The following is a 144,179-nucleotide window of genomic DNA, read 5'->3' on the forward strand; positions in this document are numbered from 1 at the left end:
CCTGTATGTAGGTGAGTGACAAATACTAAGCAGTATAAATTTCCTGGGGGACACAAGGAAATTGGATAAACTCTACAGGAGTTGGAGAAGGTGGGCATCATAAAGTCTACTCATAATCCTTTAAATTCCCATGTGGCCAGTAAAAAAGCCAGACAGCTCCTGTCATATGACCATGGATTATAAGGAATTGAACCAAGTCACACCCCCTTTGCATGCTGCAGTCTCCTCTATAGCAGCCCTCATGGACATCCTCAGTCATGAACTAGGGATGTATCATTATGTTGTGGAGATTGCTAATGCTTTCTACTCTGCTGACACAGTGCAGGAAAGTCAGAAACAGTTTGTCTTCATGTGAGAAGGCTGGCAGTGGATGTTCACTATCCTTCCATGGGGGATACCTACACAGTCCCACGATATGTCATGGACTTGTAACCCAGGACTTGGCCGCATGGAAGAAACTGCAAATGTGCAGCTGTATCACTACATTGATGATATCATGCTCATGTCTGATTCTCTTGCAGATTTAGAAGGGGCATTTCCTAGACTGCTGCAACATCTGCAGGAGAAAGGATGGGCTGTGAACAGCACCAAGGTTCAGGAACCTGTTTTGTCAGTAAAGTTCTTGGGGGTTGTCTGATCAGGTAAAACTAAAGTTATCCCAGAAGCAGTCACAGACAAGGTCCAGGCTTTCCCTACCCTACCACTGTGGCAGTATTACAATGGTTTTTGGGTGTTTTGGGTTACTGGAGTGTTTATCCCACACTTGGCAAAAATTCTGAAGCCCTTATACCAGTTGATTTGAAAACACATCAGGTGGGACTGTGATGAAACATGTGCAGATGCTTTTGCTGTTGCTAAGTGAGTAGTCAGTGTCATACAGGCTTTGAGTTTAATGAACATCAAGGCCCTGTGAGCTAAATGTTCAAAGATTGTTATGGGTGGGGCCTTCAGCAACAGCTTGAATGTACATGCCAACCTACTGTATTCTGGTATCAAGTATGGAAAGGAGCAGAGGTCTGTTACACCTTGATTAAAAGGCAACTGGCTTCTGTGTGCCACACTTTTCTGGCTACAGAGCTCATCACTGGAACAACTCAGACCAAGGTAATAACCACCCATCCCATTGCAGGGTGGGTGTGACACTGGGCCCAAAGGCCACAGAGTGGCATGGCACAGATGCCTACGCTCACCAAATGGGATGCATACTTACAGCAGCATAGTGCCCTCTCCAATAGTTCCTTAGGTGGAGAACTCCACAACTTATTGGGGCCAGTGATGTATACCAGTTGAAAGCAGGAAGAATTTGCTTTTGAGCCCTTGGTAGCTGAGAATCAGTATCAGGAGAGAAAAGTCCCTATACCTGAATATGTTTGGTACACAGATGGCTCCAGTCATGGGCAACCCCTGAAGTGGAGGGTTGTGGCTTTCCATCCTAAGACTGAGACAATATGGATGGAGGACGGAAAGGGGAAGAGCAGTCAATTGGGTGAGTTGTGGGAAATGGCTCATGATCACCTAGGACACGTCCCCTATAGTTGTCTGCACTGACAGCTGGGCTGTGTATCAGGCCTTGACCCTATGGCTATCGACATGGTACCATGCCAACTGGATGGTTTGTCATCTGCTCCATTGCAGGCAAGAGCCCTGGAAAAATCTGTGGGCTTCTGGTCAGACTAAGACAGTTACCACATATCATGTGACTGGCCATTTGTCTTTGGCAACCCCAGGGAATGATGAAGCAGACACACTGGCCCTGGTGCCTTGGCTAGAAGGAAAGCCTGCCTCTGATATAGCCCAATGGTTACATCAGAGTTTGTTGCATGTGCGGCAAAAGACAATGTGGGCTGTAGTCCATTTTGCGGGACTTGCCATTGACCTTGGAAGAAGTCAACAGAACCCTTGTGTGCTCTAAGAGGGACTTACACCAAGGCCTGCAGCAACATGGGACAAGTTTAAATGGACTGATACCCTTTGTCAGGTAGCACATAGACTATATTAGGCCTCTGCTCATATCAGAAGGATATGGGTATACCATGACTTGTGTGGACACAGATACTGCACTGTTGGTTACTTTTCCTGCATGTCGTGCAGATCAGAAAATGAATAAAAGTCTCCTAGAGGGTCTCTTTGCAGCCTATGGCTGGTTGCAGGTGACTGAGAGCAATCAAGGCCTCCACTTAACTGGATATGCATTACAAGAATAGGCACAGCAATTAGGAATAAAGTGGAAGTTTCATGTACCATATAGGTACGTAGGCAGGCATGATAGAGGTACAATGGTTTGTTGAAATCTGGCCTGAAGCTCAACACCAATAGTTTATGAGCTGGTCAGTTCACTTATGGACAGTGCTACATCATTTGAATGAGAAGCCCTGAAAAGGAGCCTTGAGCCTGTGGACATGCTAACACACATTGTTGCCTCTCCTGTACAACTGTATGTGCAAACCAAAAGGAGTTATTGAAGCCAAGATATGGCCAACAAAGCAATATCCTGCTGCTAGCCACAACTGTATTAAACCCTGGAGACTTCATTGAGCATATGTGGCCCTGAACACTTTGAGACATGCACCAGTAAGAGATGGCCCTTCTGGCACCTTGGGGAAAAGGTCTGGAAGCTGGCCCTTGTGTGTCTGTGAAAGAACACTATAGTGGCTCCCAAAGATCATGGTAGTATATCCAAATGTCTGAGAGGTAAGAGCATCTTCTAGGAAAGTTTTGTTTTATCATTCTGGTCCTGCATGTACCTCCCATAGCCCTATATATTGACTCATCTGTAACTCCTATAGGGATGGGGGTGAAAGTCTAGTATACTAGACCCAGACAAAATCCCATGCCTGCCACTTTCCTATCACAGGACCACTCTCTTGCATGCATCCTACCTGATGGACAAGATTAGCCTATGCTTGTGTCATTAAAACATGTATCTTATCACCCTTCAAGTTATTTTCTTCTACAGTCCCTGTGGCCTGGTCCTGCCCCCTGGCTGCAGCTGCCTCATGATTATTGCTCTGAACTCTCTACCTCAGCTACTGACCACCTGTGGAATGGGCAAGCTAAGGACTTAATCTGCATAGGACTCTAAACCTAGCCGAATCCTCTGACTTTTGGATTATGATTTTATTACTGTTGCTAGTATTACTCTGGTTACAATGCTCCAGTTCTCTTGCACAGGAGCCATTGTTGAAGATGGGGAATGTATAGATTATGAGGCAAGATTTCTGGATGGGTGGGGTGTGGGTAAAATTGTAATATTTCCAGAATCTCTCGCTGGCCTTAGTGCATCTCCGTACAATAGGTGTTTTGAAGGGGTGGAGAGAAGTAGGCCATCTGCATATCAATAGGTAATTACAAGGGGGAGCAATGGCATACCTATACTACAGAGTTTTGGTGTGGGCCAATTTTGTAGCCAGGTTGCAAGAGACATGGGCAAGCAGAAGTGAACAACTGCTTGTAAGGAATGAATATTTTCTCCCATTTTATTTCTCCCTTTGACTGATTTTGGTTTTAAAGGTATTTTGCCCTGGTCTGGAAAATATTCCCCCATGGAGTTTCAACAGTCTGTACTTCAGCCTGGGTTGCAATCATCTGAGGGCTTGACTAGATTGGAGGATCTGATTCCAAAGCTCATAAACATGTCTGTCAAGTCCTTGCTGGAATCAATAGGAATCCTCAATTTTCTTCATGATGTGGGTTCTCCATATGACTGCTAGAGTATGCTCATGGATGAGATGGATGGCTCTTCCCCATAAATCATCAAGATAAAAACACAACAAAAACTATATCTTTCATGACATAGCCTGAAAATTCATGCATTATCACCTCTGAATATTGTATTGGTTACAGGAGTCACTATGGGAAAGGATGATACAAGGCATAAATACTAGGAGGCAATATTATTATGGGCCATTTTGGAGACTACCATAATGGCTTTTGTTCTATTTAGTGGAAATCTTATAATTAAACACAATTCTGAATTATTTTTAAAGTAACATTATATATAAAACCATTTGTCTTTCTTATTACCTCATCAGCACAATCACCCTTTTTAATGATACATAGTACCCCATCATGATTTAATTAGTAATTCCACCATTATTGACATTTTGTCTCCTAAAATGATTTTGACATTTAATAATTTCTTTTTTATAGAATTACTTGGCAGTTTTGCACAACATTAACCCCATGAAAGGACTGTACATTTTGTTTTAACAAAAATAATACAGCGTTACTTATAACCACAGCCTGCTTAGACTTGATGGATTCAACTGGTCTAATTCTTTCCTTAGAGAACTATTTATGAGAAATATTTTTGTGTCTCCATAAACTGTGCTATGTGGATGGAACACAGGCAAATATACTGACTTATTTCTTTAGCTGCATCTTTTATCATTAAGAATATTAAAACAGGAAAGAGCTATGTTTAAAACACTTATAGGATCTTCATTCATACACAATAATGTCCGAATAAACATGGCCTAAAGACCTGTCGCAAATTGCACCCTGTCTACCTTTCCTCCTCAGCCTTCTCTTTCATATAACTACATTTTATACAAGTTCCATCTGTGAGAGGTATTCGGGCCTCAAAGATGCCACATTCTTTTATTCAGGCATTCCTTTGTTCATGTTGTTCCTACAGCTTAGCATGCCCTCTTGCACCCCCAATACTGCCTCTCCCACTTATTTGGCAAACTGCTTATCTTTTAAAACTCCATATTTAGCTTCCATAAAACCCCTTACCCATATAGAATCAACTTCTTCCTTTCCTTTGACATTTGTATCATTCCAGATGGAAGCTGTATGTTTTTATGACCTCATCTTGGAAGTCAATATCATCACTTCCACCATGCTCTATTGACTGGAGAAATAATTCTCCACCAATATTCAAGATGTGGGGACGGAGTGTTAGTCATACTGTTATAGTACATGGGGTGGGAGGCATAACTATGACCCATACTTGTTACCTAATTACCTTCCTTACAGCCTTCAGCTCAAATAAATCTGGTCATTTCTCAAAGCCAGCTGCTTTCACTAAATGCTTGAAAACTAGGGCTTAGCAAAGTAAGTACACACATTGTCTTGTGCTGTAGGATATTTTGAAACTGATGACTGCTTGGGGAATTTTAAACTTACACTTGTCCTTAGACTCAACTATTAATGGCATTCAAGCAAGTAAATCTTAAGCACAGATATTAAGTACACTTTTATCAGATTTTATATATTTTATAATAAAATTATACTATTTTTTAAATAAATCCAAATATTTAATATTCTGCCATTGGGAAAGAAGAATACAAATTTTTTCTTAGTTATAGATATTCAGGAATGTACTTAAGCATATTTCAAGTGATATGTCATGCCTATTTAAGCAAACAAGTTAAACAAAGTCCTCTGTTTGGCATAATCAGGGGTATTCAGATACTAAGGAGATATTTGTTACTGAAAGATGCTGTGTGATTGAAGTAGCATTGATGGTAACCACAGACACTGACAAAGGATACAAATCTCTTTAATGGAAGTAAAAGACACTCAAAAGTAACTGCATGAAGATGGATGTATAGAACAAGAAACCCAGGAACATTCTCCCCTTTGTAGGGTCAAATATCGCCTTGTATTCAAGTCCCCATGAAGGTATCCACTGCTGATAATAATATCTGACTAATGTCAGGATTCATCAGATCCTTTGAGAAACTAAATGTAGGCATTTCTAGAAGCAGTGAATGATATCCTAAATGGTTCTGAGAGTCACATGGTCATAGTTTACTTGCTGGTGTGATGCAGTCAGGTGGAAGCCCCAAATCAACCACGTCAAGGTACAAATTTATTTTGCACTGGGAATAATTATCTCTATACTACTTATCTGCTAGGGAGCTAAAACTAACTAGGTTAGTTCCAGCACATTTTGGCAACTACAGTAGGCAGGGTTGCATGAAAAGCTGAACTGAGGAGTCCGATCTATCTACCCAGGTCAAATAGGATTGTTTCAGACATGCCTAATATCAGTTTCCCCAGATGGTCTTCCCATTATTTTCCAAAATAGTTTAAAGGAGATATCCATTGGCACTGTAGTTATCATTTTGCCTGTTTTCTAAGAGCAATCAGGTCCAATTATAATGGAAAAGATACTAAAGGTTCTACGAAGCACCATCATTTCAAATATATGATCATAAAAATTTAAATGTATACCTACCTTCAAAATTAAAAATTACTCAGGAAGTAGAATAAATTGATTTTTTGACTTCCAAAGCTTGGTGTAACAACCGCTAGATTATATAAAAAGAAAGTTTTTCTGTTAAGACACAATAAAACTTTAAATTGTATCATTGACATGAATTGGAGTTTATAACTCTCTCCTTCACTGAAGTTCAGATATGTCATTGTCACATAAAACATCCAGTGTAGAAAAGATTGGTGATGACTCAATATGCTTCCATCTTTTTTAGAAACATAATTCAGATTATGATACTCATACTTAAAACTATGCAATTACTTATCCTTGCAAGCAGAATACAATTCAAACTCCTGGCATGGTCTGCAACACCCTGGATTACCTATCATTATCTACCTCTATACCTCTTCTCATAGCACTTTTCACTTGCTAACTATGCAGCAGCTTCATTGGCCATAGTCCTGGTCACTCATCTGCAAGCTCCTTCCTGCTTGAAGATTTTTTAAATTGCACTCCTCCACCTGGAATGTTCTTTTATGAAGTTTCAAATGACTGCTTCCTTTTATCTTAATCTTAGTTCAAGTTGTACTTGCTAAGAAAGGTTTTTCTTAATCACCCAAACCAAAGTTGTGTACCAAATCCAAGTTATTTCTTATCACATTTCCTTTTTTTACTTATTTGGTAGTGCTTATGTCTCTGAAATTCTTACTTTATTTACTTGTTTACTCATGTATTTCCCCGCATCTCTTTCCTTTACCCCTGTATTTCCAAATGCTTTTTTGTACTCATTCCTCATTTATAGCACATGTCCTTCCAACCTCTGGTCAATGATTTACTCTGAACCTGTCTTCTTCTATGTGATGTTAAAAGACATCACATTATTATTGTTATATTTTTTAATATGCATAAAAATATTCTTGGATCCCAGTGTTGTGATTAGAGCTAGAGCCACTCAAGGTGCTGAAAGCTGAAAGAGTTATTAAAGGCCAGTTGATGGCTTAATGTCCTTGAAAACTCCTGTAATTTCTCCTGGAAGCATACTCCAAAGCTAGCAGCTCAAGGTTCTTCTACCCCCTCTTCCACCAAGGCTATGGAAGAATCAACATTACCAATATTTGTAGGAGCCTAATACTGGGGAATGTAGCTTTTGGTTTAACAGAGGAAGGGGTTATTACATGTTGAGTTATGCTTTCTTGGAATGCACTCTCTTCAGATTCAGGTTTCTGTTGCTGATTTTTAAAGCTGTGTTGAGATTTATTAAACTATAAATTATACTACTGAAGTGTACAATCAGTGTTTTTAGTATATTCATGGAGTTGTACCACCATCTGATTTCAGAATGCTTTCACCGAGCCAAAAAGAAACCCACAATTATCAGTCATTCAACATATGTTAACCACACAATGAGCCCCTGGAAACACTAATCTACATTCTGTCTCTATAGATTGTCCTAATCTGCACACTACATATAAAAGGAATCATACAGTATGTGTCTGGCTTCTTTTACTTAACATAAAGTTTTCAAGGTGTATCCACGTTGCAGTATACATTAATACGTCATCTCTTATGACTGAGTAATATTCCATTGTATCAATATACTGTATTTGTTTACCTAATCATCAGTCAATGAATATTTGGATCATTTCCACATTTTCCCTATTGTGAATAAAATGCTATGAATATTCATGCACAAGTATTTGTATGAAAATAAATTTTTAATTCTCTTGAGTATATGCCTAGGAGATGACTTGCTGGGTCATACTACCAAACTTTTTCCAAAACAGATGGATGCACCATTTTATATTACCCCCAGAAATGAATATGTGAGCATTCTACTTTCTCTGTGTCCTTACTAACACTTATGTGTCTTTTTTATGAAAAGCCATCATATTGGGTGTGAAGTATAGATGGCTTGCATTTCCCTAATGACTAAGAATATTGAGGATCTTTTCATATGCATATTGTCCATTTGACTATCTTCTTTGCTGAGGTGTATATTCAAATCCTTTACCTAATTTTAATTGATTTATTTGTCTTTTTATTGTTGAGTTTTAAGAGATTTTATATACAAATCAGTACATGTCCCTTGTCAGATATATGATTTTAAAATATATTCTCATGTTTTCTTTTTACTTTCTTATGGTGTCCTTTGAGGCATGAATGCTTTTAATTTTGATGATATAGAATTGATCTATTTTTCATTTGTCACTTTTGCTTTAAGTGTCATATTTAAGAAAGCATTGCCTAACCCAAGGTTAGTCCTATGTTTTCTCCAGAGTTTTATAGTTTCAGTTCATAAATTTAGATCTATTATCCATTTGAGTTGATTTTTGTATATGGTGTAAGGTAAGCACCTAAGTGGATAACCAGTTGTCCCAGTTTAATTTGTTTTTTTTTTATTATTACTTTTCCCATTAAATTGTCTTGGAACACTTGTGGTAAAATCAATTCACCATTAATGTGATGTACTTTTGGACTATCCATTTTGTTTGAAGGATATATTACATGGTCTCTGGAGATTTGAGGGATGGGAAAGGAAAGACAGGCAGAATACTCAGGGAGAATGAGATTCCAGCTGCTTGGGGAGAACAGGTACCCATAAATAGCAGCTCTGGGAAAAAAGAAAGGTGGGCACTTTGAAAGAATAATCAACATTGAGAGGGTTGCTAAGGGGCAAGGATTACACACAGCTTGCTGCTCAGGAGAAAGCACAGGTGGACAAAATTGTCCTGGCACACTCAGCCCTGTAGGTTGGGAACTTTCAGGAGCTTCAGTAGTTCCATCCCTCTGGCTGGCAATGTAGCATGAAGGTCCCCACTGAAATATGCAGATTGCCACTCCTTCCTCTCAGAAGGCACTGGTTCACACAACTGTTGCCTCCATCATCATGCTAGGACAGCTGGAAGGTGGTTCTGCCTATGACATTTAAAGGGGAATAACACAGAGGCTCCTCCCTGCACAATGAGCCCACTCAGAACCTGGCACTGGAGGCAGGCACTTCAGCCAGGAAGCAGGAAGGAGCTCTTTCCTCCTGGCAGATGCAGGTGCTGCACACCTGCAACAACCACCATTGCTCCAGGTGCTCAGCAGCTCCAGAGTATAGAAACTTTAGGGCATTAGAGTGAGCCAGCTACATAAAGTTATTATTCCACAGGAATAATTAGAAATATGAAATGGCAAAAAGAATCTAACAGACAGCAGAAAGAGGACTAAGGGAAACTGAAATCACCAATCTTCTTGATAAATATTTCAAAATAAAAATAATAAACATGCTCATGGAGCTACAGGAAAATGTTCAAGATCTCAGGGAGGACTTCTAGAAAGAGAAAGAAACTTTGAAAAATACAGTATCTGAAATGAAACATACAATGGAGGGATTTAAAGCAGATTATATGAGGTAGAGGAGATGGTAAATGAAACAGAAATTAGAGAACAGGTAAACAAAGATGCTGAGGCACAGAGAGAGAAAAAGTACTCTAGGAATGAAAGAATAATAAGAGAACTGTGAGACCAACCAAATCAAACAATATTTACATTATAGGGGTACCAGAAGAAGAAGAGAGAAAAAGGGTTAGAAAGTCTCTTTGAGGAAGTAATTGCTGAAAACTTTCCCAATCTGGGGAAGAAAATAGTCTCTCAGGTCATGGAAATGTGGAGATCTCCCAACAAAACTAGACACTAGAAAGAAAACACCAAGACATATAATAATTAAAATGGCAAAGATCAAGGACAAGGACAGAGTATTAAAAGCAGACAGAGAGAGAAAAAAGATCATCTAAAAGAAAAACCCATCAGGCTATCATCAGACTTCTCAACAGAAATCTTACAGGCTAGAAGGAAGTGGCATTATATATTTAATGCAATGAAACAAAAGGAACTCCAACCAAGAACATTCTACCTGGCAAGATTATGATTTAAATTTGAGACAGGGATTAAACAATTTTTAGATAAGCAAAAGTTGAGGGAATTTAACTCCCACAAACCATCTTTACAATGTATTTTGGAGGGACTGCTGTAGATACAAGTTCTCCTAAGGCTAAATAGCTGTCACCAGAGAAATAAACTGACAGTAAATGAATTAGACCAGGCCTATTAATTACTAAGCAAATGCAAAATTAAATAAACTACCCACAAATTCAGTCAAGGGATACACAAGAAGTACAGAATATGACACCTAATATATAAAAAGTGCAGAAGGAAGAAAAAGAAGGGAAGAAAAGAAGAACCTTTAGATTATATTTGAAATACCATAATAAGTGAGTTAAGTTAGTATGTTAGATAGTAAAGAAGACACCCTTGAACCTTTCTTAACTGTGAATCTAAAGCCTGTGATGGCAATAAGTATATATCTATCGATAATCACACTAAATGTAAATGGACTGAATGCACCAATCAAAACACACAGAGCTACAGAATTGATAAAAAAAAAAGTGACCCCTCTATATGCTGCCTACAAGAGACTCACTTCAAACCCAAAGACATTCACAGATTAAAAGTGAAGGGATGGAAAAAGTTATTTTATGAAGACTACTAGAGAGAAAAAAATCAGAAATAACAGTACTTATATTAGACAAGATAAACTTCAAAACAAAGAAAATAACAAGAGGCAAAGAAGGACATTACATATTGATAAGGAGATCAGTCAAACAAGAAGATATAGCCATTATTAATATCTATGCACCTAATGTAGGAGCACCTAAATAAATGAAATAAACATCAATGGAATTAAAGGCAGAAGTAAAATGTAATGCATTCATTTTAGGAGACTTCAACACACCACTCACTCCAAAGGACAGATCACCTAGACAGAAAATAAGTAAGGAGACAGAGGCACTGAACAATGCATTTGAATAGATGGACCTAAGAGACATCTACAGAACACTACACCCAAAATCAGCAGAATATACATTCTTATCAGGTGTACATGGAATGATTTCCATAATAGATCACATACTAGGCCACAAAAAGAGATTCAGTGAATTCAGAAAGATTGAAATTGTGCCAAACAGCTTCTTATACCACAAAGGCATGAAACTAGAAATAAATTATGCAAAGAAAACAAAAAAACCCACAAACACATGGAGGCTTAACAACATGCTCCTAAATAATCAATGGATCAATGACCAAATAAAAACAGAGATCAAGCATTATATGGAGACAAATGAAAACAACTCAACAGCCCAAAATGTATGGGATGCAGCAAAGGCAATCCTAAGAGGAAAGTACATTGCAATACATGTGCACCTCAAGTAAGAAAACAATCCCAAATGAACAGTCTAAACTCACAATTAGTGAAACTATTAAAAGAAGAACAAATAAGGCCCAAAGTCAGTGGAAGGAGGGACATAATAAAGATCAGAGAAGAAATTTAAAAAATGAGAAGAATAAAACAATAGAAAGAATCAATGAAACAAGGAGCTGGTCATTTGAGAAAAGAAACAGATTAGATAAACCTTTATCCAGACTTATCAAGAAAAACAGATAGTGTGCACAGATAAACAAAATCAGAAATGAGATAGGAAAAATCACTATGGACACCACAAAAATACAGAGAATTAGTAGAGAACACTAAGAAAAATTATATGCTAACAAATTGGGTAACCTAGAAGAAATGGATATCTTTCTGGAAAAATACAACCTTTCAAGACTGACCCAGGAAAAAACAGAAAATGTGAACACAGCAATTACCAGCAATGAAATTGAATTGGTAATCAAAAAACTACCTAATAACAAAACACTTGGACCTGATGGCTTCACTGCTGAATTTCATCATACATTTAGAGAAGACTTAACACTCATCCTCCTTAAAGTTATCCAAAAAGTAAAAGAGTAGGAAATACTTCCCAACTTATTCTCTGAGGCCAGAATCACTCAAATACCAAAACCAGACAAAGACATCATAAAAAAAGAAAATTACAGACCAATATCCCTGATGAACATAGATACAAAAATCCTCAACAAAATATTAGCAAATTGAATTAAAAAATACATAAAAAAGATCATTCATCATGATCAGGTAGGATTTATTACAGGGATGCAAGGATTGTACAACATTTAAAAATCCATCAACATCATCCACCATATCAACAAAAAGAGGGAGAAAAATCACACAGTCATCTAAATAGATGCTGAAAAAGCTTCTGACAAAATTCAGCATCCATTCATGATAAAAACTCTCAATAAAATGGTTATAGAGGGCAAGTACCTCCACATAATAAAGGCCATATATGACAAACACACAACCAATACCAAACTTAACAGCAAAAACCTTATAGCTTTTGCTCTAAGGTTATGAACAACACAAGAATGCCCACTCTCCCCAATTTTATTCAAAATAGTACTGGAGGTCCTAGCCATGGAAATAAAAAAATAACAATACAAAGAAAAAAAAGGCATCCAGATTGGTAAGGAAGAATTTAAACTGTCACTCTTTGCAGATGACATGATATTATGCAAAGAAAACCCTAATGACTCCACCAAAAACATATTAGAACTAATAACTGAATTCAGCAAAGTTACAGGATTCAAAATTAATAAACATATTTGTTGCATTCCCATATACTAACAACAAACTAGCAGAAAGAGAAATCAGGAAAACAACTCCATTTACAATTGCATCAAAAAGAATAAAATACCTAGGAATAAACCTAATCAAAGAGGTGAAATGCCTATACCCTGAAAACTACAAGACACTCATCAGAGAAATTAAAGAAGACACCAATAAATGGAAATAAATCCCATGCTTATGGATTGGAGGAATTAATATTGGCAAAATGGCCAACCAGCCTGTAACTCTGGGGGGAAAATCCTGGGGCAAAATACTTTTGAAACTGAAATCACTCAAAGAGATAAATAAAGTGGAAAAAAACCCTTTTATTACCTACAAGCCATCATTCACTTCTCTCCTCTGTCTCTCGTGTCCTGGCTGTAGAAGAAGGGGCACCACCCAACCGCTCTGTCCAGATATAGCCTGGCTCCCCTGTGTTATTACCTATTGATATGGAGATGGACTACTACTCTCCACCCCTTGGAAACACCTACTGATATTGAGAGGCACTAAGGCCGGGTGAGAGATTCTGGAAATATTGCAATTTTACCCACAATGCCTAAAGTAATCTACAGATTAAATGCAATCCCTATCAAAATACCAATGGCATTCTTCAGTGATCTAGAACAAATAGTTCTAAAATTCATATGCAACCACAAAAGGCCCCTAATAGCCAATGAAATCACGAGAAGGAAGAACAAAGCTCTGGGGATTATGCTACCCAACTTCAAGCTCTACTAAAAAGCCACAGTAATCAAAACAATTGGTACTGGCACAAGGACAGACCCATAGATCAATGGAACAAATAGAGAGCCCATATATAAACTCAGAAACATATATATTGCCAATTCATATATGATAAAGGGGCCACGGATATTCAGTGGGGAAATGACAGCCTCTTCAACAACTGGTTTTGGCAAAATTGGACAGCTACATGCAAGAGAATGAAACTGGGTTTTTGTTTAACTCCATACACAAAAGTAAACTCAAAATGAAGCAAAGACCTGAATGTGACTCATGAAACCATAAAACTCATAGAAGAAAACAGGCAAAAAGCTGTTGAATATAAACATGAGCAACTTTTTCCTGAACACATCTCCATGGGCAAGGGAAACAAAAGCTCTACTGTACAAATGGGACTACATCTAAGTAAAAAGCTTCTGTACAGGACACCATCAGTAGAACAAAAAGTCATCCTACAGTATGGGAGAATATATTTGTAAATGACATATCTGACAAGAGGTTAACATCCAAAATATATAAAGAACTCACACACTTCAACACCAAAAAAGCAAATAACCCCATTAAAAAATGGACAGAGTATCTGAACAGACACTTCTCCAAAGAGGAAATGCAGATGTCCAACAGGCATATGAAAAGATGCTCCTCATCGCTAATTATCAGGGAACTAAAAATTAAAACCACAGTGAGATATTATCTCACATTAGTTAGGATGGCCAACTTCCAAAAGACAAGGAACAACAAATGCTGGTAAGGATGCAGAGAAAGGAGAACCCTCTTACACTACTGACAGGAATGTAAATTAGTTCAACCTTTGTGAAAAGCAGTATGGAAGTTCCTCAGAAAGCTCAAAATAGAAATACCATTTGATCCAAGAAGCCCATTCCTAGGAATTTACACAGAGAAAACAAGTTCTCAGATTCAAAAAGACATATGCACCCCTATGTTTACTGCAGCCCTATTTACAATAGCCAAGATATGGAAAAAACCTAAGTGTCCATCAGTAGATGAATGGATAAAGAAGAGGTGGTACACAATAGAATACTCTTCAGCCATAAGAAAGAAACAAATCCTACAATTTGCAACAACATGGATGGGGCTAGAGGGTATTATGCTCAGTGAAATAAGCCAGGCAGAGAAAGACAAGTACCAAATGATTTTCCTCATTTGTGGAGTATAACAACAAAGCAAAACTGATGGAACAAAACAGCAGCAAACTCACTGACTCCAAGAAGGGACTAGTGCTTACCAAGGGGAAAGGTTTGGGGACGATGTGAAACCCTCAAAAGATTGTATATCAATGATACCTTAATTATATATATATAGGTTAAGGGAATATAAAGAACACATGGTTCTTGACTCTAAGAATATAATAAGGAAATAGAAGAAAATGAATACAAAAAAAAATTAGAATAGGAAGGAACATTTCTCAAGTGACTTTGAGGCAAGAATTTCCCTGATATAAAATCAGACAAAGATATTACACACACAGCCAAATATCTTTTATGAATATAGATGCAAAATTCCTCAACAAATACTAAGAAACCAAATTCATCAGCATATAACAAGGATTATACACCACTACCAAGTGGAATTTATCTCAGAAATGCAAGTTTCAGTAAATGTGAAAAATCAATTAATATTATATACCTTATTAATAGAATATAGAACAAAATCACATGATGATCTCAAAAGATGCAGAAAATGCATTTAATGAAATTCAGTACCACTCCATGATAAAAATATTCAACTAGTCAAAGAAGAGAACACCCTCAGTTTGATTGAAAGCATTGACAAAAATCCCACAGTTAACATTATATTTATTGATGAATGACTGAATTTTTTCCTCCCAAGATCAAGAACAAGACACAGATGTCCATTATTGCCACTTCCATTCAAGTTTGCACTGGAGGTGTTAGTCTGGGCAATTGTGCAAGTAAATAGTGTGGAGGAGAGAGTCATTTAGATTAGCAAGAAAGAAAGAAAATTATCTCAATTTCCATACAGTATGATTTTTTTATGTAAGAAACCCTAAGGAATCCACTAAAAAACTATTACAAATACTAAGTTCAGGAAAATTTCAGGATGCAGAATTAACATGCAAAAATCAATTGTTTTTCTAGACAGTAGCAATGAACAAATCAACAATGAAATTAAGAATAAATTTTATTTAAAATAATACCTAATAATAAAATTCTTAGCAATAAGTTTAACAGAAAACTTGTAAAATTTGCACTCTGAACACAATAAAATATGGCTAGAAGAAATTAAAGACAATTAAATGGCAAGAGATTCCACAGTTATGGTTTGTAAGACTTGTAGAATTAAGATAATACTCTACAATTTGATCTCAGATTTAATGTAATCCATATCTATATCCTAGCTGGCTTCTTTGCAGAAATTGAGAAGCTGATCTTAAAACTGAAATGGAAATTCTAAGGACCAAGAACAGTAAAACTAATCTTGATGAAGAATAATGTTAGAGGACTCACACTTCTCAATTTCAAAACTTACTTCAAAGCTGCAGTAACCAAGATATTGTGATACTAGCATAATAGTAGACATATAGATCAATGAAATGGAAATGAGAGTTCATAAATAAATCCATGTATCTATAGTCAATTGACTTTTTTATTGTGGTAAATATATGTAACATAATATTTACAGTTTTAACCATTTATAAGTGTACAATTCAACTGCATTAAATATACCGCAATATTGTGTAACTATCACCACCATCTATACCAAAAATATTTCTCACCATCTCAAACATAAACTCTGTATCCATTAAACCATTTAAGTCCTTATTTATTTTTCCTTAATCTCTGGTATCCTCTATTCTACTTTGTCTCTATGAATTTGACTCTTCTAGGCACCACATATAAGAGGAATCATATAATGTTTGCCCTCTGTGTCTGGCTTATGTAACTTAGCATATTGTTTCTAAGGTTCATTCATTTTACAGCATATATCAAAAATTTCTTTCTTTTTTGTGACTTAATAACACTCCATTGTATTTATATATTACATTTTGTTTATCCTTTCATTTTTGAAGGACAGTTGGGTTGTTCCCACTTTTGGATATTGTGAATAATGCCACTATGAACACTAGTGAATTAATATCTGTTTGAGTCCCTGTTGTCAATTCTTTTGGATATATATTTGGGAGTGGCATCATTGGGTCCTATTGTAGTTTAAGGTTTATCTTTTGAGACACCACCAAACTGCTTTCTATAGTGGCTGTACCATTCTACAGTCCCACCAGCAATTTCTTCACATTGTCATCAACAGTTTGTTTCTTTTTAATAACAGCCATCCTAGTAGGTATGAAGTGGTATCTCACTGTGGGTTTCATTTGCATTTTCCTAGTAACTAATACTGTTGAGCATCTTTTCATGTGCTTTCTGCCATTTTTAAGTTTTCTTTGGAGAAATGTCTATTCAAATCTTTTGCTAATTTCTAAATTGAGTTATTTGTCCTTTTATATTTGAGTTGTAAGAGTTCTTTGACTCTGGGTACAAGACCCTTATCATATATATGATATGCCAGCATTTTTACATTCTGTGGGTTGCCTTTTCACTTTTTTGATGGTGTCCTTTGAAGCACAAAGGTTCTTTTTATTTTGATTAGGCCCAATTTATCCTTTATATGTATTTTTTTCTTCTGGTGATTGTGCTTTTTTATCTCAGATGACCTTACATTTTCTTGAAGCCAGTAAATAAAATTCAACTGTACTTTTGGTATTATACCTAAGAAGCTTTTGCTTTACTCAAGGTCACAATGACTTATACCTATCTTTTCTCCTAAATTAAAAAATAATAATTTAAGCTGTTATGTTTAAATCTGTGATATATTTTAAGCTAATTTTTGTGTACAGTATAAGGAAGGGGTCCAACTTCATTCTTCTATATGTGAATATTCAGTTCTTATATGCTCATGTTTGAGCTTACTTTTTTAGGTTGTCCTGTTATATCTTATATCCTTATTGCCATCCTGGCTCCAGCAAGCTGCATGAAAATGTGGGCATGGCTGCTTGCCATGTGGCTAGAGTGGTGAGAGATGTGTAGTCGCTAAAGAACTAAAGTCTAAATATTTCTCCCAGAAGCTGAAAGGGTTCAGATAGACTCCAGAATTCCAAAATAGTTACTTTAGACAGTTTCTTCATGTCAGTATAATTGTTGTCTAGGTGAAGAGACAGATTCCTTGTGCTTCCCACTCTGCCACATTCTCTGACATCCTGTAAGTGTTTGACAAGGGAACCAAAACCATACACTGAGGAAAATAATACTCTTTTCAACAAATGTTGCTGGAACAATAGGATAGTCATATTCCAAATAGAAGTAGCATGGTTATAGTAATAGTATGCAAAGTAGTCTTCAGAACAAGGAATATTTTGGATATAAAGAGGGACATTGCATAATTATAATGGTATCAATTTATCAAGGGGATGTAGCAATCCTAAATCTGTACATACTTGACAACAGAGACCCAAATTACATGAAGAAAAAACAAAATTGATAGGATAAATAAACATTCACAATTATGGATGGAAATACAAACACCCACCTCTCAATAATGGAGAGAACAAGTAGAAAGAAAATCAGCAAGGATATAGAACACATCACTGATAACTTCAAAGAACTCTGCACATACAGACTCCATCCAAATTCTTGTAATAAGTGATTCAACCAACTCTAGCATTGCTTCTAGCAGCCTAAGACTGGGTTCCTGGGATGACCCAGACCCCTTTTGAGTTCCTATCTGCAAAAGCTCAAGGCTATCAAAAATTTACTGTTTGTTCTCACCAACACCTGACTTAGGTCCTTGACCCCCCCTTTCTTAGAGCATTTACTACAAAGGGTTTACAGTGATAATTCCTGCCTCTTTATTATATGTATCTCATGCAACTCGGGAGTATCTCAAGGAACAGAAAGCTCTTCCTTTTAAGTGTAATCATTAGGAAGAAAAGGGTCTCCCGTTCTCTGTGGGAAGGTAGAATCCAAACTTCCATAACTGCCAGCTAGCAAACACAGCTAACCTAATTACATTTACACTGAAGAACCCTTTGTGATTTTTAAATTCTCTGATTCCCCTTGAGCACCTGCTCACTCCACCTCCCTACCCCTTCATTCTTCTTTTAAAACACCTAGTCGGCTCTGCACAAATCAGATTGGAGCTCAGATCTTTCCTCTATTGTCAGTAATTATTGAGTAAAATCTGCTTTTACAGCTTTAACTAAAAACAGGTTTTCTTTATCTTTAACATGACCAACACTATCAACCAACTAAAACTAAATAAAATTTTTAGAGTGCTCCATCAGACAACAGAAGATTACATATTATTTTCAAGTTCACATGATACATTCACCAAGGCATATCATAAGCTGGAAAAGAAAACTATTCTGAGTAAGTCTAAGTGAATTTAAATTATCAAAATTAACTAAACTTTTGGTGGTGATAACTTTGTGGTGCATACACATGGTAAACTATAATGTACATCTGAAACTTACATATAATTATACACTAATTTTACCTTGATAAAATAATATGTTGTTTAACCAAAAAAGAATGCAATTAATACTCATTCTCCAAAAAATCTGCAAGATCCTCTAATTCTTGGAAATTTATAAAAAGCATTTCTAAGTAACCTATAGATCAAAGAAGAACTTCTAAGGGAAACAATAACATGAACTAGATTACGTTCAAAATACATATCAGAACTGTCAGATAGAGTAAAGAAGTATTTAGATACTAATGTTAGAATAGAAAATGTTTATGAAGAGAGGCCCCAAATGAATGATTTAGGTTCCCACTTGAAGAAACTAGAAAACAAAGATCCAATTAAACCCAAAGAAAGAAGGAAAAAAATAAGAGCAGAAATAACTGAAATTGAACACACACACACACACACACACACACACACACACACACACACACACAAACACTAGAAAAAATCAAGGACACATAAAGGTGGTTCTTGGAAAATGTAGTAAAAATCGATTAACCTCCTACTAGAATAATCAAGAAAAAAGAGGGAAAAGACACAAATTATCAACATCACCATGAAACAGGGGACATCACTACATATCTCACAGCTAATAGAAGGATAATAAGGGAATATGAGGGACAAATTTTTTCCAATAACTTATACAAATATCTTAAAGAGTACAAATTCTTCTTTAGACAAAAAATAGAGAAAGAAGAAACAGATAATATGAATACCACTGTACTTATTAAATACATTGTAACAAAAATTCTGCCTAGAATTAAAACTACAGGCCCAGGTAGGGTTGCTTGTACATTCTGTCAAGTATTTAAGGAGAAAATAAAGCTAATCCTACACAAACTCTTAGGAAATAAAGGAGAAGAGAACATTTCCCTACTAATGTTTTGATTCCAGAATTACTCAGAGACCAAAATTAGATGAAGTCATCAATAAGTAAAACACAGTTACCAACCAATGACCTACATAAATACACAGACACAAAAACATCCATAACAATATATGAATATATTCAAGCCAAAATCATATGAAATAATAATACAACACAATTGAGTGTGGCTTACCCTGGGAATACAAAGTTGATTTATCATTTAAAAACTCAATCACTGTAATTTGCCACATTAACAGAATAAACAGCAAGTACCATTACGTGATCTCAGTGGATGACAAAAAAGTATTTGAAAAAATTTAACAAGACTGCCTAATGATGGTAAAACAATGCATACTTCCCCCTAAGGTCAGGAAAAAGAGGACAATGTTCATTCTCACCATTTCTATTCAATATTGTACTTGAGGTAACAGCCAGTGCAATAAAGAAATAAAAAGAAATAAAAAATACAGAGATTTAAAATAAAAAATTCTTCACAGATGACATGATGACATATGTTAAAAAATAATAGATCTACAAAAACCACGCAAATACATTTAGTAAGGTGGCAGTATATACAGTCAATATACAAAAATTGATAGTTTTCCTGCACAACTTCAATAAACAATTGAAATAGAAAATTAAAACAACAAATATTTACTATAGCATCAGAAAATGAAAGGCATATGCACATATTTATCAAAATATGTTTGATAATTATATGCTGACTTTACATAACATTGCTGAGAGAAATACAAGAAATCAATGGAAAGGTATACTATGTTCATGGATCACAAAATTCAATATAGTTAAGATCTCAGTTCTCCACAAATTGATCTATAGATTTATTGCAATATCAAACATAGTTCCACAAGATTTGTAAAAATCTATAGCATCATTAAATTATATATGGATATGCAAAGGAGCCAGAATAGCCAACCCAATTATGAAAAATAAATATGAAGCTGGAAGATTTATACTACTTGATTTCAAGAACTACTGCAAAGCTATAGTTATCATAATGTGTCATGGGATAAGAATAAACATACAGACCCATAAAACAGAATGGAATTCAAAACTAGATCTATATTGATGTTCTTAAAAAATGGCAAGATAATTGAACAGAAAAATGATAGTCTTTCAACAAATGGTGCTAGAAGAACTGTACACATATTTTAAAAAATGAATGTCAATCAATACCTTATACCATACACAAAAATTACTTCAAGTAGATCAAATAACTAAATGTGACACAAAACTATAAAGCTTCTAAGAGAAAAACTAGGAAAAATATCTGTGACCATGGTTTAGGCAAATATTTCATACACCCCACACATAAAACATGAATCAAAAGAGAAAAAAATTGATTTCTTCAAAATAGAAAAAATTTGGTATGTGAATGTTACTGTTAAAGGAATGAATAGACAAACCATTGAACTGGAACAAATATTTGTAGTACAAAGATCTTAAAAAAAGGATTTGTGTTTAGATTATACAAAGAATACTTACAACTAAATATGGAGACAATTAAATATTTTTGTTATCATTAATCTACAATTACATGAAGAACATTATGATTACTAGGCTCCCCCCTTCACCAAGTCCCCCTCACATACCCCTTCACAGTCACTGTCCATCAACATAGTAAGATGCTATAAAATCACTACTTGTCTTCTCTGTGTTGCACAGCCCTCCTCGTGCCCCACCCACTATACATGCTAATCATTATACCCACTTTCTTTTTCCTCGCCCTTGACCCTCCCTTCCACCCATCCTCCCCAGTCCCTTTCCCTTTGGTAACTATTAGTCCATTCTTGGGTTCTGTGATTCTGCTGCTATTTTGTTCCTTCAGTTTTCCTTTGTTCTTATACTCCACATATGAGTGAAATCATTTGGTTCTTGTCTTTCTCCACCTGGCTTATTTCACTGAGCATAATACCCTCTAGCTCCATCCATGTTCTTACAAATGGTAGGATCTGTTTTTTTCTTATGGCTGAGTAATATTCCATTGTGTATATGTACCACATCTTCTTTATCCATTCATCTACTGATGGACATTTAGGTTGCTTCCATATCGTGGCTATTATAAATAGTGCAGCAATAAACATAAGGGTACATCTGTCTTTTTCAAACTAGAGTGCTGCATTCTTAGCATAAATTCCTAGAAGTGGAATTCCTGGGTCAAATGGTATTTCTATTTTGAGCATTCTAAGGAACCTCCATACTGCTTTCCACAATGGTTGAACTAGTTTACATTCCCACCAGCAGTGGAGGAGGGTACCAATTTCTCCACAACCTCGCCAACATTTGTTGTTGTTTGTCTTTTCGATGATGGCTATACTTACTGGTGTGAGGTGATATCTCATTGTGGTTTTAATTTGTATTTCTCTGATGACAAGCAATGTGGAGCATCTTTTCATGTGTCTGCTGGCCATCTGAATATCTTCTTTAGAGAACTGTCTATTCAGCTCCTCTCCCCATTGTTTAATTGGATTATTCGCTTTTGGTTTGTTGAGGTGTGTGAGCTCTCTATATATTTTGGATGTCAACCCTTTATCGGATCTGTCATTTATGAATGTATTCTCCCATACTGTAGGATACCTTTTTGTTCTACTGATGGTGAACTTTCTGTACAGAGGCTTTTTAGCTTGATATAGTCCCACTTGTTCATTTTTGCTTTTGTTTCTCTTTCCTGGGGAGATATGTTCATGAAGAAGTCACTCATGTTTATGTCCATGAGATTTTTGCCTATGTTTTTTTATGAGAGTTTTATGGTTTCACGACTTACATTCAGGTCTTTGATCCATTTCGAATTTACTTTGTGTATGGAGTTAGACAGTAATCCAGTTTCATTCTCTTACGTGTAGCTGTCAAGTTTTGCCAGCACCGTTTGTTGAAAAGACTTTCATTTCCCCATTGTATGTCCATGGCTCCATTATCATATATTAATTGGCCATATATGTTTGCCTTAATGTTTGGAGTCTCTATTCTGTTCCACTGGTCTGTGGCTCTGTTCTTGTGCCAGTACCAAATTGTCTTGATTACTGTGGCTTTGTAGTAGAGCTTGAAGTTGGGGAGTGAGATCCCCCCACTTTTTTCTTCCTTCTCAGGATTGCTTTGGCTATTCGGGGTCTTTGACGGTTCCATATGAATTTCTGAACTATTTGTTTCAGTTCATTGAAGAATGCTGTTGGTAATTTAATATGGATTGCATCGAATCTGTATAGTGCTTTGGGCAGGATGGCCATTTTGATGATATTAATTCTTCCTAGCCAAGAGCATGGGATGAGTTTCCATTTGTTAGTGTCCTCTTTAATTTCTCTTAAGTGTCTTGTAGCTTTCAGGGTATAGGTCTTTCACTTCCTTGCTTAGGTTTATTCCTAGGTATTTTATTCTTTTTGATGCTATTGTGAATGGAATTGTTTTCCTGATTTCTTTTTCTATTAGTTCATTGTTAGTGTATAGGAAAGGCACAGATTTCTGTGCGTTAATTTTGTATCCTGCAACTTTGCTGAATTCCGATATTAGTTCTAGTAGTTTTTAAGTGGAGTCTTTAGGGTTTTTTATGTAAAATATCATGTCATCTGCAAATAGTGACAGTTTGACTGTTTCTTTACCATCTGGATTCCTTGTATTTCTTTGTTTTGTCTAATTGCCATGGCTTGGACCTCCAGTACTATGTTGAATAACAGTGGGGAGAGTGGGCATCCCTGTCTTGTTCCCGATCTCAGAGGAAAAGCTTTCAACCTCTCGCTGTTCAATATGATGTTAGCTGTGGGTTTGTCATATATGGCCTTTATTATGTTGAGGTACTTGCCTTCTATGCCCATTTTGTTGAGAGTTTTTATCATGAATGGATGTTCAATTTTGTCACATGCTTTTTCAGCATCTATGAAGATGATCATGTGGTATTTGTCCTTCTTTTTATTGATGTGGTGGATGATGTTGATGGATTTTCTAATGTTGTACCATCCTTGCATCCCTGGGATGAATCCTACTTGGTCATGGTGTATGATCCTTTTGATGTATTTTTGAATTCGATTTGCTAATATTTTGTTGAGTATATTTGCATCTACATTCATCAGGGATATTGGTCTATAGTTTTCTTTTACGGCGGGGTCTTTGCCTGGTTTTGGTATTAGGGTGATGTTGGCTTCATAGAATCAGTTTCGGAGTATTCCCTCCTCTTCTATTTTTTGGAAAACTTTAAGAAGAATGGGTATTATGTCTTCTCTGTATGTGTGATAAAATTCCGAGGTAAGTCCATCTGGCCCGGGGGTTTTGCTCTTGGGTAGTTTTTTTATTACTGCTTCAATTTCATTGCTGGTAATTGGTCTTTTTAGATTTTCTGTTTCTTTCTGGGTCAGTCTTGGAAGGTTGTATTTTTCTAGCATGTTGTCCATTTCTTCTAGGTTTTCCAGCTTCTTAGCATATAGGTTTTCATAGTAGTCTCTAGTAATTCTTTGTATTTCTGTGGCATCCGTCGTGATTTTTCCTTTCTCATTCCTGATTCTGTTGATGTGTGTTGACTCTCTTTTCCTCTTAATAAGTCTGGCTAGAGGCTTATCTATTTTGTTTATTTTCTCAAAGAAACAGCTCTTGGTTTCATTGACTTTTTCTATTGTTTTATTCATCTCAATTTTATTTATTTCTTCTCTGATCTTTATTATGTCCCTCCATCTGCTGACCTTAGGCCTCATTTGTTCTTCTTTTTCCAATTTCAATAATTGTGATATTAGACCATTCATTTGGGATTGTTCTTCCTTCTTTAAATATGCCTGGATTGCTATATACTTTCCTCTTAAGACTGCTTTTGCTATATACCACAGTAGTTGGGGCTTTGTGTTGTTGTTGTCATTTGTTTCCATATACTGCTGGATCTCCATTTTGATTTGGTCATTGATCCATTGATTATTTTGGAGTGTGTTGTAAAGCCTCCATGTGTTTGTGAGCCTTTTTGCTTTCTTTGTTCAATTTATTTCTAGTTTTATGCCTTTGTGGTCTGAAAAGTTTTTTGGTAGGATTTCAATCTTTTGGAATTTACTGAGGCTCTTTTTGTGGCCTCGTATGTGGTCTATTCTGGAGAATGTTCCATGTGCCCTTGAGAAGAATGTGTATCCTGTTGCTTTTGGATGTAGAGTTATGTAGATGTCTATTAGGTCCATCTGTTCTAGTGTGTTGTTCAGTGCCTCTGTGTCCTTACTTATTTTCTGTCTGGTGGATCTGTCCTTTGGAGTGAGTGGTGTGTTAAAGTCTCCCATAATGAATGTATTGCATTCTATTTCCTCCTTTAATTCTGTTAGTGTTTGTTTCACATATATTGGTGCTCCTGTATTGGGTGAATATATGTTTATAATGGTTATATCCTCTTGTTGGACTGAGCCCTTTATCATTATGTAGTGTCCTTCTTTATCTCTTGTTACTTTCTTTGTTTTGAAGTCTATTTTGTCTTATACTAGTATTACAACACCTGCTTTTTTCTCCCTACTGTTTGCATGAAATATCTTTTTCCATCCCTTGACTTTTATTCTGTTCATGTCTTTGGGTTTGAGGTCTCTTGCTAGCAGCATATAGATGGGTCTTGCTTTTTTATCCATTCTATTACTCTGTGTCTTTTGATTGGTGCATTCAGTCCATTTACATTTAAGGTGGTTATTGAGAGACATGTACTTATTGCTGTTATAGGCTTTAGATTCATTGTTACCAAAGGTTCAAGGTTAGTTTCTTTAGTACCTTACTGTCTAACTTAACTCTCTTATTGAGCTATTATAAACACAGTCTGATGATTATTTCTCTCCCTTCTTATTCCTCCTCCTCCAGTCTTTATATGTTGGGCATTTTGTTCTGTGCTCTTTTTAGGAGTGCTCCCATCTATAGCAGTCCCTCTAAGATACCCTGTCAAAGTGGTTTGTGGGAGGCACATTCCCTCAACTTTTGCTTGTCTGGAAATTGTTTAATCCCTCCTTCATATTTAAATGATAATCGTGCTGGATACAGTATCCTTGGTTCCAGGCCCTTCTGTTTCATTGCATTAAATATATCATGCCATTGTCTTCTGGCCTGTAAGGTTTCTGTTGAGAAGTCTGATGATAGCCTAATGGGTTTTCCTTTGTAGGTGACCTTTTTCTCTCTCTGGCTGCCTTTAATACTCTGTCCTTGTCCTTGGTCTTTGCCATTTTAATTATTATATGTCTTGGTATTGTCCTCTTTGGGTCCCTTCTGTTGGGATTTCTGTGCACTTCTGTATTCTGAGCAACTATTTCCTCCCCCAGTTTGAGGAAGTTCTCAACAATTCTTTCTCCAAAGACCCTTTCTATCCCCTTTTCTCTCTCTTCTTCCTCTGGTACCCATATAATGTGGATATTTTTCCTTTTGGATTGGTCACACAGTTCTCTTAATATTATTTCATTCCTGGAGATCCTTTTATCTCTCTCTATGTCAGCTTCTATGCATTCCTGTTCTCTGGTTTCTATTCCATCTATGACCTCTTGCATCTTATCCATTCTGCCTATAAATCCTTCCAGAGATTGTTTCACTTCTGTAATCTCCCTCCGGACATCATCTCTTAGTGCTTATATATTTCTCTGAAGCTCCGTCAGCATGTTTATGATTTTTATTTTGAATTCTTTTTCAGGAAGACTGGTTAGGTCTATCTCCTTCTTAGGGGTTGTGATTTTTCTCTGTATCAAATTTTTCTGCCTTTTCATGGCGATAGAGATAGTTCGTTGATCTTGCGCAAGTGATGGCTGGGAGAACATCCCTTCTTGTTGGTTTGTGGCCTTCCTCTCCTTGGAGAACAGTGGCCTCTAGTGGCTTGTGCTGGGCAGGTGCGCTCAGATGGGGCTTCTGATTTTTGCCCGGCCACTATGGAGTTTAGCTCCACGTTCGCTGTGGGCGTAGCCTGCCTCGGGCTGCTTCTCCGATATGGCAGAGCCACATTAGAGGGGAAACGGCTGGGAGGCTGTTTATCTCCATGAGGGGCCTCCAACAAGCTGCCCTGCTGCCCAGGGGTTTAGAGTGCCCATAGTTCCCCGGGATTCTCAGCTGCTAGGCTAAGTGTCCCGGGATGCTTCTGTCCAGCTGTGGGGTCCCTGTCCCTTTAAGACTTTCAAAAAGCACTCACATTCCTTTGTCCCAGGGGTGCCAGCTGCAGGGACCTGCTCACAGGTCTTACTGTCCTGTTACCCTAGTTTCCATCACCCCACGCATGCACTGTTTCTGCGCTCTGGTGCGGATGGCTAGGGCTGGGTGTTTAGCAGTTCTGGGCTCCCTCTCCCTCTCCGCTCTGACTCCTCTCCTACCACTGGGAGCTAGGGTGAGGGGTGCTTGGGTCCCTCTGGGCCACGGCTTGTATCTTACCCCCTTCATGAGGCGCTGGATTCTCGCAGGTGTGGATGTAGTCTGGCTGTTGTTGTGTATCTTCTGGTCTCTCTTTTAGGAAGTGTTGTATTTGTTGTATTTTCAAAAATATATGTGGTTTTGGGAGGAGATTTCTGCTGCTCTACTCATGCCGCCATCTTGGTTCTGTCTCCTCGACAATTAAATTTTTTAAAATGGGCAAAATGCTTAACTGGACATTTCTCAAAAGAATATAAGTGGTCAGAAGCACATAAAAATTTGATCATCAGGTAATGTAAATTGAGACAATAAAAAATATCACTATATACCCACTAAAATGTCTAGTTACAAATAATGACAATGCCAACTGTTGTTGAGTATGTCAAAGAATTCATAATTTGCCTGTGGGAATGCAAAATGAAAATGGTTTGGCAGTTATAATTATAGTTATAACACATATTATCAAACAAGTCAGAAATTCTACTCCTAGCTGTTTTTCCAAGAGAAATGAGAACATATGTTCACACAAATACTTGTGCACAAAGGTTTAAAAGAAATCTATGTAATAGCCAAAATCTGGAAAAAAAGTTCCTAGATGCCTATTAACAGGTTATTGGATAAACAAATTGTTATATATCAATAGTATGTCTCCACTTTGTTTTTTTAATTGTCCATTTCTTTCCTTATTATGTTCATGGTTTCCATTAAATCTTACAGCATATATCCTGCTGCAGTTATTTTAACGTCATTGTCTGCTAATTCCATCATCTCTGCTAATTCTGTATGTTTTTATTGAGTGATTTTTTTCTTCTGTATATTGGTAAAAGATTTTTGCTTTTCCACATGTATAGTAAATTTTTATTACATGCTGATAGGTGCTCAACTCTGGAAGTTTGGCATCGTGGATTACTGTATTTTCTTTTACTTCTCATAGTATAGAGCTTTATTCTGGCAGTCAATTTATTATTGGAACAGTTAGATCCCTTTTAGGTCTGATTTTAAGCTTTGCTATGGTGATTCTACTAAGTTAGCCCTACTACTAAGACATGAGCCTTCTGGGATATTTACTGTTTTCCTGCTTTTCCCACAATGACTGTACACTATGGATGGTTAAAACTCAAGTGTCTACCATCAGTGTATGAGTTCTAGAAACTGTTTAGATTCAGCTCCACAGTAGTTCATTGCTCAACCTCCTGGAATTTCATCTTTTGCACGTTCATTTAATATTTAGCAACAGACTTATGGAAATCCTTATGCATATTTCTGGAACTTTTGCTCTGCCTGTTTCCCTCTTATACTCACAAATTCCAGCTACTGCAACTCCCTCAATTCTGATTTCTCCTTAACTCAGCATGACCACAAGAATTCTTGGGTTCATACTCCTTGAACAGTGGTCTGGAAAACCACCTAAATAGAAAGCTAGGCAATAATAATGCTATCCTCATTAGTTTCAATTTTCTTAGGAATGGCAGTCCTGTGCTGCTTCTTGTCCAAACCAAAAATTATTGTTTCACATATTTAGCCTAGTTTTCTAGTTGTTTATGGTGGGCTGGCAAGTTTGGTCCTCATTACTCCTAACAGGGATGGAAGTGGAACTCTTTCAAACTATGTTTTTGTTATATTTGTGCTTTTCTAATATTTTGAATTTTTATATAGGTAAATTTACTTTTTCATGTTATGTGCCTTTTGAGTCTCCAAAAAAAACAAATCTCTTTACTCAGAGACCATGATTTTTTAAAATATTCTTTACAAATAATTTGAGAATTCTGTTTGACATGCTCAGGTCTTCATCTATATAGAATATAATTTTCTCTATTTGGTGCAATATAGATATAATAATGTTATTTTTTCTCATGCTCAGTTATTTCCAAACTAGGCAATGAAATACCCTTCCCTTCCCACTGATTCTGCATGTCACTTTTATTACTTTTTAAATAATAATAATAATAATAAATTATAGGAGAAAAGAAAAGGAAGAAAAGGAAAGAAAATATTAAAGGTAAAATTCCTTTTCACATTCTTCCCAAACTCTTGATAATATAGCACGGAGACAATCACTCATAATATTATTTCCTATATTTCTAGAAAAAAATATATACACACACACATACATATAATTGGGTTATTTTAGGAGCAAATTATGTAATTCTTTGTTAGGGCTGATAGTTATTACTTCTTTCTGGGCTCTAAATTGATTTATTTGACTTAATTTAAGATAATAAGTTTTAAGTATTTTTTAAACTATAAGGGCTTTATAGTGTTATTTTAGTCGATGACATTTACTAGACCACACGAATTGACTATTGCTTCATAGAACATGGGCTAATCATTTGAGGACTCATGTTTCTGTGGATACAGAAAAACTCAAATTAGAAAAAGGATTAATTACCCTTCAACACACTTAATTCTGATTATTGGTGGAAGGGTGCTGTGGGTTAGAATGGGGAATTATGAAACATGCTTTGTCCATGACAATCCCATTATTCAGCCCCGCAGATCATAGAAGAACATCTGATCATCTGATCTGTCTCCATCAGGACCCTTACAAACATATGAGAATCCTAACCAGTGGAAAGCAGTTTGCTAAGCTTTGGGCTGTCTTGTCCCAGCTTTCTTTGAGATTCTTTAGGCTTAACTGCATAAGAATCTACTCAACATTTGTCATTCATTATGTCAGTTTCTAAGATCAAATTCTCTTTTACTAGTCATTATAAACAATAGATATTATTACAGAGAAACTGAGAGGTCAATTAACTTGGTGAGAGTTATGCAGCCATGTAACTGGCAAGTGTCATGATTTGAACCCCAGAGTGTCAGACTTTAGAGGCAATCTTTTTCTACTATGCCACACCACCTCATTTTTTCTTACCCATATGTGACACTTAGTATATTGTTTTCCACGTATTGTATTCTCAAATAGATTTGACTTTGGAGTAATATTTTAAAATGACATGTAGATGAATATTTATAGCCATGTCCCTTTTGAGTGGGAGGTTCTGCATGAGGATATATATTAGTTTCATCACACAAATCAAATAATGTATATATAGGTAAGAAAGGTGAATTGAATATAAAAATATTTATTATGCAAAATGTGAACAAAAAATATTTTCCCTGTATATATAGCTGACAAAAGTAGATCAAAGGAGTATTTAAGTTACACATTATGTTGAAAATATTTTGGAGCAAAGAAATAATCTATCAAACAAATTGATACTCTCTAAAATTTTCTGTGAGCTCTTCTAACTACTTTGTAACATATTTTACCTCAAATCTTTATATTACCTGAAATTACAATGTAGTATAATATATTCAGTTGTTTAAAATAAAATAAGAGAATTTATTCTAAAGGACAAAAGATGGAATAGTCCATCTGAAAAAGAAACAAGAAGGCTCATTTGATATGGAAGCTTTTTTACAATAGAAGTTAGTACTTCAGATGATTTATTTCTAACTATAACATAAATGACTTAATTTTAATTATTTCAAACATTTACTTCAAATGAGACTCAACCTTGGGGCAATAATTTATAAATCCAGCATTAACTACTCTGAAAGTGATATTAAGATTTGCTGCCTTCAGAATTTCTAAAACCTTGATGCTAAAAATATTAGTCACCCATACATATTTATAAATCATCTTATTAATAAAATGATTGTCATTTATCTCTCACATATAATATATAAATAGTAAAAAAAAAATGGCACTGCTTATTGAGCATTTACTATGTGCCTCATACTGTGAAAATTGTTTTACATGCATTATCTCCTTTAATTTTATATCACCTGACCAGGGCCACCTACTTGTAGGTGGCAAACACAGGCTTTGAACTTCAGTTTCTATGACTACAAAGCACATGTTCTACAACATAAACAAATAAAATGTATGTTGATGGTCAATTCCATCTTTGTATTTCAGAGGTGTCAAGTTAGTGAATATGGATTTTTCTGATAGCACTGGCTGGGAAATTTAACATGGACTGCTCCAGTGTTTTCTACTTTTACTCACGTGACAATGGCTCATGGTATGCTTTTAAAGAAAGATGTAAGGACATATGAGGAAAGTGCTTTATCAAAAGGAGGAAGGATCAATACATTAGAAAGAAAGAGAATAACATTTGAAAGGTGGTGTGTGGATCTTACAACAGTGAAGATTAAGGACATTTGACAATTTTTGCAGCACTTTACAGCTTTGCCCCTAGCTACTGTCAAACAAGCACTTAATACAGTCAGATAAAATTCAGCTATTTCTGTTGGGCAGTCTCTTTACTGAGTGACTAGAAATATTTATGAAAATGAATTGTATATTCATAAAGCAAAAATAATACAAGAAAATGTTACCATTTGGACTAAAAAGCATCAAAAGCTGGAAAGACATTAAAGTTGATGTCCACTGCACAAATTCAGAAGCGTAAGGGAGATAATTTAGTGATAATGCAGGAGAAGCTTAGTAGAAGAGCTTCTGGTGTGTTTAACCTTTCCCCCTTTAATTTGCTGGAGGATGTATGTCTTTAGTGTCAAGTCAGTGAAATGCTAAATTTAGTTGCAAATTTACATCATCCTTAAGCCATGAAAAAAATTAATTAATATGTAAATAGATAAAAGAATATAAAATTATCAGTACCTGTGTTTTATTTTAAAGTTAATTAATTTCCCCATCTTGTCTCACCAAAACTTTTTGCGGAGAGGTTATTCTAAATATCCTTGTTTTGAATTAGAAGTTCATTGAGAATGCCTTTTGTTTTCTTTATTTTGTGCTTGCTCTTTTTATGCTGTCATGTTGTTTCCTTGAACTGGAACTGGAATAATCTCCTTTTCAATTCAACTTGTCAAAATTCTACCATCCTGCAAAACCTATCTCAAATGTCACTTCTGTTGAAAAGTTTCTTTTGAGCTTTCCCAGTTGAGTGTGATCTTTCTTTGCATTTCTGTAGCTTTTAATCCTTTTTCTAGTGTACAGAGCTTTGGGAATGAGACCACATCAGGTGCGAAAGTTCAGGGGGTGGGGTGTTTGAATCTGTTACATAAATGAGTGTGTCCCTTGGTAAAGGGTCCCGAAGATATCTTTTTTACTTCAACAACAGTATTATTAGAACTAACCTAGGTGTTCTGGAATTGAGATCAAGCTGCTCCTGTGGGTTTCCTCAGGGCCTCTGCTACCAACTAGCCCTCATATTGGTATCTGTTATTGGTATTCTGCCAGGATTGACTTTGCATAAGGTATTTTATAAAAATTCAGTCTTTCAAAAAGTGGAGCCTGAGTACTATGACAGACTGCTAGCACTTGCCCAATATCTATTTTCCCCTTCTTTGTTTTAGTAATGGATATCTCCTTACATTATGCTACTCAGAAAGGTTGACATGAGTAGGTGGAGGGAAAATAAAGCCAGTAAAGTCCACTAAAAGGGACTCAAAGAGTTAGTCAGATAAAATCAGAGAACCAAAAGAGACTCAAAGAGTTAATTAGTTGAGGTTTCAAGGACCAGGAGTTATTTGGAATGTCCAGATGCTCCCCAGATGGAAAAAACACTTCCCAGATGAGAAGCTTCCAAGCACAGACACTCCCCAGATAAGGAAAATATCAGAGGACAGGCACAGAAAGCATCAGAGTGCAGCCCATATCTCCATTTCACCAATTGGACCAGGCCTTCAAGGCCAAATATCATCAGTCAAAGACTTCTCTGCTCTGCTAAAAACTCCATGAAAAGAATCTCACAGTAAGCAACCTGTGCTAGTCTAACCTTAGGCAGGCCCACTCTAAAGTACAGGGTGAAATAAAATTTACTTTATTTTCCTAACATCGGTTTAATGTTTCACTCTATCTGAATTCCCTGCATCACCAAACAGACTTTCTCCTCAGCCGTTTAAGCAGTTGTGGGGAAATTGGGGTTCCTATGGCCAGGATCCTCACTGAACTTAAACCACCTGATGATGTAACTGGCCTGTTGCTGGGCTACTGCTTCCATACTTTTAGGCAATAAGCTATTATTGTGCTATATAGAGAGATCGGCCCGGTGCTGTGGGCAGATGCAGAGATGCTAGTGGTCGACCTACCGCTGGGAGAGCAAGCCGGGTAATAAACCCTTTCACCCCAAAGAACATTTTGCTGTCAGTTTCTTTGGTCACATTGAATCCATAGCAAACTTGCCCAGGGCTGAAATCCATTGGCAAAACAATTGTTGAAAGTGGGCAGGGTTCACTGTTGACCAAGGAAAAACACAGGCTGCCCTTATGGGAGGGGTGCTTCAGCAGGCTGCCCCTGTGAATGGGGAGACAGTGGATCATCCCCCAATGGGTATTTCATCTGAGGTGGTTTGCCTCCTAGAGGACTGGGCCACACTTCAGGACTGGAGGCAAGTGGAGGTAATACCTGAGGCAGTAGGGGAGGCCCTTGGTATAGTAAGCAGATCCTTTGAGAAGCAGAGTGCCCATGAGGCAGCAGGGACTGTGGGTGGGCTGCTTCTCACAGTATTAAAAAAGTCTACAGAGGAGACCCAAGGAATGGCAGCATGAGAATGCGAGCTGCAAACTTCTGTGGATTTCCTGAGGAAGGAGATGGCCTTGATGCGGGAGGATGCAGCCTGAGAGCGCTGGCAGCAAGGTGCCATTGGAGATGAGATGGTAGCGCTGCCAGGTGTTCTGAAGGAGGAAGAGGCCATTAAGGAAAAAGATGAACTCCTGAGGGAAGCACAGGCAGAGGTGGTACAGAACATAAGCTGCTAAGCATTGAGCTGAAGGTAAGAGACCTTCTGAAGACTGAGGTAGCATTGCTGTGAGGCACAGTAGAAAAGGTAAAGGTTGTAGCAGAGGAGGCATTTGGGGGAGGGGAGAGAAAGGTGCCATCAGCCCCAGAAATGGAGGAGCTGGAGAAGGATGAAGGTGTCATGCTGGAGGCACTGGCATCTCCTGTATTGAAAGCGTGCCCAGTGGTTGTAAAGAAAATAAAGACCCAGTAGCTGAAAGTTCCCCAAGGAGAGGAGCAGCCCCCTCCTCAGGTCATGGAGCACTCTATGGTCTACCCCTATACTCTGGCTGAGCTGGTAGATTTGGGCTCCCAGTTTACGCAGAAGCCCTCAGAGTCAATATCAGCTTGGCTCCTGCACCTGTGGGACTTAGGGGTGGATGGAATTGTTCTGTCGCGATCAGACATGGGAAAGCTGTCTTCCCTGACAGAGCAGCCTGCCTTGAGGCAGCAACTACAAAATGCACATCAGACCCCAGCGAGTCACTCCCTCCTCAACTGGCTTATGGCTGCACTTCGTGCTGTGTGGACCAAACCAGGTGATCTACCATGCTCTCCTGCTAGATGGCAGGCATATGCTGAACTCCAACAGGTGTTATGAGAGCTAGGCAGAAGAAATGCCATCTATAGTTCACAGAATTATGGCCCAGATGAAGAGATTTTCACTACTTGGATGAGAAATATTGTACTACAAATGGCTCCTACATCCCTCTTTGGGTCTCTAGTGACCATTCTTTCCCTTCACTTAGGGCAGCCCATAAGCGAGGTGACACGCACAGTTGCAGAATTAGGAGAGGCAGAACAACTAGAATCCATAAGGAAATAAGACTTGTTACTCACAAGAAGAATTTACAGGGCCCCATGAAGGTTACAAGGATGCAGATGTGGTTTGATTTAATATGGGCAGGAGCAGATGGAAGGAAATTAGATGGGAACTCAAATAGGATCTTACTAGAGCTATGGCAACAGCTGAAACCAGAGCAGCATTTCCAGCCATTAAGTCCAAAGAGGCAGAGGTCAGAGATAGATCCATGAGTCTGGCCTGTGTGCTTGCAAGACTTGCTGCTGGGGAGCGAGCCAACCTCACTTGAGCCCACACAGGAAGGTGATTGGGGAACATGGTTTGACTGAGGGGAAGGTCAAGGTATCTGCCCTGAGGGACCAGGGGGGAACTGGAGGCCACATGTCAAAATAGCTATCCATTGGCCCCCAGTGAACATACAACTTGTCCTGGCTCTGGTGGATACTGGGGCTGAATGTTCACTGATTCATAGTAACACTGAGTGGTTTCCCACGACCCTCACTATCACAGTTGGATACAGAGGGAAGGTTATCAGAGTGAAAAAAGCCCAAATCCCTTTGAGAATAGGGTGTCTACCCCTGAAAGAGTAAAAGAGTATACTGTGTATATATCTCCTATCCCTGAGTATATTATTGGGATAGATATTCTGAGGAGTCTATGGTTGCAGATCACTGCAGGTGAGTTCAGACTGAGAGTACATGTAGTGAAGAGAGTTCTGAGGGACATGCTAGGCACTGGCCCATAGCTTTGCCTGTGCCTTGGTGGGTGACTAATACCAAACAATGCAAACTACCTGGAGGGCATAAAGATATTGGAGAAACTCTCCAGGAGCTGGAAAAGATGGGTATAATAAAGCCCACCCATAGTACTTTCAATTCCCCAGTGTGACCTGTAAAAAAGCCAGATGGCTCCTGGCATATGACTGTGGATAACAGAAAACTGTATTAAGTCATATCCACTATGCATGCTGCTGTCCCCTCTATTGCAGGCTTGATGGAAACCCTCAGCCATGAACTAGGAACATATCATTATGTGGTGGATCTTGCTAATGCCTTCTTTTCCATTGACATTGAGCAGGAAAGTCAGGAACAGTTTGCCTTCATGTGGGAAGGATGGCACTTTCACTGTCCTTCCACAGGGATACCTCCACAGCCCCACCATCTGTCATGGACTTGTAGCCCAGGACTTGGCTACATGGGAGAAACCACAAATGGTGCGGCTGTACCATTATATTGATGATGTCATGCTCATGTCTGATTCTCTTTCAGATCTAGAAGGTGCAGCACCTAGTCTGCTATAACATTTACAGGAGAAAGGGTGGGCTGTGAACAGCACCAAGGTTCAGGGACATGGTTTGTCTGTCAAATTCTTGGGGGTCGTCTTGTCCAGTAAGACCACAGTTATACCAGAAGTAGTTATAGATAAAGTCCAGTCCTTTCTTACTCCCACAACTGTAGCATTGCTACAGGATTTTCTGGGTCTTCTAGGCTACTGGAGAGTGTTTATCCTGCACTTGGTGCAAATTCTGAAGCCCTTATACCGGTTGGTATGAAAGGGTGTCAGGTGGGACTGGGATGATACATGTGCATCTGCCTTTACTACAGCAAAACAGGCAGTCAAGGCAGTGCAGGCCTTGAGTGTAATAGACCCATCAAGGCCCTGTGGGTTGGACATTCATGTCACTGAAGACAGTTATGGCTGGGGTCTCGGCAGTGGCTTGAACGAACTTGCCAACCCATTGAATTCTGGTCACAACTCTGGAAGGGGGCAGAGGTATGGTACACTTTGATAGAAAAACAACTGGCTGCCATGTATCGTGCCTTGCTTGCTACAGAACCCATCACTGGAATGGCCCCAATAAAGGTAATAACCACCAAACCCATCTTTGGGTGTGTATGAGACTGGACCCAAAAGGCAAGGAATGGTGTGGCACAAACACCCACACTAGCCAAGTGGGGTGCTTACCTACAGCACCATAGTGCCCTCTCTAGTAGCCCTTTGAGTGAAGAATTACAATACTTGTTGAGGCCGGTGACATATCCTAGTGAAAAGCAGGAAGAACTTGTTTTTGAACCATTATTAGCAGAGGGTCCCTATCGGGAGGAAAGAGCCCCTATACCTGAAGATGCATGGTACACAGATGGCTCCAGCCGTGGGCAGCCCCCAAAACGGAGGGCCATAGCTTTCCATCCTAAGTCTGAGACAATATGGATGGAAGATGGTGAGGGGAAGAGCAGCCAGTTGGCAGAGTTGTGGGTCTTGTGGCTTGTGATCAGCTCGGAGCCCTCCCTTATAGTTGTCTGTACTGACAGCTGGGCTACTGGGGCTTGACCCTGTGGCTACCAACCTGGTACCATGCCAACTGGCTGCTTGGTCACCAACACCTTTGGGGGCAAGAATTGTGGCAAGACTTATGGGCCTGTGGTCAGGCTAAAATAATTACAGTATACCATGTGACAGGTCATTTGCCACTGGCATCCCCAGGTAATGATGAAGCAGATAAATTGGTCCAGATACGTTAGTTAGAAGGAAAGACTGCCTAACTCAGCATTTGTTGCATGCAAGGCAAAAGACAATGTGGGCTGTAGCCCATCAGTGTGGCTTGCCTTGACCTTTGAAGAAGTTAGTAGAACCTGGCAGGAGTGCATCGTGTGCTCCAAAAGGGACTTACACCGAGTTCCACAGCAACATGGGACAATAGTTAAGGGGGCCTATACCCCTCGTCAGGTGGCAGATAGACTATATTGGGCCTTTAGCTGTGTCAGAAGGACATCGGTATGCAATGACTTGTGTGGACACAGCTCCTGGACTCCTGGTTGCTTTTCCTACCCATTGTCCAGACCAGCAGATGACCAAAAGAGGCCTGGAGCATCTGTTTGCTGCCTATGGCCGACCACAGTGATTGAGAATGATCAGCGCACCCATTTTACTGGACATACACTGCAAGAATCCGTGTGAGAGCTTGGAATCAAGTGGAAGTTTCATGTGCCATACAATCCTACCACAGTGCAGGCATGATAGAGAGGCACAATAGCTTGTTAAAATCCAGACTAAAGTCAGATACCAATAGTCTGTGGGTACGGTCAGTCTGCTTATGGACTGTGCTATGGTGTTTGAACGAGAGACCTTGAAAGGGAGCCCTGAGCCCTGTAGACATGTTAACACATATGGCTGCCTCCTCTATACAACTGCAAGTACAAACCAAGGAAGAGTCACTGAAGCCGAGGTTCGGCCACCAAAATAACATCTTGCTGCCAGCACCAACTGCACTGAAACCCGGAGACTCCATTGAGTGGACATGGCCTTGGACCTTTGGACACATGGACCAACGATGGCTGGCTCTCCTGGCAACTTGGGGACAAGGCCTGGAAGCTGGTCTCCTGTGTATTCCTGAAATAACAGCAGAGTGGCCACCAAATATCACAGTAGTATATCCTGAATGCCCAGAATATAGGAGCATCTTACCAGGGAGTTTTGTTTTATCATTATGGCCAGTGTGTGCACCTCCAGTAGCACTATATATAGACCCTTCAGTAACCCCCACAGGGAAAGGCATAAAAGTATGAGATACTAGACCTAGAAGGGACCCCCTTCCTTCTACATTCCTATCACAGGACCACTCTCTTGCATCCATCCTACCTGATGGACAAGATTTGCCTATGTTCATGGCATTAAAACATGTGTCTTATCACCACTAAAGTCTTTGTGGATTGGGAACTTCCTCTGGCTTGAGGATTATTATAATTTTGGTTACCTGCATCTAAATCTTGCTGTATCTTAATTTTTATTATCTCTAAGTTGTTATTATCCTCTGTTGCTATTGTGGAATCTGATTACAGTGCTCCAGCTTTCTCACACAGGGACCATTGTGGAAGATTGAAAGCATGTAGATTGTAAGGCAAGAATCCTGGAGGGGTGGAGTGTGGGGACGTTGGGGTTTCTATGGCCACTTAGAACTTAAACCACCTGAGGTTTAAGTGGCCTGTTGCTAGGCTACCACTTCCCCACCTTTAGACAATAAGCTATTATTGTGCTATATAGAGAGCTTGGCCCAGTGCTCTGGGTGGAGGCAGAGATGCTAGTGCTCAACCTACTGCCAGGAGAACAAGCCAGCCCTTTCACCCCAAAGAATGTTTTGCTGTCAATTTCTTTTGTCACATTGAATCCGTAGCGAAATTGCCCAGGGCTGAAACCCATTGGCAAGACAACAGTGCACACGGTATTTATCTAGAGACTTCATTTCTAAGCTTTCCTTGCAGTTTGGTATGGCTGTGTGACTAAATTTCGAGTGTTATGTGAACCAAAATGATGTGTTCAACTGCTGGGTCATTTTCCTAAAAAGAATATTGCCCCTTCACTCCCTCTCATTCTTCCTTTGTATAGGCAGCTGATGAGCAAGGCCTCAATACCTGTAGTCAAGGACAATATGCTAGGATATGGCAAAGCAGAAATATAGAAGGAATCTAGGTGTCTGCATTAGTCTGTGGATCAGAACACATATCTACCCCTGGGCCAGCACCTATCTATGAGAGAAGAAACTTCTAGCATTTATTTTTGGAGATACTCATTTGAACAGCTTAGCTTTGGGTAGAGATCCTAACTAATACAAAGTTCACTTTCATGAGGAACACTTGTTCTCCATTGCAGCTTTATTGAATGAGAATCTCCAGCAGTGGATTTTAAGAATCTTATTTCAACAAGTTCTCTCGTTGATCCTAAAATGCTCCAAGTTTGGGAACCACTAGTATAGTGGCTAGTAGAACGGAATTGAAGTGAGTACTACCTGAGTTTAAAACAGCTTTGTCACTTGATAGCTATACATGGCTTCTTCCCTCTCACATGTCCCTGCCAACCCTCTGCTCTTAATATCCCCTTTCCTGCTCTTCTGTTCTGTAATTATTTTTCCCCCAAATTAGTAAATAGTTACATGGATGTTTATCCCCTTGTGCTCCTGGGTAAGGGAAGCCTCCTCAGTGAGTGTTTTTATTTCTTTGCCTCATAATATATAGGCACAATTTTCTAGTTGGCAGCCTTTAAACTCATTTTACCTCCACTTGTGTGGTTCTGATGTAGCCACCAGGCTCTTTTATAGCCTCATAAACTAAGGAAGGTAATGTTTTGTTTTTTCTTCCAAAATGTATGTAGACTATTTATACATTCTCTGAAGCTTGTGAAAAGGGCTGATTCTTGGTTCCACAAAAGATACTCAAATACAAAATTCTGGTATTTAGCCCAGAAGTCTGCATTTAATTGTTTTCCCAGTTGATCTCTATGCACCCTTAAGTTTGATGTGGAGAAAATGGAATTTCCTATGGCCAGAATCCTCACCTGACTCTAAACTACTTGATGATGTAATTGGCCTACTGCTAGGCTACTGCTTCCACCTGTAGGCAATAAGCTATTATTGACTGAGTCACTATATAATGAGCTCTGCCCAGGGCTCTGGGTGGAGGCAGAGATAGAGGTGGATTACGGACCTGCAGACTGTTGGATGCAGATATGATTCTAGGGCATGACTGACTGCTGGGAGAATAAAGCCAGGTATAAACCCTTTTACCCCAAGAACATTTTATTGTCATTTCTTGGTCTCACTGAATCCATAGTGAACTTGCCCAGGGCTGAAACCCTCAGTCAAGACAGTTGAGCACCTCTAACTGTACCAATGCTCTGAGAAAACATATTGACAATTGTTGCATAAAACTCAACCCTGCTGTGATTAGGGTATATGTAGAAATAAACCCAAGACTTATTCCATATACTAAAGCTCCAAAACTCAGCCTAGTAAATCAGGACAGGCAGACAGTTTTAGTGCTTTGTCTTCCCTAGAATGTATGTATATCTTATCCTTAGCTTTAGAAGCCTGGGACCGCTTAGTATGAGCTTTCCTGCTGACCATGACTCATATATAGAGAGAAAGCAGCAACTGATGAAATCCCTGCAGGGTTTGTGGAAAGAATATTTTCAAACATCTTGATCTGCACTCCAGAGTTAATAGGTTTCCAGTGTAGCATTTTATTTTTTAAAAATGATGAAACTTTGTACTGCATCTCAAAAGCATTTCTCAGTCAAAAGCAGTGAATAATTGTTAGGTGGAAAAGATTTCAGGTTTGACTTTGGGAAGCCTATTTGTCACTTTCTTTAAGGAAAGGTCCTTTTCTTTGGGTTATTCTTCTCTCTTACCTGGTTAATCAATTCTCAATTTAGCATGCCCTTGTCTCTTATTGGACAAGGGCAAGTTAAACAAGTTTGTAGTTTCCAGGTTGATTTTTGTTGTCCTTGTGATATAAGTTGAAGTTCTTTTGGCTAATTTTCACTTCTTGATGTCTTTTTAGTCATAAAATCTTATTACCTACAGCACCAAAAAAAAACAAAGCAGTTATGAAAATAGGAATAGCTTTAGTGCTAATCATACATTACACAGTCCTTTTCCATCTATAAGTTTACATTAAATTTCAAATAAATTTAGAATAGTAATAGCAATCACTAATACTCATTTAGTACTTCCTGTGTGCTTGGCACCATTCCAAATGCTTTGCATATATTATCATATTTTATCTTCATTCTATAAGAGGATACTAAGGCTTAGAAAAGTTAAGTGATTTGCCAATATCACAGAGCTAATAAAAGTGGAGATTTTAACCACTACATTTTTTTAAATGATGAAACTTTGTACTGCATCTCAAAAGCATTTCTCAGTCAAAAGCAGTGAATAATTGTTAGGTGGAAAAGATTTCAGTTTTGACTTTGGGAAGCCTATTTGTCACTTTCTTTAAGGAAAGGTCCTTTTCTTTGGGTTATTTTGCCATCTATAAGTTTACATTAAATTTCAAATAAATTTGGAATAGTGATAGTGATCCATACTAATGACCAATAACAACACTGGTGAGTACAAATAGCATAGACATTTATATTGATTTGTCTTAGTCATTTTTCATTGAAAGGCAAGGGGTAACAGAAGTCAGTCTTATGCATAGGTAGCTTGGGTGATCCACATGATGTGATTTCACAAGATACAAAGGAATGCTTCTCAACTCAAATTCTCTTTTTAATTTTTTTCAGCTACCTCTTGGCTATCTGATGTTCCATTGTTTTAATGTAGAAGGTTTATTTATTTAAGGAAAAAAAACCAAGATTGGAGATGGTTAATTACTGTCAGAGCTGTTCAAGGTACTTTGCATATTTACCCATTTAATCCTCACAGCAGCATTTTGACGGAGGTTTTATATATCTACTTAAAAAATTATATTTGGGGGGGTTGCAGAACTGAGGCTCATAGAAATTAAGTACCTTACTCTAGAAACCAAAATTTGAATGCAGAACTATCTGATTCAAAATCACATGTTTTTCAGACTACAGTAAGCTTTGTCCTGGTTATAATATAAATTACTGAGGTGATATGAGAGTTACCATTAAAAAATAAAGGTTAGAAATGTGAATAGTGGTTACATTGTGGAATACTAGGATAATATCTGTGTCTTATCAATGGGTTTAAGACCTAGGCAACTTCACTATGGATTCAGTGAGCCCAAAGAATGACAATGGAACGTTCTTGGGATGAGAGGGTTTAAACCCAACTTTATGCCCAGGGTGGAAAGTCAATCACTAGAATCCTGTCCACTCAGAGCAAATCTGCATGCAGCACACCAGTCTCTACTTCTGGGCCTCTCTGCCCGCACAGCTGTCTCATTCTCTGTCCTCGGCGCTGCCACCACTCCAGTCTCTGCTCTCCAGCAGCCATGCCACCATCTCGTCCAGAGCACTGGGTGGAGATCTTTATAAAGAGTCAGTCAACATATTGCCCCCACGTGTATAGTGAGCTAGCCAATCAGGGCCAGGTGAGGATACTGGCCATAAGAAACTTCACTTTATCCACAGTCTGTTTCTCTCCCTTGTTTTTAAAAATGCTTTTCTCTACTTTCTAAAATTTTGACAGCGAACACAGATTATTTTTAAGACTGTATTTTAAAATAGCAAAGCGTAATTTTAGTTTTAAGGAAGACTTTTGAGGAAATACCATAAGGCAGTAGTTCTCAGCTGTGTTCCAGGAAGCCCTAAAGTTTCATGAAGTGGGTGGTTGTGAGGGAAAGCCAAGTGAGTGGGGCTTGAGGCCTCAATCTAGATTTCAAACAAAAATATCCAGATTTTATCAATTGTATATATTGGATTACATCAAAATATTATATTTTGAAAACCAAAATAGTTCCTTTGCCAAAAGGAAAAAGATGGAAAACCACTGTTTTATGGGTTAGAGCAATAAATTCACCTAAATGAGCATCCCTTAGTCACTAGTTTCCCAGAAGTAAAAATCCCCAAGAAAAAAGTAGATGCCGATGTTACTAATTTGTGCCCACTTTTCTGTCCATTTCAAATCATGAATCCTACTACTGAAAACAGGGTCTTAGAGTCTTCTGTTCAAAACAAAAGAGAAAAGGCATTCAGGGAAGCTTCCAGGTGTCCCCTTCAGTAAGTTTGCCCTGACCTCTAGGTCAGGAACCATAAGTTTTTGAACTTTTAAATTATATGTTAATTTGTTGTCCCTTGCTGATATTTGCTATTTTAATTATGATCATTTCTGTAATACTTAGTATTAAAGTCCTTGAAATAAAAAGCTGATATATTCTTCAAGAGTAGCAACAAAAAAACAGAACCTGAATAAAAGAGAATGTATCTACTGTCAGTTTGAGTATGAGGAACCCTAAAGGATAGAGTGGTACAGAAAGAAAGATGAAATATGAAAAGTCCCTGGGATCTTACAGCAATGAAGGAAAGAATGAACAGGGCATTGGCCTAAATCTGACTGGTAGTTCTGGTTAGTCAAGCTCCTTCATAGTTGCTCTTCTTACAATTTGACTTACTCCTTAGAGGGAAGTTAAGATGGCTTACTGCCCATGTTCTTCCAGCAGAGTGTGGAAGTTCAGTCAATGTGTATGACTGACTGAATGCCTCAGGGAATTTTTTTACTCATATTGGGTGTCTTACTGTAATGATGACAAAGCATTTAATGCTAATATCCTTATAGAGAACCACGAATTATGAAGAGGTTGCCCCTTGGAATTAGGGAGCAACTTCATAGAAGGCAGCAGTGAGTAGAAGGACCATCACCCTATATTCCTTCTTGGGCTACTGGAGGAGAGAATGAGTTGAAAATATGTACCATGAGAGGCAGAGCCAGAGTTAACTTGGATCAATTTCCATTTTGTTATACATCATTTACATAAACAGATAGGTGCATGCAGGAAGTTAAAGCTAAGTCACAATCACACTGAGTCACATAATCACATGGATACAATGCATCATGGCCCTGTAAATATACCACTGGAGCACATGTTCATGTTTAAGAATAGAAACAAATGTATTCAGCACCAGAAATAATTTAAGACTTCACTGAACAATTTTGGTTCTACTTTATTTTTCATGGTTTCACATTCTTCCCTTCTCCTCTCTCTGTATTGGTATTATTCACTCTTCAGCAGGGCTTTATCCTTCCTCATTTCTCAACAGACAAATCCACCACACTTGAAATGGGCAGGATTTAGTGTTTCTAATTATTAATTAATTCCATGACTATTGTACCTCAGAACCTGAACATCTGAGATGCTTGTGGTCAGACATGTTCTATACCAGCAAGCAGCCAGAAATGAAACAAAAGTTCTCCTTTTCTTTTAAATATTTGGAAATATTAAAAATTGACAGCTGAGTGTGGTCTGCATATTTGGTAAGAATCTGAGCTAAATCAAAGCCAGCATTCCAAATGCTGAAGTCTAGAAGTCTGTTAATTTAATTGTTTCCTCCCCCTGTCATTTGCTCACTTTGATATGGCCTTTCAGAAGCCTGTGGGGTTACCCACAATATGCTGTATCTGGGTCCTTGATGTAGGGTTGCATGGTAGTATCTTGAAGCAATGCCTAGGACTTAGCTCTTGAAGCTGCTCCAGTAGGGCAACTTTCATTGATAGTCAGGCCATGAGTAGATGGGGCATCTTATCCATACAGAAGTGGGGATTTTATATAGCTTAAAAGAACAAGTTGATTGCATACTCAGCAAGGGATCATACAGTCATAAAAAGTTCATTAATACATGCATAGCAGTGGAAAACAAAATCCCAATTGAATTTAATAAATTAATATAATACAAAAGCTATAATATAGAGATGCAAACTTATATGCGTACTGTGCTTTCTAGATGTAAGACTTAAAAAATAAAAATGCATATTGAAACAATAAAAAAAATGCATTTTAAATTATAATATTTAGTCCCATGTTAAAGTTACTTAAATTAGTTCATTTGCTTGAGTAAGATTAAGCATCCATGATAACTTCGATAAAATTGACAGAATTGTTGAAAACTGTTTTTGTTCCTTTGTAGTAAATGCCCCATGGGGGTAAAAAAAATCTGCTTTTAAATGTCAGTTAAATGTGCGTTTGTGTCCCTGTGTCCTTGTGTTGTTTGCTAAGAAAAACATCAATGAAACACACCCTTAGGGAAAGAAGAATGGAAGATCTGAACTTAATGAAGGTTGAAAATGACTAATATTGATGTCCTTATCACAGATGACAAGAGGATTAGGCTGCTGCTCTGCCATAATGGCCCTTCACTAGTTCAAAAGCTCTTTATTTGAAAACTGCAGTGTTCATGCCAAGATCTTTCACCCAATGTTCATCAGCATAAAATGTCTTAGCCTCTTGTTCCCCAAGCTTCACACTGAGAAGAGTGTGTGCCACTGCTGCTGTAGCACCACCTTCTCCCTAGACAGTTTTTTTTTAACTTTCAGCATACCTTCTAGGGGAGTCCCTAGAAGGTAAAGGTGACTTTAGAACTATTTTCTATACAATAAAGATAATGCTGCTTTCTATAGTAAGAACCTGTTTGGTTCCTTTTGGCTACATTCACTCTTTGTAAATGTTTGAATTTGCTGTGAATTTGTTGAAGTTCATGTATTAATTAACTTTTTATGACTGCATGGTCCCTTTCTGAGTATTGTTTATTGTTTGAAAATATGAATGTGATATAAACTATTAGATAAAGGGGTTTCAGACCCCGAATAATATAATCCCAGCCCTTCATATTCTTATGTACTACTCATGTTTACTATCTTCTTGAAGCAAAAATAAAATCTAAAAGGAACTCATGGATGGACCATCATATCCACATCAAGTTGTCATAAACAGCATGACTAAGGGTGTACTAATGTGGATATCTTCCCTTAGTACCATAAATGCAATTACTTTTAAGGAGTTTCAAGAAAGAACTCAGTTTTATTTTTTTGGTGTAAAGATCGTAAATTGAACTTGAATATTTGTATCTTCTTCTGCAGCATGTATAGGTATTTGTCTCCCAATATCCATTTTTCCTTTCTTCCTTGGTAATAGAACATTTTCCAGTCACTGTTATAACTCAGTATGGCTAAATGACTAAGATGTAGCAAGTGGAATGTAAGATAGACATGATGGTTGGGCTGAAGTAGTCATCTTAAAAATGAAATAGAAGCCACATATTAAGAAGATTAGAGAAAATAAATAGCAGGACCTGGCGTCTCCTGTGATCATGGAACCACAATATCATCCCTGGGTTATTTACTTCTGGATTTTGTTCATGTGACAAATAAATGAATTTATTTCTTGTTTGAGAGGCTGTTATTTTGGATTTTTGTTAACCATAGCCAAACCTATCCCTAACTGATAAGCCACCCTCTCTCTAAAAGACAAAATCAGGAAAAAACATTTATAGAAGTGAAAAACAAGAAAGAGTACTCTCAAAAATACAAAAATTTAAAGACATTTGGAGAAAATATAAAACATTACTATTTGGTATACTGCAATATTTTATAAATAAAAGTAAATAAAACAAATGGCAACAAGGGGAAATCCAATCACCACTGATAAATCCCTAACAAAAAGCAAAGCCATACTTCACCTGAGACATGATTACACTGGTATTCTTTAAAATTAAAAAGAAACATGCAGTACTGTAGAGAAGACCAAAGCTCATAATTTGCAAGGAGGATAGGCCTTAGAGCAACCAGCAAGGGGAACAAGAAATTGATTTGCATCAATGTCCCAATCTCATAAATCTCCCTCACATTTACTGAGGGCAGCTCTCCAAAGGATTTACCCCCATAGGTAGCTTGCTAAATACAGAATGTATACTGTAGATTCACAAGGTGAGGAAGGATTCTAAGAGAGTTGACTGAACTGTCACAACAGAAAAAGGGGTTTAAAAAAGGCCGGCCAACAGCAAACTCCCTACCAGAGCTCTGCCACCATGGTATCTTCCTTCTTCTTCACTAATAATTACTGCTTTAACCAGACACACACAACTGTAGGCTCCCAGAAGACAAGGCCCCAGCAGAGACTGAGCACACTAAATGAGGCATGAGCACCTGCATTTTCTGCCAATTAACAACAACAAGGGAAGTTGGGTTTTACCGTACACATAATGGCAGTCCTATACCACTGAACAAAGGGAGCCCTGACCCACATGTGAGAGGCTGTTCATTGTCCACCTGATACCCATTCACTCTTTGTTCTTCTTTAATAATAGAATCCTTAAGTTTTATCAGTGAATATTTACCATACACAAAGAGACCACACACACCCTTGCAGTCAGTCAGGTGTGATAAAAAAAGTGTTATATGAAACTTCTGGGTCACATCCTTAATAAGGAAACAGCTTGTGCTCTTCATCATTTTTACTTTCTTGCTAGTTGGGAAATGGTAGCAACTGGAGCAGATACTTAGGACTCAGATGGATGTTCCATGTTGAAGTATGGCAGAACCAACACTACTAGTTCACTTCTGGACTACATAAAAAGAGAGAAGTAAAATTCTAAATTATAAGAGAGCCTCAAGATGGCAGTGTGAATAGGGCAGCAGAAATATCCTCCCAAAATCATACATATTTTTGAAAATACAACAAATACAACTATTCCTGAAAGAGAGACCAGAAGATACAGTACACCAGCCATACTACATCTACATCTGCAAGAACTCAGCATCTCAGGAAAAGGGTAAAATAAAAAGCCATGATGTGGTGGGACCTGAGCACTCCCCCCATCCCAGCTCACTGGTGGGAGGAAAAGGATCAGAGTGGGGAGGGAGTGGAAGCACAGGACTGCCCTAGTAATCTGCACTGGCAGCAAAGACACACACTGCATGGTGTACTGGATATTAGAGAAACAGAAAAGTAAAATCCAAGACAGAGACTGTGAGCAGGTCCCCACAGCCAGCTCACCTGGGACAAAAGAAAAGCAGGTGCTTTTTGAAAGTCTTAAAGAGACAGGGGCTTAACAGCTGGACAGCATCATCCTGGCACACCAGCCCAGCAGGCTGGGAACTTTAAGGAACTTCAGGTGCCCTAATCCCCTGGGTGGCAATGCAGCTCTGAAGCCCCTCACAGTGATAAGCAGCTTGCCCTTCATTCTCCTCCAGCCAGTGTTACAAGCAAATCAGCTGACCCACCACAGCAGCAGAGCAGCGGGAGAGGGGCCCCACTCACAGCAACCACACAGAGTCTCCTCCCAGAGTGCAGCTAACTATGACAGAGTCAGAGGCTGCAGCCAGAACATAGCTGCCTGGCACAGACAGAGGAAGCTGGAGCAAGGCACGAAGGGGCACCGTTCTTGCATAAGAACACATCCGGCATGCCCGTGACTCCCCGCAGGTCTCTGGGTTACCCAGAGGGCTGACCCACCATTGGCAGCTCAGGTGATTAACTCAGAGGCTGCTCCCAGTGTGCAGATAACCAACACAGGCAGCGGAGAAGGGCAAGGCGACCAGCAAGCAGGAAGGGACTTTGTTCTCCCAGCTGACACATGCACTAACTGCCTACAAAAAGGCATGAAAAGGCAGAATAATCTGGTCCAGTCAAGAATCACTCAGACAACCCTAGAGAGAGGACCTGGGGAGATAGATATAACCAATCTTCCTGAAAAAGAATTCAAAATACAGGTCATAACTATGCTGATGGACATGCAGAGAAATATGCAAGAGCTAAAGGATGAAGTCCAGAGGGAGATTACAGAAATGAAACAACCTCTGGATGGATTTAAGAGCAGATAGGATAAGGTGAAAGAGATTGTTAATGGAATAGAAATCAGAGAATAGGAACAAAGAGAAGCTGAGATAGAGAGAGATAAGAGAATCTCTAGGAATGAAAGAATATTAAGATAACTGTGTGACCAATCCAAACAGAAAAATGTTTGCATAATAGGGGTACCAAAAAAAGAAGAGAGAGAAACAGGAATAGAAAATGTCTCTGAAGAAATAATTGCTGAAAACTTCCACAAGCTGGGGAAGGAAATAGTCTGTCAGACCATGGAAGCCCACAGATCTCCCAACACAAGGGACCCAAGGAGGACAACACCAAGATATATAATAATTAAAATGGCAAAGAACAAGGACAAGGCCGAGGTATTAAAGGCAGCCAGAGAGAGAAAAAAGATCACCTACAAAGGAAAACATATTAGCCTATCATCAGACTTCTCAACAGAAACCTTACAGGCCAGAAGAGAATGGTGTGATATATTTAATGCAATGAAACAGAAGGGCCTTGGACCAAGAATACTGTATGCAACAAGGTTATCATTTAAATATGAAGGAGGGATTAAACAATTTCCAGACAAGCAAAAGCTGAGGGACTTTGCCTCCCACAAACCACCTCTACAGGATATTTTAAAGGGACTGCTCTAGATGGAAGCACTCCTAAGGCTAAAGAGATGTCACCAGAGAAAATAAATTCACACCAAAGAAAGCAGACCAACCAAATACTAACTAAAGGCAAAAAATAAAATCAACTATACACAAAAGCAGACAAAGAGAAACACTAAAAAGTACAGAATAAAACACCTAACATATAAAGAATGGAGAAGGAAGAATAAGAAGGGAGAGAAATAAAGAATCACCACACTGTGCTTATAATAGCTTAATAAGTGAGTTAAGTTAGATGGTTAAGTAGTAAAGAAGCTTCCCTTGAATCTTTGGTGACCATGAATCCAAAGCCTGCGATGGCAATAAGTACATATCTTTCAATAATTATCCTAAATGTTAATGGACTGAATGTACCAATAAAACACACAGAGCAATAGAATGGATAAAAAAGCAAGAACCATCTATATGCTGCTTACAAGAGACTCACCTCAAACCTAAAGACATGCACAGACTGAAAGTTAACGGACGGAAAAAGATATTTCATTCAAACAATAGGGAGAAAAAGCAGGTGTTGCAGTACTTGTATCAGACAAAATAGACTTCAAACAAAGAAAGTAACAAGAGATAAAGAAGGACATTACATAATGATAAAGCGGTCAGTCCAACAAGAGGATATAACCATTATAAATATGTATGCACTCAATGCAGGGGCACAGACATATGTGATACAAATACGAACAGATTTAAAGGAGGAAATAGAATCAATGCATTCATACTAGGAGACTTCAACACACCACTCACTCCAAAGGACAGATCCACCAGACAGAAAATAAGTAAGGACACAGAGGTACTGAACAACACACTAGAACAGACCTAACAGATATCTACAGAACTCTACACCCAAAAGTAGCTGGATACACATTCTTCTCAAGGGCACATGGAACATTTTAAAGAATAGACCAAATACTAGGCCACAAAAAGAGCCTCAGGAAATTTAAAAAGATTGATATTTTTCTGAGCAACTTCTCAGATATAGAAATATATTCTATATTTCTATATCTTCTATATCAATATATTCTATATTTCTATATCTGTATAAAACTAGAAATAAATTGCACAAAAAAAACCAAAAAGGCCCAGAAACACACGGAGGCTTAACAACATGCTCCTAAATAATCAATGGATCAATGACCAAATTAAAACAGACATCAAGCAATATATGGAGACAACTGAAAACAACAGTACAAAGCCCCAACTTCTCCAGGACACAGGGAAGGCCCTTCTAAGAGGAAAGTATATAGCAATCCAGGCCTATTTAAAGAATGAAAAACAACCCAAAATGAATACTCTAAAGTCACAATTATTGAAAATGGAAAAAGAAGAACAAATGAGGCACAAAGTCAGCAGAAAGAGGGACATAATAAAGATCAGTGAAGAAATAAATAAAATTGAGAATAAAACAATAGAAAAAATGAATGAAACCAAGAGCTGGTTCTTTGAGAAAATAAAGAAATTAGATAAGCCCCTAGCCAGACTTATTAAGAGAAAAAGAGAATCTACACACATAAACAGAATCAAAAATGAGAAAGGAAAAGTCATAGTGGACCCAACAGACATACAAAGAATTCTTAGAGAATACTACGAAAAACTATATACTAACAAGCTGGAAAAGCTATAAGAAATGGACAACTTCCTAGAAAAATACAATCTTCCAAGACTGACCAAGGATGAAACAGAAAATCTAAACAGACCAATTACCAACAAAGAAATTGAAGCAGTAATAAAAAAAAATAACCAAGAACAAATTCCCTAGAGCAGACAGATTCACTGCTGAATTTTGTCAGACATATAAAGAAGATAAAATACCCATTCTCTTTAAAGTTTTCCAAAAAACAGAAGAGGAGAGAATACTTCCAATTTCATTCTATGAAGCCACCATCACTCTAATATATCAAAACCAGGCAAAGACCCCACCAAAAAGGAAAACTACAGACCAATATCCCTGATGAACATAGATGCAAAAATGCTCAACAAAATATTAGCAAACTGAATAAAAAAATACATCACAAGGATCATACATTATGATTAAGTGGGATTCATCCCAGGGATGCAAGGATCTTACACCATCCCAACATAAATTAACATTACCCACCACATCAACCAAAAGAAGGACAAAAACCACATGATCATCTCCATAGACACTGAGAAAGCATTCAACAAAATTCAACATCCATTCATGATAAAAACTCGCAACAAAATGGGTATAGAAGGCAAGTACCTCAACATAATAAAGGCCATATATGACAAACCCACAGCCAACATCATACTGAACAGCGAGAAGCTGAAAGCTTTTCCTCTGCGATCGGGAACAAGACAGGGATGCCCACTCTCCTCACTGTTATTCAACATAGTACTGGAAGTCCTAGCCATGAAAATCAGACAAAACAGAGAAATACAAGGCATCCAGATAGATAAAGAAGAAGTCAAACTGCCACTATTTTGCAGATGACATGATATTGTACATAAAAAAAACTAAACTAAAGACTCCTCTCCAAAACTACTAGAACTAATATCTGCATTCAGCAAACTTGCAGAATACAAAATTAATACACAGAAATCTGTTGCATTCCTGTACACTAACAATGAACTAGCAGAACAAGAAATCAGGAAAACAATTCCATTCACAATTGCATCAAAAAGAATAAAATACCTAGGAATAAACTTAACCAAGGATGTGAAAAACTATACCCTGAAAACTACAAGACGCTCCTAAGAGAAATTAAAGAGGACACTAACAAATGGAAACTCATCCCATGCTCTTGGCTAGGAAGAATTAATATTGTCAAAATAGCCATCCTGCCTAAAGCAATCTACAGCTTCAATGCAATCCCTATCAAAATACCAGCAGCATTCTTCAGCAAACTGGAAAAAATAGTTTTAAAATTCATATGGAACCACAAAAGACCCTGAATAGCCAAAGCAATTCTGATAAAGAAGAATAAAGCTGGGGGGATCTAGCTTCCCAACTTCCATCTCTACTACAAAGTCACAGTAATCAAGACAATTTGGTACTGGCACAAGAACAGAGCCACAGACCACTGGAACAGAATAGAGATGCCAGACATTAACCCAAACATATATGGTCAATTAATATACAATAAAGGAGCCATGGACATACAATGGGGAAATGACAGCCTCTTCAACAGCTGGTGTTGGCAAAACTGGACAGCTACATGTAAGAGAATGAAACTGGATCATTGTCTAACCCCATACACAAAAGTAAATTCAAAATGGATCAAAGACCTGAATGTAAGTCATGAAACCATAAAACTCTTAGAAAAAGCATAGGCAAAAATCTCCTGGACATAAACATGAGCAACTTGTTCATGAACATATCTCCTTGGGCAAGGGAAACAATAGCAAAAATTAACAAGTTAAACTGTATCAAGCTGAAAAGCTTCTGCATAGCAAAGGACACCATCAGTAGAACAAAAAGGTATCCTACAGTATGGGAGAATATATTCATAAATGACAGATCCAATAAAGGGTTGACATCCAAAATATATAAAGAGCTCATGCACCTCAGCAAACAAAAAGCAAGTAAGTCATTTAAAAAATGGGCAGAGGAGCTGAACAGACACTTCTCCAAAGAAGAAATTCAGATGGCCAAGTGGTACATGAAAAGATGCTCCACATCGCTAATCATCAGAGAAATGGAAATGAAAATCATAATAAGATATCACTCCACACCAGTAAAGATGGCCACTATTCAAAAGAAAAACAACAACAAATGTTGGCGAGGTTGTGGAGAAAGGGGAAACCTCCTACCCTGATGGTAGGAATGTAAACTAGTTCAACCATTGTGGAAAGCAGTATGGAGGTTCCTCAAAAAACTCAAAATAGAAATACCATTTGACCCAGGAATTCCACTCTTAGGAATTTACCCTAAGAATGCAGCAGCCCAGTTTGAAAAAGACAGATGCATATGCACCCTTATGTTTATCGCAGCACTATTTAAAATAGCCAAGAAATGGAAGCAACCTAAGTGTTCATCAGTAGATGAATGGGTAAAGAAGATGTGGTACATAACACAATGGAATATTATCCAGCCATAAGAAGAAAACAAATTCTACCATTTGCAACAACATGGATGGAGCTAGAGGGTATTATGCTCAGTGAAATAAGCCAGGTGGTCAGAGACAATTATCAAATGATTTCACTCATCTGTTGTGTGTAAGAACAAAGAAAAAAAACTGAAGGAGCAAAACAGCAGCAGACTCACAGAACCCAAGAATTAACTAACAGTTACCAAAGGGAAAGGGACTTGGGAGGATGGGTGGGAAGGGATGGATAAGGGGAAAAAAGGAGCATTACTATTAGCAGACATAATGTAGGGGGTGTGCATGGGGAGGGCTGTACAACACAGAGAAGACTAATAGTGGTTCTATATCATCTTACTATGCTGATGGACAGTTACTGTAATGCAGTATGTAGGAGGAATTTGATAATGGGGGGAGTCTGGTAAACATAATGTTGCTCATGTAATTGTAGATTAATGACACCAAAGTAAAAACAAAATTCTAAATTACACAGAGTCCTGGATTCTGGAGTCTCATTATCACAGCAGCTAACCCTGTAACATGTCCAGCAAGCACTAAGGGAAGCCCCAAGCCAGTCCACTGTAGTTGTGTAGGAACCACCTTCATTCAGAGCTCTGAAACTACCCTTTGGATTGAGGTCTGGTGAACATACCAGGAAAACTGAACAGTGACACACACAAATATTACAGATACCACTAACAGATTAATGCTCTTCTGTCTTCCCATAATAATACCTACTATGTTGAAGTTTGTACTATTTGTCTGTACCATCTGCTACCATCACTACCTGCATAATACTGATGACTGGGGATTTAGGAAGACATTGCCCTTATTTTCTTGGGAAGTGAGAATGAGAAGCCTGCATTTGGCCTGGCTGTAGAAAATGCTGTATTCTCGTAGGAAATTCAGGTTTCGGATAAGACAACGAGTTTGATGGAAATATTGGAAATTGGTTGAGGATATTGGAAAGTCTGCAGATTTTGAAAGAGCTGCTTCAGAGGTCACATAGGGTGTATATACTAGAAGAAGTGAGGAGTAGGGATTAGTTCTTTTAAAGATAAAATACACACAAACAATAATAAGTATAAGAAAAAATGTAACTACATGTAAAAATACATAATTACAAGAGAAAAATATATATTTCTTTATACCAGTAATTACAAGTTTTTGATGCATTATGAAAACATCTTATGAAAATAAGCTTTTATGAGAATATAAACTAGTTAAAAAAGTCTCAAAATGGGGTAGAAAACTAGTATAAACAGAAACCATTGAAAATGTAATTAAAAACCTATGGTTCTACAGGCAAGTTCTAATAAAACTTTGACAAACATAATTACTATATTATTTGCATTGTTCTAGAACATAAAAAACATTCAGAAACTTTTAATTAATTGTTCTAGATGAATAAGACTGTCATGCCAAAACTGGAATAAGTATAGTACAACAAAAGAAAACTACTGATCAATCTCATTATAAACTATGAAATCCTTAGATTAAAACGTGAAATGTAATCTAGCAATAGTTCATAACTATTGTTTTAACTCAGAAATTCAAATATTTACATTTGAAAAAATTATAAAGTGTCCATTGCTTTTTTGTTTAATTTCACTCTCATATATTTAATTGCTTAGAGCTCTGTCTTGTACCATGCTATTGTGTTCAATAGCATCTTCATCTTCTTTTGTTTAAATATTTTACCATCACTCTGAAAATGATAGGCTTTTTCTACTCCATGAATTATCTTTGTTTATTTACTTTAATTTTTTCTTATTTGTTTTGGTCTTGTTCCTTCATGTTTGAGGCTTTCCACAATAATCTGGTGATCCTTAACTATTCATACCTAAGAGTGACACATTAGTTCCATGTTATCGTAGGATAATAGAGTACAGTTAAGTGCAAATCTCTCTAAATAAACAAACCACCTTCCCCCTTCGGCATCACAAACACATAGAATAAAACAGAGAGAAAATCAATCCACCCAAATTTATATGTACAACCTTACTAGGATTCAGAGAATACCATCAACTTCAAATTATATATACAGGGAGTCATAAATTATGTATAAAAAGCCTACACTGGAGCACAGTCAGGCGGAGCTCAAGATCAAGCAGAAGTGAGTAGGGAGCCTAGAATTGGGAAAACAATGATACCATAACCCCAAAGTGAAAGATCTAACACAATAAGAGAGATACTGAGGACAGGTTATGAGATCTGGGATCAAGCATTCTTGAAAATGAGCAAGGGTAGAGGATGCAGTTTTGGGCAGACACTTCTTCAGCAAGATGGGGAGGAGTATCAACTTGGAATGGGGAACTATCTCTTTAAGGTTTGGTGTCATAAAGAAAGAAGTGGAGGGAAAAGGGAAAATATAGGGTTCTGAAGAAAGAGGAAAAAAATCGTAAGTAAAATATAATAATATCCCAGCTCCTGCTTTGGACAAAGATAACATTGATGAGAGAAACTCCAGTATACCAATAGAAGAAAGTGCTCTTAAACCCAGCAGCCCACCAAAATTCCTCACTTATGCCACTATAGAATCATCTGTTATTTCTGGATCACAGAAACATAAGCATTTCAAAATGAACTGAATAGGAGACATCATCTGTATCAAGCTATTTTAGAAAGCAGAAAATGGGAATCAAAATATTTCAGCTGATCAAACTTCTCCACATAAAACTAAAATGGAGTAGAGAAAAACCATAACACAAACACTCCACAACTTCAACATATATATGATGAAGAATTAAGTATTCTTTAACATAAATATAAAGATAAAAGTGAACTGACATCAAAATCAGAAATTTGGAAAAGGAAGAAAATGGTAAATGTAAAATTACAGTTGAATGAACTCAGGAGAGATATTTAAGAAAAAAAATCATCTCAGAAATGAAGGCTAAATGAAGACATAATTAGAAGGTTCCCAAAGGACAATAGATTGGACTGAAATAAATAATTAAAGGAATTGAGGAAAGGCTAAATGAGTGCAGAGAACAAAAACAATATAAAGAAAGCAGCACGAGGGATCAGAAAGTGGTTGATATGAAAGATAGGCAAAAAAATAGCGAATGAATATGTAACAGAATTCACTGAAGAGGTAAAAAAAAACAGTGAAACATAATAGTTTTTTTATTAAGGTATCATTGATATACACTCTTATGAAGATTGCCCATGAAAAACAATGTGGTTACTAACCACTAGTCCTTTCTTGGAGGCTCTGAGTCTGTTGCTGTTCTGTTCCTTCAGTTATGCTTATTGTTATACTCCACAAATGAGGGAAATCATTTGGTACTTGTCTTTCTCCGCCTGGCTTATTTCACTGAGCACAATACCCTCTAACTCCATCCATGTTGTTGCAAATGGTAGGATTTGTTTTCTTCTTATGGCTGAATAATATTCCATTGTGTATATGTACCACATCTTTATCCATTCATCTACTGATGAACACTTACGTTGCTTCCATATCTCAGCTATTGTAAGTAGTGATACAATAAACATAGGGGTACATATGTCTTTTTGAATCTGAGAGCTTATTTTCTTTTTGTAAATTTCTAGGAGTGGAATTCCTGGGTCAAATGGTATTTCTATTTTGAGTTTTTAGAGGAACCTCCATACTGCTTTCCACAATGGTTGGACTAATTTACATTCACACCAGCAGTGTAGGAGGGTTCCCCTTTCTCCACATCCTCGCCAACATTTGTTGTTGTTTGTCTTTTGGATGGTGGCCATCCTTACTGGTGTGGGGTGATATCTGATTGTGGTTTACATTTGCATTTCCCTGATAATTAGCGATATTCATCTTTTCATGGGCCTGTTGGCCATCTAAAATTCTTCTTTGGAGAATTGTCTGTTCATATCCTCCATCCATTTTTTAATCAAGTTATTTGCTTCTTGGGTGTTGAGGCGTGTGAGTTCTTTATGTATTTTGGATTTTTAACCCCTTCTCAGATATTTCATTTACCAATATATTCTCCCATACTGTAGGGTGCCTTTTTGTTCTACTGATGGTGTGCTTTGCTGTACAGAAGCTTTTTAGCCTGATTCAGTCCCATTTGTTCATTTTTGCTTTGGTTTCCCTTGCCTGAGGAGATGCGTTCAGGAAAAAGTTGCTCATGTTTATATTCAAGAGAGTTTTGCCTATGTTTTTTTCTAAGAGTTTTATGGTTTCATTGCTTACATTCAGGTCTTTGATCCATTTCAAATTTACTTTTGTGTATGGGGTTAGAAAGTGATCCAGTTTCATTCTCTTGCATGCAGCTATCCAGTTTTGCCAACACCAGCTGTTGAAGAGGCTGTCATTTTCCCATTATATATCCATGGCTGCTTTATTGTATATTAATTGACCATATATGCTTGGGTTAATATCTGAAATCTCTAGTCTGTTCCATTGGTCTATGGGTCTGTTCTTGTGTCAGTACCAAATTGTCTTGATTACTGTGGCTTTGTAGTAGAGCTTGAAGTTGGGGAGCAGAAACCCCCTACCTTTATTCTTCCTTCTTAGGATTGCTTTGGCTATTTGGGGTCTTTTGTGGTTCCATATGAACTTTAGAATTATTTGCTCTAGTTCCTTGAAGAATGCCATTGGTACTTTGATTGGGATTGCATTGAATCTATAGATTGCTTTAGGCAGGATGGCCATTTTAATAATATTAATTCTTCCTATCCATGATCATGGGGTGTATTTCCATTTATTGGTATCTTCTTTAATTTCTCTCATGAGTGTCTTGTAGTTTTCAGGATACAGGTCTTTCCCTTCCTTTATTAGGTTTATTCCTAGGTATTTTATTCTTTTTGATGCAGTTGTGAATGGAATTGTTGTCTTGATTTCTCTTTCTGGTAGTTCATTGTTAGTATATAGAAATGCAACAGATTTATGTGTATCAATTTTGTATCCTGCAACTTTGCTGAATTCAGATATTAGATCTAGTAGTTTTGTGGTGGATTCTTTAGAGTTTTTATGTACAGTATCATGTCATCTGCAAACAGTGACAGTTTAACTTCTCTGTACCAATCTGGATGCCTTCTATTTCTTTGTGTTGTCTGATTGCCGTGGCTAGGACCATAACTAATATTTTTTAAAGCTATAACTTAAATTCTTTCCAGAAAAAGTAGAATACCTGAATCTATGTATTGAAGCAACCTATCTAGGAAAACAGAGCCAGAACAGTCAGAAACAAACTATATACTACTAAGCAATTAAAATTTAATGATTAAAAAAATCCTTTCAGACTCCAAGCAAAAATCACTTATAAATATGATGCTGGTATACACAAACCAAGACATCAGTGGAACAACATTTTCAAGAAAAATAAGAAAATATGATCCAAATATTTTTATTCTACTACACTGCATTTCAAGTATGAAATTTATGGAAAAACAGTTTCAAATATATATGAATTCAGGATACACTGTATCCTATAAGGTTTTCCTGAGGAAATTACTAAAAGACTCATTTATGTTGGATTTTATCTCCCCCCAAAGTACCTGTGAACTTAAGCCCCAGTACCTGTAAACGTGACTTTACTAGGAAATAGGGTCATTGCAGATGTAATCATGTTAAGATGAGGTCAGATTAGGGTGGGCCATAATCCAATATGGCTGGTGTCTTTATTAGAAGAGGAGACAGACTCAAACACACAGATAGGGGAAAAGGCCATGTGAAGATGGAGGCAGACATTGGATAAATGTATCTACAAGTCTAAGGCATACCAAGAATTGCCTGCAACACCAGAAGCTAAGAGAGAAGCACAGAACAAATTCTCCCTCAGAAACTTTGCAAAAAACCCCACCCTACTCACACCTTGATTTTGGACTTTTAGCCTCCACAGCTGTGAGAGAAGAAATTTTTGTTGTTTTCAGTCACCCAGTGTTCTACCTTGTTATAATAGCCCTAGGAAATTAACACAACTGTATTCATAAAACTAAGAGATGAACAAGGGAAACCAGCAGAGATACTGATGGGTGAAGGATGCAAATATGAAAGTGCAGGTAAGGGTGTAGGAATAGTATATGTATGTGTTATATGTCCTGAAAAAGCAGAAATAATGCAGTGAAATTGGTAGGATAAAGAAAGAGAAAGGGAAACTGAAAGCTCACTGCTATACTCCAAGGTAGTAGATGGAAGTCAAATGATATAATGCAAAGATAACAAGCCAAATGGTCATAAGACAATATAGAAACTATTTTTATAGAGGTCATTTCTAGAGAAATGTTAGCCTTTTGTAAATACAAAATAAATATAGAAAAAGAGGAAAGAATAAGACAGCATAAAGAAAACAAATAGGAAACAGATAATACACATAAAATAACAGTTGAAATTAAATGTATCAGTCAAATCAGTAAATGTAAATTGTCTTAACTTGTCCATTAGAAGCATTTTCATACTGTTTCATAAATAAAACAAATGCAACTCTATTTGTAGAGGAAACCCACTTAGCAAAGTAATTCAGAAAAGCTAGCAGTAAAGGGATGACAAAGAATCCTCAGTAGTGAGAAAGCACTAGTTGTGGTCGTGATAGCAGAGCAAGTAGCATTCAGGCCAAAATGCAGTAAACACAGCCAACACCTCCAGAGTAGAAACTGTAGGCAACAGCAGGAGAAATAGAGACACGCTCACAACAGGAACCCTTAAAACACCTCTATCAAGTCATCAATTTCTGAGACAATGCTGAGACAATGTATAAAACAATTTCTGACACTGTCATTTTTTACATTTTTCCTTGTTTACAGGGCTACATGGGCTAAGGATCCCGTACCTCAAATTGTGGGTCAGTTGGACGTGTCCAGGCAGGACCATGTACATAATTTGTAGAACCCAGTACCCAATGAAAATAGGAGAGTTCTTGTTTAAAAGCCAGGGGGGAAAGTGCCATTAAAAGTACTAAAATGTAAAGTTTTTCCTGTAAAAATATTTTTTCTTCAAAGATATTCTACTACTTATAAAATGCAATAAGATTAATGGTGATACATGAGTAACATAATCTTAAAAACTGCAAAAAATTAGTATTTTGGTCTGATCATTGCATATAATATAATAAATAATAAGGTTTTCCTAGTTGGATATCTTTATTAATCATAGAATATTTTTTGGCTCGCCATTATACACTTTTTTTAGATCATCAAAATGCATATTTTAGAAAATGCATTTCAATGGATAGAATTGACAGTAATGTCAGTGCTTCTGGCAAATGCAAGAATGCAAATAATTTTTGACTTACTTTTTTATTATTTTGAGAAGGACCTTTCTGCTGGTTCAACTGCTACTGGTGCTGTTAAGAGTATTTTATAGGCTGTGAAAACATGAGGTTAGATTTCTGACCAATTTTTTCACAACGTATTTTTTTAGTGTACATAGAGCCTATGATTTTTGAAGAACTCTTTTTCTAGAAAGGTTTAACTCCACATACAAACCACTTTTGCCTAAGTAGAAATTTAATTTTAAATGTAAATTCATGCAATGGAATTTTATAATTTCCTCTGACATTTTCTGTAGCTTCCTGAGTTTGCACATGAAGCCAGAAGAGGCTTCATGATTTGTATATAATTCAAACCATCTGTTTATAACAGTCTATCACTGTGTTTTCAATTACAAGGAAAACATAATTTAAAAATCATTTTCCTTATTAATTGGTTTATTCTAAGCTTCATATAAAAATAATGTGCTTTCCATCTGACACAATGATCTTTAAATTTAATTTAAATTTCTAAGGCTATGGATATTTGTTCTGCAATGTTGCAGCAGTTTTCAACACCAGGTATTGCACATTCATTGATGAGTTCAAATAACTCTGATATGCTTTCTTGCAATGTCCAAGTGTATTGCTTTTATTTTGTAATAATTTACTGACAAAATTTACTGTCTACATCCTGGCAGCTCCTGTCTCAGCACTCATTCTGGAGAGTTAACATTTTTGTCTCTCATGATCTGGCAGCAGAAAAAGGGGTCCCACCCAACCTCTTAGGTCCAGATACACCCTTGCTCTCCCTTGTAATCACCTCTTGATATGCAGATGGACTATTTCTCTCCACCCGTTGAAAATACCTATTGATATGGAGATGCACTAAGACCAGGTGAGAGATTCTGGAAATGTTACAATTTTACCCACAGCCCACCCTCCAGAAACCTTACCTAGCAATCTACTCATTTCCCATCTTCCACAATGGTTCCTGTGTGAGAGAAGTGGAGCACTGTAACAAGACTAATAACATACAATAGCAACAACAATAAAATCATGATAATCCTCAAGCCAGAGGATTCAGCTAGTTTCAAAGTCCTATGCAGATTATGTCCATAACTCACTCATTCCACAGGAGCTGAAAAGGTAGAGAGTTCAGAGCAATCATCATGTGGCAGCTGCAGCCAGGGGCGCAGGTCCAGGCCAAAGGGAGTGCAGAAGAAAATAAACATAAGGGTGATAAGATACATGTTTTAATGACACCAACTTAGGCAAATATTTTCCGTCAGGTAGGATGCATGCAAGAGAGTGGTCCTGTGATAGGACAGTGGCAGGAATGGGATCTTGTCCTGGTATGGTACACTAGAAGTAGTCAATCTCCATATCAATAGATAATTCCAAGGGGGAGCCAGGGCATATCTAGACCAGAGAGGTTCGGTGGGGCACGTCTCTGCAGCTGGATCATGAGAAACATAGGTGAGTAGAAGTGGATGACTGTTTGTTTGCAATAAATGGGTTTCTCCCACTTATTTCTCCCTTTGACTGATTTCAGTTCAAAGGTATTTTGCCCCAAACTGGGAAAATATTTTTCCCCTGGAATTACATTTGGTGGTAGTTGGCAGGACATCTGAACATAAAATCAGTCTTCATGGGTGCAACCCTTTGCGGGCTGCACCTAGAGATGGTTGAGAGATATCAAGAGCCCCACTGTGGATGGTGGGTAGGCCCAGTGGCTGCAGTGATGGGGTGTGCAGATTTATCTGGGAGCCCGCAATCTGTGGGGATCCAACTGGGGAGACCCTAGTGGTGAATTGATCTAGAGTAATGCACCTCCTAGAGGGGTGGGGTCTTCCCCAGAATTGGGGAAGGATGGAGACACTGGAAGATATGAAAGTAGCCCTCCATGGGATAGAAAACTGCTTAGAGGCCTGAATGGCCATATAGCAGCTGGAATTGTGGGATGTCTCTTTCCTGAGATAGTGGACAGGGTAACTGAGGAGAGAGACACATTGTGGCATTGGGTGGAGGAGATGTGCAATGATCTATGGGATGCCTTTAAGAAAGAGAGTTATTGAGGAGACAGGTCACACTCCTGGAAGATACATTAGCAGCAAGGGAGGAGGCAGCAGGAGAATCCATGCTGCAGGAGGCTGCCGGGAAGGGGAGGAAAGAATAGTGCCTTTAGCCCCAGGGATGGTAAAGATGTGGAGAGAGAATGAGGGGGTGGGGCCAAGGGCTGATCTGTTGCTGAAGCCACCAAGTGATATACCAGTCTCTCTGGTATTAAAGGCCTGCTCTGTTGTAATTAAGAAAATAAAAACACAACACCCATGGGCTCCTCAGGGAGAGGAGCTGCCACCTCCCCAGGTTGTGGAGCACTGTATGCTCCACCCCCATACCCAGGAAGAGCTGGTGGACATGAGCATCCATTTTCAGTATAAACCGTTGGAACCTCTGCCTACACGGCTTTTGCATATCTGGGATATGGGGGTAGAAAATACTGTTATGTCGGGTTCTGAAATGGGTAGACTGGCTTCACTGATGACTCACCCTTCCCTCCTGCAGTGATTGCAAAGTGCCCATCACACCTCAGGGAATTGGGCACTTCTGGATTGGCTGGCAGCAGCCATCTGAGTAGTTTGGTATAATCAGAGTGACTTACCATGCTTATCCACTAACTGGAAAACGTATGCAGTGCACCAGCAGGTGTTGTGGGAGCTGGTCATGAAAAACATAATCTATAATATCAACCCCGAGGGTCCCAATGAGGAGTTTTTCACCATAGGAATGACGAATCTGGTGCTTCATACAGCTCCCCCATCTCTCTTTGGGTCCCTAGTAACTATTCTTGCCCTCCAGATGGGGCAACCCATAAGTGAGGCTACTTGTACATTATCAGATCTGTGGGAGGCTGAGCACAGAAGGAAGTACAGGGTATAATTGAAATGAGAAGTACAAAGGGCCCTGTGAAGGTCTTGAGGATACAGATGTGAATTATTTTGATAAGGCTGAGGTAGTAAAAGAAAAATTTGATGGGTATCCCAATAGGATCTTGTTAGAACTGTGACAACAATTAAAGCCAGAGCAACAGTTCCAGCCTCAGGTCCAGGACATGGAAGCCAGAGGCAAAGCCCCATGTCTGGCCTGTGGACCTGCAAGACTTCCAGGGAAACAGTACTCAGGATCCACCTGGGCCCTCACCCCCCCTCAGTCTGATGATAGAGTATTGTGGTTTGACTTGGGGGGTGTGGTTAAGGCCACTGCTACAGAAGTCACATGTAGAATTAGCAATTCATTGGTCCCCCATGTAAATACAACGAGTCCTGGCACTTTTGGAGGCAGGAGCTGAATGTTCTCTGCTTTATAACAACCCAGAGCATTTTCCTGGGACCCCTGCTATGAAAGATGGCTATGAAGGTAAGACAGTTAGAGTGAAGGGAGACAAAATCCCACTGGGGATAGGGCATTTACACCCAAAGGTATATATTTCTCCTATCCCTGAATGTATTTTGGGGTAAGATATCCTGCAGGGCCTGTGGTTACAGACCACCGCAGGTGATTTCAGACTGAGGGTATGTATGGTAAAGGCAGTTCTGAAGGGACATGCTCTGCCTGTAACTCAGTGGATGACAAATACTAAGCAATATTAATTTCCCGGAGGATGCAAGGAAATTGGAGAAACTCTACAGGAGTTAGAGAAGGTGGACATCATAAAGCCCACTCATAGTACGTTTAATTTCCTGGTACGGCCAGTGAAAAAGCCTGATGTCTCTTGACATGTGACTGTGGCTTACAGGGAACTGAATAATCTTACACCCCTTTTGCATGTTGCTGTCCCCATTATAGCAGCCTTTATGAACACCCTCAGTCATGATCTAGGGATGTATCATTATGTTGTGGACTTTGCTAATTCATTCTTCTCCATTTACATAGCACGGCAAGTCATGGCCCTTCATGTGAAAGGGCCAGCAGTGGACATTCACTGTCCTTCCACAGGGATACCTCCACAATCCCACCATTTATCATGGACTTGTAGACCAGGACTTGGCCGCATGGAAGAAACTGCAAATGGTGCAGCTGTACCACTTCATTGACAATATCATGCTCACATCCTCTTCTCTTGCAGATTTAGATAGGGCAGTTCCAAGACTGCTGCAACCTCTATAGGAGAATGGATGGGCTGTGAACAGCATCAAGGTTCAGGGACCTGGTTTGTCTATAACGTTCTTAGGAGTTGTCTGGTTCAGTAAAACTAAAGTTTTCCCAGAAGCAGTCATAGACAAGGTCCAGGCTTTCCATAACCCTACCACTGTGACAGTATTACAAGAGGTTGGGGTCTTTTAGACTACTGGAGAGTGTTTATCTCTCACTTGGCAAAAATTCTGAATCCCTTCTAACAGTTGAAATGAAAGGGCATCAGGTGGGACTGGGATGAAAGATGTGCAGCTACTTTTACTGCTGCTAAGTGAGCAGTCAAGGCCATACAGGCCTTGAGTGTAATGGACTCATCAAAGCCCTGTGAGCTACATGTTCATGTAACTGAAGATGGTTATGAATGAGGCCTTTGGCAATGGCTTGAAAGGACATGCCAACCTCTTGGATTCTGGTCAAAACAATGGAAAGGAGCAGAGGTCCAGTAGACCTTGGTAGAGAAGCAACTTATGCTGTTTACCACACCTCACTGGCTACAGAGCTCATCACCAGAATAGCTCTGACCAAGGTAATAGCCACCTATCCCATTGTGGGGTGGGTGTGAGACTGGACCCAAAGGCCATGGAGTGGCGTAGCACAGATGCCTACACAGGCCAAATGTGGTGCATATTTACAACATTTAGCACCCTCTTTACTAGCCCCTTAATTGGAGAATTCCAACGCTTGTTGGGGACAGTGACATATACCAGTGGAAGGCAGGAAGAACTTACTTTTGAACCATTGATAGCCAAGAATTCTTATCAGGAGGGTAAAGCCCCTATACCTGAAGATGCTTCATATACAGATGGCTCCAGTCATGGGCAGCCCCTGAGGTGGAGGGCTGTGGCTTTCCATCCTAAGACTGAGACAATATGGATGGAGGATGGAGAGGGAGGAGCAGACAATGGGCTGAGTTGTGGGCAGTATGGCCTGTGATCACCCAGGAGCCTTCCCCCATAGTTGTCTGCACTGAAAGCTGGGCCATCTATTTGGGCTTGACCTTGTGGCTACTGACATGGTACCATGTCAACTGGACAGTTTGTCACCAACTCCTTTGCGGGCAAGAATATTGACAAGACCTATGGTCTTCTGGTTAGACTAAGACAGTAAGCATATATCAAGTGACTGGCCATTTGGCTTTGGCATCCCCAGGGAATGATGAAGCAGACACATTGGCCCAGGTTCATTGGCTAGAAGGAAAGCCTGCCTCTGATGTTGACCAATGGTTATATCAGCGTTTGTTGCACATGTGGTAAAAGACAATGTGGGCTGTAGCCCTTCAGTGGGGCTTGCTGTTGATCTTTGAAGAAGTCAGCAGAGCCCAGAAGGAGTGCCTTGGGTGCTCTAAGAGGGACTTACACCGAGTCCCACAGCAACATGGGACGATAGTAAGGGGTCGATACCCCTTGTCAGGTGGCAGATAGACTATATTGGGCTTCTGCCCATATCAGAAGGATATCGGTATACCATGACTTGTGTGGACATTTGTGCTGGACTGTTTGTTGCTTTCACTGCATGTCATGCAGATCAGCAAACCACCCAAAGGAGCCTAGAACATTTCTTTACAGCCTAGTCTCCCGCAGGTGATTGAGAATGATCAAGGCACCCACTTTACTGGACATTCATCACAAGGAGGGGTACAGCAATTATGAATAAAGTGGAAGTTTCATATACCATATAACCCTACCAGGGCAGGCATGATAGAGAGGTACAATGGTTTGTTGAAATCTGGCCTGAAGTCAGACACCAACAGTCTATGGGGCTGTTCAGTTCACTTACGGATGTTGCTATGGTGTTTGAATCAGAGGTGCCCTAACAGAAAGTTGAGCCCTGTGAATATGCTAACACATCTTGCTGCCTCTCCTATGCAACTGTATGTGCAAACCAAAGAAGAGTTATTGAAGCCAGGATGTGGCCAGCAGAGCAACATCCTGCTGCCAGCCCCTACTGCATTAAGCCCTGGAAACATTGTTGAATGGACCTGGCCCTGGACATTTTGACACATGGACCAGCAATGGCTGTCCCTTCTGGCACCTTGGGGGAAAGGCCTGGAAGCTGGCCTCCTGTGTATTCCTGGAATATCAGCTGAATGGCCCCCAAGGGTCACAGTAGTGTACCCAAAACATCCAGGAGGTAAGAGCATCTTGCAAGGATGTTTTTTTTTTTATCTTTATGGCCAGTGCATGTACCTCCTGTAGCCCTATGTATTGACTCATCTGTAACTCCCACAGGGAGGGGGGCAAAAGTCTTGTGTACTATACCCAGATGAGATCTCGTTCCTGCCACTGTCCTATCACAGGACCACTTTCTTACATGCATCCTACCTGATGGGCTAGATTTGCCTATGCTGGTGTCATTGAAACATGTATCTTACCACCTATAAGGTTATTTTCTTCTATAGTCCCTGTGGCTTGGACCTGCCCCCTGGCTGAAGCTGCCACATGATGATTGCTCTGAACTCCCTACGTATTCAGCTACTGACTGCCTGTGGAATGGGCAAGCTATGGGCTAAATCTGCATAGGACTTTGAACTTACCTTAATCCTCTGGCTTGAGTATTAACCATGATTTTATTGCTGTTGTTACTGTATATTATTAATCAGCTTACAGTGCTCCAGTTCTCTCACACAGGGCCATTACAGAAGATTGGGAACGTGTAGATTGTGAAGTGAGATTTCTTGACGGGTGGGCTGTGGGTAAAACTGCAACATATCCGGAATCTTTTGCCTGGTCTTAGTGCATCTCCATATCAACAGGTATTTTCAAGGGGTGGTGAGAAGTAGTCTATCTCCATATCAAGAGGTAATTACATGGGTGAATGAGGGCTTATCAGGACTGGAGAGGTTGGATGGGGCTCCTTTTTGCAGCCATGTCATTAGGGACATGGGCAAAAAGTGGACGACTGTTTGCAAGCAATAAACAGGTTTCTCCCACTTTATTTCTCCTTTTCACTGATTTCATTTCAATTTTACCCTGGGCTAGGAATATATTTTCCCCCAAGAGTTACAAACATTGACATTGAAATAAATATAGGAAAACTACATATCTCACTTACGGATTTCATTTCAGAAATCCTTAATAAATTTTTGGCTAGCCGAGTTCAACATCGTATTTAAAAAAATGATAACAGTGATAGATTACAATAGTCACATACTCCTTTCATCTGTATGTACACATTTATTGTAACTTTGGCACTCTATCAAAAAATCTACTTCTCCTTCAAACATGGGCTTGGCCACATGACTTGCTTTTGCACATAGACGTTAGTAAACACAATGTAAGTTGAGGTTTTAAAAGAACTTGTGCCCTGGAGTTTGTATGCTTTGGGGGCTTTTTGATCTCTTGTAACCGCCATGGAGAATAAAGCCCAGCCTAGCCTGCTGCATGTTGCGAGATGCATGGTGCATTCATCCCCCCCTGTCCCAACTGACAGCTGGCTCTGTCAGCCAGCACCAGTGGCAAAACATCATAAGTGCATCCTAGACCTATTAGTACCTGGCTAACTTCCCAGCTGACTGCAGAACTATGCAGTCACAGACCTATGAGCTATAATAAAATGGTTATTGTTTTAAACCACTAAGCTTTATGGTGTTTCTTTTGGCAGCAAAAATTGATACAGGAATTAAGTGAGATTCGTTTTTCAGGAATACAAGAATGTCAAAAAGCAATAAAAACAAAGACAGCAGATAATGATAGACCAAGAGATATTTGCAACATATATCATACATGAAGTGGTACTATCTCTCATATGAAAATAAATCTTAAAATCAAGAAATTAAAACAAAAGAAAAAGGGAAAATATATGAATAGAGAGTTCAAAGGTAAAAAATGCAAATGGACTTGCGCATATAAAAAGTTGCTCAACTTCACTGTAATAAAAGATGCAAAATATCAAAAGCATAACAGTACATTCTGCTGGTGAGTCTGTGGTGAAACAAAGACCCTCATACATTGTTGGTAGAAGTATATAATGGTAGAAACCTAAGGAGGGGAATTTGTCAAAGTCTAACAAATCAACACATGCTTATATCTTTGATTCAGCCATGCCTATATTAGGAATTTGTTTTTCAGACACACCTCCACAAATGCAAAACAAAACAAAAACATGAGAAAAAAAACCAGAAACTCTTGATATAGGTAGGCTAGGCTAAGCTATGAAAAACTAGTAGTTTTCTGTGGAGGACAAGTGGGAACAGAGTGAAATGAATCAGAATGGAAGGAAGTTTTCTCTGCATTTTTATGCAGTTTTTAATTTTGAACCATGTAAATGTTTTTATATATTCAAACAATAAAATTAAGTCAATAAAGATAATTTTCATAAACTATAAAACTGGTCTAAATACCAGAAAGAGATAAACCTAAATGTATTTCAGATTTATAACAAGAGAGTGAAGAAATAATTCAAGACATTAAAAATGAGAAAATGTACTGTTATCAATGGAAAAATATGGGGATATGAAGTGATCAAACTCAGTATCAGTAGTAACTAGCAAACTATAAATTGGTGTTTTATACCTCCTGATATGATGCTATGGTTTGCATTAAACATCACTTCTGTAGTATTCTTGCCACAAATATTTAACCTGAATCCAATCATGAGGAAACAATCATAAAATTCCAGATTCAAAGACATTCTTATGCAATGGCCTAGAATCTTCAAAATAACCAAAAAATGCAACTAAACAAAAAAAAAGAGGCCAACTTAGACCAAGAGATATTTGCAACATATATCATACATGAAGTGGTACTATCTCTCATATGAAAATAAATCTTAAAATCAAGAAATTAAAACAAAAGAAAAAGGGAAAATATATGAATAGAGAGTTCAAGAGATATGTAAAGAGATATGATACATATAATTCATGATTCTTGAATGTATCCTAAATTTAACAACTGAAAGCACATTCATAAAGAACATTATGGGGATATTTGAACTTGGACTAAATATTAGGTTGTATTATTGTCTCAATATCAAATTTGTTCAGTTGTATAACCATGGTGTGCTATGCAGGAAAAATTTCTTTTTCCTAAGAAGATGGGTAAAATATGATGCTTGAAACATACTTTCAAATGATTCAATAACTGTCTCTCTCCCTTCCTTCCCTCTTTCTCCCCTTCTCTATCTCTGTCTCTTTCTAGATATAGATATATAGATATAGATATATTGCACACACACAGGTCTTCCTTGACTTACCATGGGGTTACATCCCAATAAACCCACCATAAGTTGAAAATAACATAAGTTAAAAATGCACTTAATACACCTAACATCATAGCTTAGCCTAGCATACCTTAAACATGCTCAGAACACTTACTTTAGACTATGGTTGTGCAAAGTCATTTAGCACAAAGGCTATTTTATAATCAAGTTTAATACCATTATTGATATAATGTTGAACATCAAATAAACATTTCATGTAATATATTAACTACTATATTGAAAGTGTAAAGCACAATGGTTGTATGGCGACAGAATGGTGTAAGTGTATGGATTGTTTTCCCCCATGATCACATGGCAGACAGAGCTGTGGTTCTCTGCCACTGCCCAGTATCAAGAGAAAGTCTCATACAACTTATTTCTACCCTGGAAAAAGACCCAAATTCAAAATCTCAAGCATGGTGTCTACTGAATGCATATTATTTTCACACCATTGTAGAGTCAAACATTCATGTCAATTCATCATAAGTTGAGGACTGTCTGTTATACCCAAATGCACACACATACACATACAAAGAGGCAGAGAAATAGGCAGACAAATGAGGCAAAATGGTGACCGTACATGAATTAGGGGAATGTTTATTTTATTATTCTTTCAACTTTCCTAAAAGCTTGACATTTTTCAAAACAAAACTTGGGGAGGAAGAAGAGTAGTAATTTGACATTTTAGAGGCAGGGTTGATTTATTGACTGGTTAGCTTCACTGTATGATGTAGAGGAGGAGACCTGGCCTATATTCAGAATTTCTTGTATTTGTAGGTATTTTCTCTGTAATTGGTCAGGTTCCCTAGGCTGGAATTCTTCAGGGTTCTGCCTGAGATGTAACCTGGTGTTGGAAGTATGGAGCTGAATGGAGAAAGAAGGCTGGGGAATCTCAGTGTTCAGCCCAGAGGCTTTCATTTAATCCATTCACTGCTTCTGCTTTTACTGTAGCATTTCACTTACACCTTGCGCTCTGGTTCACTGAGTCCACAGCTTGTCTGGCTCTACCTGTATAGATATAAAACCTCAAGCACACTGTCAGGAATGAGTAAGTATGGGGGAATGTCTAGGTACACGGGGTTAGAAAGATAAGTGGTGATCCAGATCACTTTTTTAAGACTTACAACTAATTTTTATGTTTCCAACCTTGCCTTGAGACCCTGACTTCTAAATAGCCTTATATTTCTGCCTTCCAATAGCCACATGAGGCTATTCCTGACCCTTTAATGGACTCTGGGCAGTAGTCAGGGAATGGATTGCTTTTTGCTGCCTTTCCCCTGCAGGCTTAGATTGCAGCTTTCTTTGGTCCTCAGAATTGCCATTACTCCCCTTGTTTCTAGTTTCAAGTTGTTGATTTCTAATGTCTTCCATCATCTCCTCACCTATTTCTTTTGTTTTGTGTGTTTATGTTGCTTTTTTTCTTTGCTGCTCTTTTAGTGGTGCTTTAAAGGTTACAAATAGAAATGCATGTGTTCAATCCACCATGTTTAATAAGAAATCTAATATTAGTAAATCTAGTGTTGTAATTCATTTTGTGACAGTTACATCTCAAAGTACCAATCTGCATGTTTTCTCTGTATTCTTCTGACCCTCTTCTCTGTCAGCAGTATCTCAAAAGACTATTTTACCACTCCTGGACTACATTCAAGCAGAAACAAAAATTAAAGAGAACAGATAATCTCAATGTCAAATGAAGATTTTCTTATGCATGCTTGCAGAGCTAGTGTGTTTGCTCCGTTAGACTAGATAATACTGGCCTGGAAAAAGGGGAGGAAGAAGGTAGAGTTGTCATGGAAATTTTTAGGGAGTGAACTAGGATGAAAAGTGGAAAGAGCACTCCTTGAAAATGTAGACTAAATTGTCCTTAAGTGTGAATTCTTCACTGATTCAAAGGTATCTGGGCAATAGCCCTGGATATTTGTAAGCAAGGGACAACGTATGGGTGTGAAATAATAGAAAAAATATATATTGGTCTCTGCCTCTCATTCCTGGCACAGAGATCTTAAAACTCTTGTAGTTTCCTAAGAGATAAAAGCAGTATGAGCATCTTTTGTTGTATAATTTGGCCTTTGACCCTGGCTCCTGACACTGAACTCTTCAGTCTCTTGGAATTTCTTGGGTGATAACATTAGTTTGAAATTGATGAAAGGAGCAACAGTGGTCAAAGCACCATTGTTTAGAACTACAGAAATATATCAAATGAGAAAAATTACTGTAATATGAAAAGATAATCTAAAAGCATCTAATCAAATTTAAGACTTCTTTTTAATAAAAATATTGAGTAAACTAAGAATAGTAGTATACTCCTACAACATGACAGACCATATCGTTTTGAAGGGAACAAAAAGTATCAGACATGAGTAGTGTCTTTGAACCCAGAAACTATATAAGGACAACCTGTGTGTGAGGGAAAATTCATACGAGAAAAAATATTAGCTTAGAATTCTAACTCACACAATGTATAAAAAAATAAATAATTGCTGCATTAAAGACACAAATATGCAATGCAACTTTTAAAAGTACCAGAGAAATACTGGAGAATATTTTCATCATATTGAAATGAAGGAGACCATCCAGAAAAAAACCCACAAAGCCTACTGCTGATAAAACAAGTGACACATTTGACTGAAAAGAAATTACTTTTGTTTGGTGAGTAATATTAGGAACAAAGATTTACAAACAAAACCAGACAAAAAGTCAACACACTTAATGAAACTAATTATATCAAAGAATAACAGTTAATATCCACATTATATTAACATTTTAATAATTGAACATAAAATATTATTAATAGTAATAATTAATACTAATACTGCTTATAGAATACTTGACATGAGATATGAATTTTCAAGAGCTATATAAAATATAAAGGCATTTAAGCATCATAACACTTCTATGATATTGGCACAAATACTAACTTTATTATCCACATTTTAAAACTGGAAACACAGAGTGATTTGCTCGGGTAAAAAACAAAACAACAAAAACAGCAAATGATGAAGCCACAATTCTAACTTAAACAGTTCTAGGGTTCATGTTCTCAACCGAAAATCTACAAAACTAGAAACATATGGCTAATAAAATATGTAAATATTTCTTTGTAAGAAAATCAATGTAAAGAAGTGTTAATTAAAGTGATAGAACTAAATCTTGAGTCCTGAAAAAAAGACACTGATGGCAGAAGTAATAAGTATATTGTATATAGAGAAATTATGTTTAAAAAAGATATCAGATTCTGAATAATTAGAAATGAAGGTATCAATAAAATTCAGGTCACCAAAGAAGTAATCTATGAGATATATTGTGAGATGAAGAAAAAAATATGAAAACAAAGTAGTCACTTGAATAAAGGGAGAGATTATTTAAAACTGATAGGTTGGCAGAAATATTACTGATCAGTATGGAATAGAAATGAGGTAAAGGCAGGTGACTAACATGAAGAGGAAGAAAAGAAGAGCATGATGTCCATAGTTGCATTATTTGCATCTCATCTTCTCATTAGTCTAAGTGATGTAACTGTTCATAATTTTCCCAACTAGCACACTATAATTTAACTCTGTTTAGAAGATCTTGATAGATGCATAAGTCGACTTTATATTGACTTCCTCAGAACATCAAAGACTTAACTAAAACATTTGAAAATGAATTTTTAACCAGATTACACTATATAGTTCATAGGGTCCTGGAATTATAATTTATAATAAATATTATATGATTGTAGAATTATTGATGTGTTTCAACTAATACTTTACTGGTTATAGTAGGAGATGCAAAATATGGTAAATGAATTAAAAGAAGGTCAAAATAAATTATTATGGCTTAATCTTTTAATGGATTTTAGTCCAGTTGGGTATGAGAGTTTTAAGTGATAATCAAATGCCCTCTGAATTTCAAGTACTAATGAGAAACAAGGTCTTATGAAGTAAGATTACTTTTTAACAAAAAAAAATTTCAGGTAAAATATATTATCAACTGATTGTAAAGGAAGATTATGCTGATTTCTTTGTAGTTGGGTGACCATCTGATTAAATTGTTTGAGTTGTTTATCTGGAGCTTTGTGCATTGAAGTGATATAATAGTAACACCTGTCTGCTGTCAATTTTATTCTTTCCAGTTATTTTAATTTTGTAGCTACTGTGGAAGTGGCCAATGTTTGTAAAATGACAACAGACCAATGGGGCAGTAAACACAATATGAACTGTCTCACAATATGAACTGATGTTGTAATGTTTTAAGTCATAAGCTAAATTATTATGATTATAAGAAAGCAAATGTATTCGCAGAAAAATTGTGCTTGTTATGTATATGTCATTACAAAAACATAGAAATTTATCAATGATTATGAAAAGGTAAAATACATGCTGTAAAAATATTATTAACAAATGGGAAATATTTTGCAATGTGAATGATAAAAGTGATATTTTACTTATAAATTCCTCTTATAGCTTATTAAATGTAAACACTACAGTTAAAGCCACAAAAAAAAACTGACCACCATCAAAAAATAAGCCTTACAAGTAAAAAAGACTTCAAGTCAGAGCACAGGCAAAAGGCATAGCACTAGAAAGCAAGATAAAGTACATGCTGTTCCTTTTGTCTAATGGCTGGACCAAACAGTTCTGGTACTCTTAATATCACTGAGAAAGAAGTATATAAATAGTAGCTCCAATTATTTCTGGAAATTCTAAGATGCTTCTCTGCAAATGATGTCAAAGCATAAAGTGGAGACTTGGGTTCTATGGCACTGATGTACTATAAACAGTGACATAATAGGTGATTATGTTTGCAGAGGAGTTCTGTTTGAAAAGTGAAAACTTCACTGAAACCAGTTTATCAGTTTAGATCTAGGACATATGACCTAGTTGAAGAGTAAGTGTTTAAGTGGAACATTGGACATGGAATTGTAAGTCAACCCCTTCACACCTACTAGGACGGTTATAACCAAAAAGACAAGTGTTGACAAGCATGTGGAAAAACTAGAACTCTCATACGTTGCTAATAGAATGTAAAATACTACAGCTGCATTGAAAAATTTAGCCAATTCCTCAAAATGTTTAACATAGAATTACCATATGACTGAGCAATCCACTCCTAAGTATATACCAAAGGAATTTAGACATAGTTCAGGCAAATATTTGCAAATGAATGTTCACAGAAGCACTATTTACAATAGCTGTAAGGTGGAAAAAAATCAAATGCCCATCAACTGATGAGTGCGCAGTTGCAGTGTGGTATATTCATGACATGAAATATTTGCCAATAAAAGGAATGAAATACTCATTGTGCTGCAACACTGGTCAATATTGAAAACTTATGCTGATTGTAATAAGCCAGACACAAAAGGATGTATATTGCATGATTCCATTAATATAAAATGACTAGAAAAGGCAAATTCATAGAGACAGAAAGTACATTAGTGGTTAACAGGGACTGGGGTAGTTGGATAATCAGGAATGATAACTGAAATGGGTAAAAAGCTATCATTTCTTTTTCAGATAATGAAAATGTTCTAAAAGTAGATAGTGGTAATAGTTTAATGATTCTATGAATATATTAAAAACCACTGAATTGCACACTTTTATTTTATTTATTTTCCTGGTTATTAACTTTTTTAAATTAAGGTGCCATCGATATACAATATTACAAAGGTTTCACATTAGCAAAATTGTGGTTTCAACATTCACCTATATTATCAATTTCCCCCACACACCCCATTGCAGTCACTGTCCATGATCATAGTAAGATGCTATAGAGTCATTACTTGTCTTCTCTGGGCTGTACTGCCTTCCCCATGACATATCTACATTGCGAGCGCTAATTATAATGCCTCTTGATCCCTTCTGCCTCCATCCACACCCACTGTCTTTAACCCCTTCCCTTTGGTAGCCAGTAGTCCTTTCTTGGAGTCTGTGAGTCTACAGATATTTTATTCCTTCTGTTTTGCTTTCTTGTTATACTCCACAAATGAGTGAACTCATTTGATACTTGTCTTTCTCCTCCTGGTTTATTTCACTGAGCATAATACCCTCTAGCCCCATCCATTTTCTTGCAAATGGTAGGATTTGTTTTCTTCTTATGGCTGAATAATATTCCATTGTGTATATGTACCACCTCTTCTTTATCCATTCATCTACTGATGGATATTTATGTTGCTTACATATCTTGGCTATTGTAAATAGTGCTGTGATAAACATAGGGGTGCATATGTCTTTTTGAATCATGCATCTTCTTTACTTCGGGTGAATTCCTAGGGTCAAATGGTATTTCTATTTTTAGTTTTTGAGAAACCTTCATATTGTTTTCCACAATGGTTGAACTAATTTACATTACTACCAACAGTGTAGGAGGGTTCCCCTTTCTCCATATCATCACCAGCACTTGTTGTTCCTTGTCTTTTCAATACTGGCCATCCTAACTGGTGTGAGATGATATCTCATTGTGGTTTTAATTTGCATTTCCCTGATGATTAGTGATGTGGAGCATCTTTTCATGTACCTGTTGGCTATCTGAATTTCCTCTTTGGAGAGTGTCTGTTCAGATCCTCCACCCATTTTTTTAATAGAGTTATATATTTCTTTGGATGTTGAGGCATGTGGGCTGTTTATATATTTTGGATGTTAACCCCTTGTTGGATAAGTCATTTACAAATACATTCTCCCATACTATAGAATGCCGTTTTTGTTCTGCTGATGGTGCCCTTTGCAGTACAGAAGCTTTTTAGTTTGATGTAGTCCCATTTGTTCATTCTTGCTTTTGTTTCCCTTGCCCAAGGAGATGAATTCAAGAAAAAGTTGCTTATGTTTATATTCAAGAGATTTTTGCCTATGTTTTCTTCTGTGAGTTTTACAGTTTCATGATTCAGGTCTTTGATCCATTTCGAGTTTACTTTTGTGCATAGTTAGAAAATAACCCAGTTTTATTCTCTTACATATAGCTGTCCAGTTTTGTTAACACCAGTTGTTGAAAAGGCTGTATATCCATGGCTCCTTTATCATATATTAATTGGCCATAGATGGGTAGATTTATATCTGGGCTCTCTATTCTGTTCCATTGATCTATGGGTCTGCTCTTGTGCCAGTACCAAATTGTCTTGATTACTTTAGTATCTGTTACACGTATTTAGGTGCATAGATATTTATAAAGGTTATATCCTGTTGTTGGACTGACCCCTTTATCATTATGTAATATCCTTCTTTGTCTCTTGTTACTTGTTTTGTTTTGAAATCTATTTTGTCTGATAGAAGAACTGCTACTACTGCTTTTTTCTCCCTATTATTTGCATGAAATATCTTTTTCCATCCCTTCACTTTTAGTATATGTATGTCTTTGGGTTTGAAGTGAGTCTCTTCTAGGCAGCATATACATGGGTCTTGTTTTTTCTCCTTTCTGTAACCCTGTATCTTTTGATTGGTGCCTTCAGTCCATTTACATTTAGGGTGATCATTGATATATATGTACTTATTGCCATCACAGGCTTTAGATTCATGGTTACTAAAGGTTCAAGGGCAGCTTCCTTCCTATCTAACAGTCTAACTTAACTTGCTTATGCTATTTTTCAAACACAGTTTAAAGGTACTTTTTTTCTCTCCCTTATGCTTCTTCCTTCTCCTCCACTCTTTATGTATTAGGTTTCATACTCTGTACTCTTTGTGATTATATATATGAGGTTTCATATTCTATACTCTGTGTATCCTTGACTACTTTCTGGGTAGTTGATTTAATTCTGCATTTTCTTAGTAATTAATTGTTCTACTTCCTTTACTGTGGTTTTATTTTCTCTGGTGACAGCTATTTAGCTTTAGGGGCAATTCCATCTTTAGCAGTCCCTTTAAAATACACTGTAGAGATGTTTTGTGGGAGGTAAATATCCTCAACTTGTTCTTATCTGTAAATTATTTAATCTCTGTTTGAACTTTAAATGATAATCTTGCCAGTTAGAGGATTCTTGGTTTGAGGCCCTTGTGTTTCATTGTATTAAATAAATCATTCCACTCCCTTCTGGATGTAAGGTTTCTGCTGAGAAGTCTGATGATAGCCTGATCAGTTTTCCTTTGTATGTGATCTTTTTTCTCTCTCTGGCTTCTTTTAATACTCTCTCCTTGGCCTTGATCTTTGGCAATTTAATTATTATATGTCTTGGTGTTATCTTTCTAGGGTTCCTTGTGTTGGTAGATCTGTGCACTTCCATGACCTGAGAGACTATTTTCTTCCCCAGATTGGAGATGTTTTTAGCAATCATTTCTTCAAAGAGACTTTTTATCCCTTTTTCTCTCTCTTCTTCTTCTGGTATCCCTATAATGCAAATATTGTTCCATTTGGATTGGTCGCACAGTTCTCTTATTATTTTTTCATTCCTAGAGATCCTTTTTTCTCTCTTTGCCTCAGCTTCTTTGTTTTCCTGTTCTCTAATTTATACTTCAGTTACCACTTCAGTTACCATCTCCTCTACCTCATGTAATCTACCTTTAAATCCCTCCATTGTATGTTTCATTTCAGATACAGTATTTTTCAAAGTCTCTGTCTCTTTATTGAAGTCCTTCCTGAGACTTTGAATATTTTTCTCTAGCTCCATGAGCATGTTTATGATTCTTATTTTGAAATCTTTATCAAGAAGATTGATAATTTCAGTTCCACTTAGCTCTCTTTCTGGCATCTTCTGCTATATTTTTGTTTGTAGAAAATTTTTTTGCTTTTTCATTTGTCTCATGATCCCTATGGAGTAACAATTTTGTGTAGGCAATGCCCTCTAGTGCTCAGAAGCTCTATTCTCTATAGCTGCCAAGCACTTGGAGGAATGGTGGGGATCACAGGAAAGAGGCAAAAGTGCCTTCTGGGAGGAAAGAGCTCTTTCCTGCTTCCTGGCTGCAGTGCTTGCCTCCACTACCACGTCCAGTGGTCCGAGTGTGCAGGGTGGAACCTCTGTGTTACACCCCTGTAGCTGTTGTAGGTGGACCCACTCTCAGGTTGGCCTGGCACCATGGCTGGAACAACAGGCATGCAGACTAGTGCCAGCTAGGAGGAAGGTTTGGCAGGATGGGTATTTCACTGGGGAGTATTGGAGTTCCATTGCCAACCTCAAAGAGCATCTGAAGCTCCTGAAAGTTCCCAACCTGCTGGGCTGAGTGCTGGGACAATTTTGTCCAACTGCCCTTTCTCCCGAGCAGGAAGCTCTGTGTAATCTTTGCCCCCTTAGCACCCCTCTTGCTGTTGGGAAATCTTTCAAAGTGCCCATCTTTCTTTTGTCCTGAAGAAACCAGTTGTGCATACCTGTTCTCCATAAGCAGCTGGTATCTTCAAGTACTCTGCCTGTCTTTGTTTTCCAACCCTTCTAATCTCCAGAGCACCATGTAATGTGGGTTTGTGCTCCTGGAACATATCTCCAGGGGTGTGTTTAGAAGTCCTGGGCTTCTACTCCCTTCCCAATCCATCTGTCTTACTCCTGCCTGCGAGCTTGGATGGGGGGAGGGTTTGGGTTCTGCCGCATCATGGATTTGCTACTTTACCATTTTCTGTGAGGTCTTCTCTTTTCCCCAGGTGTAAGCAGTCTGTTCTGCAGTCTTTGGGTTGCTCTTTCAGGATTAGTTGTATCTGCTGTATTTTCGTGTTATATGTGGTTTTGTAGGAGGTTTCTGCCTCACTTCTCACACTGCCATCTTTTTCTTCTCGCCCTCAAATGCACACTTTTAAATGGTTAATTTTATGGCATGTGAATTATATCTTAGTAAAGCTGTTGTAAAAAGAAAAGACAAGTATGACTGCCAGTGGGAAAATGCCTTAAAAAAAGATCAAGCCAGAACAATTATATATATATACAAATATATATCTTCCCCTAACTCCTAACACAGAGCTTGTAAGCCCTTGTAAACAAGGGTGCTAAGAGAATATTTTGTTCTAATATTTAGTCTTTGACTCTCATTCCTGACACAGAGCTCCTAGGACTTTTGTAAAATCCTGGGTGATAGCAGCACCTGACACAGAACTCTTAAATCCCTTGGAATTTCTTGGGTGATATAACAATTTTATTTTTATGATATAACTCATGGTTGGTTTCTGGATAGGAGCTCATTGCCAGAATGGCCAAGCCATGATTAGAGCCTTGGAAGTTTCAGCCTTTCTCCTCAGTCTCAGGAGAGGGGAGCCTACATGATGAAGACTCCATAAAAATCCCCACATACAGGGTTGAGAGAGTTTCTGGGTTGGTGAACACATCGATGTTTTGGGAAGGTGGTACATCCCAAATCTATGGGCATGGAAGCTCTTCCACTTAGGAAGGTCTTCCAGACCTCACCTTATGTACCTATTCATTTGGGTGTTCATATGCATCCTTTATCTTTTCTTTTATTATTTAATTATCCAATAAATGGAAGTTTTTCCCTGAGTTCTGTGAGCTCTTCTAACCAATGATCATATCCAAAGAGGGGTTCGTGGGAACCTCTGATTTTAACTAAGTTGGACAGAAGCTGTGGGTAACCTGGGGACCTACTATTTACAATTGGCAGCTGAAGTGCAGGGCAGCCTATAGGGTCTGTGCTTGTTAGTGTTAGAGTTGAATTGAATTGCAGGACATCCAATTGGTATTGAAGAATTGGCTGGTGGGGAGGGAAAAAAACCACATATCTGATGTCAGAAGTGTGGAGTGTGGTGGAAGTCTGAAAGTAAAGTATAGATTTTCCTAGACATGAAAGGACATATTCAATGAAAGAACTGGTAAATTGATAGTACAAATGAATTGACCCTAAATCCAGCACAGAGTGATAAAGAGGGCATGCTGAATGATAGAAAATAGCTAAGAGTCTCTTGAATTAAAGAAAGGCATGGATTCCCAGGTAAAATATTAGCAGTGTATGCTGAGCACAATAAATATTAATTTGCTATTGGATATAGATTCATGGAACTGTAGAAGATCACAGTTAAAGTGTGACTACAAAAAGTATCAGGAATCAAAAAAAGATTACCTGCAGAGGCATGGCTACAAAGTTAACTTAAGATACCTGGTCAGTAACCATGAATGCCAGAATGCAGTAGTATAATAACTTAAAAATGCTAAGGGGAAGTATCAAAGTAGAATTCAGTACCCAGGTAAACTATCATGCATGAATGAGCCAAAATAAAGCCATTTTTAGGATGCAAAACAATAAGAGATTTTACCATCCATATGCATTCACCAAAGTCTTTTCTAAAGGAGACAATTTTGTAAAAATAAAAGAAAATTCAGAGAACTGGGTGACTAGTAAGAAACAATAATAAATAAAAATATTTGCTACTGATTGAATATTTGTGTCCCCCTGAAATTCCTATGTTGAAGCCCTAATCACCAATGTTATGGTTATTGGAGGTGAGGTCTTTGGATAGTAATTAGGTTAGGAGGATAGAGGCTTCACGAATGGCATTAGAGACATGAGAGAGATTATCCTGTTCTTTGCCATGTGAAGAAATAGCATGAAGGTGGACATCTGCAAGCCAGGAAGAGGATTCTTCCTAAAAAGCAAGTCTGCTGGCATCTTGATCTTGGACTTTCTCGCCTCTGGAATTATAAGAAATAAATTGTGAGAGAGACAACTAGAGACAGAGAGGGAAACTGTTGTCTAAGCCACACAGTCTATGTTACTTTTGTTATAGCAGCTCAAACTGATTAAGATAGTATTAATATACTGATAAATTGCATATTTCCCATTAAAATAATAATTACATTTATTATCACACCTAAGACACAGATAAAAAGAATATATAATATAGAAAATGAGAGGAGTTTAGAAGATATATTTGTTTAGGAATAGGCAGATAGTGAATGACTTTAGATAAATAGTGGAAATAAAATCAGTGTATTTATTAAGATTCATAAAAAGAGCACTTGGATAGAGGGCGGAGCCAAGATGGCAGCATGAGTAGAGCAGCGGAAATCTCCTCCCAAAAACACATAGAGCTATGAAAATATAACAAAAAAAATCTTCCTAAAATAGAGACCACAGGACACAGGCCAACATCCAGACAACATCCACACCTGCAAGAACCCAGCGCCTTGCGAAGGGGGTAAGATACAAGCCCCGGCCCGGCGGGACCCAAGCGCCCCTCCCCCCGGCTCCCGGCGGGTGGAAAGAAACTAGAGCGGTTTGTTTTTTTTGTTTTTTTTTTTGGCGAGTGCTTTTTGGAAGCCTTAAAGGGACAGGGACCCCATTGCTAGGGAGGCAGGGTGGCGGGACCAGTGAGCGGGTGCCTGGGACTGGCACTTGAGGACAGAGGAAATCGCGCGTTTTTCCCCTTTTTTTTTCTCTTTTTGGCGAGTGCTTTTTGGAAGCCTTAAAGGGACAGGGACCCCGGTGCTAGGGAGGCAGGGCGGCGGGACTGGTGAGCGGGTACCTGGGACCGGCGCCTGAGTACAAAGAACATCGTGCGTTTTTCCCTACGTGACCAGTGGGTGGGTGCTTTTTGGAAGCCTTGAAGGGACAGGGACCCTGGTGCTAGGGAGGCAGGGCAGCAGGACCAGTGAGTGGGTGCCTGGGACCGACGCCTGAGGACAAAAAAAAAAATCAAGTGTTTCTTCCTCTCTTTTTTTTTTTTTTTCTGTTCCCTCTCTCATTGTTGCTGTTGTTATTTTGGTTTGGAGAGTGCTTTTTGGAAGTCTTAAAGGGGCAGGACAGGTCACTTAGACCAGAGGCAGGGAATCTGGGGATCTCTGGGCACTCTAACCCCCTGGGCATCAGGGAGCACAGAGGCCCCTTATGGAGATAAATAGCCTCCAGCCGCTCCCCCTCCAATGGGGCTCCACCATTTTGGAGGAGCAGCTCCAGCCAGGCCAGGCCCACAGCAACAGCTGAGATAAACCCCATAGCAACCGGGCAGGAAGCAGAAGCCCTGTCTGCACACAGCTGCCCAGCACAAGCCACTAGAGGTCGCTATTCTCCCGGGTGAGGAAGGCCACAAACCAACAAGAAGGGAAGCTCTTCCAGTGGTCACTTGTACCAGCTCTGCACACTATCCCTATCACCATGAAAAGACAAAACTACAGGCAGACAAAGATCACAGAGACAACACCTGAGAAGGAGACAGACCTAACCAGTCCTCCTGAAAAAGAATTCAAAATAAAAATCATGAACATGCTGACAGAGATGCAGAGAAAAATGCAAGAGCAATGGGATGAGATGCAGAGAAAAATGCAAGAGCAGTGGGATGAAGTCCGGAGGGACATCACAGATGTCAGGAAGGAGATCACAGAAGTGAAACAATCCCTGGAAGGATTTATAAGCAGAATGGATAAGATGCAAGAGGCCATTGAAGGAATAGAAGTCACAGAACAGGAACGTATAGAAGCTGACATAGAGAGAGAGAAAAGGATCTCCAGGAATGAAACCACACTAAGAGAACTATGTGACCAAGCCAAAAGGAATAATATTTGTATTATAGGGATATCAGAAGAAGAAGAAAGAGGAAAAGGGATAGAAAGTCTCTTTGTAGAAATAATTGCTGAAAACTTCCCCAAACTGGGGGAGGAAATAATCGAAGAGACCATGGAATTACACAGAACCCCCAACAGAAAGGATCCAAGGAGGACAACACCAAGACACATAGTAATTATAATGGCAAGGATCAAGGACAAGGAAAGAGTTTTAAAGGCAGCTAGAGAGAAAAAGGTCACCTATAAAGGAAAACCCATCAGGCTAACATCACACTTCTCGACAGAAACCCTGCAGGCCAGAAGAGAATGGCATGATATACTTAATGCAATGAAACAGAAGGGCCTTGAACCAAGGATACTGTATCCAGCACAACTATCATTTAAATATGATGGCGGGATTAAACAATTCCCAGACAAGCAAAAGCTGAGGGAATTTGCTTCCCACAAACCACCTCTACAGGGCATCTTACAGGGACTGCTCTAAATGGGAGCACCCCTTAAAAGAGCACAGAACAAAACACACAACATATGAAGAATGGAGGAGGAGGAATAAGAAGGGAGAGAAGAAAAGAATCTCCAGACAGTGTATATAACAGCTCAATAAGCAAGCTAAGCTAGGCAGTAAGATACTAAAGAAGCTAACCTTGAACCTTTGGTAACCACGAATCTAAAGCCTGCAATGGCAATAAGTACATATCTCTCAATAGTCACCCTAAATGTAAATGGACTTAATGCACCAATCAAAAGACACAGAGTAATAGAATGGATAAAACGCAAGACCCATCTATATGCTGCTTACAAGAAACTCACCTTAAACCCAAAGATAAGCATAGACTAAAAGTCAAGGGATGGAAAAACATATTTCAGGCAAACAACAGTGAGAAGAAAGCAGGGGTTGCACTACTAATATCAGACAAAATAGACTTCAAAACAAAGAAAGTAACAAGAGATAAAGAAGGACACTACATATTGATAAAGGGCTCAGTCCAACAAGATGATATAACCATTCTAAAATATATGCACCCAATACAGGAGCACCAGCATATGTGAAGCAAATACTAACAGAACTAAAGAGGGAAATAGATTGCAATGCATTCATTTTAGGAGACTTCAACACACCACTCACCCCGAAGGATAGATCCACTGGGCAGAAAATAAGTAAGGACACAGAGGCACTGAACAACACCCTCGAACAGATGGACCTAATAGACATCTATGGAACTCTACATCCAAAAGCAACAGGATATACATTCTTCTCAAGTGCACATGGAACATTCTCCAGAATAGACCACATACTAGCTCACAAAAAGAGCCTCAGTAAACTCCAAAATATTGAAATTCTACCAACCAATTTTTCAGACCACAAAGGTATAAAAGTAGAAATAAATTCTACAAAGAAAACAAAAAGGCTCACAAACACATGGAGGCTTAACAACATGCTACTAAATAATCAATGGATCAATGAACAAATCAAAATAGAGATCAAGGAATATATAGAAACAAATGACGACAACAACACTAAGCCCCATCTTCTGTGGGACGCAGTGAAAGCAGTCTTAAGAGGAAAGTATATAGCAATCCAGGCACACTTGAAGAAGGAAGAACAATCCCAAATGAATAGTCTAACATCACAATTATCAAAACTGGAAAAAGAAGAACAAATGAGGCCTAAAGTCAGGAGAAGGAGGGACATAATAAAGATCAGAGAAGAAATAAACAAGATTGAGAAGAATAAAACAATAGCAAAAATCAACGAAACCAAGAGCTGGTTCTTTGAGAAAATAAACAAAATAGATAAGCCTCTAGCCCAACTTATTAAGAGAAAAAGAGAGTCAACACAAATCAACATAATCAGAAATGAGAATGGAAAAATCACGACAGACTCCACAGAAATACAAAGAATTATTAAAGACTACTATGAAAACCTATATGCCAACAAGCTGGAAAACCTAGAAGAAATGGACAACTTCCTAGAAAAATACAACCTCCCAAGACTGACCAAGGAAGAAACACAAAAGTTAAACAAACCAATTACAAGCAAAGAAATTGAAACGGTAATCAATATACTACCAAAGAACAAAACCCCAGGGCCGGACAGATTTACCTCGGAATTTTATCAGACACACAGAGAAAACATAATACCCTCTCCTTAAAGTGTTCCAAAAAATAGAAGAAGAGGGAATACTCCCAAACTCATTCTATGAAGCCAACATCACCCTAATACCAAAACCAGGCAAAGACCCCACCAAAAAAGAAAATTACAGACCAATATCCCTGATGAATGTAGATGCAAAAATACTCAATAAAATATTAGCAAACAGAATTCAACAGTATATCAAAAGGATCATACACCATGACCAAGTGGGATTCATCCCAGGGATGCAAGGATGGTACAACATTCGAAAATCCATTAACATCATCCACCACATCAACAAAAAGAAAGACAAAAACCACATGATCATCTCCATAGATGCTGAAAAAGCATTTGACAAAATTCAACATCCATTCATGATAAAAACTCTCAACAAAATGGGAATAGAGGATGGCAAAATGACAGTCTCTTCAACAGACGGTGCTGGCAAAACTGGACAGCTACATGTAGGAGAATGAAACTGGACCATTGTCTAACCCCATATACAAAGGTAAACTCAAAATGGATCAAAGACATGAATGTAAGGCATGAAACCATTAAACTCTTGGAAAAAAACATAGGCAAAAACCTCTTAGACATAAACATGAGTGATCTCTTCTTGAACATATCTCCCTGGGCAAGGAAAACAACAGCAAAAATGAGCAAGTGGGACTACATTAAGCTGAAAAGCTTCTGTACAGCGAAAGACACCATCAATAGAACAAAAAGGAACCCTACAGTATGGGAGAATATATTTGAAAATGACAGATCCGATAAAGGCTTGACGTCCAGAATATATAAAGAGCTCACACGCCTCAACAAACAAAAAACAAATAACCCAATTAAAAAATGGGCAGAGGAACTGAACAGACAGTTCTCCAAAAAAGAAATACAGATGGCCAACAGACACATCAAAGGATGCTCCACATCGCTAATTATCAGAGAAATGCAAACTAAAACTACAATGAGGTATCACCTCACACCAGTAAGGATAGCTGCCATCCAAAAGACAAACAACAACAAATGTTGGCGAGGCTGTGGAGAAAGGGGAACCCTCCTACACTGCTGGTGGGAATGTAAATTAGTTCAACCATTGTGGAAAGCAGTTTGGAGGTTCATCAAAATGCTCAAAACAGACCTACCTTTTGACCCAGGAATCCCACTCCTAGGAATTTACCCTAAGAACGCAGCAATCAAGTTTGAGAAAGACAGATGCACCCCTATGTTTATCGCAGCACTATTTACAATAGCCAAGAATTGGAAGCAACCTAAATGACCATCGGTAGATGAATGGATAAAGAAGATGTGGTACATATACACAATGGAATACTACTCAGCCATAAGAAGTGGAAAAATCCAACCATTTGCAGCAACATGGATGGAGCTGGAGAGTATTATGCTCAGTGAAATAAGCCAAGCGGAGAAAGAGAAATACCAAATGATGTCACTCATCTGAGGAGTATAGGAACAAAGGAAAAACTGAAGGAACAAAACAGCAGTGAAATTACAGAACCCAAAAATGGACTAACAGGTACCAAAGGGAAAGGAACTGGGGAGGATGGGTGGGCAGGGAGGGATAAGGGGGGGGAAGAAAAAGGGGGTTATTAAGATTAGCATACATGGGGGGGAGGGAGCAAGGGGAGGGTGGGCTGCACAACACAGAGAGGACAAGTAGTGACTCTACAACATTTTGCTAAGCTGATGGACAGTAACCGTAATGTGGTTGTTAGGGGGGACCTGATATAGGGGAGAGCATAGTAAACATAGTATTCTTCATGTAAGTGTAGATTAAAAATTTAAAAAAAAAAAAAAAAAAAGAAAGAAAGAAAGAAAGAAAGAAGGAAAAGGGGGATTACTCCTTAACAGGATAAAACTATTGGTAAATCAAAGATCAACGCATGCTTTAAATATCCTTAATGTTGATCACTTAAAGGATGTCAGATGATCAGCTATGGAGGTACTCTTTTCTGATAATATTCCTTTCTCTTAATTAAAAAAAAAAAAAAAAAGCAGTTACTGTGTGCTGACCTCCAATGAGTTCTGCACAGTGGTATAGAGGGCATGTCAAAGTGTGGGCAAAGGGTCTGTTTGTTTCTATGCAGGAGATCAAGGCCTAGCTTGGATACCCAGAAAATGAACTAAGATACGATATGAGGAGGAGCTTCCGGCATCAGCACTCTCTGGAGGACTTGTGCCGGGGGATGATCATCAAAAAGCCTCCACAGGGATTCGGACGATGCTGCGGTTGTGGCTGCATCCAGCCCACCATCTCCTGGACTTGCCATAAGAATGAGGAGGGAGATGTCTAGGCTGGCATGTGCATACAGTGAGACAACGAATTTGACCGGATCTGTACTGTTGGAACTCAACCAGGAGTTGGGAGGGGTGCAGTTGTAGCACTCCAAAATCTCATGACTATAGACTATCTATGGTTAAAAGAACATATGGGATGTGAACAGATCCCAGAAATGGGCTGCTTTAATTTGTCTGATGGTTCAAGTACAGTTGGACAATATCCATCATATCATAGATAAATTTTCACAAATGCCTAGGGTGCCTAAATGGTTTTCTTGGCTTCACTGGAGATGGATGGTAATTATAGATTTGCTTTGTTTATGTCACCGTATTCCTATTATGTTAATATATGTGTGCAAATTAGTTAGTAGTTTAAAACCTATACATACTTAAGGTACTATACAAGAAGATATGTCAAAGAAATAATCAATCCTCCCAAGTTTCCTTCGTATGCTACATCTATAGCTTTTCTTCTTCCTTCCTAATTACAACCCTTAAATAGAATTCGTGCCTCATATCGAATTTACCGAGTATCATAATTCCTCCAGGTGGTAAAGATACCTTGAGACAAGTGCTGGGCATAGAAGCCACAGGGCATAAATCTGCAAAGAAGTAAAAAGCTAACCTTTGCAAACAATATGGCTTCTCTCTCACTTACCAACTTTACATTTCCCTGTATGGCCCCGGAAGATGACTGGTTAGCCAGAGACGGGTAAGATTCCTCAAGGGAGGAACAACCTAAGACAGGCACAGTCGCAGGGGGGCCATCAGGTGAGAATTTGGGGATCAACAGAGGTGAGGCTCAGAACCTCACCCCCCCTGCTTTGAGAGAAATCTTCTGCATCCGTGGATGTCTTGATGCCCTTGTCTAGCCTGGATTAATACTTAGTCCATAGGCACACACCTGATCATCTGATCATCTACATTTGCCTTCTTACAGCACTAAACTATGTTTTCTACCTTTATCTTGCATCTACCAACCACTTCAGCATTTTATTAAAAATAAAAATAATAATAATAGTAGGAGAAATGGGGGATCAACATATAGATCAAGTACAAAAATCAAACGAATATTCATATTTGACCTGATTGTTTATAGGTCATATTGCATGATCAAAACCGAAAGTTTCTGTGATGACTGCCCTTGTACTGTTCACCATGTAAGAATTTATTCACTATGTAAGAATTCGTTCACCATGTAAGAACTTGTTCGTTATGCTTCAGAAGATTGGAGACTGACGAGAATTAGGCTTGAGATGGATTAATGATTGTACATTGAGCGTTGACCCCCCTATACTGAATTTTATTGTTGTTAACAACCATTTGATCAATAAATATGAGAGATGCCTTCTAAAAAAAAAAAAAAAAAATGGGAATAGAGGGCAAGTACCTCAACATAATAAAGGTCATATATGATAAACCCACAGCCAGCATTATACTGAACAGCGAGAAGCTGAAAGCATTTCCTCTGAGATCGGGAACCAGACAGGGATGCCCACTCTCCCCACTGTTATTTAACATAGTACTGGAGGTCCTAGCCATGGCAATCAGACAAAACAAAGAAATACAAGGAATCCAGATTGGTAAAGAAGAAGTTAAACTGTCACTATTTGCAGATGATATGATACTGTACATAAAAAACCCTAAAGACTTCACTCCAAAACTACTAGAACTGATATCGGAATACAGCAAAGTTGCAGGATACAAAATTAACACACAGAAATCTGTAGCTTTCCTATACACTAACAATGAATCAATAGAAAGAGAAATCAGGAAAACAATTCCATTCACCATTGCATCAAAAAGAATAAAATACCTAGGAATAAACCTAACCAAAGAAGTGAAAGACCTATACTCTGAAAACTACAAGTCACTCTTAAGAGAAATTAAAGGGGGCACTAATAAATGGAAACTCATCCCATGCTCATGGCTAGGAAGAATTAATATCGTCAAAATGGCCATCCTGCCCAAAGCAATATACAGATTTGATGCAATCCCTCTCAAATTACCAGCAACATTCTTCAATGAATTGGAACAAATAATTCAAAAATTCATATGGAAACACCAAAGACCCCAAATAGCCAAAGCAATCCTGAAAAAGAAGAATAAAGTAGGGGGGATCTCACTCCCCAACTTCAAGCTCTACTACAAAGCCATAGTAATCAAGACAATTTGGTACTGGCACAAGAACATAGCCACAGACCAGTGGAACAGATTAGAGACTCCAGACATTAACCCAAACATATATGGTCAATTAATATTTGATAAAGGAGCCATGGACATACAATGGCAAAATGACAGTCTCTTCAACAGATGGTGCTGGTAAAACTGGACAGTTACATGTAGGAGAATGAAACTGGACCATTGTCTAACCCCATATACAAAGGTAAACTCAAAATGGATCAAAGACCTAAATGTAAGTCATGAAATCATTAAACTCTTGGAAAAAAACATAGGCAAAAACCTCTTAGGCATAAACATGAGTGACCTCTTCTTGAACATATTTCCCCGGGCAAGGAAAACAACAGCAAAAATGAGCAAGTGGGACTACATTAAGCTGAAAAGCTTCTGTACAGCGAAAGACACCATCAATAGAACAAAAAGGAATCCTACAGTATGGGAGAATATATTTGAAAATGACACATCCGATAAAGGCGTGACGTCCAGAATATATAAAGAGCTCACACGCCTCAACAAACAAAAAACTAATAACCCAATTAAAAAATGGGCAGAGGAACTGAACAGACAGTTCTCTAAAAAAGAAATACAGATGGCCAACAGACACATGAAAAGATGCTCCACATCGCTAATTATCAGAGAAATGCAAATTAAAACTACAATGAGGTATCACCTCACACCAGTAATGATAGCTGCCATCCAAAAGACAAACAACAAATGTTGGCGAGGCTGTGGAGAAAGGGGAACCCTCCTACACTGCTGGTGGGAATGTAAATTAGTTCAACCATTGTGGAAAGCAGTATGGAGGTACATCAAAATGCTCAAAACAGACCTACCATTTGACCCAGGAATTCCACTCCTAGGAATTTACCCTAAGAATGCAGCAATCAAGTTTGAGAAAGACAGATGCACCCCTATGTTTATCGCAGCACTATTTACAATAGCCAAGAATTGGAAGCAACCTAAATGTCCATCGGTAGATGAATGGATAAAGAAGATGTGGTACATATACACAATGGAATACTACTCAGCCATAAGAAGTGGAAAAATCCAACCATTTGCAGCAACATGGATGGAGCTGGAGAGTATTATGCTCAGTGAAATAAGCCAAGTGGAGAAAGAGAAGTACCAAATGATTTCACTCATCTGAGGAGTATAGGAACAAAGGAAAAACTGAAGGAACAAAACAGCAGCGGAATTACAGAACCCAAAAATGGACTAACAGGTGCCAAAGGGAAAGGAACTGGGGAGGATGGGTGGGCAGGGAGGGATAAGGGGGGGGAAGAAGAAGGGGGGTATTAAGATTAGCATGCATGGGGGGCAGGGAGAAAGGGGAGGGTGGGCTGCACAACACAGAGGACAAGTAGTGACTCTACAACGTTTTGCTAAGCTGATGGACAGTAACCGTAATGTGGTTGTTAGGGGGGACCTGATATAGGGGAGAGCATAGTAAACATAGTATTCTTCATGTAAGTGTAGATTAAAAATTAAAATAAAAAAAAGAAAGAAAGAAAGAAAGAAAAGGGGGATTACTCCTTGATAGGATAAAACTATTGGTAAATCAAAGATCAACGCATGCTTTAAATATCCTTAATGTTGATCACTTAAACGGTGTCAGATGATCAGCTATGGAGGTACTCTTTTCTGATAATATTCCTTTCTCTTAATTAAAAAAAAAAAAAAGGCTGTCCCTGTGTGCTGACCTCCAATGAGTTCTGCACAGTGGTATAGAGGGCATGTCAAAGTGTGGGCAAAGGGTCTGTTTGTTTCTATGCAAAAGGTCAAGGCCTAGCTTGGATACCCAGAAAATGAACTAAGATACTATATGAGGAGGAGCTTCTGGCATCAGCACTCTCTGGAGGACTTGTGCCTGGGGATGATCATCAAAAAGCCTCCACAGGGATCCGGACGATGCTGCGGTTGTGGCTGCATCCAGCCCACCATCTCCTGGACTTGCCATAGGAATGAAGAGGGAGATGTCTAGGCTGGCATGTGCATACAGTGAGACAACGAATTTGACCGGATCTGTACTGTTGGAACTCAACCAGGAGTTGGGAGGGGTGCAAGGTGTAGCACTCCAAAATCTTATGACTATAGACTATCTACGGTTGAAAGAACATATGAGATGTGAACAGATCCCAGAAATGGGCTGCTTTAATTTGTCTGATTTCTCTCAGACTGTTCAAATACAGTTGGACAATATCCAACATATCATAGACAAATTTTCACAAATGCCTAGGGTGCCTAAATGGTTTTCTTGGCTTCACTGGAGATGGATGGTAATTATAGATTTGCTTTGTTTATGTCACCGTATTCCTATTATGTTAATATGTGTGTGCAAATTAGTAGTTTAAAACCTATACATACTTAAGGTACTCTACAAGAAGATATGTCAAAGAAATAATCAATCCTCCCATGTTTCCTTCCATATGCTACATCTGTAGCTTTTCTTCTTTCTTCCTAATTACAACCCTTAAATAGAATTTGTGCCTCATATCGAATTTACCGAGTATCATAATTCCTCCAGGTGGTAAAGATACCTCGAGACAAGTGCTGGGCATAGAAGCCACAGGGCATAAATCTGCAAAGAAGTAAAAAGCTAACCTTTTCAAACAATATTGTTTCTCTCTCACTTACCAACTTTACATTTCCCTGTATGGCCCCGGAAGATGACTGGTTAGCCAGAGACGGGTAAGATTCCTCAAGGGAGTAACAACCTAAGACAGGCACAGTTGCAGGGGGGCCATCAGGTGAGAAATTGTGGATCAACAGAGGTGAGGCTCAGAACCTCACCCCCCCTGCTTTGAGAGAAATATTCTGCATCCGTGGATGTCTTGCTGCCCTTGTCTAGCCTGGATTAATACTTAGTCCATAGGCACACACCTGATCATCTGATCATCTACATTTGCCCTGTTACAGCACTAAACTATGTTTTCTACCTTTATCTTGCATCTACCTACCACTTCAGCATTTTATTAAAAATAAAAATAATAATAATAAAGGGAGAAATGTGGGATCAACATATAAATCAAGTACAAAAATCAAACGAATATTCATATTTGACCTGATGGTTTATAGGTCATAATGCGTGATCAAAACCGAAAGTTTCTGTGATGAATGCCCTTGTACTGTTCACCATGTAAGAATTTATTCACTATGTAAGAATTCGTTCACCATGTAAGAACTTGTTCGTTATGCTTCAGAAGATTGGAGACTGACGAGAATTAGGCTTGAGATGGATTAATGATTATACATTGAGCATTGACCCCCCTATACTGAATTTTATTGTTGTTAACAACCATTTGATCAATAAATATGAGAGATGCCCTCTGAAAAAAAAAAAAAAAAAGAGCACTTGACTTCTGCAGTATGGGACATTAAATGTCCTGAATGACTGTCTTAAATGAAACAAAATTCTGAGTAAAGAACAAGAACAATTTTTAAATGTATTACTAAGCTGGCATGGAAATAAGGAATGTGAAGATCTCAAAAAATGAATTAAAAGGAGGGCTTTAAAACACTAGCACCAAAAACAGATTTCTTCCTGAGAGTTTCTGTTAAACTCTGGAGATTATGGTCCTCCTTTTCAATGATTATGTGGAGATAGGAGGCAAGAGTTTTATTCTTAGGACCAGCCCAAGGTGGAGAATCTAATTAATTTAGTGTTCCAAAGGGCTATACCTCAGGGTATTAGGATTAATGAAAAATAAACCTTACTTATGTAAAAGTCACAGCAATAACATTTGCTTATTTCAACTTTTCCATTATATAGAAGACCAAAAAAGAAATCTTTTCTAGGAATTTGTAACTACAAGGTGATCTTCCGGCAAGTATACAGTGTGAGTTAATGATACCAATATATTCCAGTGTTTCTAGATTTGTGAGGTTCCCAAGTGACTGGCAGAAGCAAATGCTAATTTTATCTGAGGGAACTCAACTTGAATATAGTCCTCAGAAAACTCCCGCTATTAAGGAAACTAAGCAGTTTAGGGTTAAATGTGTATACGTATAAGATATTGTCATTATGCATATAGTTAACTTCACTAGGAAGATGAAATTATTCTAAATATGTATGCAATTAGTAACATAGAATTATAATGTATGTAGCAATTATTGACAAAAGTATAGAGAAAATTAATAAATCATTCTCAGTAATTGCTAGATCACAAAGACAAAAATACTGAAAATACAGAAAGTTTGAATGTCACACTTAAATTTTATATATGGGATATATATAGAATATTTTATGTAATGACTGAGAAAACACAGTGCTTTCAAACCCACATGAAATACTTTAAAAATTGACCACATTGTAGGCCATACAGTTAGCCTTAACAACTAATTTGTACCATTCAACCACTTTCTCCAATTAAAGTGGAATAAAATTAACAATAAATAACAAAAAGAAAGTAGAAAAACCTGTGTTTGGAATAGTAAAACACAGTTGTAAGCAACTTGTGTTCAAAGAGGAAATCATAATGCAAATTACAAACTACAAATATTTAGAATTGAATGATTATGAGAATACACATATCAAACATGTGGGATGCAGCTACATGGCACTAAGCCTTAAGTATTTATATTAGAGAAATAGAAAACCATGAAATTAATTAGGTGAGCTTCCATTGAAGAAGTTTTCAAAAGAACAGCAGAATAAAACCAAAGGAAATAGAAAACAAAAATTAAATGGAAAGGAAAATAAACACTCAAGGTAGAGAACCAACAAACCCTAAAGATGGGTTTTTGAAAATATCAATGAAACAGTCAAAATTTTCTGCAAGATTATTTATAAAAAGAGACAGAAGAGTCACAAACAATAAAGATCAGAAATAAAATAGAGGGAAAACAGATGTTTAAGAGATTTCAAAGAAAGAGTAGCACATTTTTAAAAACTCTATACCAATAAACTTGAAAAATAAGATGAAATTAGTACACTATTACAATGACATGCCTTACCAAAAGTGACTTAAGATGAAATAGACATCTTCAAGAGTTGCATAACAAAGCAATCAATATTTCAAAATCTTCCTAAAAAAAACCAGCACACTTCATTGGCTTTACAGTTGAGTTTTATCAAATACTCAAAGTAATTCCATATTAAGTAAGCTCTTCTAGAGAAAAACAAACTTTTAGAAGGTAATATATATGAGAGATAAAGAAAGACTGAGGAACTGTTCCAGGTTAAAGAAGACTAAAGGGACTGGACAATCGATAAAACAGCATATGATCCAAAATTTGTTGTAATAAAGGGCACTGCTGGGCCAGTTGGTGAAACCTATAGTTTAGATAATAAATTTAGATAAATCTGTCATTTAGATAATAGCACTGAAACATAATTGCACTATGTTTGTGTAAGAGCCTATCCCTGTTTTTATGAAACTCACACTAAAGTATTTAGGGGCAACATGTTTATTTTCAACTCTCAACCAGTTCAGAAAATAATCATACAGAGAAAGAAACAGACAAAGACAGACAAGGAAACCGAGAGACAGAGAGATAAAGCAAATGCAAATATTAAGTGGTTAATACTGGGAAACAGGTAAAGGGATAAAAAATTCTTTGTGATTTTTGCAATATTTGCTGTAAATCTCAAACTATGTTAAAATAAATATTAAGAAAAGAAAAGAAATACAGGAAAATATGTTTATAATTTTACTGAAGAGTTGGAATCTTTATACAATAAACATAAATATAGCCCAAAATATAAAGAAAAAGTTTAACAAATAAAAGTATATTAAAATCAAAAACTTCTCTCCATCAGAAAGAGAGAAAAAGAGATAAACTGAGAATAAATATTTACAAAAAATGTAACTGATAAGATATTAGTATCTAGGATGTATTTTAAATTACTACAAATCAGTAGGAAAAAGAAAAGTAACAATAGAAAATTGGACAAAAGACACAACAGGCATTTCACAAAGGAGGAGACACAATTGGCCAAAAAGTGAAATGCTTAATCTTATTAGTAATCTTGAAAAACAAAAAATGAAATTACAATGAAATATTTTCACTCTCACTTAATATTTTTAAAAAAGTAAAAGAAAAAATGGGTAAGCAAGAATGTGGATCAATAGCAAGTTCCTTTTCAAGCATTTTAGAATAAGAAACGGGGCATTACGATGAGCATGTATAGTGTGGGGGGCACGGGGAGGGCTGTGCAAGTGATTTTATAGCATCTTACTATGCTGATGGACAGTGACAGTGAAGGGGTATGTGGGGGGGACTTGGTGAAGGGGGGACCCTAGTAAACATAATGTCCTTCATGTAATTGTAGATTAATGATACCAAAATAAAAAATAAGAAATAAGAAAAAACAGGAAAAAAAAGGATTACCTAGTAAAGCAGGGCATGAAGCAACGTTATGATTCAGCAATTACTTTCCTAGTTATTAACCCAGAACTTTTGTACATATACACCAAAATATATGTACAGAAATATTGACATCAGCAATATTCATAATAACAAAAGAAGAGAAACAACACACTAGAGGACATACATTGTTAAATGACATGCAATATTTCACTGTATTATGCCACAGAAGTGCTCTTAATAATTTCCAGAGTCATATTTATGTAAAATAAGTTCTCTGACCATATAAAAAGGAATTTTAAGTGAAAATAAAGAATATGGTCTAAAATACATTTGAAAAGTTAAAAAAAAAACACCTAATTAACTCATGTTAAAAATGAAAGTACAACAGAAATTATTAAGTATTTAGAACTGAATGATAAGTTAAATACAATTTATCAATATTGTGGGATGGAGCTAAATATTCCTTAGAGAAAAATACTTTATTAAAAGCAAAATGTTATTAGAAGAAAAGAGATAAATGTTTAACTTGAGGCCAAGAAAGAATGAGAGTAATCCCAAAGAAAATAAATAGAAAAGAAATAAATATTAAGGACAGAAATTAGTAATATAAAAATAGACAATTGAATTGATCAATAAAACAAAAAATAATGGAATATGCAAGCATCTTACGATACCCTTAAAAGTAGATATTTCACAAATTCAAAACATTACAGCAAAAAAAGAGGCAACATGACTCCATATACTATAGAGATGGTTTAACTCATGAGAATGTTAAACTAATATAAATGAATTCAAAAACAGATGTAATGAGTTATATTAAATCACCAAATTGCCTAAAAAATGAACAGGCATTTCATGGAACTGGAGTAAATCAAGAAATACTGATGACATTTAATGAGCAGTTAAATATCTCCTTCTCTACCAAATTAAATGTCAAAGTTGTTTTATGCCAAGCTTCAATTCCCTAGAAACACATAATCACTTTTGTATACAAATTCTCTTAGAAACTGGGAAAAAAAGGTAAACTTACACATCCCCTTTTAAGGGTATATTTAAACTTGATTTGCAAATAAGATAAATCTTTATACTTTTCAAAATATTTTATTTTATTGAAATATGATTAACAAAAAGCAAAGTATATACATCTTATTTGTACATGAGGATGAGTTTTGACAAATATATACACCTAGATAACCAATGTCTAAATCAAGGTGAGAATATTTCTATCACCATGAAAAAGTTCTCTCATGCTTTCTGCAGAAAACCTATCCTACTAGAGGCAAGCACTCTTCTGACTTTATCATAATATAGTCCTTATAATTCTTACTTCTTTTCCATGACTTATTACCCTGGCTAGGGCTCCAGAGCAGTATTTGTGGTAGCTAGCCTCAGAGGTGGACTCCAATGATTCCCTTCCTCATCCTCACAGCCTTACATACTCCCTTCCCACATGGTATCAAAGTTGGCCTGTATGATCAATAGAAATAGCATAAGGGATGACATCTCACTTCTGAAATTAGCTTATAGAAGACTCGAACCTTCCATTTTGAGCTCTCTCTCTCTTCCTTGGATCACTTGCTCTGGGGGAAGCCACCTACCATGTCCTAAGCAAACTCAGGTCCACATGGCAAGAAACTGAGGCCTGCCAACAACGTGAGTTTTAAAGTGGACCCTCTAGATCCACTTTAAAGTTCACACGATAGCATCTCCTTGTTACAGTTATACTACAACCTCGTAAGAGCTACTGAGCCAGAACCAGTGAGACAATGTTTGTTGTTTTAAGTGGCTAAGTTTTGGGGTGATTTTTTCTTAAGCAGCAATATTTCAACAATAAAATGTTGAAATGAAATGTTGATAGTAGGCATTCTTGTCTTTCCTTATCTCAGAAAAATTATTATTTTACCATTAATTATTATGCTTGTTATAGTTGGGTTTTTGTTCTGTAGATATTTTTAAGATTAAAGGAGTTCTTTTCTATTCCTAGCTTGCTAAGAGGTTTTGTTTTGTTTAATTTTAAATCATGAATGGACACTTAATTTTATCAGATTTTAGGGGCATATATGGAGATGATTATAGGATTTTTCTCATGTGATGAATTACATTGGATTTATTTTCAAATACTAAATCAACTTTGCACTTTTGCAATAAACCACATATTGTTATACTTTACACTACATATTAGTGTGGGAGATGGACTTTAATGTGGTCCCAATGATCCCCACCTCCTGGAGTTCATGCCTTTATATAATCCCTTCCTCATGAGTTTGGGCAGGACTGCTAACTTTCTTGTAAACAATAGAATATGGGAAAGGTGGCGGGCTGTCCCTCCTATGATTACATTGTTATATAAGATTCTGTCTTGCTAGCCAACTCATCTTCTCCCTTGTCAGCTTTGAAGATGCAAACTTCCATGTTGAGAAAAAGACTAAACAGAAGACTGTGTAGCCTCTAAGAACTAAGAGTGCCTCTGGCTGACAGCCAGCAAGAAGCCAGAACCTTCCATCTTATTACCTCAAGAAAATGAATTCTGCCAATGACCTAAGTGAGCTTGGATGTAGATTTACCCCTAGTAGAGCCTCCAGAGGAGAAATGTCTAGTCAACACCTTGGTTGCAGCCTTGCAGAGGACTCAGCTAAGCTATAGTTGGACTCCTGGAACACAGAAAAAGGACAGAAACTGATAGAAAATAAAGGGTGTGCTTTTAAGCCACTAGATCTGTGATTACTTGTTACATAGCAACAGAAAATTGATACAATCACTGTATTCAAAATGTTACTATTTCATCCTGCATTTTTTGCATCTATGTTCATGAGAAACAGTGGCCCAGTATTTTTATTTTTTGTAAATGTGATTTTCCAGTTTTGGTGTCCAGGTTATGCTGGCTTTTTAAATCAAGTCCCAAAGTTCTTCTTCTATTTTTTGGACAAGTTTATGTGAAATTGTTAATTATTCCTTAAGTAGTTGGACAGATTCACTCATGATGCCAACTCAGTCTTGAATTTCTTATAGTAATGATTTTATTATATATTCTATTTCTTTAATATATTATCCTTTAGATTTTCTTTTTCTTATTTTTTCTGTTTCATTAAGCAGCATTTTGCAGAAAACATGTCATTTCACCTGAAGTTTTAAATATACTGGTATAAGACTTCATAATATCCTCACATTACTTTTTCAATGCTTATGGATGCTATAGTTATGTCTCCTTTTTCATTCTTGACAAAAGTGTCTTCTCTTTTTTCAAATTGATCAGTCTTTTTAGGGGTTAGTCAATTTACTGCTCTTTTCAAAATAATTTTCTTTATCAGTTTTCTTTATTGTATGCTTTTGTTCTTTTTCATTTATTTCTGTTCTTACCCTTACTTTTGCCTTTCTTCATACATTTTGGGGCCTCATTGCTGTTCATTCTCTAAACTCTTGAGATAGATGCTTATATCAATAATTTTTTAAGTGTATCTCCTTTTCTAATAAATGCAGGTAAAGTTATTAATTTCCCTCCAAGCATAGCTTTGGCTGTACTGCATAAATTTAGATATTTCCACTTCATTAATTTAAAAGTATTTTTAAATTTCCATTGAATCACTTTCCTCCATATACAGCTTACTTAGAAGTATGTTGTTTTATTTTTTACTTAATTTTTTTTGTAGTCATTTTTTGTTACATTGTATTCAAAGAATGTGTTTTATATGATTTTGATCCCTCAAAATTTGTTGAAACATTACTAATGGCCCCCAAATATGCTCAGTTTTGGTAAAAAAAAATCCATGTGCACTTGAAATGAATGAATATTCCATTATAGTTATTTATAGTGTGTATGTGTGTGTGTCTGTGAGTGTAACAGGTCAACTGTTAATCATATTATTTAACTTTTCTATATACTCACTGGTATTTTTGTTAGCCTATTCTATCATTTACTGAGATGCTGAGAGAGATATGCTAATAATGTACTATTACGAATGCTGGTTTGTCTAGTGCTCATTTTAGCTCCATTAATTTTTGCCTATATAATATATATTGAAACTATTTTATAAGGTATATAAAATTTATAATTGTTTTATTACATGACATTGCCCATTTATCTTCAGTGTACTGTCTTTACATTGATTTGTGTTCCAGCAATATCTTTTTCCTTTAAGTCTTTAATCTAAGTCTTTCTGTGTCTTTATATTGGAGTCTCTTATAAGCTGTATACTGTTGGATTTTGTTTTATTTATTCATTCTTAGAAGTATAATAATATTTTAGTAAAGCAAGATCTTTTTAACACTATCATATAACTTTTACAATAATTTTATCTCTAAGTCTTATTTTTCATATAGATAGAATATGTTTATTTTACATAAATACATATTTTATATACTGGGTTATGTGTTCAAAAGACATTTTTACCATAAGAGTGAATGTAAAAAATATTTAGGGACCTTCAATTATGCATTATAAGAATTGTCTAGAATATCAGATGAGGATTTGAGGAATTAAGAAATTTGAGTATTTAAAAGATAGTAGGATTCAACTATATTTATTGAGTGTATTTTGATTGTAGTTAATTTATAAGTTAATATATTTGTATAGCTTATGTAACATAACATATGTGTCTATGTAACATACAAGCATATATGTATATACAGTTAATGTTGACTGACACATCAAATCTGATGCTCTTTTCTTAGCTGGCAAAAGTGTTAATGACATCCACTCAGTTTTGTGGTATAAAAAAATCCTCAATTAATGATGGGTGGTGATTTTTCCCATCTTTTAAAATTCCACAGAGCACAAATCTTATCATTTCATCTCTGGATCAGAAAAATGAGCTTTTATCAAAACTGAATATAGGTAAGCCAAGGCAAATTTAGATGGAAACAAGACATTTTGCTTTGGTAGCTTTGCTGGTCCTTCAAAAGTAAAGCTCACTGTGTAAGTTCAAAAAGGTCAGAGCCAAAATGGAAACATCCTTAATACTATAAAACCATGGTGTGTCTACACTTATTTGGCCCTTTTATTCACTGCCCCCTGAGAAAAGACATAATGAGGCTGAAGAAAATCTGTAGGAAATATGAAATGATCAAGGGTATATATGTGTGTAATGGGGAGAGTAGGGTGCCATAAGAAGCAAGTTTTAAAGAAAAAAGTGTGTTCATGCTAGAAATATAAGAGTAAAAAAGGCTCTACCAGCCTAAAGGGGGCTAATAGAAGCAGGTAGAGTAGGATACTGTGGACTGGAAAAGAAATCTGTTTGATATTTATTTCATAGTGTACACCTTTGCATTTAAGTACTAATTGAGTCTCTAATGTGCATCTGAAGCTGGTTTTAAGATAAATTATCTCAAATTTCCTTTAGGGCATCTCCCTGAAGGTAATGTCCTCCTGCTTCTGTTATTCATAAAAGGTTAGAGTCACATGAGAGTAGGTTTTAGAACTTTCAGTTGCTAAGTGCATAGCTCAGCAGGAGAACAGTGTGTGGTACAGCTGTTACACTGATTAAAGTTTTCAGTCTTGTCCAATTAGGGCATGTGAGTATATGGAAGCTGCAAGATTTATTGCAGTGACTTAAAAAATAGCGTGTAAAATCTCAAAATATAATAGAGTCGTAAGCAAGCCTCTCTAAAATAGGTTAGAGAGTACAGGGTTCCACATTTTTGTCCTCCTATCTCTCCCTATGATCTTTACATATTTTTATAGTCCTCTAGAGCTCAGAAAGATAATGTTTGGAGTCTCCAGGTAAGGTGGAAAGACAACTGCTTTAGACCAGGAAATCTGGGGTCTAGTTCAGGTTTTAAAACTGGCCATAGTATTAATCAAGTCAGTTCACTTTTCTACTAATGGTACTTGATCTATTCTGCTGGGTTAGCATATGGAGCATTTTCACTCAAGAAATTTATTTAGTCTTACTATGTGTTAGTTTGCTTTGTATTTCTATTTGAAAGGAGTACATTGTATGATTCATCAATGAATCATCAGTCACATTTGAAAAGTTGGCTAGTTGTCCAGAGAGGTTCCTTGCAAGAGGATACCTTGTCAAATTCACCATAATCCAGGAGAGATTTCAAACTTATTATTATGACTCCCATTAAGAAATACATTTTATGTAGTGACCCAGTATACTCAGTCATTCATTACAGCCATCCTATATATGCACTTGGAATGGTCCAGTTCTATTCTATTCTACACTATACAGTTCAATGTCATTAAAAAATAATGCTGGAGGAGTAATGGATAAGTAGAGCACAGAAGTTTTTAAGGACAGTAAAAATACTTTGCATGATAATATGATGATGGACACATGTCATTCTATATTTGTCCAAGCCCATAGAATGTATAACACCAAGAGCAAATTCTAATGTAAACTATGGATATTGGGTGAATAAGGTTGGTCAGTGTAGGTTGATCAGTAGTAACAAATATACCATGCTGATGGGGTATGTTGATCATGGAGGAAGCCATATTTGTGTAGGTGCAGAGGGTATACGGGAAATCTCTGGATCTTCTTAATTTTGCTGTGAACCTAAAATTGTTATGAACCTAAAAAATAGTCTTTAAAATACTATTAAAAACAAAAATAAATCTTTGTTTGATAATTTCAATATCTGGGTTAATTCAGAGTAGGTCTCCATTATTTTGTCTTTTCTTTCTGGAAAAAATACAATGCTGGACATAATTGATATAATGACTACAAAAGTGTTGCCTCTTGAAGTTAACAAAACACTAATATGGGGTCTACCACACAGCCTTTCAAGATGGAGAATGTTTGAATAGGATCTTTTTGTTTGCCCTTCATTTTACTAGACTGACTCTTCTCTTCATATTGTGTTTCCTCTAATAGAATACACTTGATCGTATCTCTGTTTGCTCATTAATGTTGATAATATTAATACTGATAATTATAATAATGATGAAACTTTATTATTATGCACTACCAATTTACCAGAAAGTATACTAAGAATTTTATATTCATTGATTTGCTTAATTATCACAATTCTTCCAGGAGTTAGATGCTATTAAAATCTTCATTTCCAAGATAAGGAAACTGAGGCACAAAACAGTTACTAAGAGTTCCTTAGTTTATGAAACACTCATATGTGACACTCCGCTAAGTACTTTACAAATAATTCTCTCATTTACTCTTCCAAAAAGAAACTCTAGAAGATTAGTACTGGCATGCTCCCCATCTTACACATAAGTACTTGTAAATGATTAAGAAGTTCACCAAAGTAATATAGTTACTATACTGATGGATTCAGACATCATATCCCAAGGAAGTATTTATTATGAGTTCCAGTCTTCTTTCTTTGATAAACTTTTAGGTGTTTCTATTCCTTCAGTTAATTATTTACTCATAGATTTCTTAGTTAAAGTTCACAAATTACTTGTCACATCCATACTGTGTGGCTTTGATTAGTCTGATTCTGAGGTCAAAATTACTTCTATTATCTTTATCTATTGGTGAAAGTGTTGAAATCTCAACTTGCGTTAATGGCATGAGGCATCTGGAACCAACAATGAATAAGGCATAATTCCTTCTGTTGAGAAACTCACCATCAGTTGGGATAAACTGACATATAAGGAGATTAATTACAGTAAGAAAAAAGGTAAGTACTGTTACACAGAAATTAACAAGATGCAACTGAAAGGACAGAATGACCAGTTCTGTCATGGAAATCTGGGTAAAATTTCAAGAGAAAAATTATAATTTAAACTAAGTTTGAAGGGAATAATACTTTGTCAGTTCACAAAGGGATAAGGACATTCCAGTAAGATATAATTATGTGTCTTTACATATGAAAATGCATACTATGTTATACTATGGCCTATTTTGATGTTTACCTTCTAAAATCATCTGTGTAAAATTTAGAGTTCCATGCTAATGAATTTAATCCACTAACATATCATATCCAACTGCTGATATAACAATCCATTATATTTCTTGGCAATTTTCACAAATACTTGATATCTAATTTCATTCCAGTTTACTGAGTACAACATTTTTAAAGGAATGGGTTGGAGATATCGACTGCATATGAATGAAAGTGTGAAAGACTTTTGTCAAACATTTGAAAAAATATTCTTTTCATGAACTGGTCAATTAAGATCTTATAATGGATATTCTATAATTAATATTATCAATAAAAATATTAATAGTTGTCTATATTTTGTTAGCCCTTACCCTATGATAAGGACTTACAAATATTAATCCTTAATATTATTTAATCTTCACAATAATGTCATAAGGTAGATAGACTGCTATCCACATTTTACAGAACCAAAGAGAGAGAGACTCAGGGAGACTGATTGCCTTTCCTCAACAACCCAATGAGTAGAGGATTTAAACCTAGGGAATCTTAACTCTAGAAGTTGTGCCCCTACCTGCAAGGTGTGGGAATCACAAAGACAGAAAATATTGCCCTTACTTTCAAGTGGAATTTAAAATTCAGTGAAAATGCATCCATGGACATTGTTGTTAAAAGTTATTTGAAACTGAAAATAGAAAAAAGAAACTCTAAATCAATTGAAGATTAAAATGTAACACATGAAACCATAAAACTTTTAGAAGAAAACATAGACAAAAATCACATGAACATCAATGTGTGAAATTTTTTTCTGGATACATTTCCATGGGCAAGGAGTACAAAACCAAAAATAACAAGTGGTACAACTAAAAACCTTCTGTACAAAAAATGAAACTCTCAACAAAACAAAAAGCAACCTACTGTATGAGAGGATATATTTGCAAATGATATATCTGATAACAGTCTAATATCAAAAATATATAAAGAACTCATACAACTCAACACCAAGAAAGCAAACAATTGAGTTAAAAATAGGGAGGTGAACTGAATAGACATTTTTCCAAAGAAATACAGATGGCCAACATGAAAAGATGCTCAACCTCACTTATCATGGAAATGCAAATCAAAACCACAATGAGTTATCACCTCACACCAGTCAGAATGGCCACTATCCAAAAGCAGGAAAGAACAATTGTTGGTGAGGATGTGGAAAAATGGGAACCCTTCTGTACTGTTGGTGGGAGTGTAAATTGGTGCAACCACTATGGAAAGCAGTATGAAGGTTCTCAAAAACTAAAAATAGAAATATCATACAACCCAGAAATTCCACTTTTGGGAATTTACCCAATGAAAACAAAGTCACTAATTCAAAAAGCTATGTTCATTGCACCATTATTTACAATAGCCAAAATATGGAAGCAACACAAATGCCCATCAAAAGATTAATGGATAAACAAAAGGTGCTACATATAAACAATGTAATATTATTCAGCCATTAAAAAAGAAATCCTGCCATTTGTGGCAACATGGATAGATCTAGAGGATGTTATGCTCAGTGAAATAAACCAACCAGAGAAAGACAAATACCATTTGATTTCACTTATATGTGGAATCTAAAAAAATAAGCAAGCAAAAAAGAAAGAGACCCTTAAATATGGACAACAGTCTGTTGGTTACCATAGGTCATGGATGCAGGAGGATGGGCAAAATAGTTGAAGGGAATAAAGACATACAAACTGCAAAATGTAAAATAACTTAGTCATAGGAATGTAAGTACAACATATAGAATATAACCAATAATATTGTAATATGTTGGTATGGCAAGAGGGAGAACTACATTTAAAAGAGCAAGCATCTGTTAACGTATGTAATTGTTGAGTCACTGTATAGGGCATCTGAACCCCATGTAATACTGTGTATCAACCTTATTCTAATAAAAAAAGAATTTTCTAAAAAAAATAAAAGAAATACAGAGTCTGTACTAAGGAGAAAAATAGCCTGTCAGTAGTTTCATACCACAAACTTGGATTATATGGGAAAGTGTAACCATTCCCTGCTTTGTTACGGGGCAGTATTGCAACTTTATGAAAAATGATATAATTCTCAAAATGCAAGAAATTCAAAATGTTTACCATGGTTCTGTTTGTTCTGTGATATTGCAAAATTCATTTCTTTATCAAAATGAAAATAAAAACTAACCATTGAACCATCAAAGTAATTCCTGACCCTCCACCATACCATAAAATGTATATGAGGTTACGGAGAAGATTTCAAAGATGGCACATAAGTGGGAAAAACAAAGCATAAGCATACTACTTTGCTATTTTATTCTTCAATGATAATAAAAATTGCTTTGCAAATACAAAATGTTTAGCAAATTGTTTTCCTTGTTATATCCAGTTTGGATCCATTTCACTTTTAGTGGCTGTATAGTTCTCCATTGTATAGATGTATCACTATTTAAGCAGCCTCCTACTGATGGTCAAAAGACATGTACATTTTACATTCTGATTTATATTGTGAAGTTGTGCTCCAAAGGATTACATTGATTTTGATTCTTAATAAAGTATAGAAGTGCATCTTTACCCACTTACTCATGAAAATGTAGTATTATCAAACTTTATTTATTTTCTATCTAGAAGGTAAAAGCTAACTTCATGTTGCAGGTTTATAGTATTTCTAGAAGTATAAGTATGGCTTAACATCTTTACATACATTTTTAAGACATCTGTTGTTTTCTACCAACTGCTTTTTCACATTGCACTTTGGTTTTACTTTTCTTATAATTATAAAGAATGGAAATAGCCTGCTTCCATCCACAAGACACATTGTGTCTATGTTATGGAGGAATGACATTTAAAATCCTGACCCACTGAATTATGGCAGAGATATATCCAAGGAGTAGGGGTAAGAAAATAAACCATAATAATAATATTTTTAGAAATTCCATTGTAGAATAGGGGATGTTTTGGGGGATTATAGGATTAAACTGAAACTAATAACAAGAAATGACTGCACATAATGATTATTTAATATTTCATACAGTTTAACTAAAATTCATTAGAGGAATGAAAGAAAATCTATAGTCAATAAACACTTCAGTCTTTTCACCCGTATGTTTATTTATATAGAAAATTTGGAGGGAGATTTTTTCTAGATTTTCTAGATTTTTTTTCTATTAGAGACAATATCCTGATCTATTGTGAACATTAGTATCTACATAATTTTCAGCTGATAGTCATGAAAACTAAAAATAAGTAATTACATCTCACATTTCCATTACTATCCTTCCAATAGTGGAAATATACCTATGTGGCTTTAAAAGAAAATAGTGTGGAGGTGGAGAAAAAGATGGCAGAGTGGGAAAGCAAGGCAGAAACCTCCTCCCACACACACACCAAGGAAGCAACTACAGTAAATACAACTAAACCTGAAAACTACCTGAAGACTACAGAACAGACCACCTACACCTGAGGAAGAAGAGAAGACCACACAGAAAAAGTTATAGTGGCAGAACCATGTCAAGCAGGATCCAAGTTCTTCCCCCATTCCAGCTCACAGATGGGAGGGAGTGAATGGGGCAGGGAGTGGATAAGCACTCAGGAACTCAGCACACCTGGCCCTGGAGATCTGCTCTGTGATCACAAGTACACATTGCATTAGGTTCTGGTGATTAGTAAGGCAGGACACCAGGAACAGTAGGGAGACTCAGAGGTTAAGATTCCATCTGCTTGTAGAGGACAGGCACAGTCCACCAGTCCCTCTGGGACCTAAAACAGAAGCATCATCTTGAAAGTCTTGCCAACAGTGGGAGGGTAGCCAGAGGGGTAAGGGCTGGAAAGAGCATTCTTCCCAGGAAAAATTGCAAGTGAATATACTTCCCTAGAACCTCCCTCAGTCCACAGGTCAGGCATTATTTGGAGCTCCAGATACTCCATTCCTTCTTGTCAGCAGCTCAGCCCCAACGCATGTTCATGCACATCACCAGTGTACCAGACTACTTGGCTCAGCAGTGTCAGACTTTGCTGTATGGCAGGCAGAGAGAGGCTCTCCCAGTTTTTTACACCCTCTTAAGCCCAACTTGGAAGGTGCCTACAGTAGCCACCTCCAAGAGCTCCTTCTTCCACTCTGGCTGCCAGCCCCAGTGCTGTGTGCCCCACCTTGCTCCAGAACCATGCAACTGCCCTTCCCATCCTGTTAAACCTGCAGCCTTTCCATCACTGCAGGACAGGAAGAGCTCAGCCTCACCCACAACTATTCCAGCAGAAGTCAATGTTCTGATATAAAAAGGACAGCTGAGGCAAACTGCTGGTGTTAGCAGATAGAGACCACTCCAACAGACAGAAAGAAAGCCATCCCTTCTCATTGTCCAAGAACAACAACTGGGGCTCTACAGCAAAGGAGAATGAGGCACTAGAGAGTAAGGAGTCCTGAGCTTCCAAACACCACAGTTACACCTTCCTCATGAAACCATTACTCTACAGACCAATAAGCATAACAGATCCATCTAGTACAAAGGAAGAAACACAGAAACTGTGACAAAATGAGGAGACAGAGGAATATGTTCCAAACAAAAGGACAGGACAGGACACTAGAAAGAGGGCCAAATGAAAAGTAGATCAACAATCTTCTTGATAATGATTTCAAAGTAAAAGTCATAAATATGCTCACTGATCTTCAGAAAAGTAGTGAAGATCTCAAGGAGGACTTCAACAAAGAGATGCAAGGGCTAAAAAAGAGCCACTCAGAGCAGAAGAATACAGTAGCTGGAATGAAATATACAATGGAGGGAATAAATAATAGATTGCTGCAAGTAGAGGAGACATTCAATGAGATAGAAAACAGATAACAGGAATAAAACCAAGCTAAGGAACAGAGAGAAAAAAGGATCTCTAGGAATGTAAGAATTGTAAGAGAGCTAAGTGACCAATCCAAACAAAACAATATCACATAATAAGGACACCAGAAGGAGAGGAGAGACACAAAGGGATAGAAAGCCTCTTTGAGGAAATAATTGTTGAAAAATTCCCCAATCTGGGAAAGGAAATAGGCACTAGGATTGTGGAAGCACAGAAAGCCCCAAACAAAAGGAACCAAAGGAAGACAATACCAAGACATATAATAATTTAAATGACATAAATTAAGGAGAAGGAGAGAGTATTGAAAGCAGCCAGAGAGAGAAAAAGATTATTTATACAGGAAACCCTATCAAGCTATCAGCAGACTTCTCAGCAGAAACCTTGCAACCCAGAGGGGAGTGGCATGAAATATTTAATGTGCTGAAACAGAAGGACCTTCAACCAAGATTATCATTCAAATGTGAAGCAGAAATTAAACAATTTCCAGATAAATGTAGGCTCAAATAATTTATAATCACTAAGTCAACATTATAGGATATACTAAAGGGACTGCTATTAGGTGGAAATGTTCCTAAGGATAAATAGTTTTCATCAGTGAAAATAAACCCACAGTAAAATTAGGTCAATTACTTACCAAGCAAGTAAGAAAGAAATTAAAACAAACCAAAGTAGTAAAACAAAAAATAAAATCCATCAATGGATACACAAAAAGTACAGATTATGACAACTAATACATAAAATGTGGAGGACGAAGAAGAAAATGAAGTAATTTTAGATATGTTTGAAATAGAGCAATCATCAACTTAACACAGACTCATATAGTCAGGGAGGTATCCTTGACCTTATGGTAACCACAAACCTAAAGCTTATAATAGATACACAAAATATTTAAAAAAAGAAATCCAATCACAATACTAAAGAAAACGACCAAACAACAAGAGAAAAACATAACAAAGGAAGAAAGGAAGAGAGAGGAGATATTAAAAACAACCAAAATCAACTAATAAAATGCCAATAACTGCATATCTATTAATAATTACCTTAAATTTAAATGGACTGAATGCACCAATCAAAAAACATTGGGTGGCAGAATGGATGAGGAAACAAGACACATCTATATGCTGCCTAACAAGAAACTAATTTCAGACCCAAAGACATGTAAAACAAAATTGAAGGGATAGAAAAAGATATACCATGAAAATAATAGGGAGAAAAATGAGTAGACATACCTATATCAGACAACATAGATTTTGAAACAAAGAAAGTAATGAGAGACAAAGAAGGGCATTAAAGAATAATAAAGGCATCCATCCAACAAGAGGATATAACCATTATAAATATCTATGCACCCAACATAGGCACACAGAAATATGTAAAACAAATACTAACATAATTAAAGGGGAAAATAGATTGCAACACATTCATTTTAGGAGACTTTAACACACCACTCACACCAAAAGACAGATCAACCAGACAGAAAATAAATAAGGAAACAGAGACACTGAACAATACATTAGAGAAGATGGACTTAACAGATATCTATAGAACATTCCAACCAAAAGCAGCAGGATACATATTTTTCTCAAGTGTACATGGAACATTCCCAAGAATATATCACATACTGGGACACAAAAAGAGCCTCAACAAATTCAGAAAGATTGAAGTTGTATCAAGCAGCTTATCAGATCACAATGGTATGAAACTACAAATAAATTACACAAAGAAAACAAAACAGCCTATAAACACATGGAAGCTAAGCAACAAGCTTCTAAATAATCTATGAATTAATGAACAAATCAAAACAGAAATCAAGCAATACATGGAGACAAATGAAAACAAAAATTCAACAACCCAAATATGTAGATGCTGCAAAGGAGTAGTAAGAGGGAAGTGTATAGCAATACAGACCTATCTCAATAAACAAGAACAATCTTAAATAACAATCTAAACTCACAATGAAAGAAACTAGAAAAAGCACAAATTAAACAAAAATTTAGTAGAAGGAGGGACATAAGAGGAGAAATAAATAAAATAGAGAAGAATAAAATAATAGAAAAAAATCAATGAAATTAAGAGTTAGTTCTTTGAGAAAACAAAATAGATAAACCCCTAGCCAGACTTATCAGGAAAAAAAGGTAAAGGACACACATAAACAAAATAAAAAATGAAAAAGGAATTGTCACAACTTATACCACAGAAATACAAAGAAATATTAGAGAATACTATAAAAAATGACATGCTAATATATTGGATAACCTAAAAGAAATGGACAACTTCCTAGAAAAATACATTTCAAGATTGACACAGGAAGAAGCAGAAATCCTGAACAGTCCAATACCAGCAATGACATTGAAATGATAATAAAAAAATCTGCAACAAACAATATGCCAGGACAACATGGCTTCATGGCTGAATTCTACCAAACACTTAAAGAAGAGCTAAAACCTACCTTTCAACTATGCCAAAAAGTAGAAGAGGAGGGAATACTTCAAAACTCATTCTATGAGGCCAGCATCACTCTAATATCAGACAAAGACATCACAAAAAAAGAAAATTATAAACCTGTATCCCTGATGAACAAAGATACAAAAATCCTCAACAAAATAATAGCAAACTGAATTCAGGAATAAAATCAAAAGAATCATCCATCACAACCAAGTGTTATTTATTCCAGTGATGCAAGGATGATATAATATTCATAAATCAATATTATACACCACATTAACAGAAATAAAAATATTATACACCACATTAACACCACATGACCATCTCAGTAGATGCTGAAAAAATATTTGAGAAAATTCAACATCTATTCATAATAAAAACTCTCAACAAAATGGGTACAGAGGGTATTTACCTCAACACAATGAAGAGCATATCTGACAAACCCACAGTTAACATCATACTTCTGGCAAAAGCTGGACGCTTTTCCTCTAAGATCAGGAACAAGACAAGGATGTCCACTCTCACCACTTTCATTCAACATAGTACTGGAGGTCCTGGCCATGGCCAGCAGAAAAAAAAACAAAGGGATAAAAGGCATCCAAAGTGGTAAGGAAGAAGTTAAACTGTCACTATTTGCATATGGCAGGATATTATATGTAGAAAATACTAAAGACTCCACAAAAAAACTATTAGAACTAATAACTGAATTTAGCAAGCTTTCAGGATACAAAATTAATACACAGAAATGTGTTGCATTCCTATGCACTAAAAATGAACTAGCAGAAAGAGAAATCAAGAAAACAACTTCATTTACAATTGCATCAAAAAGAATAAAATACCTAGGAATAAACCTAACCAGAGGTGAAAGACATGTACTCTGAAAACAAGATACTCATGAGAGAAATTAAAGAAAACATGAATATATGGAAATTGATCCTGTGCTTATGGATAGGAAGAATTAAAATTGTCAAAATGGCCATACTGCCCAAAGCAATTTACAGATTCAATGCAATCATGAGGAAAATACCAACAGTGTTTTTCAATGAAGTAGAACCTATAGTTCTTAAATTCATATGGAACCACAAAAGAACCCAAATAGCTGAAGCAGTCCTGAGAAAAGAGAACAAAGCAGGGGGAATTACCTTCCATGACCTCAAGGTCTATTACAAAGCTACAGTAACCAAAACAGTATGCTACTGGCAGAAGAACAGACCAATAGATCAATGGAATAGAACAGAAAGCCCAGATATAAACCCAGACACATATTGTCAATTAATATATGATGAAGAAGCCATGAATATACAGTGGGGAAAAGACAGTCTCTTCAATAACTGGTGTTGGGAAAACTGAACAGCTATATCCAAGAATGAAACTGGTTTACTATCTAACTCCATACACAAAAGTAAACTCAAAATGGGTGAAAGACCTGAATGTAGGATATGAAATCATTAAATTCTTAGAAGAAAACAGGCAAATATATCTTGAAAATAAGGATGTGCAATTTCTTTTCTGTACACATTTCCTTGGGCATGGGAAAGAAAATAAGAAATGAACAAATGGAACTCTACCAAACTAGAAACCTTCTGTACAGCAAAGGACACAATTAGCAGAACAAAAAGGCATCCTAAAGTATGGGAAAATATATATGTGAATGACACATCTGGTAAGGGGTTAACATCCAAAATACCTAAAGAATTCTCATACCTCAACACCCAAAAAAGAACTCTATTAAAAGCTGGGCAGAGGACCTGAACAGACATTTCTCTAAAGAAGAAATACAAATAGTCAACATGCACATGAAAAGCTGATCATCAGGGAAATGCAGATCAAAACCACAATGAGACAGGCAGAGTCAAGATGGCGGCATAAGTAGGACAGTGGGAATCTCCTCCCAAAAACATATGTATTTTTGAAAATACAACTAATCCTAAAAGAGAGACCAGAATACACAGGACAACAGCCAGACCACATCCACACCTGCAAGAACCCAGCACCTGATGAAAGGGGTAAGATACAAACTGCAGCCTGGTGGGATGGAAGCGACTCTTACCCCAGCTCCCAGTGGGAGGAGAGGTGTCGAAGTGCGGAAGGAGAGGGAGCCCAGGAGTGCTAAACACCCAGCCCCAGCCATCCGCACCAGAGCGCAGACACAGTGCATGCGTGGGGTGCTGGAAACTAGGGAAACAGGGCAGCAAGACCGGTGAGTGGGTCCCTGAGGCCGGAGCCCCTGTGACAAAGAAAAGCGAGTGCTTTTTGAAAGTCTTAAAGGGGCAGGGACCCCACAGCTGTACGGAAGCATCCCAGGTCACAGTCCAGCAGCTGAAAATTCCAGGGAACTCCAGGCACACTAACCCCCTGGGCAACAGCTCTGAGACCCCTCACGGAGGTAAACAGCCAAACAGCCCCCAGTCCATTACCCCTCTGGGGCCCCGCCATAGCAGAGCAGCAGCCTGAGGCTGGCCACACCCACAGCAGGGGAGTTTCCTCCATACCAGCCGGGCAAGATACAAAGATCCAGTCTACACGAAATTGCCCAACACAAGCCACTAGGGGTCATGGTTCTCTCAGTAAAGAAAGGCCAGGAGCCAAGTGGAAAGAGGCTTGACACTCCCAGCTGATAGACGCGTCAATAGCACTCCACTGCACCTATCAACATGAAAAGGCAAAAAAATTTGATCCAGACAAGACTAACCCAGACAGCTTCAACATCTTCTACATCTTCCCCAGAGAAGGAACCTGGGGAGATAGATTTAACCCGTCTTCCTGAAAAAGAATTCAAAACAAAAGTCATAACCATGCAGATGGACTTGCAGAGAAATATGCAAGAACTAAGGAGGGAGAATACAAAAATAAAACAAGCTCTGGAAGGACTTCAAAACAGAATGGACGAGATGCAAGAGACCATTAATGGACTAGAAAACAGAGAACAGGAATGCAGACAAGCTGATACAGAGAGGGAGAAAAGGATCTCCAGGAATGAAAGAATTTCAAGAGAACTGTGTGACCAATCCAAAAGGAACAATATCTGCATTATAGGGGTACCAGAGGTAGAAGAGAGAGAGAAAGGGATAGAAAGTGTCTTTGAAGAAATAATTGCTGAAAACTTCCCCAAACTAGGGGAGGAAATGGCCTCTCAGACCACAGAGGTACACAGAACTCCCATGACAAGGGATCCAAGGAGGGCAACACCAAGACACATAATAATTAAAATGGCAAAGATCAAAGACAAGGACAAAGTATTAAAGGCAGCCAGAGGGAAAAAAAAGGTTACCTACAAAGGAAAATCAATCAGGCTATCATTAGACTTCTCAACAGAAACCCTACAGGCCAGAAGAGAATGGCATGATATACTTAATGCAATGAAACACAAGGGCCTTGAACCAAGAATACTGTATCCAGCACAATTATCATTTAAATATGAAGGAGGGATTAAACAATTCCCAGACAAGCAAAAGTTGAGGGAATATCCCTACCACAAACCACCTCTACAGGGCATCTTACAGGGACTGCTCTAGATGGGAGCACTCCTAAAAAGAGCACAGAACAAAACACCCAACATATGAAGAAGGGAGGAGGAGGAATAGGAAGGGAGAGAAATAAAGAATCATCAGATCGTGTTTATATTAGCTCAATAAGCGAGTTAACTTAGAGAGTAAGATAGTAAAGAAGCTAACATTGAACCTTTGGTAACCACAAACTTAAAGCCAGCAATGGCAATAAGTACATACATTTCAATAATCACCCTAAATGTAAATGGACTGAATGCACCAATCAAAAGACACAGAGTAATAGAATGGATAAAAAAGCAAGACCCATCAATATGCTGCTTACAAGAGACTCACCTCAAACCCAAAGACATGCACAGACTTAAAGTCAAGGGATGGAAAAAGATATTTCATGCAAACAACAGAGAGAAAAAAGCAGGTGTTGCAATACTACTATCAGACAAAATAGACTTCAAAATAAAGAAAGTAACAAAAGATAAAGAAGGACATTACATAATGAAAAATGGCTCAGTCCACCAAGAGGATATAACCATTATAAACATATATGCACCCAATACAGGAGCACCAACATATGTGAAACAAATACTAACAGAATTAAAGAAGGAAATAGAATGTAATGCATTAATTCTGGAAGACTTCAACACACCACTCACTGCAAAGGACAGATCCAACAGACAGAAAATAAGTAAGGACACAGAGGCACTGAACAACACACTAGAACAGATGGACCTAATAGACATCTACAGAACTCTACATCCGAAAGCAACAGGATACACATTCTTCTCAAGGGCACATGGAACATTCTCCAGAATAGACCACATACTAGGCCACAAAAAGAACCTCAGTAAATTCCAAAAGACTGAAATCCTACCAACCAACTTTTCAGACCACAAAGGCATAAAACTAGAAATAAATTGTACAAAGAAATCAAAAAGGCTCACAAACATATGGAGGCTTAACAACATGCTCCTAAATAATCAATGGATCAATGACCAAATCAAAATGGAGATCTAGCAATATATGAAAACAAATGACAACGACAACACAAAGCCCCAACTACTGTGGGATACAGCAAAAGCAGTCTTAAGAGGAAAGTATATAGCAGTCCAGGCACACTTGCAGAAGGAAGAACAATCCCAAATGAATGGTCTGATGTTATAATTATCGAAATTAGAAAAAGAAGAACAAATGAGGCCCAAGGTCAGCAGAAGGAGCGACATAATAAACATCAGAGAAGAAATAAATAAAATTGAGAATAAAACAATGGAAAAAATCAATGAAACCAAGAGCTGGTTCTTCGAGAAAATAAAGAAAATAGATAAGCCTCTAGCCAGACTTATTAAGAGGAAAAGAGAGTCAACACACATCAACAGAATCAGAAACGAGAAAGGAAAAATCACGACGGACCCCACAGAAATGCAAAGAATTATTAAAGACTACTATGAAAGCCTATATGCTAACAAGCTGGGAAACCTAGGAGAAATGGACAACTTCCTAGAAAAATACAACCTCCAAGACTGACCCAGAAAGAAACAGAAAATCTAAACAGACCAATTACCAGCACTGAAATTGAATTGGTAATCAAAAACCTACCGCAGAACAAATCCAGATGGATTTACCTCGGAATTTTATCAGACATACAGAGAAGACATAACACCCATTCTCCTTAAAGTTTTCCAAAAAATAGAAGAGGAGGGAATACTCCCAAACTCATTCTATGAAGCCAACATCACCCTAATACCAAAATCAGGCAAAGACCCCACCAAAAAAGAAAACTATAGACCAAATATCCCTGATGAACATAGATGCAAAAATACTCAATAAAATATTAGCAAACCAAATTCAAAAATACATCAAAAGGATCATACACCACGACCAAGTGGGATTCATCCCAGGGATGCAAGGATGGTACAACATTTGAAAATCCATCAACATCATCCACCACATCAACAAAAAGGACAAAAACCACATGATCATCTCTGTAGATGCTGTAAAAGTGTTTGACAAAATTCAACATACATTCATGATAAAAACTCTCAACAAAATGGGTATAGAGGGCAAGTACCTCAACACAGTATAGGCCATATATGATAAACCCACAGCCAACATCATACTTAACAGCGAGAAGCTTTTCCACTGCGATCAGGAACAAGACAGGGATGCCCACTATCACCACTGTTTTTCAACATAGTAGTGGAGGTCCTAGCCACGGCAATTAGACAAAACAAAGAAATACAAGGAATCCAGATGGTAAAGAAGAAGTTAAACTGTCACTATTTGCAGATGATGTGATATTGTACATAAGAAACCCTAAAAACTCCACTCCAAAACTACTAGAACTAATATCGGAATTCAGCAAAGTTGCAGGACACAAAACTAACACACAGAAATCTGTGACTATACTAACAATAAACTAATAGAAAGAGAAATCAGGAAGACAATTCCATTCACAATAGCATCAAAAAGAATAAAATACCTAGGAATAAACCTACCCAAGGAAGTGAAAGACCTATACCTGAAAACTACAAGACACTCTTAAGAGAAATTAAAGAGGTCACTAACAAATGGAAACTCATCCCATACTCCTGGCTAGGAAGAATTAATATCATCAAAATGGCCATCCTACCCAAAGCAATATACAGATTTGATACAATCCCTATCAAACTACCAACAGCATTCTTCAATGAACTGGAACAAATAGTTGAAAAATTCATATGGAAACACCAAAGACCCTGAATAGCTAAAGCAATCCTGAGAAGGAAGAATAAAGTGGGGGGATCTCACTCCCCAACTTCAGGCTCTACTACAAAGCCACAGTAATCAAGACAATTTGGTACTGGTACAAGAACAGAGCCACAGACCAATGGAACAGAATAGAGACTCCAAACATTAACCCAAACATATATGGTCAACTAGTATTCCATAAAGGGGTCATGGACATACAATGGGGAAATAACAGTCTCTTCAACAGATGGTGCTGGCAAAACTGGACAGCTACATGTAAGACAATGAAACTGGATCACTGTCTAACCCCATACACAAAAGTAAATTTGAAATGAATCAAAGACTTGAATGTAAGCCATGAAACCATAAAACTGTTAGAAAAAAACATAGGCAAAGATCTCATGGACGTATACATGAGTGACTTCTTCTTGAACATATCTCCCTGGGCAAGGAAAACAAATGCAAAAATGAACAAATGGTACTATATCAAGCTGAAAAGCTTCTGTACAGCAAAGGACACCATCAATAGAGCAAGAGGGTATCCTACAGTGTGGGAGGATGTATTCATGGGTGAAGGATCAGATGAGGGTTTGACATCCAAAATATGTGAAGAGCTCGCACACCTCAACAAACAAAAAGCAAATAACCCAATTAAAAAATGGGCCAAGGAGGTGAATAGATACTTCTCTAAGGAAGAAATTCAGATGGCCAACAGACACATGAGGGGATGCTCCACATCGCTTGTCATCAGAGAAGTGCTGATTGCAACCACAATGAGATGTCATCTCACACCAGTGGGGATGGCTACCATCCAAAAGACAAACAACAACAAATGTCGGCGAGGTTGTGGAGAAAGGGGACCCTCCTACACTGCTGGTGGGAATGTAAATTAGTTCAACCATTGCGGAAAGCAGTATGGAGGTTCCTCAAAATGCTCACAATAGACTTACCACTTGACCCAGGAATTCCACTTCTAGGAATTTACCCCAAGAATGCAGCACTCCAGTTTGAAAAAGACAGATGCACCCCTATGTTTATCGCTGCACTATTTACAATAGCCAAGATATGGAAGCAACCTAAATGTCCATCAGTAGATGAATGGATAAAGAAGAGGTGGTACATATACACAATGGAATATTACTCAGCCATAGGAAAAAAACAAATCCTACCATTTGCAACATCGATAGAGCTAGAGGGTATTATGCTCAGTGAAATAAGCCAGGTGGAGAAAGACAAGTACCAAATGATTTCACTCATATGTGAAGTATAAGAACAAAAGAAAACTGAAGGAACAAAACAGCAGCAGAATCACAGAACCCAAGAATGGACTAATAGTTACCAAAGGGTAAGGGACTGGGGAGGACGGATGGGAAGGGAGGGATAAGGGCGGGAAAAAAAGAAAGAGGGCATTGCAATTAGCATGTATAGTGTGCGGTGGGGGGGGGGGGGGCGCGGGGAGGGCTGTGCAACACAGAGAAGACAAGTAGTGATTTTACAGCATCTTACTATGTTGATGGACAGTGACCGTGAACGGGGATGTGGGGAGGACTTGGTGAAACAGGGAGCCTAGTAAACATAATGTCCTTCATGTTATTGTAGATTAATGATACCAAAATAAAATTTAAAAAAAAAAACTACAATGAGAGGTTCCCTCATATCAGATAAAATGACCACTGTGCAAAGGACAATAAGTAAAAAGTGTTGCTGAGGATGTGGAGAAATGGGAATCCTCTTATACTATTAGTGTGCATGTACCTTGGTATAGCTACTGTGGAAAGTGATATGGAGGTTTCTCAAAAAAAACTGAAAAACAGAAATACCATTTGACCTAGTAATTCCAATTCTAGGAATTTGCCAGAAGAAAGTTAAATCCCTGATTTGAAAAGATATATGCACCCTATGTCTATCTCCATATTATTTACAATAGCCAAGATATGAAAGTAACCTAAGTTGTCCATCAGTAGTTGAATGGATAAAGAAGATGTGGTACATATACACAATGGAATATTATTCTGCCATAAAAGGAAAAGAAATCCTGCCATTTGCAAAAATATGGATGGACCTAGAGGTTATTATGATCAGTGAAATAAACCAAGTGGGGAAAGACAAACACCATATGATTTCACTTATTTGTGGGATATATAAACAAAGCAAAACAGAATGAACAAAGCAGCAGTAGAGTCATAGACACTTATAAGTGACTAGCGGTTACCATGTGGGAGGGTTATGTTGGGGTGGGTGGGTGGGGAGGATAAGGGGGATAAAGGGGCACAAAAATTCTCATTCATATTATAGGTTGGTCATGGGGATAGTAGTACAACATGGAGAATATAGTCAATGGTTCTGTAACATCTTTTTATGTTGACAGGTAGTAGTTGTATTAGTGGGGATGAGGTTGTAATAATATGGATAATTGTTGAACCCCTGTGTTTATATTTGAAACCAATATAAGATACAATGATACTTGAATGAAAAATAAACTAAAAAGAAAAAGAAGATACAGTGTGTCAAGCTCAAAAATTCAGATGTCTTTTAGAAAACATTAGTAGAAGCTGATAAAGAATACTATATGATTTAAGCTCAGAGAACCAGGAACTCAGTTAAACGGAATTTTGAGGTATGATTGTCCTCACCACTACCACCTACTCTGCTGTCCCTTCAATGTTAACAAATTTGAGGGTAAACTCTAAGGGACTGCTCACCTAGGGATTTATTTGGATTACAGCTCTTCTTGAGACTGGCCTTGGGTGAGTGATTGACCAGAAAATGTCACTGTATTTTCATATAGCTTCTTTTTTTTCTGGATGCTTTTAAGATTTTCTTCTTATCAGTAGTTTTAAACAGTTTTTATGATGTATTTGGTTTACTTTTCATGTTTCCTGTGCTTCATGTTTCTATGATTTTCTTGTAGCTGTGAGTTTATAGTTTTTATTCAATTTGAAAACCCTTTGGTCATTATTTACTCAAAACAAATTTTTTTTTCTGTTTCAGCCTTTTTCTCCTCATGTGCTAGGAATGTAATTAAACATGTATTAAGGCCCTTGAAGTTATCCCACAATTCACTAATGCTCTGTCAATTTTAAATATTTTTCTGTGTTATTTATTGATAATTTCTATTGTTCTGTGTTAATTTCTTGATCAATATCTAATCTGCTTTTTATCCCCTGCAGTGTATTTTTCTTCTTAGACATTGCAGCTTTCATCTCAAATATTGTATTCTTCATGTTTAGAAGTTCATTCTGGGTCTTTTTCACATCTCTGATATCTCTAGTTAACTTTTTGAGTATACAGAATGTAGATACAGTAACTTATTTGATGTCTTTGTTAGTTCTAACATCTATGTCAGTTCTGGACTAGTTTCAAGACTGATCTATCTTCTCATTATAGGTTTCATTTTCCTTCATTGCATGTCTGGTAATCTTTTATTGTATAATAAACATTTGTGAATTTTATCTTGTTGAGTGCTGAATAATTTTGTAGTTTTCTATATTTTGTACTTTGAGCTGTGTTCTAGTATGTAGTTTTGTTAGTTAAAAACATTTTTCTCCTTTCTGTCCTTCTTTTAATATTTGGTAGGAAAACAGAAATGCTCAAAATAACAATTCATTATTTTATTTCTAGAAAGGAAAGCTAATTATTCTCCAATATTGATGTAATACCTTTCTGAATACTCAATGCTCACTCTATGCAGTGATTTCCACTCTAGTACTTTGTCCTGTGAACTTTAGCCATGCAGCTTTACTCATACTCTCAACACTGTCTCCAGGCTCCTGAATGCATAAAGTCCACAGGACCTGGAAATTCCTTATAGCAGTAAGGTGGGAGCAATAATGGGCCTCACCTCATTTGCTTACAATCTCTCATGGATCACTGTCTTTCACCATCTATTGTCCAATGTCTTGCAATCTATTGTTCAATAAATTTTGTTCAGTTTTGCACTGTTACAAGCCAGGGAAAGAATCTGATCCCTGTCACTCCTTCTTTTCCAGGAGCAGAAGTACCTATATTCTTATATGTTCAATTGTCACTGAAGATAAGTACTTTGGAGGGGTAAAGCTATTCCAACCCCTGATCAACATGGGTGTAGCCCATTGCTAAGAGATCAGACAGTCAAACTTCTAGATAATTTTGGAAGGCACTCAGATTATGAGGCTTCTTTTCATACTACCTGCAAATTCCAAAAAAGGAAACTGAGGGATGATTTCTTCAACCTGGAAACAAGCAAAAACCTGCTTTCAGTATTATCTCAGTTTTTTAATATGTCCAATACATCTGTGAGCAATAGAACCTGTATAATACATGGCATTTTGTAAAAGAATAGTTGTTTATTTTGGAAGATGAGGCTTGACTGAAATGGGTAATGACTGTCTGGTTCAAAACGAATTCCTCATGGAAACTGGCTTTTGTGGACTGGCTTGAGCTTAGACTTTATAAATTTAGGAGACATTTCATTACTTTATTTTTAGAAGGAAAAAGTTTATTAAGTCTCAAACAACCCACATGAATTTCAGACAAATATTATTTATTTGATTCTTTCATTTAAACTGTGGAGGCAATATTTGCTAAATTATATGGCAAAAATTATAGAAAATATATCAAAGTATTAATTCCCTTTGTTTTAAATTCATCACTTCAATATTCATGTATCTGTATAGTTGGAATTATGCTGCACATGCAACTTTGTATTTTACTATGACTTAATGATAGCAATATGCTCCCATATACTACACAGTATTCACAACTGTTATTTTTAGTGTATTTATGATACTCAATTAAATATATAATATATAATGTAATTAATCACCTTTCATTTGAAACTTGGATTTTTTCTTTCTCCTTTTGTTTTCATTCTTATAAATTACAAATTCATAAATATTAATTATTATTTCTTTATGAGAAATTCTCACAAAAGAGTTTATTGAGTCGAGGAATATTTTACTTTTGATGGTTCTTGATACATATTTAAAAATTGCTTTCAAGAAGTACTTTTCTAATTTACAGTATCACCAGAAATGTACCAATTTAAAAATATCTTTGCCAACATTTAGAACAAATAAGCAAACATAAAACACAGTTGATCTTTTTTTTAATTTTAATTTTTAATTTTTATTTTTTTATTTTTTATTTTGGTATCATTAATCTACAATTACATGAAGAACATTATGTTTACTAGGTTCCCCCCTTCACAAGTCCCCCCTCGCATACCCCTTCACAGTCACTGTCCATCTACATAGTAAGATGCTGTAAAATCATTACTTGTCTTCTCTGTGTAGCACAGCCCTCCCCGTGCCCCACACACACTATACATGCTAATCATAATGCTAATCGTAATGCCCTCTTTCTTTTTTCCTGCCCTTATCCCTCCCTTCCCTCCCATCCTCCCCAGACCCTTTCCCTTTGGTAACTATTAGTCCATTCTTGAGTTCTGTGATTCTGCTGCTGTTTCGTTCCTTCAGTTTTCCTTTGTTCTTATACTCCACATATGAGTGAAATTTTTTGGTACTTGTCTTTCTCCTCCTGGCTTATTTCACTGAGCATAATACCCTCTAGCTCCATCCATGTTGTTGCAAATGGTAGGGTCTGTTTTTTCTTATGGCTGAGTAATATTCCATTGTGTATATGTACCACCTCTTCTTTATCCATTCATCTACTGATGGACATTTAGCTTGCTTCCATATCTTGGCTATTGTAAATAGTGCTGCAATAAACATAGGGGTGCATCTGTCTTTTTCAAACTGGAGTGTTGCATTCTTGGAGTAAATTCCTAGGAGGGAATTCCTGGGTCAAATGGTATTTCTATTTTGAGCATTCTAAGGAACCTCCATACTGCTTTCCACAATGGTTGAACTAATTTACATTCCCACCAGCAGTGTAGGAGGGTTCCCCTTTCTCCACAACCTCGCTGACATTTGTTGTTGTTTGTCTTTTCGATGATGGCGATCCTTACTGGTGTGAGGTGATATCTCATTGAAGTTTTAATTTGCATTTCTCTGATGATTAGCGATGTGGAGGATCTTTTCATGTGCCTGTTGGCCATCTGGATTTCTTCTTTAGAGAACTGTCTATTCAGCTCCTCTGCCCATTTTTTAATTGGATGATTTACTTTTTGTTTGTTGAGGCATGTGAGCTCTTTATATATTTTGGATGTCAATCCTTTATTGGATCTGTCAGTTATGAATATATTCTCCCATACTGTAGGATACCATTTGTTATATTGATGGTGTCCTTTGCTGTACATAAGCTTTTTAGCTTGATATAGACCTACTTGTTCATTTTTGCCTTTGTTTCCCTTGCCCAGGGAGATATGTTCATGAAGAAGTCACTCATGTGTATGTCCATGAGATTTTTGCCTATGCTTTTTTCTAAGAGTTTTATGGTTTCATGAGTTACATTCAGGTCTTTGATCCATTTGGAGTTTACTTTTGTGTATGGGGTTAGAGAGTGATCCAGTTTCATTCTCTTATATGCAGTTGTCCAGTTTTGCCAGCACCATCTGTTGAAGAGACTTTCATTTCCCCATTGTACATCCATGGCTCCTTTATCAAATATTAATTGGCCATATATGTTTGGGTTAATGTCTGGAGTCTCTATTCTGTTCCACTGACCTGTGGCACTGTTCTTGTTCCAGTACCAAATTGTATTGATTACTGTGGCTTTGTAGTAGAGCTTGAAGTTGGGGAGTGAGATCCCCCCACTTTATTCTTCCTTCTCAGGATTGCTTTGACTATTCGGGGTCTTTGGCGGTTCCATATGAATTTTTGAACTATTTGTTTCAGTTCATTGAAGAATGCTGTTGGTAATTTGATAGGGATTGCATCGAATCTGTATATTGCTTTGGGTAGTATGGCCATTTTGACGATATTAATTCTTCCTAGCCAGGAGCATGGGATGAGTTTCCATTTGTTAGTGACCTCTTTAATTTCTCTTAAGAGTGTCTTGTAGTTTTCAGGGTATAGGTCTTTCACTTCCTTGGGTAGGTTTATTCCTAGGTATTTTATTCTTTTTGATTCTATTGTGAATGGAATTGTTTTCCTGATTTCTCTTTCTATTATTTCATTGTTAGTGTATAGGAAAGCTACAGATTTCTGTGTATCCTGCAAATTTGCTGAATTCTGATATTACTTCTAGTAGTTTTGGAGTGGAGTTTTTAGGGTTTCTTATGTACAATATCACATCATCTGCAAAAAGTGACAGTTTGACTTCTCCTTTACCAATCTGGATTCCTTGTACTTCTTTGTTTTGTCTGATTGCCGTGGCTAGGACTTCCAGTACCATGTTGAATAACAGTGGAGAGAGTGGGCATCCCTGTCAAGTTCCCGATCTCAGAGGAAAAGGTTTCAGCCCCTCACTGTTCACTATGATGTTAGCTGTGGATTTTTCATATATGGCCTTTACTATGTTGAGGTACTTGCCTTCTATACCCATTTTGTTGAGAGTTTTTATCATAAATGGATGTTGAGCTTTGTCAAATGCTTTTTCAGCATCTATGGAGATGATCATGTGGTTTTTGTCCTTCTTTTTGTTGATGTGGTGGATGATGTTGATGGATTTTCGAATGTTGTACCATCTTTGCATCCCTGGGATGAATCCCACTTGGTCGTGGTGTATGATCCTTTTGATGTATTTTTGAATTTGGTTTGCTAATATTTTATTGAGTATTTTTGCATCTATGTTCATCAGGGATATTTGGTCTGTAGTTTTCTTTTTTGGTGAGGTCTTTGCCTGGTTTTGGTATTAGGGTGATGTTGGCTTCATAGAATGAGTTTGAGAGTATTCCCTCCTCTTCTATTTTTTGGAAAACGTTAAGGAGAATAGGTGTTATGTCTTCTCTGTATGTCTGATAAAATTCCAAGGTAAATCCATCTGGCCTGGGGATTTTGTTCTTGGGTAGTTTTTTGATTACCAATTCAATTTCATTGCTGGTAATTGGTCTGTTAAGATTTTCTGTTTCTTTCTATGTCAGTCTTGGAAGGTTGTATTTTTCTAGGAAGTTGTCCATTTCTCCTAGGTTTCCCAGCTTGTTAGCATATAGGCTTTCATAGTACTCTCTAATAATTCTTTGTATTTCTGTGGGTCCTTTGTGATGTTTCCTTTCTCATTTCTGATTCTGTTCATGTGTGCTGACTCTCTTTTTCTCTTAACAAGTCTGGCTAGAGGCTTACTTATTTTGCTAATTTTCTCAAAGAACCAGCTCTTGGTTTCATTGATTTTTTCTATTGTTTAATTATTCTCAATTTTATTTATTTCTTCTCTGATCTTTATTATGTCCCTCCATCTGCTGACCTTATGCGTCATTTGTTCTTCTTTTTCCAATTTTGATAGTTGTGATATTAGACTATTCATTTGGGATTGTTCTTCCTTCTTTAAATATGCCTGGATTGCTATATACTTTCCTCTTAAGACTGCGTTTGCTGAGTCCCACAGAAGTTGGGGCTTTGTGTTGTTGTTGTTATTTGTTTCCATATATTGCTGGATCTCCATTTTGATTTGGTCATTGATCCATTGATTATTTAGGAGCATGTTGTTAAGCCTCCATGTGTTTGTGAGCCTTTTTGCTTTCTTTGTACAATTTATTTCTAGTTTTATACCTTCGTGGTCTGAAAAGTTGGTTGGTAGGATTTCAGTCTTTTGGAATTTACTGAGGTTCTTTTTGTGGCCTTGTATGTGGTCTATTCTGGAGAATGTTCCATGTGCCCTTGAGAAGAATGTGTATCCTGTTGCTTTTGGATGTAGAGTTCTGTAGATGTCTATTAGGTCCATCTGTTCTAGTGTGTTGTTCAGTGCCTCTGTGTCCTTACTTATTTTCTGTCTGTTGGATCTGTCCTTTGCAGTGAGTGGTGTGTTGAAGTCTTCCAGAATTAATGCATTACATTCTATTTCCTTCTTTAATTCTGTTAGTATTTGTTTCACATATGTTGGTGCTCCTGTATTTGGTGCATATATATTTATAATGGTTATATCCTCTTGTTGGACTGAGCCCTTTTTCATTATGTAATGTCCTTCTTTATCTTTTCTCCATCCCTTGACTTTTAATCTTTGCATGTCTTTGGGTTTGAGGTGAGTCTCTTGTAAGTAGCATATAGATGGGTCTTGCTTTTTTATCCATTCTATTACTTTGTGTCTTTTGATTGGTGCATTCAACCCATTTACATTTAGGGTTATTATTGAAAGATATGTATTTATCACCATTGCAGGCTTTAGATTTGTGGTTACCAAAGGTTCAAAGTTAGCTTGTTTACTACCTTACTGTCTGACCTCACTCACTTATTGAGCTGTTATAAACACAGTCTGATGGTTATTTCTTTCCCTTCTTTTTCCTCCTCCTCCATTCTTCACATGTTGGGTGTTTTTTTCTGTGCTCCTTTTAGGAGTGCTCCCATCTAGAGCAGTCCCTCTAAGATACCATGTAGAGGTGGTTTGTGGGAGGCAAATTCCCTCAACTTTTGCTTGTCTGGGAATTGTTTAATCCCTCCTTCATATTTAAACGATAATCGTGCTGGATACAGTATCCTTGATTCAAGGCCCTTCTGTTTCATTGCATTAAATATATCATGCCATTCTCTTCTGGCCTGTACGGTTTCTGTGGAGAAGTCTGATGATAGCCTGATGGGTTTTCCTTTGTAGGTGTCCTTTTTTCTCTCTCTGGCTGCCTTGCCTTTAATACTCTGTCCTTGTCCTTGATCTTTGCCATTTTAATTATTATGTGTCTTGGTGTTGTCCCCTTTGCATCCCATCTCTCGGGATTTCTGTGTGCAACTATTCCCTCAGCAATTATTTCTTCAAAGACAGTTTCTATCCCTTTTTCTCTCTCTTCTTCCTCTGGTACCCCTATAATGCGGATATTGTTCATTTTGGATTGGTCACACAATTCTCTTAATATTGTTTCATTCCTGGAGATCCTTTTATCTCTCTCTGCATCTGCTTCTATGCTTTCCTGTACTCTGGTTTCTATTCCATCAATGGCCTCTTGCATCTTATCCATTCTGCTTATAAATCCTTCCAGAGTTTGTTTCACTTCTGTAATCTCCCTCCGATGTCTGTAATCTCCCTCCAGATGTCTGTAATCTCCCTCTGCACTTCATCCCTAAGCTCTTGCATATTTCTCTGCAGCTCTGTCAGCATATTTATGATTTTTATTTTGAATTCTTTTTCAGGGATACTGGTTAGGTCTGCCTCTACAGAGCCTTTCTCATGTGTTGTTTGATGTATCTTGGACTGGACCAGATTTTTTTGCCTTTTCATGGTGATAGCAGTGGCTGTAGGCAGGTTGCGGGTGTGTCACCTGGGAGAAGAAAATCCTTTCCTGCTTGCTGGATGCCTTGTCCTTCTCTGCTGCCTGTGATGATTACCTGCACTCCTGGAGCAGCCACGGGGTTATTCCCCTACGCTGCTGTGTGCGGTCTCCGTCAGAGCAGCACGGAGCCCTGCCAGGAGTGGCAGGCACACCAGGTGCACTCCTCCATGCTAGCAGCACCCCTGCTTTGCAGCTGTGTGGCAGCAGTGGCTTTTGGGTCTGGCCCAGGCAGCCGTGTGTTGGGCTGGGATTCCGGTCGGCTGCTGGGAGCATGCCTGCTCCCTCTGGCTCTGCTGCAGGTGCATGCGGGGCTCTTCCACGCAGGCCTCTACCAGGCTCCTCTGGCTTCACTGCCCCCGGTGCACACGAGCCACACCTGGGCTGTTTGGTCACGCCGCTGCAGGCTAGCACAAGCCTCTCCTGTGGTGCACAGATCTTCTCCCGGTCCCTTCCAGCACTGCCATCTCCGGGTCGTGCCGCCACTCTCCCGCTACTGGGCCGGTGTGTTGGGGTCCGTGCCAGTTGGAGGAACAACTGGCAGGCTGCTTAGTGCCATGAGGGACTTCAGAGCTGCACTGCCTCCCTGGGGTTTATGGAGCCTAAGTTTCCCCGGTATTCCCAGCTGCCAGGACAACTTCATCCAGCTATGGGGTCCCTGTCTCTTTAAGACTTGCAGAAAGCAGTCACTTTTCTTTTGTCTCAGGGGTGCCAGTTGCGGGGACCTGCCCACAGGTTTTGCTTTTCCATTTCTCTAATATCCAGCACCCCGTGCACCTTGTGTCTGTGTTCCAGGTGCGGATTTCTAGAGCTCGTTGTTTAGCAGTCCTGGGCTTTCACTCCCTCCCCATTCCAATTCCTTTCTTCCTGCTGGGTTTTGGGGTGGGGGAGCATTCAGTTCCCACCTGGCCACAGCTTGTATCTTACCTCCTTCGTGTGATGCTGAGTTCTCACATATGTAGATGTATCCTGGCTGTTGTACTGCATCCACTGGTGTCTCTTTCAGGAATAGTTGTATTTATTGTATTTTCATAAATATAAATGTTTTGGGGCAGAGATTTCCTCTGAACTACTCACGCTGCCATCTTCCCATGATCCTCCCCACAGTTGCTCTTTTCACGGATTAGAAAAGATATTTTATTTATTTATTTTTCTAAAGTACCACTGATATACAGACTTATGAAGGCTTCATATGAACAACATTGCGGTTTCATTATTCACCCATATTGTCAAGTCCTCATCACCCCCCTCCATTGCAGTCACTGTCTATCAGTGTAGTAACATGTTATGGTCATTACTTTTCTTCCCCAAACATACTGCCTTACCAATGATCTACATATATTGTGATTGTGAATTATAGTGCCCCTTAATCCCTTTCTCCCTCTCCACAAACCCTCACTAACCTCTTACCTTTGATAACTGCTAGACCCTTCTCAGAGTCTGTGGGTCTGCTGCTATTTTGTTCCTTTGGTTTTGTTTTTATGCTACACAAGTGAGTGAAGTCACTTGGTACATGTCTTTCTCTGGCTTATTTCACTGAGCATTATACCCTCTAGCTCTATCCACATTGTTGCATATGGTAGGATTTTTCTTTTTATGGCTGGATAATATTCCATTGGGTAATGTACCACATCTTCTTTATCCATTCATCTATTGATGGACACTTCAGTTCCTTCCATATCTTGGCTATTGTAAATAGTGCAGCAATAAACATAGGGGTGCGTATGTATTTTTAAATCTATGATCTTGTTTCTCTAGGTAAATCCCTGGGAGTGGAATTCCTGGTCAAATAGTACTTCTAATTTTAGTTTTTTGATGAACCTCCATATTGCTTTCCACAATGGTTGAACTAATTTACACTCCCACCAGCAATGTAGGAGGGTTCCCCGTCTCTGCATCCTTTCCAATATTATATTTTGATTATATATTTAATTATATATTTGTTGTTTCTTGTCTTTTGGATGTTGGCCATTATAACTGGTATGAAGTAATATCTCATTGTAGTTTTAATTTGCATTTCTCTAATGATTAGTGATGTGGAGTATATTTTCATGTGCCTGTTGGCAATCTGAATTTCTTCTTTGGAGACGTGTCTGTTCAGATCATCCACCTACTTTTTAATTGGGTTATTTCCTTTTTGGGTGTTGAGGCATGTGAGTTATTTATGTATTTTGGATGTTATCTCCTTATCAGATAAATCAGTTACAAATGTATTCTCCCATATTGTAGGATGACTTTTTGTTCTGCTGATGGTGTCCTTTGCTGTGCAGATGCTTTTTAGTTTGATGTAGTCCCATTTGCTCATTTTTGCTTTAGTTTCCCTTGCCTGAGGAGATGTATTCAGGAAACAGTTGCTCATGTTTATATTCAAGAGATTTTTGCCTGTTTTCTTCCATGAGTTTTATGGTTTCATGACTTACATTCAGGTCCTTGATCCACTTCAAGTTTACTTTTGTGTATGGAGTTAGACAATAATCCAGTTTAATTCTCTTACGTGTAGTTGTCCAGTTTTGCCAACACCAGCTGTTGAAGAGGCTGTCTTTCCCTATTGTATATTCATGGCTCCTTTATCATACATTAATTGACCATATATGTGTGCATTTATATCTGGGCTCTCTATTCTGTTCCATTGATCTATGGGACTGATCTTTTGCCAGTACCAAATTATTTTGATTAATGTGGCTTTATAGGAGAGATTGAAGTTAGGGAGCATAGTCCCCCCAACTTTGTTCTTCCTTCTCTGGATTGCTTTGGCTATTCAGTTTATTTAGTGGTTCCATATGAATTTTAGAACTATTTATTCTATTTCATTGATGAATGCTGTTTTTATATTGATAAGTATGGCACTGAATTTGTAGATTGCTTTAGGCAGGATGGCCATTTTGATAATATTAATTATTCCTATCCATGAGCATGGGATGATGGATTTCTTTTTATTGGAGTCTTCTTTAATTTCTCTCATAGGTGTCTTGTGGTTTTCAGAGTATAGGTCTTTCACCTCCTTGGTTAGGTTTATCCCCAGATATTTTATTATTTTTGATGCAATTATAAATGGAGTTGTTTTCCTGATTTCTCTTTCTTCTAATTTGCTGTTAGTATATAGGAATGCAACAGATTGCTGTGTATTAATTTTGTATCCTGCAACTTTGATGAAATGTTATTAGTTCTAAGAGTTTTTGGTGGTGTCCTTAGGGTTCTTTGTTTATAGTATCATGTTATCTGCATACAGTGACACTTTAATTTCTTCCTTCCCAATTTGGATGCTTTTATTTCTTTGTGTTGTCTGATTACCATGGCTAAGAACCTCAAGTACTATGTTGAACAAAAGTGGTGAAAGTGGGCATCCTTGTCTTATTCCGGATCTTAAAGGAAAAGCTTTTCTCTGTTAAGTATGATGTTGACTGTGAGTTTGTCATATGTGGCCTTCACTATGTTGAGGTGTATACCCTCTCCACCCATTTTGTTGAGTTTTTATCACGAATGGATATTGAATTTTGTAAAATGCTTTTCAGTGTCTATTGAGACGATAATGTGACTTTTGTCCTTTTTTTGTTGATGTGGTATGGTGTTGATGGATTTTTCAATACTTTACCACCCTTGCATCCCTGGAATAAATCCCACTTGATCATGATGGATGATCTTTTTGATATATTTTTGAATTCAGATTGCTAATATTTTGTTGGGTATTTTTTGCATCTGTGTTCATCAGGGATATTGGTCTGTAATTTCCCTTTTTTGTGGTGTCTTTGCCTGGTTTTGGTATTAGAATGATGCTGGCCTCATAGAATGAGTTTGAAAGTATTCCCTCCTCTTCTACTTTTGGAAAACTAAGGAGGATGGATATTACATCTACTATAAACTTTTGATTACCAATTCAATTTCATTTCTGGTAATTAGTCTGTTCAGATTTTCTGTTTCTTCCTGGGTCAGTCTTGAAAAGTTGTATTTTTCTAGAAAGTTGGCCATTTCTTCTAGGTTATCCAATTTTTTAGCATATAATTTTCCATAGCATTCTCTAATAATTCTTTGTATTTCTGTGCTGTCCATAGTGATTTTTCCTTTCTCATTTCTAATTTTGTTTATGTGTGTATACTTTTTTCTTGATAAGTCTTGCAAACATTTTATCTATTATCTATTTTATTTATTTTCTCAAAGAACCAGCTCCTCATTTCATTGAGTCTTTCTATTGTTTTATTCTTCTCAATATTATTTATTTATTTTCTGATCTTTATTAAGTCCCTCCTTCTGTTGACTTTGGGTCTCATTTTTACTTCCTTTCTTAGTTTTATTAATTTTGAGTTTAGAATGTTCATTTGGGATTGTTTTCTTTCTTGAGGAAAGCCTATATTGCAATACCCTTTCCTCTTAGAACTGCCTTCACTGCATCTCACAGGTTTTGGGGTGTTAAGTTGTTGCTTTCATTTGAATATGTTACTCAGTCTCTATTTTTATTTGGTCATTGATCCATTGATTATTTAGGAGCACTTTGTTAAGCCTCCATGAGTTTGTGGACTTTTTTGTTTTCTTTGCATAATTTATTTCTAGTTTCATACCTTTGTGGTCTGAGAAACTGGTTGGTATGATTTTAATCTTTTTTAATTTACTTAGGCTCTTTTTATGGCCTAGTATATGATCTATTCTTGAAAATGTTCGATGTGCACTTAAGAAGAATGTGTATCCTGATGTTTTTGCATGGAGTGTTCTGTAGATATCTGTTAGGTCTATCTGTTCTAATGTGTTGTTCAGTGCTTGTGTCCTTACTGATTTTCTGTCTGGTTGATCGGTCCTTTGGAGTGAGTGGAGTGTTGAAGTCTCCTAAAATGAATGCATTGCCTTCTATTTCCCCCTTCAATTCTGTTAGTTTTGTTTCACATATGTAGGTGCTCCTATGTTGGGTACATATAGATATTTATAATGGTTATATCCTCTTGTTGGACTGACCCCTTTATCATTATATAATGTTCTTCTTTGCCTGTTTTCACTTTCTTTGTTTTGAGATCTATTTTTTTCTGATGCAAATACTGCAACTACTGTGTTTTTCTCCCTATTATTTTCATGAAATATCTTTTTCCACCTCTTCACTTTCTGTCTGTGTATTTCTTTGTGTTTGAAGTGAGTTTCTTGAAGACAGCGTATAGATCAGTCATGTTTTTTTATCTGTTCCGTAACTCCATGTCTTTTGATTGGTGCATACATTTCATTTTCATTTAGGGTGTTTATTGGGAGATATGTACTTATTGCCATTGCAGGCCTTAGATTTACGGTTACCAAAGTTTCAAGAGGAGTTTCCTTTCTATGTAGCAGTCTATCTTAACTCAATTATTACTCTATTTCAAACACATTCTAAATGTTCTTTTTTTCTCCCCTCTTCTTCCTCTTCCACTCTTTATATATTACATGTCATATTCTGTACTCTTTGTATATCCCTTGACTAACTTTGTGAGAAGATGATTTACGTTGGTAATTGCTAGTAATTAATTGGTCTACTTCCTTTACTGTGGGTTTTTCTCTGGTGACAGATATTTAGCCTTAGGAGTAGTTCCATCTAAAGCAGACCCTTTTAGATATCCTGTAGAAATGGTTTGTTGGTTGTGAATCCCTCAACTTTTGCTTATCTGAAAATTGTTTAATCCCTGCTTCAAATTTAAATGACAATCTTGTGAAATATTCTTGGTTGTAGGGCCATTTGTTTCATTGTATGAAATGTATTACATCACTCCCTTCTGGACTGTAAGGTTTCTGCTGAGAAGTCTGATGATAGCTTGATAGGGTTACCTTTATAAGTGATCTTTTTTTCTCTATCTGATTTCAATACTGTCTCCTTGTCCATGATCTTTGCCATTTTAATTATTACATAACCTGGTGCTATCTTTCTAGGGTTCTTTGTGTTGGGAGATTTGTGCACTTCCATGACCTAAGAGATTTTATTTCCTAGACTGGGGAATTTTTCAGTAATTATTTCCTCAAAGAGACTTTCTATCCTTTTGTCTCTCTCTTCTTCTTCTTGAACTCATATAATGTGAACATTAGTCCATCTCTATTATTACTCTTTCATTCCTAGAGATCTATTACTCTCTGTGTCTCTGCTTCTTTATTTTCCTGCTCTCTAATTTCTATTTCATTTACTGTCTTCTCTATTTCATCTAATCTGCTTTTAAATCCCCCAGTGCATGTTTAATTTCAGATACTGTATTTTTCAAAATTTCCATCTCTCTGTTGAAGTCCTCCTTGATATCTTGAATATTTTTCTGTAGCTCTGTGAGCATGTTTTCTACTTTTATTTTGAAATCTTTAAAAAGAATATTGATGATTTTAGTTCCACTATGCCCTCTTTCTGATGGTTTTTCTTGTAATTTAGTTTGGACCAAATTCCTATGGGGCTTCATGTTTTTAGTGTTTCCTATGGAATAACTTTGTCTAAGCAGTACCCTCTAGTGCCCAGACTGTCAATTTCCTGTGCAGGAGCCCAGTTTTTGGCAAGCAGTGGTGTTTTGCTTTATGCCTTGTTTGTAGTGAGCTGTGTGGGCCATCAGCTGATTGCATAAGCAGGGAAAATAGTCTCTGGAGCCTCCAAGCACCTGCAACAATGGTGGGGCCCTCAGGTGACCAGAACTGGTGACTGCTAGGAGAAAAGAGCTTAGATAGGAGGGTATCCTGCCTTCCCAGCTGTAACACCTGCCTCCACTGCCAGGTCAAGTGGGCCATGCACAGAGGGAGGAGTGTCTGTTTTATGCCCCTGTAGCTGCCATGGGTGGGGCCACCCTCTGGCAGGCCTGGTGCCATAGCAGGATGGTAGGTGAATGGCATCCATGTCTGCTGGGAGTAAGGAGCTACAGGCTGGGTACTGCATTGGGGGGGCTCAGAGCTGCATTGCCAGTCAGAGTGGATAGAGTGTCTGAAGCTCCTAAGAGTTCCCAATCTGCTGGGCTGAGCATGTCATAAAGGTTTTGTCCACTGCCCTTTCTCCTTAGCAGAGAGCTGTGTGTAATCTTTGCCCCTGTAGCAGCCCTCTTGCTGATGGGAAGTCCTTCAAACCGTCTACCTTTCTTTTGTCCCAGGGGCTAGTTGGGTGTATCTGCTCTCCACAAGCAGCTGGAATCTCAGTCTTTCTGAGTATTCTGCCTGTCTTTGCTTTTCAACCCTGTTAATCTCCAAAGCACCATGTAATGTGGGTTCATGCTTCCAGAGCCAATCTCCAGAGCTGGGTGTTCAGTGGTCCAGGGCTTCTGTTCCCTCTCTGCTTCATTCCTCTTCCTCATGCCTGTGGGCTTAGGTGGGTAGAAAGCTTGTGTCCTGCTGGATCGTGGCTTTGCCACTTTACCCTTTTCTGTGAGGTCTTCTCTTCTTTCCCAGATGTAGGCAGTCTGTTCTGCAGTCTTCAGGTCATTTTTTCAGGATTAGTTGTCTTAGCTGTACTTTCATGTTTTTTGTGATTTTGGGAGGAGGTTTCTGTCTCACTTCTTAGACCACCATCTTCTTCGAAGTCTCAAGACATTTTATTTTATATTTATTTGTTTACAGAGTTTGAAAGCTATTTCATATGTGTTCCCAAAATTTATTTTCTCTTCTGTGATGTGTGTGTTAATGTCTTCTGGTTGCACAAACACTTTTACAATATAATCTATTCCTGAAATGGTGACTTATTGCACACTGTTTTGTGATTCTAGATATGAAATAAAACTTATTGGTATTGCTACTTGTTTTTATTGCAATAGTAGCTCTATATTTATTCTAGAAAACTTGGAATCTGTAGGAAAATAACATAGAAGAATTTTTGAAAAAACTTATCTACAATCCAATGGCATTTCTTGTATGCTTTCTCCTAGTGTTTGAGCAATGTGAATTGGAAAAACAAAATATTACATTTAATACAGCTTCTTTCATGTCATCTTCATTTAACCTTACATTAATATTTTTTGATAACCTAATTTTAATGGCTACATTCCATCATATGGCTATATCATAATTTATTACACCACTTTATTGTAGCTGGACAGTTAGTTTATTTGCAAAAAATACTACAATAAATGTCCTTGTATATATTATTTGGAGAGCACAACAGACATATCCTTTAGAATAAATAATGAAAAGTGGAATTACAGATGGACATTGCCAAACTGTTTTCTGGAAAGCTTGCATGAACTCGAACACCCACCACTACAAATCTGCTTTACTGGATTATTTCCAAATACTGGGCATTTTTTGATGTTTGCCAATTTTATAGACAAATGTATTGCACTTTATTTAAATCACTTTGATCATTTATAATGTTTAACATTTAAAAACTAAATATATTGGCCACTTGTATAATTGACTTTAAAAAAGATTCATTTAGGCTACATTGGAGAGATGAGAACAAAAGTCTATCAGGCTGTTCTGAAATTCAAATCAATTAGAGGACCACTTATGTGGCTATTGAGTCTATGGAGTGATAATATTGTAATAACCCTAGAGAGAAAAGATGAGGGTTTGAAATATGTCTTTGGTTATGGAAATAGCATAACAGAAGTTTGGAGAGATATTTGAGAAATAAAAGTAAGAAGAATCAATCACGGATGAGATGTGAGAGAGAGAGAGAGAGAGAATGAACCAACAATGACAAAGTTTTCTTTGCTACGTGACCAGAGGAATTAAGATGTCATTATATGTGATAAGCACTAGGTGAAGAGCATGTTTAAGGAAAAATTTATGAATACAGTGTTCAACATAAGATACTGATATTTGAAGTACCATTATAAACAAGCAGAGTTCCTATATTTTAGTTCCCATATATCAGTGGAACAGAAAAAAATATTGCCCCAAACAAACATCTATATATATATGAACACAGTACACAATAAAAGCAGCATTTCAAATAATTAAAAATGAGGTACACCAGCCAATAAGTGTTGCTGGGAGCTCTTATTATCTATTTAGAAATAAAAGTAAAGATTGGCAATCTGCCTCACACCTTATACCAAAATAAATTTCAGATGGATTGAAGATTTAAATGTAAAACACAAAACCTTAGTCATATCTAAAGAAACTCATCACATGTTATAATCTCAGGGTAATGAAGGACTTTGCAATTTTGATACAGAACCCAGAACCCACAGGAAAACAAATTAACCAATTTGACTACATAAAAACTTAAAAATTATATATGGTAAGAATAAAGGGAAAATACACATTGACAGCATATATATCAGACAACTGATAATGTACATAATATATGCAGAAGTCTTGATAACAATAGATTAAGAAATAATCCATTAGAAATAAAAATAGAGCAATACACATACAAAATTATTTAAGATCACTAGTAATCAGGAAAATTCAAATTGAAAATAAAATGAAGTGAAAAAAATGAAAATAAAGCATCAGAGATTGGCTGATTTTCTTTCACTACATTGGAAAAATGTTTAAAGATTGATAATATCAACTTAGATGAGAACATTGGGAAACAGATTTTCTCAAAGAAGATTACTAGGACTTTAAATTTAAAAAGCTTTTACAAAAAGCAGTTGACAATACCTGTGAAAATCCTTGTGTGTACTTTAGATAAAGCAACTGTAATCCTGGAATTATATTTCACAGAGAAACATGTACATGTACATGAATATATAACAAATAATTGTAGTGATATTTGTAATAGATTAAAAAACCAAAAATAGGATAAAAGTACATCAATGGGAACACTGTTAAGCACATTATGGTACATTTAAGCAATGAAATATTAGGGAGTTTGATAGACACACAGGATTAAAGATGGCAGTATGAGAGAAGAGACAGAGGCTTCCTCCTAAAATCATATACAATTAGAAAATATAGTTGGTGCAACTAATCCTGAGAAAGCAACAGGAAAGAGGATGGTGCAAGACTGCATACACCTGGAGAAAAGAGCAGACCTCACAGAACAGGGTAACATATCAAAGCGGTGGCCCATTGGGACCTAAGCCCTTCCCCCACCCCAGCACACCAGCAGGAGGAAGATAAAGAGAGCAGGGAGGGAGTGGAAGGCCTGGGACTGCTGAATACCTAGCTCCAGATATCTTCTCTGGGAATACAAACCTACATTTCATGCTGCTTTCATGATACTCACATGATTACGGGGTTAGAAAGCTAATACAGGCAGAATTCGTGGAGAGGCTGAGATTCCAGCTACTTGTGGAAAGCAGAGATCCATATCCAGCTGCTCTGGGACCAAAGCTTATACCTGTGTGCTCAGCCCACTGGTTCAGGCAGTGGAGACAGGCATAGCAGTGGGGAAGCAGGAAACAGCTCTTTCCTTCCCTCAGGCACAAATACCGCTCCCCTGCAACCCCCAACATTGCTTCAGGGGCTGAGCAGCTCCATAATAGAGCTTCTGGACACTAGAGGGCGCCATATACAAACATGAAATGCCAAAGAAACCTTGTCCAGAGATATAACTCTGGAGAAATATTTAAATGACATGGACCTTATGACTCTTCCTGAAAGGGAGTTCAAAATAAAAGTCATCAACATCTTAATGCAGGTATGGAAAGATATCCAAGAACTCAGGAATGAATTCTGGTCAGAGATCCAATCATTGAAGAGCATGATGGAGGGTATTAAAAGCAGGTTGGATATGGTGGAGGAGATGATAAATGAAATAGAAACTAGAGAAGAGGAATACAAAGAAGCTGAGGTAGAGAGAGAAAAAAGGATCTCTAAGAATGAAAGAATATTGAAAGAACTGTGGGACCATAGAGATGGAACAATATTCACATTATAGGGATACCAGAAGAAGAAGAGAGATAGAAAGTGTCTTTGAGGAGGTAATTGCTGAAAACTTCCCCAATCTGGGGAAGGAGAAAATCTCTCAGGCCATGGAGGTGCACAGATCTCCCAACACAAGGGACCCAAGGAAGACAACACCAAGACACATAGTAATTAAAATAGAAAAGATCAAGGATAAGGACAGACTGTTAAAAGCAGCCAGAGAGAGAAATAAGATCACATACAAAGGAAAGCCCATCAGGCTAACATCAGACTTCTCAGCAGAAACCTTACAGGCCAGAAGGGAATAGCATGATGTATTTAATGCAATGAAGCAGAAGGGCCTAGAACCAAGATTAATTTATCCAGCGAGATCACCATTTAAATTTGAAGGAGGGATTAAACAACTTCCAGAGAAGCAAAAGCTGAGAGAGTTTACCTCCCACAAACCATCTCTACAGTCTATTTTGGAGGGACTGCTATAGATGGAAGTGTTCCTAAGGTTTAATAGCTGTCACCAGAAGTAATGCAACCACAGCAAAGAAAGTAGGAGAGCTAATTACTAAGCAAATGCAAAATTAAATTAACTATCCCCAAAGTTAATCAAGGAATAGACAAAGAGTACAGAATATGATACCTAATATATAAAGAATGAAGGAGGAACAAAAAGGAGGAGAAAAAGAAAAGAACCTTTATATTGTCCTTGTAATAGCATAAGAACTGAGTTAAGTTAGACTCTTAGATAGTAAGGAAATTAACCTTGAACCTTTGGTAACCACAAATCTAAAGTCTGCAATGGCAATAAGTACATACCTTTTCATCGATAATCATCCTAAATGTAAATGGACTGAATACACCAATCAAAAGACATAGAGTCATTGAATGGATAAAAAACAAGACCATCTATATACTGCCTACAAGAGACTCACTTTAAACCCAAAGACATACACATACTAAAAGTAAAGGGATGGAAAAAGATATTTCATGCAACTAATAGGGAGAAAAAAGCAGGAGTTGAAGTACTTGAATCAGACAAAATAGACTTCAAAACATAGGAAGTAACAAGAGACAAAGTAGGATATTACATAATGGTAAAGGGGTCAATCCAACAAGAAAATATAACCATTATAAATATCTACGCTCCCAACACAGGAGCACCCACATATGTGAAACAAATACTAACAGAATTAAAAGGGGAAATAGAATGCAATGCATTCATTCTAGGAGACTTCAACACTCAACTCACTCTGAAGGACAGATCAACCAGACAGAAGATAAGTAAGGAGACAGAGGCACTGAATAACACAATAGAACAGATGGACCTAACAGACATCTACAGAACTCAACACCCAAAAGTGACAGAGTACACATTCTTTTCAAGTGCACATGGAACATTTTCAAGAATAGATCATATACTATGCCACAAAAAGAGCCTCAGTAAATTCAAAAAGATTGAAATTGTACCAACCAGTTTCTCAGACCACAAAGGTATGAAACTAGAAATAAATTATGCAAAGAAAATGAAAAATCCCAGAAACACATGGAGGCTTCACAACATGCTCCTAAATAACCAGTGGATCAATGTCCAAATAAAAACAGAAATTAGGCAATATATGGAGACAAATGACAACAAATAATTCAATACTGCAAAATCTGTGGGACACAGCCAAGGCCATGCTAAGAGGAAAGTATATTGCAATACAGGCCTACCCCAAGAAAGAAGAACAATCTAATTTAAGCAGTCTAAACTATGAAACTGGAAAAAGAACAACAAATGAGGCCCAAAGCCAGTAGAAGGAGGGACATAATAAAGATTAGAGCAGAAATAAATAAAATTGAGAAGAATAAAACAATAGGAAGAATCAATGAAAGCAAGAGCTGGTTGTTCAAGAAAATGAACAAAATAGATAAACCCCTAGCCAGACTTATCAAGAAAATAAGACAGTCTATACAAACAGAATCAGAAATGAGAAAGGAAAAATCACTATGGACACCATAGAAATACAAATAATTATTAGAGAATACTGTGAAAAATTATATTCTAACAAACTGGATAACCTAGAAGAAATGGACAATGTTCTAGAAAAATACAACCTTCCAAGGCTGACCAAGGAAGAAACAGAAAATCTGAACAAACCAATTACCAGCAACAAAATTGAACTGGTAATGAAAAACCTACCTAAGAACAAAATCCCTGGACCAGATGATGTCACTGCTGAATTTTATCAAACATTTAGTGAAGACATAATACCCATTCTCCTTAAAGTTTTCCAAAAAATAGAAGAGGAGGGAATACTTCCAAACTCATTCTATGAGGCTACCATCACTCTAATACCAAAACTAGGCAAAGACACCACAAAAAAAGAAAATTACAGACCAATATCCATGATGAACGTAGATGCAAAAATACTCAACAAAATATTAGCAAACCAAATTCAAAAATACATCAAAAAGGTCATCCATCATGATCAAGTAGGACTTACGCCAGGGATTCAAGGATGGTACAACATTTGAAAATCCATCAACATCATCCACCACATCAACAAAAAGGACAAAAACCATATAATCATCTCCATAGATGCTGAAAAAGCATTTGACAAAATTCAACATCCATTCATGATACAAACTCTCAACAAAGTGGGTATAGAGGGCAAGTACCTCAACATAATAAAAGCCATATATGACAAACCCACAGCCAACATTATACTTAACAGTAAAAAGATGAAAGCTTTTTCTTTAAGGTCAGGAAGAAGACAAGGATGCCACTTTCCCCACTTCTATTCAACATGTTACTGGAGGTCCTAGCCATGGCAATCAGACAACACAAAGAAATAAAAGGCATCCAGATTGGCAAGGAAGAAGTTGAACTGTCCCTGTTTGCAGATGACATGATAGTGTACATAAAAAACCATAAAGAATCTATTCCAAAACTACTAGATCTAATATCTGAATTCAGCAAAGTTACAGGATATAAAATTAATACACAAAAATCTGTTGCACTCCTTTACACTAACAATGAACTAGCAGAGAGAGAAATCAGGAAAACAATTCCATTCACAATTGCATCAAAAAGAATAAAATACCTAGGAATAAACCTAACCAAGAAAATGAAAGACCTATACTCTGAAAATTACAAGACACTCATGAGAGAAATTAAAGAAGATACCAATAAATGGAAACACATCCTGTCCTCATGGATAGAAAGAATTAATATTGTCAAAATGGCCATCCTGCCTAAAGCCATCTATAGATTCAATGCAATTCCTACCAAAATACCAACAGCATTCCTCACCAAACTAGAGAAAATCGTCCTAATATTCATATGGAACCACAAAAGACCTCGAATAGCCAAAGCAATCCTGAGAAGGAAGAATAAAGCAGTGGGAATTACACTCCCCAACATCAAGCTCTACTACAAAGCCACAGTAATCAAGACAATTTGGTACTGACACAAAAACAGACCCATAGACCAATGGAACAGACTAGAGAGCCCTGATATAAACCCAACCATATATGGTCAATTAATATAAGATAAAGGAGCCATGGACATACAATGGAGAAATGACAGCCTCTTCAACAGCTGGTGTTGGCAATACTGGACAGCTACATGCAAGAGAATGAAATTGGATTATTGTTGTTTAACCCCATACACAAAAGTAAACTGGAAATGGATTAAAGACTTGAATGTAAGTCATGAAACCATAAAACTCTTAGAAGACAACATAGGCAAACATCTCCTGAATATAAGCATGAGCAACTTCTTCCTGAACCCATCTCCTTGAGAAAGGGAAACAAAAGCAAAAATGAACATATGGGACTAAATCAAACTTAAAAGGTTTTTGTATGGCAAAGGACATCATCAACAAAACAAAAAGGCATCCTACAGTATGGGAGAATATATTTGTAAATGACATATCTGACAAAGGGTTAACATCCAAAATATATAAAGAACTTACATACCTCAACACCCAAAAAGTAAATAACCTGATTAACAAATGGGCAGAGGATATAAAGAGACAGTTCTCCAAAGAAGAATTTCAGATGGCCAACGGACACATGAAAAGATGCTCCCCATCACTAATCATCAGGAAAATGCAAATTAAAACCACAATGAGATATCACCTCACACCAGTAAGGATGGCCAGCATCAAAAAGACTAAGAACAACAAATGCTAGCAAGGATGCGGAGAAAGGGGAACCCTCCTACACTGCTGGTGGGAATGTAAATAAGTTCAACCATTGTGGAAAGCAAGATGGAGGTTCCTCAAAAAACTAAAAATAGAAATACCATTTGACCTTGGAATCCCACTCCCTGGAATATACCCAAAGAACACAGCTCCTCAGATTCAAAAAGACATATGCACTCTATGTTTATCACAGCACTTTTTACAATAGCCAAGATATGGAAGCAACCTAAGTGTCCATCTGTAGATGAATGGATAAAGAAGATGTGGTACATATATACAATGGAATATTTTTCAACCATAAGAAAGAAACAAATCCTACCATTTGCAACCACATGGATGGAGTTGGAGGAAATTATGCTCAGTGAAATAAGCCAGGCAGAGAAAGACAAATGCCAAATTATTTTCCTCAGTTGTGGATTATGTCAATGAAGCATAACTGAAGGAAAATACTGGCAGCAGACTCACAGACTCCAAGAATGAACTAGTGGTTACCAAAGGGGAGGGGTGTAGGAGGGCAGGTGGGGAGGGAGGGAGAAGGGGACTGAGGGGTATTATGTTTAGCACACATGGTGTGCGGGATCAGGGGGAGAACAGTGTATCACAGAGAAGGGACATAGTGGATCTCTGGCAACTTGCTGCACTGATGGGCAGTGACTGCATTGGGGTATTGGTGGGGACTTGATAATATGGGTAAATGTAGTCACTACATTGTTTTTTCATGTGAAACCTTCATAAGACTGTATATCAATCATACCTTAATAAAAAAATATAAAAAAAGAAATATTATGCAGTTTATTGAAAAAATTTATATGATCTATCATGTTAAAAAATCGTCACAGAAAAATCCATATAGTATAACCCCATTTACATGTGTATATGTTCATGTGTGTATGCATGCGTTTATGTACATGCACATATGCACTAAATGCCTTATAAATCTCCTAAGGTTCACATGCATTCTGTTTTGGTTTCTTAGGGCAATTCATTTTTCAACAAATCTCTTTTTACAAGATCGTTTTTTAGTACATTTGCAGGTGAATAATCCCTAAGTCAAATTGAGAGTTTGGGTTGAAGATAGAGTTTTATATTGTGTTTTTAGGAAGAGAAGTCTTGTGTACAGTGTCATGAAAGAATTTAGCAGATAAGAACAGATTACAGGTAGGAGGAGAAGGAGATAAGTGACAGAGGTGAATCCTAGAAGACACACGAAGAAAGTTTAGCCCTGGAAAGAAGGTAGGTTACACTTTTTTTTTTTGCATGAGAAAGGTAGAAAGAAAAATTTAGAACAACTGGTCAAAATTGCTCCCTGATTTACATACTACCATATAGCTAAAATGTGTTG

The sequence above is a fragment of the Manis javanica genome, chromosome X (assembly GCF_040802235.1).
Source record: "Manis javanica isolate MJ-LG chromosome X, MJ_LKY, whole genome shotgun sequence".
Lineage (NCBI taxonomy): Eukaryota > Metazoa > Chordata > Mammalia > Pholidota > Manidae > Manis > Manis javanica.